The 129,405-nt window shown below is 41.5% G+C and overlaps 4 protein-coding genes, 1 non-coding gene and 1 pseudogene across 6 annotated transcripts; 2 read left to right on the top strand and 4 right to left on the bottom strand.

The window, feature by feature from the left end:
* The first annotated feature begins 10,313 nt into the window (after positions 1-10,313).
* LOC139383894 (kelch domain-containing protein 2-like) lies at positions 10,314-16,775 on the top strand. Its single transcript, XM_071128499.1, has 14 exons — positions 10,314-10,553; positions 10,868-10,908; positions 11,122-11,160; positions 12,743-12,866; positions 14,511-14,623; positions 14,827-14,908; positions 15,181-15,258; positions 15,371-15,451; positions 15,632-15,690; positions 15,855-15,964; positions 16,055-16,127; positions 16,233-16,320; positions 16,434-16,486; positions 16,652-16,775. The coding sequence occupies exons 1-14, from the start codon at positions 10,314-10,316 to the stop codon at positions 16,773-16,775; spliced, it is 1,305 nt and encodes a 434-aa protein (XP_070984600.1).
* A 310-nt stretch (positions 16,776-17,085) lies between these two features.
* On the bottom strand, positions 17,086-52,627 carry LOC139383892 (ribosome quality control complex subunit NEMF). The gene is made up of 32 exons (XM_071128496.1): positions 52,444-52,627; positions 51,985-52,053; positions 51,727-51,829; positions 51,509-51,634; positions 51,180-51,331; positions 40,666-40,733; positions 40,441-40,530; positions 40,238-40,311; positions 40,073-40,140; positions 39,834-39,909; positions 39,527-39,667; positions 35,178-35,386; positions 33,368-33,544; positions 33,152-33,215; positions 32,967-33,055; positions 32,608-32,711; positions 32,267-32,329; positions 30,520-30,632; positions 30,364-30,421; positions 30,206-30,264; positions 29,957-30,077; positions 29,603-29,864; positions 26,198-26,237; positions 24,726-24,781; positions 24,484-24,634; positions 24,234-24,311; positions 23,826-24,017; positions 22,357-22,395; positions 22,128-22,234; positions 21,883-21,926; positions 18,173-18,252; positions 17,086-17,470 (listed from the first exon to the last, which is right to left on the bottom strand). Exons 1-32 carry the CDS (start codon positions 52,500-52,502, stop codon positions 17,393-17,395), a joined length of 3,210 nt encoding a protein of 1,069 aa, XP_070984597.1. The 5' UTR covers positions 52,503-52,627; the 3' UTR covers positions 17,086-17,392.
* Positions 52,619-60,765, top strand: LOC139383893 (MAPK/MAK/MRK overlapping kinase-like). 2 transcript variants are annotated; one of them, XM_071128497.1, is made up of 12 exons: positions 52,619-53,038; positions 53,840-53,954; positions 54,293-54,382; positions 54,482-54,552; positions 54,678-54,756; positions 54,886-54,934; positions 55,044-55,222; positions 55,451-55,552; positions 55,674-55,847; positions 55,979-56,102; positions 56,316-56,516; positions 60,430-60,765. In XM_071128497.1, the coding sequence occupies exons 1-12, from the start codon at positions 52,870-52,872 to the stop codon at positions 60,505-60,507; spliced, it is 1,431 nt and encodes a 476-aa protein (XP_070984598.1). In that variant the 5' UTR covers positions 52,619-52,869; the 3' UTR covers positions 60,508-60,765. The 2 variants fall into 2 exon arrangements, with proteins under 2 accessions (XP_070984598.1, XP_070984599.1); XM_071128498.1 differs by having other exon boundaries at positions 52,649-52,785.
* Positions 60,766-67,132: 6,367 nt separating this feature from the next.
* LOC139383256 (WD repeat-containing protein 20-like) lies at positions 67,133-76,415 on the bottom strand. Its single transcript, XM_071127705.1, is given in 4 exon segments — positions 67,133-67,358; positions 67,360-67,727; positions 67,935-68,117; positions 76,167-76,415. Coding segments are annotated over 4 exon segments (1,026 nt in total).
* A 3,844-nt stretch (positions 76,416-80,259) lies between these two features.
* On the bottom strand, positions 80,260-115,788 carry LOC139383255 (cytoplasmic dynein 1 heavy chain 1-like; annotated as a pseudogene).
* LOC139384236 (small nucleolar RNA SNORD50) lies at positions 82,764-82,835 on the bottom strand. The gene has a single exon (XR_011628826.1). It is a non-coding gene; the product is annotated as a small nucleolar RNA SNORD50 (small nucleolar RNA).
* Positions 115,789-129,405: the final 13,617 nt, after the last annotated feature.

The raw sequence follows: 129,405 nt of genomic DNA, 5'->3' as shown, positions 1-129,405 counted from the left end.
GAACCCCACCAGTTTCATATGCGCATTCACCAAACCCTACTTAATTGGAAAAATAAAATATGATTTTTTTCAAATTCAAAACATAGGTATATATTTTACTGGTGCACAACATGAACCGTTTATCAACATCACTGTGTTCAAAGAACAAATTCATCAAAACATGATTTTCACACAAAAACATAATAATGAATATTTACTGCAAATCAGTGTGCTGTTGCCTTTCAGAGACCAGTTCAGAAATGTGCGGCTTCACCTTCGCAACAAAGTCTGTTCCTTTTCTTCATTTATGTCCAGCATCCTTGAAAAGGATTGCTCGCAAAGATATGTTGTAACAAACGGTATGAAAATCTCCAGAGCTTTCTTAGCAATAACAGGGTACGTTACCATTTGTTGACACCAAAACGTTGCTGTTGAACCTGGCTCTGCTGAATTTCAATGATGATTTCACCGAGGTATTCATCGTTGACATCTGTTGTCTCAACACTAAACGTGAACGGCTGTCTCACCCATGCTGGATATGACTCTCTTGTAGGGAAGTATCCGTCGAGAGACTTTGCAAGCTCATCTAAGTGCGTGGCAATTGCTTGCTTCAGTTCCGCTGGTACAGAAATGTCTCCGATTCCAGATACATCTTCGATCTTACTTACACAGTCGTCCAGCAGGGGAAAGTTTGTGAAGTTATCATTCTCTGTTCGTCGTTTCCATAACGGTAGCTTTTTTTTAAAAGCCTTCAGGTTTTCCTTCGCTTCGATGATGTTGACTCCACCGCCCTGCATCTTTTGATTGAGAGCTGCGAAGATATCAGCCATGTACGCTAAAATGAGAATGAACTCAGAATTTTTGAAGCAATCTGCATGACAATGTTGGTGCTCTTGCAAAAACAGGGCTAATTCCACACGCACGGCAAAAACACGATTCAGCACCTGTCCCCGGGATAACCACCGAACGTTAGAATGGTACAGAAGTACCTCGAATTCAGAGCCCATTTCTTTACACAGCTCACTGAAGATGCGGTGCCTCAGAGCACAGTTCACGCATTCCACTACAATTTTTAATACTTCTGCCAGTGTTGGAGGCAAAGTTTTTGTTGCCAACACATGCCTGTGCAGAATACAATGCGTAACAATGATGCATCAGCTTTCACTAGCGCACCAAAACCAGACTTTCTTCCCAGCATGAATGGAAATCCGTCCGAACAAACTGCAGAAACCATATTAACCAATCAAAGATTGTTGTCTTTGAAGAAGTCATCCACAAGTTTCTTCACATCGGCTGCCTTAGTTGTTGTTGTAAGAGGCTTACAAAATAAAAAATCTTCCTTTATCATGTCGTCTTTCACATAGCGCACGAATACAGCAAGCTGGCTTAGATTGAAAACGTCTGTGGTCTCGTCGAGTTGAAGGCTGAATTTTGCCGGGCTTGAAATCAGATCTGCAACTACTTTGCTCATGTCCTCTATTCTGTCGCTGATGGTGTCATTTGAAAGAGGAATTTGGGATAACTTAACTTCAGCCTCTTTTCCCAGCATGATATTCTCCATCTTCAACACAGCTGGTTTTATGAGTGTTTCACCAATGGTGTGTGGTTTGCCCTGCTTTGCGATCAGGTAAGCAACTTCGTACAATGCTGTGAGGATCGGTTTGTTGATGGGTACAAAGCCGAGAACAGGCAGAGTAGCCTTTTCATCGAATTCAGCGAGCGTTGTGTTCTTGTATTTTCCATCTCCATGCAGCTTAAGGAAGTGTTCTCTTAGTTTTGCCGGTGCTAGACTAGAATTGCTCAACTTGGCATTGCAAATCATGCAGTTAGAACGCTGACTCCCATCACGTTCCGTTATACATGTGAATCCATATTGTACATATTCGTCCGACCACTTTCTTTTTTTGCTCGACATAGTAAGTATGAAGGGATTAAAATATTACGAAAGAAATCACAAGACAGTCACAAGTCGACTACTGAGCGCACCAAATTCCCTGCAGCACAGATAGGCCAAGCAATGTAGCGTGATCACCTGCAGCCAATGATGGCCAAGCGGGGCGTGTCATCACCAATCATATTAGTCGAATGTGTGTCTTGACCTCCGCAGAACACCTGAGACTGACTCACCGAACCCCTGGGGTTCGATCGAACCCAGGTTAAGAACCACTGCTCTAAAACAATCAACATACAAATTCTTTGTCATTGGGGTTAACAATCCACAAAAATGAGCAACAAATTATCACTTGGAATGGCTAATATAGGCTCTTAAAAGGTTTTTCAAACAAATAGAACCTCAGCCAAGTACATCCCAAACATTTCTCAAAACTCTCCTCCATTTGTTCTTATTTTATGGTGTATTGGCAATCGCACAATTTAATGTGCATTCCACAATCTATTGTGCGGGTTGGAAACGGGACTCCCAAAAATGGAAAGAAATACCCCAAAAACTACCCCCAAAAATAAACAAAACTAAATCAAACAACTTTTCTGTTAAATAATAAATACACATCTGATCCCTACACAGACTCAAGGATGGCAGCTCTTCAGGCGGCAATACCCCTTGCAAGTCCCAAAAACTTTTCTGCCGCAGACACAATAATGTCCAGTTTCTTACATGTCTTTGAGACTTGTGCCGTATAGTTTATAACTGGCAATGTCGCAAAATCCACCTTTAACACAGGGTATCTTTTGACTGGCAGCAAACATTTACTACAGGCTGTGGTGCATCCACTACCATATCTTCACTAATGTCACTTCTTTTCTCAATACTTTGAAATCTCCTCTGCATAGAAGATTTGAATGACCGCTCTAACTTCTGCCACCTCAATCTCCTTCACCCTTACAGGGCACTCCAGGAACTCGAGATCATGATCCCTTATCACAATTGCAACACTGTCATCCTTCCACACACCGTTCTTCAATATACCGTCTTGAAACATAACCAAATCCTTTACAATTCTTACACTGCAGTGGTCTGTAGACAAAAGCTCTTACAGCATATCAACAGGACCGACATACTTTCTTATTTTTCTCCATTCACCCAGCGGGTCAAACCCCAGGCACAAACCACACCAGGAATTCTCTTTGGGATTCAACCTGAACAGCCATCATCACCCCTGAGATGACTCCTTTGACGGGTGCTCTTACCCCAAATTTTAAAAACACAAAACTTATTTTGTCCAGATTATGTTTAGGCTCACTGCTATCTTCCTCTGTTCTTCAGAAATACAATTAATCAAAATAAGACCACTCCTGGTAACTAACTGACCACTGTTCCCAGCGCATACTTCACAATTTGACACCTCAAACGGGTCTCCCACATATGCATCCCAACAAGAAGAGATTCATTATCATTCATACATGTATCCTCCACTCCAATTCCAGGTTTCAATACTACTGTTGTCCATTCAGAACATTCGTCTTCCCCAACTTTGCTCGACACGCTGCTTGATTCGAACTCATCATCCACTTCCATCTTTTCCTGACAGCATGTCCCAGCAGCCTTTGCCTTCACCCATTTCTAAATGGGACATATCTTCTTAAAGGGATAGCCCACCAAAATGACAATGGCAGCCATCTTATATTTGACAGTGAAAATAATGCAGTCAGAACTGGCAGATACATACAGCATTAAAATGAAAATACACAAAGGTTTAACCTTGCAAAGTTTTTAAAACTTTAAACCAGACGTCATATGTCTATCACCTCACACTACCTTTTGTATCATGGAGAATAAAGGTTCACATTCCTTGAATTGTCAACTCTGTTCTTTTTCACTTGACTGGTGAATGTTTGACAATAAAATCACATTTTTTATTACGCTTCTATTCTGGCTACTATCCTTCTTGCACAAATGAAATTATATTGATCCCATAAAGATGGCGGAAATTAGATGTTCTTGGCTGCTTCCGGTCAGGCTTCAACTAAATGTTGCACAGTAATCACTGGACAAAAACAACGCTTTACGCTGAAGGCCAAAGCAGACGTGGGTAATTTGAAGTCCTGTACGTAAGTGACATATAAGCTGAATCTGTTCTTTTTCAATGTTTTATGCATTAAACGCAGTTAAATTGGATGATATGGCAAACTAACTAGCACGTTCATGTCAGCTGTTTCTGCAAGCTTTCTAACGCGTTAGCTAGCTAGGCTACGTTTAAAATTATGCTTACTGCAAACTAGTCTTTATACACGAGCTACGCATTTATATTATGTTAATGATAGCATGAAAGCTAACGTTTTGCGTTCCCATGTAAACAAACCATCCTCCACGGTGCAAAAAAGTTGTCAAATGTTTTTGTGATCTGGCACAGTACACAGTTGGTACACAGTACTTGCAGGTTCATACTAGTTAACAGGCAATAACAATCCAAGTATTACCCAGTAACTGCTTTTTGCAATCTGAATTATTTTTCTCTCTTAGAATTCCGATTGTAAAACATCTTCTCTTTAGGCATGTATACACATGTATTTAACTAGGCAAGTCAGTTAAGAACACATTCTTATTTACAATGATGGCCAGACCCGGACGACGCTGGGCCAATTTTGCGCCTCCCTATGGGACCCCCAATCATGGCAGGATGTGATAGAGCCTGGATTTGTTGGCCAGTTTTAGGTACACCACACAGTTTACGAAAATAGTTAGCTCCTACAGACAGTGAGTCAGGTGTCCGTGGCTTGCTATATAAAGCAGGCATTGAGGCATTGTTACTGTTCGATTAAACATTGGAATAGGCAAAACGAGTGTTCTAAGCAAGATATGGATCTTTGGTGGCAGGCACGACGGATCCAGTATCTCAGAAACAGCCGCCCTCCTGGGCTTTTCATGCACATCGAGATTACTTTGAGTCAAAATGCAAGCAGAGATCTACCTCTTAGATTTATTTAAACATGCCTTTAAAAAAGTACGCCTATGCACCATTAACCAATTAAAACAATATATTTGGGGGATTGGAAATGATGCCGACAATTACATTGATTTATCTGCAATATTAAAGCTGAGCTGCACCCTTAAAAAACACATTCACCAAATTAAAAGTTCTGTAGCAATGTTTGTGCATATTGTCTATGCTTGAATTGCCCTGCCAATGTTTTTCTCAGACCATTTTCAAATGACATTTAAAAAAATGTAGGTATATGATCACACTGGTAATTATTTGTATACAGTGCCTTGCGAAAGTATTCGGCCCCCTTGAACTTTGAGACCTTTTGCCACATTTCAGGCTTCAAACATAAAGATATAAAACTGTATTTTTTTGTGAAGAATCAACAACAAGTGGGACATAATCATGAAGTGAAACACATTTATTGAATATTTCAAACTTTTTTAACAAATCAAAAACTGAAAAATTGGGCGTGCAAAATTATTCAGCCCCTTTACTTTCAGTGCAGCAAACTCTCTCCAGAAGTTCAGTGAGGATCTCTGAATGATCCAATGTTGACCTAAATGACTAATGATGATAAATACAATCCACCTGTGTGTAATCAAGTCTCCGTATAAATGCACCTGCACTGTGATAGTCTCAGAGGTCCGTTAAAAGCACAGAGAGCATCATGAAGAACAAGGAACACACCAGGCAGGTCCGAGATACTGTTGTGAAGAAGTTTAAAGCCGGATTTGGATACAAAAAGATTTCCCAAGCTTTAAACATCCCAAGGAGCACTGTGCAAGCGATAATATTGAAATGGAAGGAGTATCAGACCACTGCAAATCTACCAAGACCTGGCCGTCCCTCTAAACTTTCAGCTCATACAAGGAGAAGACTGATCAGAGATGCAGCCAAGAGGCCCATGATCACTCTGGATGAACTGCAGAGATCTACAGCTGAGGTGGGAGACTCTGTCCATAGGACAACAATCAGTCGTATATTGCACAAATCTGTCCTTTATGGAAGAGTGGCAAGATGAAAGCCATTTCTTAAAGATATCCATAAAAAGTGTTGTTTAAAGTTTGCCACAAGCCACCTGGCAGACACACCAAACATGTGGAAGAAGGTGCTCTGGTCAGATGAAACCAAAATTGAACTTTTTGGCAACAATGCAAAACGTTATGTTTGGCGTAAAAGCAACACAGCTGAACACACCATCCCCACTGTCAAACATGGTGGTGGCAGCATCATGGTTTGGGCCTGCTTTTCTTCAGCAGGGACAGGGAAGATGGTTAAAATTGATGGGAAGATGGATGGAGCCAAATACAGGACCATTCTGGAAGAAAACCTGATGGAGTCTGCAAAAGACCTGAGACTGGGACGGAGATTTGTCTTCCAACAAGACAATGATCCAAAACATAAAGCAAAATCTACAATGGAATGGTTCAAAAATAAACATATCCAGGTGTTAGAATGGCCAAGTCAAAGTCCAGACCTGAATCCAATCGAGAATCTGTGGAAAGAACTGAAAACTGCTGTTCACAAATGCTCTCCATCCAACCTCACTGAGCTCAAGCTGTTTTGCAAGGAGGAATGGGAAAAAATGTCAGTCTCTCGATGTGCAAAACTGATAGAGACATACCCCAAGCGACTTACAGCTGTAATCGCAGCAAAAGGTGGCGCTACAAAGTATTAACTTAAGGGGGCTGAATAATTTTGCACGCCCAATTTTTCAGTTTTTGATTTGTTAAAAAAGTTTGAAATATCCAATAAATGTCGTTCCACTTCATGATTGTGTCCCACTTGTTGTTGATTCTTCACAAAAAAATACAGTTTTATATCTTTATGTTTGAAGCCTGAAATGTGGCAAAAGGTCGCAAAGTTCAAGGGGGCCGAATACTTTCGCAAGGCACTGTAACTTGTGAGGCACAGCTGAGTGTCTTTTTACTGGACTGGTGGCCTGCATCTGATGGTCAGCCTGAGGGGAGGGAGGGAGCAGCAGTGAGGCTGCCACTCACCGTCCCTGTGCACACCTCCTTCCGCTGAGAAAAGGGGACACAGTCTTCCAGCTGATTGCAAAACTCAAGTCACGCTGCATTATTTCTGCATCATGCGCCAATTAACGTTACTTATATGACCAGAGAAAGTTAAATATTCCTCTATTAAAAAAGACAAGCCGCAAATAATAACACAAGCTTATCGGAACACTTTCCTACTCATTCATTGCAGCTGCAGTGCTGGTTGTAGCGTGAGTGGAAGTAGGGAGAACACACATTTTATGGCTTTATAAAAGTGTTGAACAAAGTGTTGACAGTGCTGATTAACAACCTAAACATCAACTTACTCATAAAAACAGCAGCTCTTTGCTGTATTTGTTGAGTTCTAGTAATGTTTTTGAAATCTCAGTATCAACTTTGCTGTGCGTTTGAGGCCTCTTTTTACAGTTTATGCCTCGAGGAAACTGCAGATGTGCTGATCTGAGCGGCCAGCGGTAGGCCTATGGCTGCACTTGACTTGCTCTCTGGGCCTGCTGGGTAGGCAGAGTTCTACCTTCAGACATGAAATGGTTCAAAATGGGAACACTTTGCCTTATTAGACTGCTGAATCAAGTGCACCTACCGCCAACGGTACGAAAAAATAAATAAATAGGAATGTAATGCTATTTAAACAAATGTTTTTTACATAACTGTTTGGTGATTAGGAATGCCTTGAAGATTAACCAGTTAGTGACCACAGGTCTAGGGTGGGCGACAAACAAAAAATATCCAGTTAGCGGTAGTGCTGTGGGTGAAGGAGAATGGCAAGAATCGTGCAAGCTATCAGGGAGGCCACAAACAGACAAATAATAGCACAGTACAACAGTGGTGTGTAGAACAACATCTCAGAATGCACAACTTGTCGAGCATTGTCACGATTTGGCTATTGCAGTAGCAGACCACGCTGGGTTCCACTCCTATGAGCTAAAAACAATAAGAATTTGTTCTGGAGGCAAATGGGGGTACAACCTGGTACTATACTGAACAAAAATTAATGTAACATGCAACAATTTCATAGATTTTACCGAGTTAGTTGATATAAGGAATTCAGTCAATTGAAATCAATTAATTAGGCCCTAATCTATGGATTTCACATGACTGGCAATGCAAATATGCATCTGTTGGTCACAGATACCCCCAAAAAAGTCAGTATCTGGTGTGATACTGACTATGGGGGCCTCATGCAGCGCGACACACATCTCCTTTGCATAGAGTTGATCAGGCTGTTGATTGTGGCCTGTAGAATGTTGTCCCACTCCTCCTCAATGGCTGTGTGAAGTTTGCTGGATATTGGCAGGAATTGAAACATGCTGTCGTACATGTCTATCCAGAGCATTCCAAACATGCTCATTGGGGGACAGGTCTGAGTATGCAGTAGAGGTCGACCGATTAATCGGAATAGCAGATTTAAAGTTTTCATAACAATCGGAAATCGGTATTTTTGGGTGCTGATTATTTTTTATTTTTTTAAATACATTTTATTTTTTCATAGCTTTATTTAACTAGACAAGTCAGTTAAGAACACATTCTTATTTTCAATGACGGCCTAGGAACGGTGGGTTAACTGCCTTGTTCAGGGGCAGAACGACAGATTTTCACCTTGTTAGCTCGGGGGATCCAATCTTGCAATCTTACAGTTAACTAGTCCAGCACAATCATGACCTGCCTCTCTCTCTCGTTGCACTCCACAGGGAGACTGCCTGTTACGCGAATGCAGTAAGCCAAGGTAAGTTGCTATCTAGCATTAAACTTATCTTTATAAAAAACAATCAATCATAATCACTAGTTAACTACACATGGTTGATGATATTACTAGATATTGTCTAGCGTGTCCTGCGTTGCATATAATCAGACTGAGCATACAAGTATCTGACTGAGCGGTGGTAGGCAGAAGCAGGCGCATAAACATTAATTCAAACAGCACTTTCGTGCGTTTTGCCAGCAGCTCTTCGTTGTGCGTCAAGCATTGCGCTGTTTATGACTTCAAGCCTATCAACTCCCAAGATGAGGCTGGTGTAACCAAAGTGAAATGGCTAGCTAGTTAGCGCACGCTAATAGCGTTTCAAACGTCACTCACTCTGAGCCTTCTAGTAGTTGTTCCCCTTGCTCTGCTTCGATGGTGGCTGTTGTCGTTGTGTTGCTGGTTCGAGCCCAGGGAGGAGCGAGGAGAGGGACGGAAGCTATACTGTTACACTGGCAATACTAAAGTGCCTGTAAGAACATCCAATAGTCAAAGGTTAATGAAATACAAATGGTATAGAGGGAAATAGTCCTATAATTCCTATAATAACTACAACCTAAAACTTCTTACCTGGGAATATTGAAGTTAATAAAAGGAACCACCAGCTTTCATATGTTCTCATGTTCTGAGCAAGGAACTGAAACGTTAGCTTTCTTACATGGCACATATTGCACTTTTACTTTCTTCTCCAACACTTTGTTTTTGCATTATTTAAAACAAAATGAACATGTTTCATTATTTACTTGAGGATAAATAGATTTTATTGATCTATTATATTAAGTTAAAATAAGTGTTCATTCAGTATTGTTATAATTGTCATTATTATAAATACATTTTTTTAAATCGGCCGATTAATCGGTATCGGCTTCTTTGGTCCTCCAATAATCGGTATCGGCGTTGAAAAATCATAATCGGTCGACCTCTAGTATGCAGGCTGTGGAAGCACTGGGACATTTTCAGCTTCCAGGAATTGTGTACAGATCCTTGCGATATGGGGCCATGCATTATCATGCTGAAAAATGAGGTGATGGCGGCAAATGAATGGCACGACAATGGGCCTCAGAATCTTGTCACGTTATCGCTGTGCATTCAAAGTGACATAGATAAAAAGCTTGAAGTCCGTAGCTTATGCCTTCCCATACTATAACCCCACCGCCACCATGGGGCACTCTGTTCACAACATTTACATCAGCAAACCGCTCGCCCAGTTGTGAGGCCGGTTGGATGTATTGCCAAATTCTCTAAATCGAAGTTTGAGAGAAATTAATGTAACGGTTGAGAAATGGTGCACTTGTGTAATGATCTTGCTGTTTTAATCAGCTTCTTGAGATGCCATACCTGTCAGGTGGATGGATTATCTTGGCGAAGGAGAAATGCTCACTAACAGGAATGTAAACAAATTTGTGCATACAATTTTGAGGGAAATAAGCTTTTTGTGCATATGGAACATTTCTGGAATTTCAGCTCATGAAACATGAAACCAACCCCTAACATGTGTTCATATTTTTGTTCAGTGTAGATGAGTGTACCTAATAAACGTGTGTGTGTGTGTTAGCTGCTTATAGCCCCATGTTGGGGATAGGAATTCTTAACTACAGTGAATGTCTATCGCTCCAATAACCCTTATACTCTCTTACTCAAAATCCTTGTGCATGCAAACCTATGTAGCCCTCTTCTCCAATCCAGGTGATCATGGCAGAAATGGAGGACATTGTTGACCGCTTGCCTGTTGAAGAGGAAGACGAGGAGTCCGAGAGAGATGAAGAGGAGAGAGAATTTGACTGGGTGGTGGACGAGGCTGATGAACTCGATGAGGATGCAGTTCTTCTGGACACTGAAGAAGAGCCCTTTGAGTTGGACCAGCCAGCTGAGCGCAGTGGCCACATAGCAGTGGTGGATGGCCACTGCATGTATGTTTGGGGAGGATATAAGGTAAGCAAGTATGACTGACAGACATTCGGAATTTGCTGTCGGATGAACAGTAATATTTATTAAGACCTTTGTTTAGATGTTAGTTTATAGTGTATCTAAATAATAGGATTCTGAACTACACCATTCCAATCAGTCTTTAACCATCATTTTTACTGGGAGATTTGGCATCCACTTTGACCTCCCTAAACATTTTGTCTGGAGTTTTACTGTGTTATCTATTACCAGGGAAAGTGTGACATGGGTCAAGTGGACCAAAAACGATGTCAAGATTCTTGTAATTCCATTGACTTCCCTCTTGCTTGTCTTCTCACTAGAATTCCCAGACCACTGGCTTCATTGACTTATACTTGCCAAGAAATTTTATTTTATTTTTTATTTTACCTTTATTTAACCAGGCAAGTCAGTTAAGAACAAATTCTTATTTTCAATGACGGCCTGGGAACAGTGGGTTAACTGCCTGTTCAGGGGCAGAACGACAGATTTGTACCTTGTCAGCTCGGGGGTTTGAACTCGCAACCTTCCGGTTACTAGTCCAACGCTCTAACCACTAGGCTACCCTGCCGCCCCCAAATGAAATCTGGATATACAACATGGAGACAGAACGATGGTAATAAGGATTTTAACTTAATTTCGTTTGTAGTTATGTTTCTAGCTGTGAAATCTAGATTGTCACAAATCAAATGGCACCCTAGTCCCTATATTGTGCACAACTTTTGACCAGACTTTATACAGTGCCTTCAGAAAGTATTCATATCACTTGACTTATTCAACATTTTGTTGTTACAGCCTGAATAAAATAATGGATTAGACTAAAACTCAATACCCAATAATGACAAAGCGAAAATGTTTTTAGAAACTTTAGCAAATTTATTGAAAATGAAATACAGATATCTAATGTATTCACACCCCTGAGTCAATCCATGTTAGAATCACCTTTGGCAGCGACTACAGCTATGAGTCTTTCTGGGTGAGCTTTGCACACCTGGATTGTACAATATTTGCAAATTATTATTTAAAAAATTCTTCAAGCTCTGAAGTTGGTTGTTGATCATTACTAGACAGCCATTTAAGTCTTACCATATATTTCCCAACCAATTTGAAATCAAAGCTATAACTAGGCCACTCAGGAACATTCAATGTCATCTTGGTAAGTAACTCCAGTGTATTTGGCCTTGTGTTTTAGGGTACAGTCCTGATGAAAGGTGAATTTGTCTCCCAGTATCAGTTGGAAGACAGACTGAACCAGGTTTTCCTCAAGGATTTTGCCTGTACTTAGTGCTATTCTGTTTATTTTTATCTTAAACTCTGGAATCCTTGCCGATGACAAGCATACCCATAACATGATGCAGCCACCACCACGCTTGACAATGAAGCGATGTAGTGATGTTGTGTAGGACTTGCCCCAAACATAACACTTTGTATTCAGGCCTTTATTTTAGGGCTTTTTACTTTAGTGCCTTATTGTAAACATGATGCATATTTTTGTAATATTTATATTCTGTACAAGCTTCATTTTCATTCAGTCAATTAGGTTATAGTATTGTAGAGTAGCTACAATGTTGTTGATCCATCCTCCGTTTTCTCCTATCACAGCTATTAAACCATTTTAAAGTCACCATTGACCTCATAGTGAAATCCCTACAGTTTCCTTCCTCTCCGGCAGGAAGGACGCCTCTTTCTTTGTAGTGACTGGGTGTATTGATACACCATCAAAAGTGTAATAACTTCACCATGCTCAAAGGGATATTCCATATCAGTTTTTTTTTAAAACCCATCTACTAATAGGTTGCCGTCTTTGCGAGGCATTGGAAGACCTCCCTGGTCTTTTGTTTGAAATGTACTGCTCAACTGAGAGACCTTACAGATAATTTTTATGTGTGGGGTAGCAATGAGGTAGTCATTAATAAATCATGTTAAACACTTATTGTACACAGTGTCCATGCAACATATGACTTGTTAAGCACATTTTTATTCCTGGACTAGGCAATTCAGCTTTTCATTTAATTTTTTTAAATTATTTGTAAACATTTTGAAAAACAATTCCACTTTGACATTATGGGCTATTGTGTGTAGGCTAATGCCACAAACTAAATGTAATCCATTTTAAATTCAGGCTACAACACAATGTGGTAAAAGTCAAGGGGTGTGAATACTTTCTGAACGGCACTATCTACTGTCTGTATTTGCAGGAAGAAGCAGATGGCGGGGGGTAACCTTCATGCCGCCATGTCTGGCAGCTGTGGAGTGTGTGTGGACGGCGTCCTCTATCTGTTTGGAGGCCACCATGCCAGAGGAAACACTAACCGGTTGTGTGTGTGCGTGTTACGTCTTGTATAATTTCGGGACACAGAACCAAATTTCTCGTGCACGCTGGCCAAATGCTGTATTTGCAGTAGTATTCTAGGGGCAAAGGATTTCAAAGTCCACACCCCTCCCTTTCTGCCAAAGCCGTTCGCAGCCCCTCCCTTTCCAGAAACTGGAAATATTTTGTGCTGCATGCTACCAACATGGAGATATCTTTCGATGCAGTGATGATTAGAGAATTACAGAATTTTCCATTTAAAATCCCTGCTCCCACTTTAAAGCAACAATCCCAAAGCGGCTCCCCAACCCTGGTTTGGTAAACCGCTGAGGGATGGTTCTGGAAAAATGTAACCACTCAAATTCATAGGGAGAGCTATGAATGCAAGGACTGACCATCCATGATATCTAAATTATAGTTTTAACCCTGGTTTCAGGCTATATAGTGTTTTACAGTTTATTTATTTACAAACATTGGAGTAAAAATAAGATTTTGTTTTGGTTTCTAATGGGGTACGAGGGTTGAACTAAGTTCATGAGGCATTTATAAGTTCTGAAAGAATCAATGGGCTACATATCAATTTATTAAGTCCACAAATGGATGTAGCAACTGCTGATTGTTCCTTTAAGCAGGACATTCACCATGGCATGATTTATGCTATCTCACCTCAGAAGCCTGTTTGACTTAAAGGCCCAATGCAGCCAAATCATTTCTGGGTAACTATTAAGTACCTTACTGTAATTGTTTTCCATTAAAACTAACATTTGCTTAATAGCAACAACAAAAAATTCTCAAGCAAGAATTTTGCAAGGACTGTGGCTGAGTGGGGAGGGGAAAACGTAATACTAGCTGTTATTGGGATACAGGTTTGGAAATCTTTATTGGTCTATTAATCAATTTATGGCCTGGTGACATCACCAGGAAAGCCTAAACACCTGCCCATGCAAACAGGCTAATTAGATGGCCGTATGCATTTTTTTATTTTTTTACAGTAACCAGGTTTCCAGCCAACCTTAGAGTAAAGTAATTAAGTAAAACATGCAATGACCAGCATGATGGAAACACATGATGGACTCCCCAAATGTCGACAAAACTAAATGCACTAGGTGTGATCTTTTTGTGTTTGTAAAATATATTTTAGAGAAATATCGGTGGAAATGCTTTTATGCGTAAGTATTGATATAATAACATATCGAAGTAAACGCAATGACATGTCCTCCCACTACGACTCGTCAGGAAAGCATGCTGTTTATTAGGCTACAGATGTAATGAATGATGAACTTCACAGAGTGGTGAAAGTGCAAGGTGATGCTCCTTTCCAATAAATATTGAGGTTCTTATTCTGGTGATATCTTAATCGATGCTTGGCTGCCATTTGACAAATCTCAATCTTTTGTCCTTAATAATAATCTCATCATGTAGGCTATATGTCCGCTCTAGCCAACAGTGTGCCAATAAAGCTGTTGGCTGGAGAGCAATACCAGTGGGCACCCGCAAAAAACATTTTGCGATGGAAGCCCATTTAACTTTTAATCGCTACATTTGCTGTACAATGATACAAAACACAGAACAGAATTGACTGCACTGGGCCTTTAAAATGTTAATGTCTGTTACAAGAGACTAGTCTTATTCCATTTATACCGTCTGCCCTTCAGGTCTTTCGGCTCCCTCTCCAAACACCTCTCCTCTGCTGGGAGGAGATGAAGCATCTCAAGGGCCTGGCCCCGTCCTGCAAGGACAAACTGGGCTGCTGGGTTCACAAGAATAGGTGAGTTAGTCTATTGGCAGGCAGTGTGTTTATATAATAGGTCTTCGAGTTGCTCCATCTCATTACCTCTAAAGCAGCCTTTACCAAGCTATGGGGTTGCAAGAGAAATTCTACACAGATCATACAAAATTGACTGATGATCTTCCCAATACCTTTCTGATGCATTTGTCACTTCAAACCATTTCTACATTAACTGTTCACAGGCTAGTATTCTTCGGTGGCTACGGATATATGGCACAAGGAGCTCACAGAGGGACATTTGAATACGATGAAACTTCATTCATGGTATGGTCAATTAATTGCACAACCCTTGAAACCTTCAGCTGCTTTTAACACCAGTATGAAAATGGTCTGTTAAGTGTATCTGTCTGCAGCAAAGGGAGTTGTCAATAATTGTAAAGTTCTTGGTCGTGTTAATTAAGCACCAAACTTTTTTTTTTTTAACTGAAACGGGGATGGACAACCTGGATTACCAATAAGAAACACACATTTTTGTTCCGTAGTTAAATGTTTGCATGCCCTAATGAAAACAATCCCTTCTCTGTGTGTTGTAACAGGGAGATAATCCGGGGCGGGGCTGGAACAACCACATTCACATCCTGGACCTGTCCACCTGGAGCCAGCCAGTCACCAAGGTAACAGCATTCCCTTAAATCATGTCACAACTTTCTGTGTTGGAAGCCATTTTGCACATCTGTTTCAATGGGAGCTCCAGTCTCACCTCTCCATTCCCCCTTTCTATTGAAGGGTAATGCCCCATCTCCCCGGGCAGCACATGCCTGTGCCAAGGTGGGCAACCGAGGCTATGTGTTTGGGGGGCATTACAGGGTAAGTAGGAATGTTCTGAAAAGAGATTACTCAAGTTCCTGCTGAGTTTACGGTCACACTGTCTAATGTGAAATTGTATCACGGGCCTGTAGATAGATGTTGACCATGTTCATTTCTATGACTTATCACATAAAGGATCTTGTATTCTAAATGTTTGATGCTTTGTCTCTTTTACAACAGGATTACCGCCTGAACAACTTGCACTACATCGACATGGATTCCTGGGAGTGGCATGAAATGTAGTCCTCATCCAAAATGTCTTCATGCATGTTATAGCATTAAACACCTTTTTTTAGGGGAAGGGGCTGTGCTCTAACCCATAGATGTACCTCTGTTCACCTTTATGGGACTAACCCTTTACCCCGGTCCTATTTCCCCTTGACCTTCCCTTGCCCCTCTACAGGAGTGTTCCTCAGCAGGGTCCTGTGGGACACTCATGGCACTCCCTCACCCCCGTGTCACCTGATCACATCTTCCTGTTCGGAGGCTTCACAACATATAGAGAGACACTGAGTGAGTGAAGAATACTTCCTTATCCATTTTCCTTGAGTCCATGGCATGACCAAATGTTTTTATTCCTCCATCCTTTTGTAATATATACAGGTGACGCTTGTCTGTACTGCGTCAGCAAGAACAAGTGGCAGCAGTACAAGCACAATCATACACAGAGCCCCAGGTAATATCACAAGAGAGAAACCAATTAGTGGTCATGAATGGGAGCTGCTTGTTTCACTGTTTGTGTGTGTGTGTCCTTAGTCATTTTCCTCTTTTTTTGTGTCAGGCTCTGGCACACGGCCTGTTCCGGTCCTGATGGGGAGGTCTTTGTGTTTGGCGGTTGTGCCAATAACCTGCTGTCCCATCAGCGAGCAGTGAGTACAGTGAGACCACAAGTGTCACTTAAAATTAGAACTACAAACTGATTGATAACAAGGTTTACTACCAAGTATGGTTTGAATAAAGATATGTCAATTGCCTTTAACAGGCTCACAGCAAAGAGTTGCTGGTGTTCACGGTTCAACCAAAGTCACTTGTCTGGTGAGTAGAGAAACAACCCTGAACCCAGACAAAAACATGGCCCTAACTACTGGGTTTTGTTTATTAGGGAGGGCATGCAACAACAAAGGTTCAGTAGTCAGTCCGTTTGGTGCCTAATGAACACATCTTTTAGTCAATGTAAAACTTGCTTGTCCCCCTCTCTAGGTTCTGTATGGAAGCAGCATTGCAGCACAGAGAGTTGCTGGCTGCGTCATGGGACTGCTTGCCTAAACACCTGCTACACAGTCTCAAACAGAGGATGGGAGGCATCAATGCACTTGTGTCATGAGGCATATACCACCACATTCTATGGGATGCCGGGGTGTGTGTGGACAGCCATGACCTTGGTGCTAGCTGAACAAAGAGGACAGCTCAACCCATCTTGTCATGAGTGTTATTAATTTAGTGAAAAAATTGTAGGCTTTTGATGGGAGTGGTGTTGGCCAGTCAGCAAGCATGGCAACGTTCATTATCCTTACGTGTGAATTTGTCATGCCAGTGTTTGAAAATGTATATTTTTTTTTTAAGTGAAAGTACCATGTTCAGTCCTGCTGGAAAGGTGTTATACCTTTGACCATGTTAGTCAGAAGAGGCTTGTGTAGTATTTTCTGTTTTTAATCAGGTAATAATACCAGTTGCACTGAAGTTACCACAAAAAGTTTCTCATTTTGTATTATTTGCACAAGTTTCATTTTGAAGAAAAAATAAATTTAAAATCAGATTTTGTTCGGACATTTTGCATATTGCTTTCCCCCTCCCTGTCATCTTGAAGTAAAGATCCAGGAAAATGTAATGATTCGGTGCACAAGCTTTTCCTGTCATCCAATTGCAGACATCATAGTACTATTAAGGGTGGGGTTAACTCTGTTTCGTGAAGAAAGTCCATGTCGACTAAATTGTATAGGTCTATTTCTTCTTGGCTGCCATTAGGTTAGGTGCTGACACTTTAACTTTGCCTGGGATGTTTCTTGATAAATCTGTATCCTGAAATGAGAAAAGGATGGTTGTTGTTTTGTGCCAAGTGGCTACGCAGTCATTCATATCAAGTAATAGCTAAGGTGCTTACATATTCTAGAATGTCAAATTAATTTTATATACATAAATCACCCGTTTATAAATGGCAAAGCTCTCAGTATAGTGATGCAAGTCTTTAGATGTTGTACGCAATGTTATATTCCCTTTTGCGCGACTCTTAATTTTGCTGTTCAATTCTCCGTGTAGCCTGCTGCATGCCAAAGTAAAGGAAACACTAACTTGTTGGCCACCACTATGGCTTTGGCCACCACTATGCCTCTTGGCATAGATTCTACAACTGTCTGTAGCTTTCAATATACTTTGTATTCTTCATTTACTTAGATGTTGTGGATAAAGTTTGGAATGACACAATTTCAAGTGTACAACGTCTAAAGACCTGCATCACTATACTGAGAGCTTTGCTGTTTCTAAAAGGATGTATTTGGAGCCTTTGTTCATATTTTTCGGAAGTGATTTGCTGTTTGGGGTTTCTCAAATGTGAAATCACAAAAGATTTGTCTGGACCGGCATGTTATAGAAATAACATTCCATTTACATAAAATAACTCGAGCACGTTGGCTACCTGCCATTCAGTAGTCTCAAAATTGACTCTGTCCAATAAAAATAACTTGTTTTGTTACAGTGCACCCTAATGAACACGTTCCGCCTTACCTTGACACTGCGAAACAGGTCCTTCTCTCTAGTCGAAGCCTCCCTGGCCTTCATGAAGCTGAATACTGCAGTGCGGGCAGCTGGGAGGACAAAATATAGATACAGAATTTCCTAGGATCCAGCCATTTATAATACTAGATAAGACCTGCACACTGTCAAAAAAAGTTTTGGATTTATTCCCTTTTTTGTTACTGTGCGGGTCTCCACCTCTTCCAGTATTCATATTTTGACTCATATGCACCTGGAACAGACACTATTCAGTAGTAAGGACCTTAAGACGCAAGTGCTGAGCGATTAGTGCTTGAGGTTGTTTTGGTTCATTTAAAAATATATATGGATGGAACGCTGAAACAATTAATAAAAAGTCCCATGAAGGTATTGACTGCTTTTCACTTATGGACCATAATTTATTCACTTTAATAAAATACTTCAGTTGTGTATTACATTTGTTTTATGACTTTTTATTTAATTCCAAGTCATCATCTCTATAGAGCTGCTACATATGCTATCTGATAAAACCACAATTTTGTAGTTTTTCAAAGTAAAGGCATACTTTTATGACTGCTGAATACCAACAACCAATCACTTATCATGTATTTTCAGGTAGAGATACCTCGTGAAGCAACAGCTGCTCTCTATATCCCCTCAAGATCGTGATTTCTTCTGCCTCTTCATAGCAGGCATAAAAGAAACCAACCAGACAAGTAGATGCGCAATTGAGAATTCTCTTCGATTATAATCACAGCCGTATATATTCCCCCCCAAGCAGACACATCGATGGCTCTGAACGAACTTTATTTGACTCTTTGCAAACTGGAATCCATACATCCTGAGGCTGCATTCATTGTAGCTGGGGATTTTAACAAGGCTAATCTGAAAACAAGACTCCCTAAATTGTATCAACATATCGATTGCGCAACCAGGGCTGGAAAAATCTTGGATCATTGTTATTCTAACTTCCGCGACGCATATAAGGCCCTGCCCCGCCCTCCTTTCAGAAAAGCTGACCACGACTCCATTTTGCTGATCCCTGCCTACAGACAGAAACTAAAACAAGAACCTCCAACGCTGGTCCGACCAAGCTGATTCCACACTCCAAGACTGCTTTCATCACGTGGACTGGGATATGTTTCGTATTGCGTCAGATAACAACATTGACGAATACGCTGATTCGGTGTGTGAGTTCATTAGACCGTGCGTTGAAGATGTCGTTCCCATAACAACGATTAAAACATTCCCCAACCAGAAACCGTGGATTGATGGCAGCATTCGCGTGACACTGAAAGCGCGAACCACTGCTTTTAATGAGGGCAAGGTGACTGGTAACATGACCGAATACAAACAGTGCAGCTATTCCCTCCGCAAGGCTATCAAACAAGCTAAGCGTCAGTATAGAGACAAAGTAGAATCTCAATTCAACGGCTCAGACACAAGAGGTATGTGGCAGGGTCTACAGTCAATCACGGACTACAAGAAGAAAACCAGCCCAGTCACGGACCAGGATGTCTTGCTCCCAGGCAGACTAAATAACTTTTTTGCCCGCTTTGAGGACAATACAGTGCCACTGCCTGCAACGGCCTGCAACGAAAACATGCGGACTCTCCTTCACTGCAGCCGAGGTGAGTAAAACATTTAAACGTGTTAACCCTCGCAAGGCTGCAGGCCCAGACGGCATCCCCAGCCGCGCCCTCAGAGCATGCGCAGACCAGCTGGCCGGTGTGTTTACGGACATATTCAATCAATCCCTATACCAGTCTGCTGTTCCCACATGCTTCAAGAGGGCCACCATTGTTCCTGTTCCCAAGAAAGCTAAGGTAACTGAGCTAAACGACTACCGCCCCGTAGCACTCACTTCCGTCATCATGAAGTGCTTTGAGAGACTAGTCAAGGACCATATCACCTCCACCCTACCTGACACCCTAGACCCACTCCAATTTGCTTACCGCCCAAATAGGTCCACAGACGATGCAACCTCAACCACACTGCACACTGCCCTAACCCATCTGGACAAGAGGAATACCTATGTGAGAATGCTGTTCATCGACTACAGCTCAGCATTCAACACCATAGTACCCTCCAAGCTCGTCATCAAGCTCGAGACCCTGGGTCTCGACCCCGCCCTGTGCAACTGGGTACTGGACTTCCTGACGGGCCGCCCCCAGGTGGTGAGGGTAGGCAACAACATCTCCACCCCGCTGATCCTCAACACTGGGGCCCCACAAGGGTGCGTTCTGAGCCCTCTCCTGTACTCCCTGTTCCCCCACGCCTCCAACTCAATCATCAAGTTTGCGGACGACACAACAGTGGTAGGCTTGATTACCAACAACGACGAGACGGCCTACAGGGAGGAGGTGAGGGCCCTCGGAGTGTGGTGTCAGGAAAATAACCTCACACTCAACGTCAACAAAACTAAGGAGATGATTGTGGACTTCAGGAAACAGCAGAGGGAACACCCCCCTATCCACATCGATCGAACAGTAGTGGAGAGGGTAGTAAGTTTTAAGTTCCTCGGCATACACATCACAGACCACAAATTGGTCCACTCACACAGACAGCATCGTGAAGAAGGCGCAGTAGCGCCTCTTCAACCTCAGGAGGCTGAAGAAATTTGGCTTGTCACCAAAAGCACTCACAAACTTCTACAGATGCACAATCGAGAGCATCCTGGCGGGCTGTATCACCGCCTGGTACGGCAACTGCTCCGCCCACAACCGTAAGGCTCAAACTACCTGCCCTCCAGGACACCTACACCACCCGATGTTACAGGAAGGCCATAAAGATCATCAAGGACAACAACCACCGAGCCACTGCCTGTTCACCCCGCTATCATCCAGAAGGCGAGGTCAGTACAGGTGCATCAAAGCTGGGACCGAGAGACTGAAAAACAACTTCTATCTCAAGGCCATCAGACTGTTAAACAGCCACCACTAACATTGAGTGGCTGCTGCCAATACACTGACTCAACTCCAGCCACTTTAATAATGGGAATTGATGGGAAATGATGTAAAATATATCACTAGCCACTTTAAACAATGCTACCTAATATAATGTTTACATACCCTACATTATTCATCTCATATGTATACGTATGTACTGTACTCTATATCATCTACTGCATCCTTGTGTAATACATGTATCACTGGCCACTTTAACTGTGCCACTTTGTTTACATGCTCATCTCATGTGTGTATGCTGTACTCGATACCATCTACTGTATCTTGCCTATGCTGCTCTGTACCATCACTCATCCATATATCTTTATGTACATATTCTTTATCCCCTTACACTGTGTATAAGACAGTAGTTTTGGAATTGTTAGTTAGATTACTTGTTGGTTATTACTGCATTGTCGGAACTAGAAGCACAAGCATTTCGCTACACTCACATTAACATCTGCTAACCATGTGTATTTGATTTGATTGATTGTGGTCATTGGAGTTAATTACGTTTTATGCACTTAACTATGTAGAATTCTGACTTGTTGGAAACTACAACTCCCTCACACAGTTCAGGCTGGATCTGATTTATTTATAGAGAAACAACAATGTGCGGATTGAGCTCAGAAAAACTGAACGAAATGGAATTAATTTCAATTGAAACGACGTCGGATCAATTAGTTGTTTAAAAACTGAAAATTAACCGAAATGTTGGTTAATCACTCGGCACACACCCTCTTATCATTTATAACACGTTAACTGCTCTGATATTACCTTTTCCTTTCTTCTGGGTCCCTGGGGTCAACTTCACCTTGTGCCTAGTGGGAAACACTGTTGTTTAGCTAACTTTGAAAACATAGCCATGTCCCATTTCCTATGGCAAATGGAAGCGGAATAAGTATATCCCTATACGGGTAAATGGATTAATCAACATTCGTGTTAGGTTGGCTTCGATGGAATGGTAGGAATTACTGGCGTTACATAGATATTATAAAACTAGGTAGATATGTTGTCCTTACTTGTAGTTGGAGAGGGCAGTGTAGGGGGCACAGACTGGCACAGCGAACAGCAGTACATCCTCTGGGTGGGGTTGGCCCGTCAGAGAATTCAGCAGTTTCTCTGCTTCCTAAGGAAGTCAATGGGAGAGACACAATAAGACAAGGATGTTGGCCCTGCAACAAAGGATTTCATTAAAATATATTTATAGGCCAGGTTTGAACAGTAATACAGTAATCTCGAAGAACCCACCTCTGCTCCAGGGTTGTCTTGGTCCTGATCATCTCCTTCCTGCAACAGAAATAAATAGTCTTCCTCCCTTTTCTTCAGTCACCTTTGTTTCAATTCTTAGATCAAGAAAACATGGATTCAGAGGCCCTGTTCAAATATTCTTAAAATAATCACTGATCTGACAAATGGATTGATAATTGGTGCAAGTTTTCCATGGCATTGCTTTAACCAATTATGTCATGTAGATCAGTAGCTACGTTTATTAACTTGTCCAGTGATTTTTTTCTCGACATTTAGCCAGTTTGCATAGAAAATAGATGTGACAATTGCCTTCTACGGTGCATTTCCAGTCTTAACAGTCTTGTGTTGACAAAAACAGCTGGACATAATGACGTCACAACAAAAAAGAAAGCACTTTTTCACAAAAACCTAGTGTCAAATAGAAATGAAGTGTTTCCATGATACATTTAGGCAGCCTGTATTCCCTCCCACCTATCTGTTTCATGTCTCAGATAGCCCGCAAAAGCCATGGATAGAATGCAAGAATTTACAAAAATGTATCATGTGTCACACACCATGCCATGGTGAAACTTGCACTCCTGTAGATCTGAAATAATTGGATGGTGAAACTTGCATCTAGCCAACGTAATTCAAGCATTCTTGAAAGTCAAGACAATCCTTGTGGAAAAAATTATATTTAGAAAGCAGTAGGCATTTAGAATTAAATGTGGAGTGAAGCTTTGTAATTGCGTGATATCACGTGCCACACGTACCTTCATAAATGATTAAGCAATCAGCATTATTCAAAAAACAGTTTCCATCATCATTTGTTGCAATAAAAGAGTTTGACGAAAGAAAAATCCACCCGTCGAATAGTTAAACATTTAAAAAAGATGAAGTGTTGGTCCCATGTTTCATGAGTGGAAATATACCATGCGCACAAAAATATTATTTCTCTCAAATTTTGTGAACAAATTTTTTATATCCCCATTAGTGAGCATTTCTCCTTTTATCAACTGATTTCCTTCTATGAACTGTAACCTAGTAAAATCGTTGCGTGTTTTGCGTTTATATATTTTTGTTCAGTATTGATCTTTAGAACATTTCTATTATACTTTTGACCTATTTCTATTATACTAGTGGGGCGGCAGGTAGCCTAGTGGTTAGAGTGCTGGACTAGTAACCGAAAGGTTGCAAGATCAAATGCCCGAGCTGACAAGATAAAACTCTTGTCGTTCTGCCCCTGAACAAGGCAATTAACCCACTGTTCCTAGGCCGTCACTGAAAATAAGAATGTGTTCTTAACTGACTTGGCTAGTTAAATGTAATTACATTTTTTTTTTATCATCACAATTTTGGGACACTATTTTTGTCTAATAAACCTCAGGTCAATGGAAACCTGCCTAGTGATTACTTTGAGGAAGGAATCATTCATTTTAAGAGTATTTGCGTGTTCCCTGGAGAAAGGAAAACAAAACCTTTTTTTTTACCTTGTCATCCTGTTCAGGTGCTGCTCCCTCCTCCACAGCTAGACCCTCCTCTTCCCCTTCTGGTTTCTTTAAGATGACCTCCTGAGGACGGGGTCTCTGGGCTTGCTTCTGGGGTGCTTTTCTCAACACCTCGTCTTTGCCCTTCCCCTTCTTGCCCTTCTTAGGCTTCTCTTCCTTAGTGGAGCCAGCAGACTGCAGACGGAAAATTTCAATAAATTCCTGTACTGTACTGCTTTATTGGAAACATTTATTGGTAACCAGTAACCAGCCATAAAAAATTCAGTTTCATTCAATGTGTTTTTATACATTTTCTGGTATACAGATATGTTCATATCATTAATTTGTGTTCCAGTTCGTAATCCAGACATTTCAACAGTGTGAGGGAAAGTTCAACAACATACTCCTCACCCCCAACAATTTCATCATCAGCTCCCGATCCTCTTCATCTTGGTCTTTGTACTTCTCTTTAATTTTCTTCAGCTTGTTCTAGATTTCAACAACAGCATAGATGAAAAGCTTGACTTTCAAGAGCAGTTTATTCTAACTAATGCAACCACGAAGACAGCAAAGCTGACAACCTTAGCCGGACTAGAACCAATCTCTGGTCGAATTGGACTACAACTAATTTAGTTCATTTAAAACTTTGAAAATGTCTCACCTTTTGATGTCTCTTAAGAGGATGCTGAGAGGCTCCTCCCCCTCCTCCACTCTTGGTTTTCTGATTGGCTGCGGAGGCACCATGCGTCTCCTCAGTCTTTCCCTCTTCTTCCTGAGATTCAGAATGATCCTGTTTCCCCTTCTTCTCCTCCCTTTGGACAAGAAGAAAGCAGCAAAACAAAACCATTGCATTCATGCATGTTAGCCACGAGGGAAGGTTACATTGCTATGTATTTAGCTTACCTTCTTTGCTTGGCTGTAATGTGTTTTCCCCCCTCTTTTTGCGCCTCCACCTCAACCTAATGAAGAATAAATTGTACATACAGTTAAATCGGAAGTTTACATACACCTTAGCCAAATACATTTAAACTTTTTTCTCTCACAATTCCTGACATATAATCGTGGTAAAAATTCCCTGTCTTAGGATCACCACTATATTTTAAGAATGTAAAATGTCAGAATAATAGTAGAGAGTGATTTCAGCTTTTATTTCTTTCATCACATTCCCAGTGTGTCAGAAGTTTACAATACACTCAATTAGTATTTGGTTTCATTGCCTGTAAATTGTTTATATTAACTTGGGTTGAACATTAAGGGTAGCCTTCCACAAGCTTCCCACAATAAGTTGGGTGAATTTTGGCCCATTTTCACCCATTTTGGGTGAATTTTAGCCCACACGTTTTCTATAGGATTGAGGTCAGGGCTTTGTGATGGCCATTCCAATACCTTGACTTTGTTGTCCTTAAGCGATTTTGCCACAACATTGGAAGTATTCTTGAGGTCATTGTCCATTTGAAAGACCCAACATAACGATGGTCATTATGACAAAGAGTTATATTTTTGTTTCATCAGACCAAAGGACATTTCTCCAAAAAGTACGGTCTTTGTCCCCATGTGCAGTTCCAAACCGTAGTCTGGATTTTTTTATGGAGGGTTTGGAGCAGTGGCTTCTTCCTTGCAGAGTGGCCTTTCAGGTTATGTCGATATAGATACTTTAGTACCCGTTTCCTCCAGCATCTTCACAAGGTCCTTTGCTGTTGTTCTGGGAATGATTTGTACTTTTCGCACCAAAGTACGTTCATCTCTAGGAGACAGAACGAGTCTCCTTCCTGAGCGGTATGACGGCTGTGTGGTCCCATGGTGTTTATTGTTTGTACAGATGAACGTGGTACCTTCAGGCGTTTGGAAATTGCTCCCAAAGATGAACCAGACTTGTGGAGGTCTACAAAAAAATGTCTGAGGTATTGGCTGACTTCTTTTGATTTTCCCATGATGTCAAGCAAAGAGGCACGGAGTTTGAAGGTAGGCCTTGAAATACATCCACAGGTACACCTCCAATTGACGTCAATGGGCCTATCAGAAGCTTGTAAAGCCATGACAATTTTCTGGAATTTTTCTAGCTGTTTAAAACCACAGTCAACTTAATGTATGTAAACTTCTGACCCACTGGAATTGTGATACAGTGAAATAAGCTTACTTGTTTCATGCACAAAATAGATGTCTTAACTGACTTGCCAAAACGATAGTTTGTTAACAAGACATTTGTGGAGTGGTTGAAAAAGGTGTTTTAATGACTCCAACCTATGTGTATGTAAACTTCCGACTTCAACTGTATGATATTACGTTTACAAAATAAAAACGTATACTATAAAACATCAATTATTTCATTACTTAAATGCAAAAGGTCAGAAGTTCACCGATCACAATGGCTTTACCTGAATGGACACCTTTTTGAAACCAGCACTTTGGGTTTCCCTGGAGAGAGAAACAAACAGAAACCTTTCTGATACTGTTGCACTTTCGGGCACTGAACAGACCTGGGTCAAATAGACATCTCAAATACTTGAGCTGCACTTTATTCTGCCATCGTATCTTACGGCAAAAAAAAGAGCTTCTGGATATCAGGACAGCAATCACTCACCTTGTATTAGACAAATATTTTTTCTTCAACAAGCAGGATGCACAGGATGTACTTCAGACACCCAACAAGGCCAAAATCCCTGTCATTGGCAAGAGAAAGAGACGCAGGTATAGAGGACACAGGGCGGGTTTGCCTCGTAAGGATCCGCTGACAGCGTTTGGGAAATCTGCCCTTACCATCAATATTACTTGCCAACGTACAATCATTGGACAATAAATTAGATGAGGTACGATCACGAATATCCTACCAAAAGGACATCAAAAACTGTAATATCTTACATTTCACTGAATTGTGGCTGAATGACGACATGGATCAAATTTAGCTGGCGGGATATATACGCTGCACCGGCTAGATAGAACAACACACTACGTCCGGTAAGACGAGCGGGGTTCTGTGTATATTTGTAAAGAAAACAGCTGGTGCACGAAATCTAACCCAGAGGCGGCGCTCCTAGTGGCCGGGGACTTTAATGCAGGGAAACTTAAATCAGTCTTACCTCATTTCTATCAGCATGTTAAATGTGCAACCACATTTAAAAAATTCTAGGTAACCTTTACTCCACACACAGAGACGCGTACAAAGCTCTCCCTCGCTCTCTATTTAGCAAATCTGATCATAATTCTATCCTCCTGATTCCTGCTTACAAGTAAAAATTTAAGCAGGAAGCACCAGTGACTCGGTCTAAACTACAGGACTGTAGACTGTAGTAGAGCTGCCGCATTCAAGGTGCGGGACTCTAACCTGGAAGCTTCTAAGAAATCCTGCTATGTCCTCCGACGAACCATCAAACAGGCAAAGCGCCAATACAGGACTAAGATTGAATCGTACTACACTGGCTCCGACGCTCGTCAGATGTGGCAGGGCCTGCAAACTATTACAGACTACAAAGGGAAGAACAGCCACGAGCTGCCCAGTGACATGAGCCTACCAGACAAGCTAAATCATTGTCGGAGATCAGGCCTACCACTGTTGTGTCATCTGTAAACTTAATGGTGGTGCTGTAGTCGTGCCTGGCCATGCAGTCGCTTCGAGGCAAGCAACACCGAGGCATGCATGAGAGAATCAGCTGTTCCGGACGACTGTGTGATCACGCTCTCCGTAGCCGTCGTGAGAAATACCTTTTTTATAATTTACCAGTCATTGTTTCAACACAGCCTTGAAATGCTTGGACAGAGTTCAGGAGCCAAGATGATTTGGATGGACTCAGTCATTCCTGTAGAGTATCTTCTGTTTCCAGAAGGTGTCAAAGTTATCAATAAAAGTGACTACAGTAGTCTTTTAGCCAGATGTGTAATGCCAGCAGTCTGCTGAATCTTTCACACCTGCGGCCCGACGATGGTACTGGACCTGAAATTATTGGCTGTTTTTGAGTCTTAATGCTAAAATCAGTTCTTTAAAATCCATTTTGCAAACGTTCCAAGCTAGCTCTCCTGATGTCGTTTGACCCCACATGGATTACGACAGTGTCATGTGGGAAAAAGTAGGTGGGCGTGGCCCAGTAGCTTATGTAGGTTTGCTACTTGCTTGCTAAGTGTAGCTACTTCGCTCCTGTAGTCCTTCGCAAGCAAGCAGTTGCTACATTGAAAGTCAACGCGGTCCACATTGTCCCGGAACAAAACAAAGTAAACGCAGCTCCTGCAACGTTGGAAACGTTCAATGGCGGCATCCATTTGAGACCGCCGAGCCAGCTAGGCTAGCTGGGCTTTCGCGTCTCTCCCCCTATACAGAATCTGTCAGGATCCCAGCAGGACAGATAGCAGCGCTCACAGCAACTTAGCTCAACAGAGCCGTAGGATTCAAAATAAAACAAAAGTATATAAAAACACTGTCAGTAAACAGTCAGTAAAAACACTGTCAGTAAACCAAGGTCTTTAGTTCAGGCTTCAGTGTTCGACAGGTTTCAGTGGTCGACAACAACAAACATACGTCGCACTCTGATGACATTCATCAAGGTTTAGGCTTTAAGACATGAAGGTCAGTCAATGCGGAAAAAGTCAAGAACTTTTAAAGTGCAGTCCTAAAAACCATCAAGCGCTCTGATGAAACTGACTCTCATGAGGATCACCACAGGAAAGGAAGGCCCAGAGTTCTCTCTGCAACAGATAAGCTCAATAGAGTTAACGGCACCCCCAATTTGCAGCCCAAATTTATGCATCACAGAGTTCAAGTAAGAAACAAATCTCAACATCAACTGTTCAGAGGAGACTGCGTGAATCATGCCTTCATGGTCGAATTGCTGCAAAGAAACCACTACTAAAGGACAACAATAAGAAGAAGAGACTTGCTTGGGTCAAGAAACATGAGCAATGGACATCAGACCGGTGGACTCTTTGGTCTGAGGAGTCTAAATTTGATATTTTTGGTTCCAACTGCAGTGTCTTTGTGAGACGCTGAGTAGGTGAACAGATGATCTCCGCATGTGTGGTTCCCACGGTGAAGCATGAAGGAGGAGATGTGATGGTACTTTGCTGGTGACTGTGATTTATTTAGAATTCAAGGCACACTTACCACAGAAATATGCCATCCCCATCTGGTTGGGACTATCATTTGGGACTATCATTTGTTTTTCAACAGAACAATAACCAAAAACACATCTCCAGGCTGTGTAAGGGTTATTTGATCAAGAAGGAGAGTGATGGAGTGCTGCATCAGATGACCTGGCCTCCACAATCACGTGACCTCAACCCAATTTACATGGTTTGGGAGGAGTTGGACCGCAGAGTGAAGGAATAGCAGCCATCAAGTGCTCAGCATGTGGGAACTCCTTCAAGACTGTTGGAAAGAGCATTCCAGGTGAAGCTGGTTGAGAGAATGCAAGAGTGTGCAAAGCTGTCAAGGCAAAGGGTGAATACTTTGAAGAATCTCAAATATATTTAGATCTGTTTAACACTGTTTTGGTTACTACATGACTCCATATGTGTTATTTCATATTGTTGATGTCTTCACTATTATTCTACAATGTAGAAAATAGTAAAAAAAAATAAAGAAAAACCCTTGAATGAGTAGGCGTCCCCAAACTTTTGACTGGTACTGTATCTCTAAACTATTTCACCTACATATTTGACCTAGGTCTACTGTTCTAGACACCAGCCTTTACTCAATTCAAAAGGTAATATTTGGTATTCAACTACAGTGGAATAACATATTAACATGACCGGCACACATACAACGGCGACATACAGTAGCAGCATAATATTACCTGGTGGACTGCAAGTGGGACAGGGAGATGGTGGTGTCTGGAAAACTGAACTCTGCACTCTCCCCATCACTCTTCACCTTCGCCTCGAGCCCCTCCACCTCATCCTCCTCTCCTTCCTCCTTCATGTCGTCCAGTTCTTTAGCATCTCCATCCTCCTTATGTTCAGCCTCTGCCCCTTCAGTGGCTTTCTCTACTTTTACCTCCACTCCATTCTTCTTTCCATCTCCTCCTCCGTCTTCCCCCTCGTTGCTACTGTCATCCCCTGGGAAAACATATGTATGGTACATAAATGCAACAACCAATAGATTCACGTACAGAGGTGTGTATGTGTCTGTGGCTCTTGAAGCCCTGTACCAATAAGCTCCTCCCCATCCTCTAGTAGCTCTGCTGTGCTGGACGTCACATCCACCATGTCCTCGTCAATGGTCTTGACCTTCCTCTCACCCCGGTGTCTGAATACACACTGCTCATCTACCTGTGGACACAAGACTAGACTGTTGAGCCAAGATAGGGTTTACCAATCTTTACCAATCTCCTCAAAAGGCAGTCAGATATATTTTAAGACTATGACAGAGCAAACACGTTTAAAACATTAGCTTTCACCTTGAAGAGAAAGCTGAAACCCATCATTAAATAAGAGGGCGGCATGTAGTTCTTCTTTCCTGTGAAAATAGGAATGCTGTTTTAGCTGTCGATAATCCAAAACTACATAATTGACACATAACCACCATGTGGTGGCTACTGGGAAGATCTTGGCATACCTCGAATCATGAAACTTCCAGTGGTCAGGTATTCTCCAGTGGGGGCAGACTTAGTCACCTAGACAGAGAGAGACGAGAAGAGTTATAATTGGAGCAGCTCTGACCACACCCTGATCCAACCATCCAATCCTGAAGTAGGCTCCCAGGAGAACTCACCTGGTGGTAGTGCACCCACCATGCGCTGGTGATAACCTTGGCGTCCCAGGCTGCACTATAGCACACGGCCATGGTGCCCGCCTCGGTCAAGGTGCGTGGAGGAATGGGCACACCTAGAGGGAAGAGATATAAGTGCCACAATACACCCCATTAAAATACATGCAGAGTTCACAGATGATTGTCAACACTTAAGCTTGAATTCAAGTCGGGTAGTTAGTTATAACTAGAATTTGGGCTAAGATGGGTTATTCACTTTAAGTTGCATGAACATACAGTATTAGTCAAAAGTTTGGACACACCTACTCATTCAATTGTTTTTCTTTATTTTTACTATTTTCTACATTGTAGAATAATAGTGAAGACATCACAACTATGAAAAAAAGTGTTAAACAAATCTAAATATATTTTATATTCTTCAAAGCACGGTTCCTAGGACTGACTTGCCTAGCTAAATAAAGGTTAAATAAAACTTTTTTTTAAGTAGCCACCCTTTGCCTTGACAGCTTTGCACACTCTTGGCATTCTCTCAACCAGCTTCACCTGGAATGCTTTTCCAACAGTCTAGAAGGAGTTCCCACATATGCTGAGCACTTGTTGGCTGCTTTTCCTTTACTCTGCGATCCAACTCATCCCAAACCATCTCAATTGGGTTGAGGTCGGGTGATTGTGGAGGCCAGGTCATCTGATGCAGCACTCCATCACTTTTCTTTGTCAAACAGCCCTTACACAGCCTGGAGGTGTGTTGAGTGATTGTCCTGTTGAAAAACAAATGGTAGTCCCACTAAGCGCAAACTAGATAGGATGGCGTATCGCAGCAGAATGCTATGGTAGCCATGTTGGTTAAGTGTGCCTTGAATTCTAAATAAATAACAGAGTCACCAGCAAAGCACCCTCACACCTCCTCCATGCTTCACATGTGGTTCACACATGCGGAAATCATCCATTCACCTACTCTGGTTGGAACACTGTGGTTGGAACCAAAAATCTAAAATTTGGACTCATCAGACCAAAGAACAGATTTCCACCGGTCTAATGTCCATTGCTCATGTTTCTTGGCCCAAGCAAGTCTCTTCTTCCATGAAGGCCTGATTCACGCAGTCACCTCTGAACAGTTCATGTTGAGATGCGTCTGAAGAATTTATTTGGGCTGCAATTTCTGAGGCTGGTAATTCGAATGAACTTATCCTCTGCAGCAAAGGTAACTCTGGGTCTTCCTTTCCTGTGGCGGTCCTCATATGAGAGACAGTTTCATCATAGCGCTTGATGGTTTTTAGGACTGCACTTGAAGAAACTTTCAAAGTTCTTGAAATGTTCCGGATTGACTGACCTTCACGTCTTAAAGTAATGACGGACCGTTGTTTCTCTTTTCTTATTTTAGCTGTTCTTGCCATAATATGGACTTGGTCTTTTACCAAATAGGGCTATCTTCTGTATACCACCCCTACCTTGTCACAACACAACTGATTGGCTCAAACGCATTAAGAAGGAAAGCTGTCACCAACGCAACGGTTGGCTACTTTGAAGAATATCAAATATTATTTTGATTTGTTTAACACTTTTTTGGTTACTATATGAAACTATTATTCTACAATGTAGAAAATAGTATAATTAATGAAAAACCCTGTAATGAGTAGGTGTGCCCAAACTTTTGACTGGTACTGTATATTAAAGAGAAATTCCAGAGGATAAGAGAGCATCATTTGACTGAACAACAGTGTGTTGATCACAGAACTAGGCCAGCTCTTACCAGATGGGTTCTTGATGACACAACTAGTTGCTCCATGGAGGTCGGCGTGAACGTAGATATCCCCTGATAAGAGACACCAACATGAGATTTTCACACAGGTAGAGATAGACTGTTCCAATATCCATACTAGCATACTAACTACAATGAAGCAATGTATTGTGACTGCATTCTATGTGGTATGCTAGTATGGATAGTGGAACATAGCGTGTTGTGTACCAAACTAGCATACGTTCAAGTCCGAAACAATGTATTGGGCATGTATTTGATGCTGGTATGGACATTGGATAGTTGTCCATAGCCTGTTGTAAGGCAGGACTATAATAAGTGTATTCCACTCTTACCAGCCCTCAAGTAGCGCTTAACGATAATTTCATTTTGTTGCTGGTCACGTCCGGCGATGGTGAGGTAATTTTCTGAGCTGATGAACCACAGGAACTTCTCAAACCTGACAGAGCACAACGATACATAATTTGTCACATACTGAAAAGAAAGAGAAAGTAATTGCCCAGAAGAATATTAATTTGTCACAAATCTGACACAAAGGTGGAGAGAACTTTGCGCTCATTTAATTACTTCTTACAGGTGTCACATTAGCTGAAAATGGCTGCATTAGTTCAGATTTGTCAATGACTGCTCATCTCTCTACACATGGCAAGTTTTCAGAGGGTGAATGCAGATTCAGTTAGGTTAAGTGTCTTACCAGTAGACTTTCCTGGCCTTCTGAATGGTCGTAACCGTATGGACCTCTTTAAGGGTTTGTTTGGTCTTCTTCTCAGCAGATTTGAAAGCCTTGAATTAAATAAAAAAGGGGGAAAATGTTACAAATATAAAAACTGACCACAAACACAATCGACAGGGAATTTCATATGCATGTGGCACCATCACCTTCTGGGCTGCCTCCACGGTTTTCTGCTCTTTCTTAGCAGCGGTTCGCTTGTGGTCGTAGTATCTGGAAAAAGGAGATAAACGTTTGGGTTCGTCAGCTTGATACCTAAAACCACATCTGGCCATACTGTTCAAAGCATAGAGATAAAACATAACTGTTCTATTTAATTTTTCAGTTCAAAGAATACACTAAGCCAGGGAGAGTGGAGAGCCTACTTTTTGGCATTGGCGTAAGCTGACAAGCTGAGGTCCACATCCACCAGCATGGGCTGGTCCTTCTTGGGCTTGCCCTTCTGACCCTTCTCTTTGTTCTTGTTCTTCTTCCCCTTCTTCTCTTCAGCCACCTTGGCTACATCCTCCTCCTCTACTTCCTCTGGGACAATGTATGGGTTCCTGAACGGGGAAACAGCGTAGTTTTCAGTCGGCATGAGAGTAATTGATGATAAAATGATTGGGGGGGCTGTCTTGTTAGACTTCAGTGCAGCTTTTGACAATATTGATCATAGTCTGCTGCTAGAAAAACGTATGTGTTATGGCGTTACACCCCCCTGCTATAAATGTGGATAAAGAGCTACTTGTCTAACAGAACACAGAGGGTGTTCTTTAATGGAAGCATATCAAATATAATACAGTTAGAATCAGGAATTCCTCAGGGTAGCTGTTTAGGCCCCTTGCTTTTTACATTTTTTACTAATGACACGCCACTGACTTTGAGTAAAGCCAGAGTTTCTATGTATGCGGATGATTCAACACTATACACGTCAGCTACTACAGCGACTGAAATGACTGCAACACTCAACAAAGAGCTGCAGTTAGTTTCAGAGTGGGTGGCAAGGAATAAGTTAGCCCTAAATATTTCTAAAACTAAATGCATTGTATTTGGAGCAAAACACTCACTAAACCCAACTAAATCTTGTAATAAATCATGCAGAAATTGAGCTAGTTGAGATGACTAAACTGCTTGGAGTAGCACTAGACTGTAAACTGTCATGGTCAAAACATATTGATGCAGTAGTAACTAAGATGGGGAGAAGTCTGTCTATAATAATGCAATGCTCTGCCTTCTTAACAACACTATCAACAAGGCAGGTCCTACAGGCCCTAGTCTTGTCACACCTTAACTACTGTTCAGTCGTGTGGTCAGGTGCCACAAAAAAGGACTTAGGAAAATTGCAATTGGCTCAGAAAAGGGCAGCATGGCCGGCCCTTGGATGTACACAGAGAGCTAATATTAATAATATGCATGTCAATCTCTCCTGGCTGAAAATGGAGGAGAGATTGACTTCATCACTACTTTTATTTATGAGAGGTTGAATGCACCGAGCGGTCTGTCTAAATTACTGGCACACAGCTCGGACACCCATGCATACCCCTCAAGACATGCAACAAGAGGTCTCTTCACAGTCCTCAAGTCCAGAACAGACTATGGGAGGCACACAGTATTACATGGAACTCTAATGGAGGCCCTAATGAGCATGACCCTGTTCTTTCTGTTCAGCATCCATCTATTTAATTGGCTAGAGGGCAGATAAAGGTGGGTTAGTGGTTGATTCAGAGTATTTGGAGTACTATGAACTGTTCTGTGCTGGATACAATATCACATTTTTCCTTTCGAGTGGGATTCTTGGCAACACTGTTAATACAAGGCTTTATAAATGCATACATATGACACCTACAGTAAAGAGCTCGGCCCCCCTTACATATTGTTCAGCTTATTTAGACAGTTTTAAAGAGGATGGGACACAGTGATAGAGGGGAGCATCAAGGACGTGGGATTCAAATCCTAGACGCTGTGGGCGATATATGCTGGGAAACTGCAACGTCACGCTCCCACAACCTTCCAGCAAGATTGCAGCAGCATAGCATGGATGCGTAACCAGGTTAGCTTAGTACAGCTCAGCTCAGTTGTAATGTTAAAGGGCAGTAAGTCAAGTTAAACCGAACCAAAGACAGTTCAATTCAATATGACTTTATCAATCCCTGAGGGGCAATTAGAAATGTATCCCCATTTTGGGCATCAACTCACTTTAAAAGCATTGTGATGTGGTTGGTCTGCAGCTTCAGCTCCTTGATGGCGCAGGCCACTGGGTCTCCGGCAGCCTGGGCCTCCTTGACGATCAGCCCTATCTCGGCCCAGTCCACCTGGTTGGCCAGGGCGCTCCGCACCACCTGCAGAGCCCTCTCCACTATGGGCAAGTTCATTTCCACCAGCTCGCCCCTAAGCCTGTCTACCTCCTGCAACAAATGTTAGCATTAGCACTCCTTTAGCATTCGCATAACTGAGTACAAGCTATTTATATCAAAAGTCTTTCCGTTTTAAATTAAAATCACTTCTTGAATTGACCATCTTCATTTCGAAATAACCCTGGCACGGACACACATGCTTACCATCATAACTAGATAACACACAGAAGGTGTTCAACTACATGTCTTGGCAGAGCCACCTCTCCTCCTTCAATGAGATTACCTGTGATCAGGTTATGTACATTAGTGTTGCCTACACACACACAGATGTTGGGATAAGGTGCTGCCAACACCAGGTGACTATGTTCCAAAAGTAGTGCACTATACAGGGTAAAGGTTGCCATTTGCGACGCAGAGTAGTCTCACCTCTATGAAATTATGGAAATACATGCATGTCACCTGCTACAGTAACAAGGTTTGTGACTGCCGATCGATCAGGTGATCAACCCAATCACCCCATTACGGATCAGATCAATATGTAAACCACAGCCTGGGAGCTACATATTCCTCCGCTACATAGGCGGATTTCCAAATGCCACCCCATCCTTATAAAGTGCACTACTTTTGACCAAGTGGGAAGTACACTTTATAGGGAATAGTGTGCCATTTGGGACATATACACAAAGTGGGTCATCATGGAGGGCAATCCTCCCATCATTACCCCCCACACAGCCTATCAGTCATCCTTCATTCCAGCCATAACCTGACTCTTTATTAGACAGGTAGTATGGCGAGAGCGAGGGGGAGAGAGAACCTGTTTGTGGTTGTTATGGGTTCTTTTGTGTACCCATTTGTGTTTGTTTTGAGTTGTGGGTAATTTTGGGTTGTTTGGGGTGATTAGCGGGACCAAGGGCCATGCATTTAGAGAGAGGCAAACTTTTAGAATTTTGAATATTGTTCTAATTCTAGACATTCAGTTACATAACATTGTTTTAATATTCCCCATGTAATGTAATTGGGAGCTAACATGGCTGCCATACAATGTTGTAGTGTCATGTAAATGCATCATAATGTTCATTCTAGACATTCCATTTTATAGTATATTTTAAATATTCCCCATGTAATGTAAATTGGGAGCTAACGTGGCTGCCATAGAATGGTGAAGTGTCATGTAAACGCATCATAATGTAAAAACCGCATTGGCCCAACTCTCTAAATACATGACTCTGGCCGGACCCATTAGCACTTCTTTGAGCATTAGCACTCCTTTAGCTCTGACCATTTGTTTTCACTGTGGTGATCAGACCCGAGTTCAAATATCATCGGTTATCTTTGAAATACTTTGAGTGCTTGATTGAGACTGCCTGTTGATGTGCCGGGTTTACTCCATTGGTTCCATTGAGCAAGGAAGGCTAAATCAAGAGCAGTTTAAGTATCTGAAAGAAAACAAATACTAGTTGAACCCAGGGCTGTGTTCGAATACCCATTCTAACATACTACATACTTAATGAGTATATATTAGTTAATTTTAGTATACTGTAAACGAACGGTATCATTTCAGTTGAGCGTACTAGAGCGTCGCCTGTCTACCGTAAGTCGATGCTGTTGCTGTGCAACCTCTGCTAGCATAACAAATGACTAGCTAAACATTTTACGATTTTGGGTGTGTTCGTAAATTCAAATCTGCAGTGCCAGAGTGTGCTCTGGGCTTTCGTAAATCCAGAGCGTTGTCAGATTGTAAATTCAGAGCGTTTCACTCTCGGAGCGTTCAGAGCTGACACTAGACGCTCTTGACGAGGAGTAGGGCTGATCCGAGCGTTCAACAGCAGTCAAGCACCCAAGCTAATGTTGGCTAGCTACTTCCAGACACAAATGAGAGAACACCTCACTCTGACCATTTTACTCGCCATAGCAGAGCTGGTTAGGCTGTTTTCATGTTATCCAGAGCATTGGTGACTAACTGTGCAGCTGGCAACAATTTATTACTCTTTTTTTTTTGCAAACGTTTACTGACACCGGCCATATTCAATGGTGCACGAGACTAATTAACGTCTGATGAAAAGCAAAACGACTACACCACTTAGCTAAGAATGATGTGAATAATCAAGTCAATAAAACATTGGTTAGTTAGCAGATAGTTAATATACTGCCTGGCAAGCTCGATGTATTAGTATCCAACTAACGTTAGGTAACTAGCTAACATACCGGTACATAGTGCTGTAATGCTTTGCATAAGGAGCTAACAAATTGTCAGCCAACATAACGTGTAACGTAACTTATTTGAAATATCATTACTTTATTACATTGCTCAACATTAACATTTGCCATTAGTTAGTTCAATGAATTTGAATTCGCTCTCGCCAGAAACTATACTGCTGAAGTCCGACATTTTATCCAAATCTGAAAACATTGTGATGCCACGCCCATTTTCTGAAGATGTGCATAATGGGCCCAAAAAGTACGGAAATGGTGTCCTCTGCATGTATACTTCGTATTTTGGCAAATTTAGTACGACATCCGGAAACTTTTGGCATACTAACTATATCCATACTATGACCAATAAGCATACTATATACAGTTGAAGTCGGAAGTTTACATACACCTTAGCCAAATACATTTAAACTCAGTTTCACAATTCCTGACATTTAATCCTAGTAAAAAGTCCGATCACCACTTTATTTTGAAGAATGTGAAATGTCAGAATAATAGAAGAGAGAATGATTTATTTCAGCTTTTATTTCTTTCATCACATTCCCAGTGGGTCAGAAGTTTACATACACTCTATTAGTATTTGGTAGCATTGTCTTTAAATTGATTAACTTGGGTCAAACATTTCGGGTAGCCTTCCACAAGCTTCCCACAATAAGTTGGGTGAATTGTGGCCCATTCCTCCTGACAAAGCTGTTGTAACTGAGTCAGGGCAGGGTCAGGGCTTTGTGATGGCCACTCCAATACCTTGACTTTGATGACCTTAAGCCATTTTGCAACAACTTTGTAAGAATGCTTGGGGTCATTGTCCATTTGGAAGGCCCATTTGCGACCAAGCTTTAACTTTGTGACTGATGACTTCGAGATGTTGCTTCAATACATCCACATAATTTTCCTACCTCATGATGCCATCTATTTTGTGAAGTGCACCAGTCCCTCTTGCAGCAAAGCACCCCCACAACATGATGCTGCCACCACCGTGCTTCACGGTTGGGATGGTCTTCTTCGGCTGCAAGCCTCTCCCTTTTTCCTCCGAACATAACGATGGTCATAATGGCCAAACAGTTCTATTTTTGTTTCATCAGACCAGAGAACATTTCTCCAAAAAGTACAATCTTTGTCCCCATGTGCAGTTACAAAATGTAGTCTGGCTTTTTTTATGGCGGTTTTGGAGCAGTGGCTTCTGCCTTGCTGACCGGTCTTTCAGGTTATGTTGGTATAGGACTCGTTTTAATGTGGATATAGATACTTTTGTACCCGTTTCCTCAAGCATCTTCACAAGGTTATTTGCTGCTGTTCCGGGATCGATTTGCACTTTTCGCACCAAAGTACGTTCATCTCTAGGAGACAGAACACGTCTCCTTCCTGAGCGGTATGGCGGCTGTGTGATCCCATGGTGTTTATAATTGCGTACTATTGTTTGTACAGATGAACGTGGTACCTTCAGGCGTTTGCTCCCAAGGATGAACCAGACTTGTGGAGGTCTTTTTTCTGGGGTCTTGGCTGATTTCTTTTGATTTTCCCATGATGTCAAGCAGGGTAGGCCTTGAAATTCATCCACAGGTACACCTCCAATTGACTCAAATGATGTCAATTAGCCGATCAGAAGCTTCTAAAGCCATTACATAATTTTCTGGAATTTTCCAAGCTGTTTAAAGGCACAGACAACTTAGGGTATGTAAACTTCTGACCCACTGGAATTGTGATACAGTGAAATAATCTGTCTGTAAACAACTGTTGGAAAGCTTACCTGTGTCATGCACAAAGTAGATGTCCTAACCGACTTGATAAAACTATAGTTTGTTTACAAGAAATTTGTGTGGTTGAAAAAACAAGTTTTAATGACTCCAACCTAAGTGTATGTAAACTTCTGACTTCAACTGTACTCAATTCACGTCACAAATAGTACAGTTAGTGCGGTTAGTATGAGTATTCGAACACAGCTCAGGTCTGGTGGTGATGCGAGAGTTCTTCAGTATTGACCTGAAGTTGGTGCAGTGCCTCCAGCCTCTGCACGTGGTCCCTCTTGACATTGTCCAGCTTTTTCAGAGCCTGTTTCTCCTGCTGCAGGGCCTTCACGTCAATCTTCTGACTCTCCATCTTGGAGTAGAATTCGTCCACTGCCTAAGCGCAGAGGAGCAAGACTTACTGAAGTGATCTCATACCTTACGTCTTGTGAAAATACCAATATAGTTTTAGTACACTAGGTACGTATGGGAAACAATTACATTTTTCAACGTATGCATAGGGTAAATAAATGCATATAAAGGACATAAATTCTAAAATTCACCTTGTCAAATGTATCAAACTCAACATAGTGGCTATTTGCATGTTGGGCAAAGAGGAAGGGGTGGAATTCCTCATATCTGTAAAAGAAGACAATGTTGGAGACTTGAACATATCTCACCAACCAAGCAAACAAAAACCTCCATAACGCTTCTGGTGAGACGTAATGCTGATCTTACCAGTAACAGAACTTGGAGACATAATATCATAAGCACAGAATGAGAGTCAAATAAAATAACTTACGTGAGCAATTCTTCAGGTTTCTCTGGGGCTAAACTTGGTTTCTTCTCACATTTTTGGATGATGTAGCCCTGCAACGAAACAAGGGAGAAACAGTTTTCTATCATTTCGCTATGACAAATGGATCTGATGTATGAATGAATATTCTCAATAAGACGTGAGACCTACCTTTCCATCGAAGCTTGCCGTTTTCTCCATATAGACTTCTGCCATTTGCAGGGCATCGAGGATTTTGGGTGCATCTACAGACAACAATTAAGCCTATTTCATCCAGAATATCACAATTCTGATGATCATTGATTGAATAATATATACCAGCAGCACATCTTTGTAATCTGCCAAAGGCTACAGCTGGTCTAAAAGAAACGTACCTCGTGCAGTATCAAACTGGCTGTCCACTTTGATGAAGCCGGGGAGTCCCACTTCCATCAGACAGTGCTCTATGAGAGTAGCCCCATATGCTGAAAGAGCAGATAGATCATATTAGAAGGTAAGTCTGCTGTTTACAATAATAACATTGTGTAAAACATTTATTTTTAAACTAATCCTGGATGAGCAATGGATGGAGCCACTTTGAGGAGATGAAGACTACTTACGAAGGTGGGGATTGAGGATCCTTTTCACCTGTTCTCCATTCGTGGCCTTCGACAGGACTTCAGTGAGTCTACATGAAAAACAAACCAAAACAAAGGATTATTTCTTCAATGAACTCTTGTGCCCAACTAGGGTTGCAAAAGTCCGGTAAACTTTCCCAAAATAACCAAGTTTTCCAGAAATCCTGGCTGGATGATTGCAAAAGTCCTGCTTATTGAAATCTAATTTTATTGGTCACAACGCCAAATACAACAGGTGTAGACTTTACAATTAAATGCTTTCTTACAAGCCCATTCCCAACAGTGCAGAGTTAAAAAGTAAGAAATACAAGTCAATGTGCAGGGGTACAAGGTAGCCAATACAGTACGTACATGTGGGCAGTGGTGGAAAAAGTACCCAATTGTCATAATTGTGGAAAAGATACCTTAATAGAATAATACTCAAGTAACATGCAGTACAATACTACTGGAGTAAAAGTATTCGCTTTAAAATATACTGAAGAATCAAAAGTAAGTGTAATTGATAAAATATACTTAAGTATCAAAACTTACAATAAAAATATTTTCAAATTCCTTATATTAAGCAAACCAGACAGCAACATTTTCTTGTTTTTTAATTTATGGATAGTGAGTCTGCCAGATCAGTGGCAGTAGATGAACAGAGAGGATCTTTTGATAAGTGTGTGAATTAGACCATTTGTGTCCTGCTAAGCATTCCAAATGTAGCAAGTACTTTTTGGTGTCAGGGAAAATGTATGGAGTAAAAAGTACATTATTTTCTTTAGGAATGTAGTGAAGTAAAAGTTATCAAAAATATAAATAGTAAAGTACAGATACACCAAAGTATTTTTTACTTAAGAACTTTACACAACTACATATGGGTAGGGGTAAAAGTGACTAGGCAATCAGGATATACATTGCTCAAAAAAATAAATTGAAATAAAATAACACATCCTAGATCTGAATGAATGAAATATTCTTATTAAATATTTTTTTCTTTACATAGTTGAATGTGCTGACAACAAAAATCACGCAAAAATTATCAATGGAAATCAAATTTATCAACCTGGATTTGGAGTCACTCAAAATTAAAGTGGAAAACCACACTACAGGCTGATCCAACTTTGATGTAATGTCCTTAAAACAAGTTAAAATGAGGCTCAGTAGTGTGTGTGGCCTCCACGTGCCTGTATGACCTCCCTACAACGCCTGTGCATAGTCCTGATGAGGTGGCGGATGGTCTCCTGAGGGATCTCCTCCCAGACCTGGACTAAAGCATCCGCCAACTCCTGGACAGTCTGTGGTGCAATGTTGGTGGAGTTGGTGGTTGGCAAAGTTGGTGGATGGAGCGAGACATGATGTCCCAGATGTGCTCAATTGGATTCAGGTCTGGGGAACGGACAGGCCAGTCCATAACATCAATGCCTTCCTTTTGCAGGAACTGCTGACATACTCCAGCCACATGAGGTCTAGCATTGTCTTGCATTAGGAGGAACCCAGGGCCAACCGCACCAGCATATGGTTTCACAAGGGGTCTGAGGATCTCATCTCGGTACCTAATGGCAGTCGGGCTACCTCTGGCGAGCACATGGAGGGCTGTGCGGCCCCCCAAAGAAATGCCACCCCACACCATGACTGACCCACCGCCCAACCGGTCATGCTGGAGGATGTTGCAGGCAGCAGAACGTTCTCCACGGCGTCTCCAGACTGTCACGTCTGTCACATGTGCTCAGTGTGAACCTGCTTTCATCTGTGAAGAGCACAGGGCGCCAGTGGCGAATTTGCCAATCTTGGTGTTCTCTGGCAAATGCCAAACATCCTGCACGGTGTTGGGCTATAAGCACAACCCCCACCTGTGGACGTCGGGCCCTCATACCACCCTCATGGAGTCGGTTTCTGACCGTTTGAGCAGACACATGCACATTTGTGGCCTGCTGGAGGTCATTTTGCAGGGCTCTGGCAGTGCTCCTACTGCTCCTCCTTGCACAAAGGCGGAGGTAGCGGTCCTGCTGCTGGGTTGTTGCCCTCCTACGGCCTCCTCCACGTCTCCTGATGTACTGGCCTGTCTCCTGGTAGCGCATTCATGCTCTGGACACTACGCTGACAGACCCAGCAAACCTTCTTGCCACTGCTCGCATTGATGTGCCATCCTGGATGAGCTGCACTACCTGAGCCACTTGTGTGGGTTGTAGACTCTGTCTCATGCTACCACTAGAGTGAAAACACCACCAGCATTCCAAAGTGACCAAAACATCAGCCAGGAAGCATAGGAACTGAGAAGTGGTCTGTGGTCACCACCTGCAGAACCACTCCTTTATTGGGGGTGTCTTGCTAATTGTCTATAATTTCCACCTGTTGTCTATTCCATTTGCAAAACAGCATGTGAAATGTATCGTCAATCAGTGTTGCTTCCTAAGTGGACAGTTTGATTTTACAGAAGTGTGATTGACTTGGAGTTACATTGTGTTGTTTAAGTGTTCCCTTTATTTTTTTGAGCAGTGTATAATAAACAGAGTAGAAGCAGAGTATGTAAAGTGTGTCTGTGGCGTCAATATATGTATGTGTTGGAGTGTCAGTGTAGTATGTGAGTGTGTGGGTAGAATCTAGTGAATATAGCTTGGGGGTATAGGCTGTTCAAGTGCCTTCTGGTCAGAGACTTGTCGCTCCGGTACCGCTTGCAATGCGGTAGCAGAGAAAACAGTCTATGACTTGGGTGGCTGGAGTCTGACAATTTTTGGGCTTTCCTCTGACACTGCCTGGTAATGAAGTCCTGGATGGCAGGGAGTTCGGCCCCAGTGATATACTGAGTTGTACGCACTACCCTCTGTAGAGCTTTGAAGCAACCGGACGGCGATATTGTCACTCCCTATAGAAGGAGCAGTCCTCCATAGTAATGAATAGAATTCTACAGTATTTCAATTCAATTTAAAGGAGATAAATACACATATTCAAGTATTTTTGTTGTTGTAGTGGGGATATTAGCATAACTTTAAGGAAAATGTTATATATTTTCTCATGTTTATTTTTATGTTTAGCTGACATAATACAATTTAAAAAGTAAGTATTAAGGTGTCTCTAACAGAATGCATGTGACAAAAACAAATGTAGACATTAATAAATGCATTTCTATAGCTTCAAAAACATTTTGCAATGGTGGGGGAATGTCAAGATGGAGGCGTGGTACACACACACACACACACACACACACACACACACACACACACAGTCAAAAGTTTAGACACACCTACTCATTCAAGGGTTATTCTCTATTTGTACTATTTTCTACATTGTAAAATAATAGTGAAGACATCAAAATTATGAAATAACATATGGAATCATGTAGTGACCACAAAAGAGTTCCCACATATGCTGAGCGCTTGTAGGCTGCTTTTCCTTCACTGAACTCATCCCAAACCATCTCAATTGAGTTGAGGTCGGGTGATTGTGGAGGCCAGGTCATCTGATGCAGCACTCCATCACTCTCCTTTTTGGTCAAATAGCCCTTACACAGCCTGGAGGTATGTTGGGTCACTGTCCTGTTGAAAAACAAATGATAGTGCCACTAAGCCCTAACCAGATGGATGGCGTATCGGTGCAGAATGCTGTGGTAGCCATGTTGGTTAAGTGTGACTTGAACTCTAAATCACAGACAGTGTCACCAGCAAAGCACCCCCCACCATCACACCACCTCCTCTATGCTTCATGGTGAGAACCACACGTGGAGATCCTCCGTTCACCTACTCTGCATCTCACAAAAGACACGGCAGTTGGCACCAAAAATCTCCAATTTAGACTTAGACCAAAGGACAGATTTCCACCCATCTAATATGCATTGCACGTGTTTCTTGGCCCAAGCAAGTCTCTTCTTCTTTTGTGTGTCCTTTAGTAGTGGTTTCTGTAAAGCAATTCAACCATGAAGGCTTGATTCATGCACTCTCCTCTGAGATGCGTCTGTTACTTGAACTTTGTGAAGCATTTGATTCATTGATTCCAAGATGGCATAGCAGTTCAGACGTATTTTGTCCTCGTCTTGTCCCGTATATATATATATATATACACACAACTTTTCACATACCTTTTATATATATTTTTTAAATTTTCCAGAAACTCATCTTCAAAACATTCTCCTGCAACCCGCCTCACCAATTTATATTTATAAAAAAATTATTATTTACCTCAAATCTGTAATCCTCCAAGAAGCTAGCCAGAAACTAGCCAGAAGCTAGCCAGGAGCTAGCCAGAAGCTAATCCAGAAGCTAATCCAGAAGCTAATCAGAAGCTAGTTAGCTTCTTTACTGGCTAATCGTTAGTATTCAGCTAACCACGGTTTGTGGTCATCATCTATCCTTTAGCTCGGAAATCTATCGCCAGTTTTGTACGGCGCAGCGCGGCTCGGAACGGAACATACCGGACCAATTTTTCTCTCCGTGTCCCTGGATTTCAACCGCTAACTCTGGACATTCATACCTGGATCTCACAGCTAGCTAGCTGCTATCCGTGTGACTATCGGCTTTTGTCGATTCCGGAGCAAACATAAATTATTCCGGAGCTCGCCAGCTGAAGAGTTCCATCAATCACTCCTGGGCTACAATCACCTATCCGGACCTGTTTTACTGCCTACGCGGAGCCCAACGGGCCTTCACAACTGGACTGCCATCCAGCCTTCACAACTGGACTGCCATCGTTATCTACCCGAAGGAGTTATCCGGCTGGCTCCTCCATCGTTACCTGAACACCCATCAGCGGCCCGCTAACCTTTAGCTGTCTTATCGGCTGCTATCTGAATAGACAATCAGACAATTTATTTATTTGTATTATTTTTTCTTCTTGGGCCTCTATAACTATATCTATTTTTTTTTTTTTTTTTTGTGTCATTTGGATTAATCCCCTCTACCACACGGAACCCCACTAATCTATTGACGGAACGCAAGTGGCGGCTAATAACAGACCTCCATCCTATGTTAGCTTCCTACCGATGGCCTGGCTAGCTGTCTAAATCGCCGTGACCCCCAACCAATCCTCTCTACTCACTGGACCCTTTTGATCACTCGACTAAGCATGCCTCTCCTTAATGTCAATATGCCTTGTCCATTGCTGTTCTGGTTAGTGTTTATTGGCTTATTTCACTGTAGAGCCTCTAGTCCTGCTCACTATACCTTATCCAACCTATTAGTTCCACCACCCACACATGCAATGACATCTCCTGGTTTCAATGATGTTTCTAGAGACAATATCTCTCTCTTCATCACTCAATACCTAGGTTTACCTCCACTGTATTCACATCCTACCATACCTTTGTCTGTACATTATACCTTGATGCTATTTTATCGCCCCCAGAAACCTCCTTTTACTCTCTGTTCCAGACGTTCTAGACGACCAATTCTTATTGCTTTTAGCCGTACCCTTATTTTACTCCTCCTCTGTTCTTCTGGCGATGTAGAGGTGAATCCAGGCCCTGCAGTGCCTAGCTCCACTCCTATTTCCCAGGCGCTCTCTTTTGACGACTTCTGTAACCGTAATAGCCTTGGTTTCATGCATGCTAACATTAGAAGCCTCCTCCCTAAGTTTGTTCTATTCACTGCTTTAGCACACTCTGCCAACCTGTGTGTTCTAGCTGTGTCTGAATCCTGGCTTAGGAAGACCACCAAAAATTCTGAAATTTTAATCCCGAACTACAAAATTTTCAGACAAGATAGAGCTGCCAAAGGGGGCGGTGTTGCAATCTACTGCAGAGATAGCCTGCAGAGTTCTGTCCTACTATCCAGGTCTGTACCCAAACAATTTGAACTTCTACTTTTAAAAATCCACCTCTCTAAAAACAAGTCTCTCACCGATGCCGCCTGCTATAGACCACCCTCTGCCCCCAGCTGTGCTCTGGACACCATATGTGAACTGATTGCCCCCCATCTATCTTCAGAGCTCGTGCTGCTAGGCGACCTAAACTGGAACATGCTTAACACCCCAGCCATCCTACAATCTAAACTTGATGCCCTCAATCTCACACAAATTATCAATGAACCTACCAGGTACCTCCCCAAAGCCTTAAACACGGGCACCCTCATAGATATCATCCTAACCAACTTGCCCTCTAAATACACCTCTGCTGTCTTCAACCAAGATCTCAGCGATCACTGCCTCAAACGACCTCCACTCAACACTGTCAAACGCTCCCTGAAACACTTCAGCGAGCAGGCCTTTCTAATCGACCTGGCCGGGGTATCCTGGAAGGATATTGATCTCATCCCGTCAGTAGAGGATGTCTGGATATTTTTTTTAAATGCCTTCCTAACCATCTTAAATAAACATGCCCCATTCAAGAAATGTAGAACCAGGAACAGATATCGATTGGTTCTCCCCAGACCTGACTGCCCTTAACCAACACAAAAACATGCTATGGCGTTCTGCATTAGCATCTAACAGCCCCCGTGATATGCAGCTGTTCAGGGAAGCTAGAAACCATTATACACAGGCAGTTAGAAAAGCTAAGGCTAGCTTTTTCAAGCAGAAATTTGCATCCTGCAACACTAACTCAAAAAAGTTCTGGGACACTGTAAAGTCCATGGAGAATAAGAACACCTCCTCCCAGCTGCCCACTGCACTGAAGATAGGAAACACTGTCACCACTGATAAATCCACCATAATTGAGAATTTCAATAAGCATTTTTCTACGGCTGGCCATGCTTTCCACCTGGCTACTCCTACCCCGGTCAACAGCACTGCACCCCCCACAGCAACTCGCCCAAGCCTTCCCCATTTCCCCTTCTCCCAAATCCGTTCAGCTGATGTTCTGAAAGAGCTGCAAAATCTGGACCCCTACAAATCAGCCGGGCTAGACGATCTGGACCCTTTCTTTCTAAAATGATCTGCCAAAATTGTTGCCACCCCTATTACTAGCCTGTTCAACCTCTCGTGTCGTCTGAGATTCCCAAAGATTGGAAAGCAGCTGCGGTCATCCCCCTATTCAAAGGGGGGGACACTCTTGACCCAAACTGCTACAGACCTATATCTATCCTACCATGCCTTTCTAAGGTCTTCGAAAGCCAAGTCAACAAACAAATTACTGACCATTTCGAATCTCACCATACCTTCTCTGCTATGCAATCTGGTTTCAGAGCTGGTCATGGGTGCACCTCAGCCACGCTCAAGGTCCTAAACGATATCTTAACCACCATCGATAAGAAACATTACGGTGCAGCCGTATTCATTAATCTGGCCAAGGCTTTCGACTCTGTCAATCACCACATCCTCGTCAGCAGACTCGACAGCCTTGGTTTCTCAAATGATTGCCTCGCCTGGTTCACCAACTACTTCTCTGATAGAGTTCAGTGTGTCAAATCGGAGGGTCTGCATCCCGGACCTCTGGCAGTCTCTATGGGGGTGCCACAGGGTTCAATTCTTGGACCGACTCTCTTCTCTGTATACATCAATGAGGTCGCTCTTGCTGCTGGTGAGTCTCTGATCCACCTCTACGCAGACGACACCATTCTGTATACTTCTGGCCTTCTTTGGACACTGTGTTAACAACCCTCCAGGCAAGCTTCAATGCCATACAACTCTCCTTCCGTGGCCTCCAATTGCTCTTGAATACAAGTAAAACTAAATGCATGCTCTTCAACCGATCGCTACCTGCACCTGCCCAACATCACTACTCTGGGCGGCTCTGACTTAGAATACGTGGACAACTACAAATACTTAGGTGTCTGTTTAGACTGTAAACTCTCCTTCCAGACCCATATCAAACATCTCCAATCCAAAGTTAAATCTAGAATTGGCTTCCTATTTCGCAACAAAGCATCCTTCACTCATGCTGCCAAACATACCCTTGTAAAACTGACCATCTTACCAATTCTCGACTTTGGCGATGTAATTTACAAAATAGCCTCCAACACCCTACTCAACAAATTGGATGCAGTCTATCATAGTGCAATCCGTTTTGTCACCAAAGCCCCATATACTACCCACCATTGCGACCTGTACGCTCTCGTTGGCTGGCCCTCGCTTCATACTGTCGCCAAACCCACTGGCTCCATGTCATCTACAAGACCCTGCTAGGTAAAGTCCCCCTTTATCTCAGCTCGCTGGTCACCATAGCATCTCCCACCTGTAGCACGCGCTCCAGGTATATCTCTCTGGTCACCCCCAAAACCAATTATTTCTTTGGCCGCCTCTCCTTCCAGTTCTCTGCTGCCAATGACTGGAATGAACTACAAAAATCTCTGAAACTGGAAACACTTATCTCCCTCACTAGCTTTAAGCACCAACTGTCAGAGCAGCTCACAGATTACTGCACCTGTACATAGCCCACCTATAATTTAGCCCAAACAACTACCTCTTTCCCTACGGTATTTATTTATTTATTTTGCTCCTTTGCACCCCATTATTTTTATTTCTAATTTGCACATTCTTCCATTGCAAATCTACCATTCCAGTGTTTTACTTGCTATATTGTATTTACTTTGCCACCATGGCCTTTTTTTGCCTTTACCTCCCTTATCTCACCTCATTTGCTCACATCGTATATAGACTTGTTTATACTGTATTATTGACTGTATGTTTGTTTTACTCCATGTGTAACTCTGTGTCGTTGTATGTGTTGAACTGCTTTGCTTTATCTTGGCCAGGTCGCAATTGTAAATTAGAACTTGTTCTCAACTTGCCTGGTTGAAATACATTTATTTTTATTTTTTGGGCTGCAATCTGAGGTGCAGTTAATAAATTAATTTATCCTCTGCAGCAGAGGTAACTCTGGGTCTCCTTTTCTGTGGTGGTCCTCGTAAGAGCCAGTTTCATCATAGCACCTGATGGTTTTTGGGACTGCACTTTCAAAGTTCTTGAAATTTTCTGGATTGACTGACCATGTTTTAAAGTAATGATGGAGTGTCATTTATCTTTGTTTATTTGAGATGTTCTTGCCATAATATGGACTTGGTCTTTTACCAAATAGGGCTATCTTCTGTACACCACCCCTACCTTGTCAGAACAACTGATTGGCTCAAACGCATTAACGAAAGAAATTCCACAAATTAACTTAAGGCATACCTGTTAATTGAAATGCATTCCAGGTAACTACAGTGGGGCAAAAAGGTATTTAGTCAGCCAACAATTGTGCAAGTTCTCCCACTTAAAAAGATGAGGCCTGCAATTGTCATCATAGGTACACTTCAACTATGACAGACAAAATGAGAAGAAAAAAAATCAAGAAAATCACATTGTAGAATTTTTTATGAATTTATTTGCAAATTATGGTGCAAAATAAGTATTTGGTCAATAACAAAAGTTTCTCAATACTTTGTTATATACCCTTTGTTGGCAATGACAGAGGTCAAATGTTTTCTGTAAGTCTTCACAAGGTTTTCACACACTGTTGCTGGTATTTTGGCCCATTCCTCCATGCAGATCTCCTCTAGACCAGTGATGTTTTGGGGCTGTTGCTGGGCAACACAGACTTTCAACTCCCTCCAAAGATTTTCTACGGGGTTGAGATCTGGAGACTGGCTAGGCCACTCCAGGACTTTGAAATGCTTCTTACGAAGCCACTCCTTCGTTGCCCAGGCAGTGTGTTTGGGATCATTGTCATGCTGAAAGACCCAGCCACGTTTCATCTTCAATGCCCTTGCTGATGGAAGGAGGTTTTCACTCAAAATCTCACGATACATGGCCCCATTCATTCTTTGCTTTACACGGATAAGTCGTCCTGGTCCCTTTGCAGAAAAACAGCCCCAAAGCATGTTTCCAACCCCATGCTTTCACAGTAGGTATGGTGTTCTTTGGATGCAACTCAGCATTCTTTGTCCTCCAAACACGACGAGTTGAGTTTTTACCAAAAAGTTATATTTTGGTTTCATCTGACCATATGATATTCTCCCAATCTTCTTCTGGATCATCCAAATGCTCATCTAAATGCTCTCTAGCAAACTTCAGACGGGCCTGGACATGTACTGGCTTAAGCAGGGGGATACGTCTGGCACTGCAGGATTTGAGTCCTGTCATATGATGAAAATTACAGGCCTCTCATCTTTTTAAGTGGGAGAACTTGCACAATTGGTGGCTGACTAAATACTTTTTTGCCCCACGGTACCTCATGAAGCTGGTTGAGAGAATGCCAAGAGTGTACAAAACTGTCATCAAGGCAAAGGGTGGATACTTTGAAGAACCTCAAATATATTAGGATTTGTTTAACACTTTTTTGGTTACTACATGATTCCATGTGTTATTTCATAGTTTTGATGTCTTCACTATTATTCTTCAATGTATAAAACAGTAAAAATAAAAATCCCTTGAAAGGGTAGGTGTGTCCAATCTTTTGACTGGTACTGTATATATATATATAATTGAATACAATGCTCAGATCACTAAACATCTTGTGACAAATCCCTCAACATTTCACCAAATTAATCTGCAAATATTAAAATTTTCCCAATCTTTTGCCTGCATTGGCCCCATGATTCATCCTAACCCACTCTTCACCCATGATTAATTCATCCTACCCCACTATCTGCCTCCAGGGGATGTCTTACCTCTCCAGGCTGATGAGGGGCTCTGGGGGCCTTGCGTTCTCCACAGGGTACCTCTCCCTCACCGCTATCTTCACATCTTCCTCTCCCTCTGCTGTGCGGAAGCGCAGCAGGTTCAGAATGGTGTACTCGTGGTCCGCCAGGATAATGTTACCCTTCACATACACAGGGGGTGCACATTACACTGCATTCAACATGACGATCATAAAGAGAACAGCATGGATTATCTAATATCATTGATAAATATGAAACGAGTACTGTATTCTACAGTTGAGGAGTACAATGAAAACGTCAGACTCGGAGAGAGGAAAAAGGGAATGGTAATTTCTCACCCTGTCATAAAGTTCCACTATCAGATGGTAAGCAGCCTCATCTGAGCCAAACTGGATGTCAACAATCCTGTCGACCCCAAGCTGCTTCACCTGTGTTAGTCGTCTTGACTTGAGATGCTTTCGACACTGTGGGGAATTGTCATCATACAGTCAGTTACCAAGACATCCATCATTGCTTGACAAGTGAATGGACAACTGAAAAAACAACATATCCTCACTTTCATGGCAAAGCCAGAGGGCATCATATTTTTGGGCCATTCAAAGTCTGTAGAATGAATGCGGAGTCCAGATTCAACCAGTAGAATAGATTTGGTGTCAGGCCTGAAAACAAACAAAAACGTTTTCCATTCTAACCTTGAAAACCAGTCATCCCTAGGACTACGTGTACATGACAAGTTCTGGAAACAAACATCATGGAAACAACATGGATGGTTGCTGTAGCTTGGTACCACTGACAGGCAGCAGATATTACTTACTTTTGCAAACGGATGAGATAGGTCTTGGTGTCGATGTCATACACGTTGTTTACGCGCATACCAAGGTAACTGTGATAACATAACAAGTTAAGTTAGTGTCATGCTGACGTTATTCATAAGTCCCAATCATATTTTGTTAGCTAGCTATCCATTTAGCTAGATATCTGTACTGTCAAAAACCCATTTTTGACAGTAGTTATTTAGTTAGCTAGTTATTCAATGGCCGTGTTCGAGTGTCAAAACCGTGAGGTTTCGTGGGTAAATTGTGACTGATCTTGCTACAAATAATAATGAGTCGTTATTTATGACCCAAGGTGATTTGAAGATCAGTCAGTCGCCTGCAATGTCGAACAAGCCAAAACTCTCTTTTAACTTCGACATTTGCTACAGTAACTAGCTAACGTTAACTAGCTAGCCAACATTAGCACGTTTCATGATGCATGAACCAGACTAACTTACTTAGCATTTATCTCAGCAATGACCGCCCTGATATCCACGGTATTGAATCTTGTTTTCATGGTAAAAATTAGTAGTTTGTATTCGTTGTCCGAAACATTTACACTGCAGACAAGGAGAGCAGCACACAGCAACGAAACACGCTAGCTTTTACAGCACGCATGCGCGGTCTAGATTTGTACGGAATCCTGTTTGAATCAAAAATACCACGGAAGCGTGGACTCTCGCACACAAACACACACTTGTGCACGTGCATGCGCAGACATTGGACGAAAATGATTTACATTACGCAATGATGAATTTTGTTGGTTGATGCTGCCAGGTGATGGTCACCCGCTGCTACTTGTGAGTGTTTCAAGATACAAATTAACGGTAGATTTTGGGCATTGTTGTACTAAATGCGTTCTCTTCGTCAGCTAACGTATAATTATGTATTACACAAATTGGCTTGTTGGTGTGAAAAATAGAGCATGCATTCGCAAAGCAAACAAAACGCATAGTATCGACTGGAAAAGCTTCATGGACCTATGTAACAATACAACGTCGTACAATCGAAATAGATCTGAGCTCATTTTAAGCAAGCTTCTTTGGAAAAAAGGTGAGATCAATACTTCGCAAAATGGCATTCAAACGAACAACATGTTTACATGAACATGCTCCACGTTATGGGAAATATATGTTTGGTTCATTTGTGCATTTTTTTGGTAAGCTATGTTGCATTTGGCTCCATCTCTCTGCTTGAGCGACTGATGGGTGCAGACCTTTTGTAATAGAGCAAAAACACAATTGTTATACTATTTGCAGAATACAGGCATGTGGACGTCCATAACAGTAAAAGTGTGCATACATCATTGAGTGTGAGTCCAATGTCAGAAATAGATAGCCAGCCACTGTACGAGACAAGTTTCTTGTTTCAAATCATCCACCTTTTAGGTCAGAGTTGAGGGTGAGGCGTGCCTGGTTACCAAGGTGACGGCCCAGCCAACATGGCCAGCTCGTAGTAGAGATTAGAAATGTCTTCATTAGACTATGTTAGAGACCAGAAAGGCGTATTTTCCCCCAAGCCTTTCAATCTTGGAGTTAGTTAGCTGAAATACATGCCACAACACCACAAATAGAACAATGAGATTAGTTAAACAAATCTTTGACAACAATGTGTCATGAAAATATCGCAATGTGTTATTTAAATATAGGACTAGATAGTAACGTTATGGATAATTTATTTATATGCAGTGTACACTTTGAAGAATGGATAGTAAATTGATCGAATTGTTTGCCTGTACTAACGAGCTAGCTAGCTACTAACGTTAGCAAACTAGTACAGTACGCTAGCGTTTGCTAGATACAGCTACTGTAGATAGCTGCATGTTTTTTCCCCAACTCCTTTGTTCTTATGCAGATTACAAGATAATCAAGAAAATTGGAGAAGGGACATTTTCAGAAGTGGTGAAGGCTCAAAGCCTGAAAGATGGGAAATATTATGCTTGTAAAACGATGAAGCAGTCACTCAGCAGGTAATTATCATGAGTGTTTCCCATAAGTATATAATGGTTCTTTCTGCCTGCTGCTTGCCTTCAGGTGCATGGCATCCTCTTTGTACGTGGACCCTTGCCTCGAAAGCCAGCAGCAGCAGCATGACACCCCTACCTATCCTACTGGGTGTCAACCATTGATGTGTATATTGGTTTCAATATACCCTGACCAAGTGAGGTCAGCGAGGGACAACGTGGCTTGAAGTTTTGTGGCAAGAATTTTTAAGCCTACATCTTTGAAAATGAGTCATGAGACATGTTCTCTACAATAGAAAGATACAGTTACACATAATAAACGTGTTTTGTTTTTTGTTGCTCAGCCTGGAACAGGCCAACAACCTACGAGAAGTCCAGGCCATGAAGAAACTGAACCCTCACCCCAACATCATTCAGCTGCATGAATTGATATTGTGAGTACAATGTTTGTCACAGTCGTGTTCATTGTATGCGTGAAGCCTGAACTGAATTATAACATGATCATTTTGTCTGATTCATTCAATGTGTTACAGTGACAAAGAATCAGGGACCCTGTCCTTGGTATGTGAGCTGATGGAGATGAACATCTATGAGTACATACGAGGTCAGACACACAGGGAACTGCTACTGTGAATGACATTAAACCTTTACCATAACTATAACTACAGTACATCAAAGACTATTTCCAATTCTGTTATCTTGTGTATTGCTAACTTGTCTCACTTGCAGGGAGGCAACAACCTTTGCCAGAAAGTAAAATCAGACACTACATGTATCAACTTTGCAAGTCACTCGATCACATGCATAGGTAAGAATGAAATATGGATGGGAGCTTGTCCATGAAATAATTCTTTTTTTTGTTTACAGGGGGGTTAAGGGTAATTGTTTTGCTTCCCCTAAAAGTAAACCGTTTTACTCTTTTGTTACCTTCGTACAGCAATGGGATCTTCCACCGTGATGTTAAGCCAGAGAACATTCTAATCAAAGTAAGAAAAAATGATGCTGAAAACCTTGCCTGCTAATTTGTAAATAAGAACTGTTACTGTTACATTATTTACCATATGTTGCCCATGATTTGGTTGGTTGCTTCCATAGCATGATGTGCTCAAACTAGGAGACTTTGGCTCGTGCAGGAGTTTGCACTCCAAGCCCCCCTACACAGAGTACATCTCCACCCGCTGGTACAGAGCCCCAGAGTGCCTCCTCACAGATGGCTATTACTCACACAAGATGGACATGTGGAGTGTAGGATGTGTTTTCTACGAGATTATCAGGTACCTCTCTTGTCATTGGCTGTGACCAAATTCTCAAACTACATACTGCTTATGTACTTTCCATCCTTGCATACCCAAAAAGCCGACTAAATAGGATGTAGTATTATAATTAGGTTATAGCCTTAGTGATATGTATTCCTCTATGGTCAAAGTCAGACATTCATGAACACATACTGTTGTGTAAGTAGCCTTGATGGCATCACAGATTATCATGTTTTTATATTTCAGTCTCAGCCCTCTGTTTCCGGGTACCAACGAGTTGGATCAGGTGACCAAGATCCATGATGTTTTGGGTACACCTGACAGCAGTCTTCTTCAAAAATTCAGGCAGTACGTTTCTTACTTTGGCTGCATTATATACGTTTCTCATGTAATGGAGACCAATACCTTCACAGTATGTTCAATGGAAACAATTGTCCTTAGTGACATTGTTGTACATTATTGCTGACAGGTCTAGGGCGATTCGTTTTGACTTCCCTCCACGGAAGGGCAGTGGGATCTCTCGGCTCATCCCAAACTGTTCTGCGCCCAGTCTGTCATTGCTCTACCAGATGCTGGCCTACGACCCAGAGGAGCGCATTAGCTCTCGAGCGGCGCTACAGCACGCCTATTTTAGAGAGCTACGGTAAGCACACACTGTACTGGATAGAAAATCCAGACATACTGTACTGTGCCTTAAAATTGTAGTGTGTAAGATACATTATTTCATTTGGTAAATGCTATCTTCCCTCCTGTCCTCTTTGGTCCTTGTCTCAGGCTGGCAGAGAGGAGAGCTGATAGTCTGCACAGGGCCATTGGGACTGTAGAGGGAGGACAGAGCAGTGGGACCCCCAACTCTGTGGATCACATGTGGCGCATGGCCAGACAGGGCAGGAGGCATGTAAGAGATGGCCACATCGCTTAAAAATAGGTCCAAAGGGTTGACCCTACATCAGATTTTATGAGTAATGAAAACCCCATTACAAAGATTAGGATGACATGTAATAGTAGGCTACATACTGGAAATAGTACCAAAAGTACCATTGCGATGCACTTTGCCCTGCTATGATGTGGTTAGTCTCTCATGATGGCCTAATATTATTTTGTTTTGCAGCACAACATAAAGCATGTTGCCGAGCCTCGGATCAGAAGCAACATCCAACATTATCCAGTGGAATTACCAAAGCTCAATGTGGTAGTGCCTGCACCCCAGATCACCTACCCTGTTACCACAGTGCCAGCTCTTACCATCACTCACCGTGGGTCCCCCCTTCCAGTCATCACGTCAAAAAAGTGCCACTTGCGGTTGGCTAAGGTAAACACACTCCATTACGATGTACATTTTACAACATCCCTACGGCTACTCCCTATTTTAAGACATCCCTAAGGCTACTCTCTACAACAAAAGTCCTACTTTACTTTATTGCACATCTTATAAAGCAGTGGTCTCCAAACGGTCGATCGCTATTGACTGGTCGATCTCCAAGGCCTTCTAAGTCGATAAACCTTACGTTCCTATTTTTTGAATTAGTTTAGCGTTTTTGGTGGTATGTGCACCCGATTCAGCTGTCCTGTGTGCCGGGTGGATAACGTGTTCCCATTTTATTTGTCAGAGGGTACAAATCCTGCCTTCCCGGGGGGAGCACTATATGCCCACCGCTGGCCAATCAGATGGCTCAGATTACCATGTCTGCAGTAATGTAGAAGGCATAAAAGAAAGTCCTGTGTGGCTCAGTTGGTAGAGCATGACGCTTGCAATGCCGGGGTTGTGGGTTCAATTCCCATGGCGGACCAGTATGGGGGGAAAAAGTATTCAAATGTATGCACTCACTACTGTAAGTCGCTCTGGATAAGATCGTCTGCTAAATTACAAAAAAAAATGAAAGCTACAGCAAAATTGATACTGTGAGATTTCTAAACTTTTAAAACCATGACTAGAGAGAGACTTCAACGACTACAGCAGAGTTGCTGTTTTTATGAGTGAGTTCATGTTTGTTTTTACTCCGCACTGTCAACTAGAGGTCGACCAATTAATCGTAATGGCCGATTAATTAGGGCCGATTTCAAGTTTTCATAACAATCGTAATCTGTATTTTTGGACACCGATTTGCCAAATATTTTTTATTTTATTTTTTACACCTTTATTTAACTAGGCAAGTCAGTTAAGAACACATTTTTATTTACAATGACGGCCTAGGAACGGTGGGTTAACTGCCTTGTTCAGGGGCAGAACGACAGATTTTTACCTTGTCAGCTCGGGGATTCGTTTTTGCAACCTTACGTTTACTAGTCCAATGCTCTAACCACCTGCCCTACATTGCACTCCACGAGGAGCCTGCGTGGCAGGCTTACTACCTGTTACGTGAGGTCAGCAAGAAGCCAAGGTAAGTTGCTAGCTAGCATTAAACTTATCTTATAAAAAACAATCAATCTTAACATAATCACTAGTTAAACTAGTAATATCATCAACCATGTGTAGTTATCTAGTGTGTCCTGTGTTGCATATAATCGATACGGTGCCTGTTAATTTCTCATTGAATCACAGCCTACTTCGACAAACGGGTGATGATTTAACAAGCGCATTTGCACCAATGTACCTAACCATAAACATCAATGGCTTTCTTTAAAATCAATACACAAGTATATATTTTTAAACCTGCATATTTAGTTAATATTGCGTGCTAACATTAATTTCTTATAACTAGGGAAATTGTCACTTCTCTTGCATTCCGTGCAAGAAGTTAGGGTATATGCAGCTGTTTGGGCCGCCTGGCTCATGGCGAACTGTGTGATGTCCATTTATTCCTAACAAAGGCCGTAATTCATTTGCCAGAATTGTACATAATTATGACATAACATTGAAGGTTGTACAATGTAACAGCAATATTTAGACTGAGGGATGCCATCCGTTAGATAAAATACAGAACGGTTCCGTATTTCACTGAAAGAATAAACCTTTGTGCTTTTTGACAGCAGCTCTTCGCTGTGCTTCAAGCATTGCGCAGTTTATGACTTCAAGCCTATCAACTCCCGAGATTAGGCTGGTGTAACCAATGTGAAATGCCTAGTTAGTTAGCGGGGTGCGCGCTAATAGCGTTTCAAACGTCACTCGCTCTGAGACTTGGAGTAGTTGTTCCCCTTGCTCTGCATGGGTAACGCTGCATCGAGGGTGGCTGTTGTTGTGTTCCTGGTTCGAGCCCAGGTAGGAGTGAGGAGAGGGACGGAAGCTATACTGTTACACTGCCAATACTAAAGTGCCTATAAGAACATCCAATAGTCGAAAGTATATGGAATACAAATGGTATAGAGAGAAATAGTCCTATAATTCCTATATTAACTACAACCTAAAACTTCTTACCTGGGAATATTGAAGACTCATGTTAAAAGGAACCACCAGCGTTCATATGTTCTCATGTTCTGAGCAAGGAACTTAAACGTTAGCTTTCTTACATGGCACATATTGCACTTTTACTTTCTTCTCCAACACTTTGGTTTTGCATTATTTAAACCAAATTGAACATGTTTCATTATTTATTTGAGGCTAAATTGATTTTATGGATGTATTATATTAAGTTAAAATAAGTGTTCATTCAGTATTGTTGTAATTGTCATTATTACAAATAAAAATATATATTTTTTAAATCGTCCGATTAATCGGTATCGGCTTTTTTGGGTCCTCCAATAGTCAGTATCGGTATTGAAAAATCCTAATCTGTCAACCTCTACTGTCAATACTTTCTATAAAGCCATAACATGTGCGTTCTCCCTACTTCCACTCATGCTACAACCAGCACTGCAGTGGCAATGAATGAGTAGGAAAGTGTATCGATAAGCTTGGGTCTTTTTTATATTGAGGAATATTTCACTTTCTCTGGTCATAGGAGTAACAACACGAATTTGTGCATGAGGTAGAAATAATGCGGTGCGATTTGAGTTTCGCCATCAGCTGGAAGACAGTGTCCCTTTTTAGTCAGTGTCAGCGGAGGAAAGGGAGAGCAGAGGGACGTTGAGAGGCGGACCCTCAGTCTGCTGCCCTCTCCCTCTGCTGAGACTGACCATCAGATGCAGGCTCCTTCAGCCCAGTAAAATTTAAAGAAGCTAAGTACTTAAATGTATGCTCACTGAGCTGTGCCTCACAAGTAATACAACAACTGATCGATTACCGGTGTGATCATATAAACTACATCAAATTAAATGTTTTTTTTCAATAGTCTGAGAAGAACAATGCATTCATTGGCAAGTCAAGCAAAGCCAATATGAGGTGATCATGTTTTGGGCCTATAGCCTACTGCACAAGCCTCATTGCTACAGTACTGGCTTATGTTTTTTTAGTTAAAAAAAAAAATCAGAACAGTAGATCTCAGCTTGCACTTTGACACAAAGTGTACTCAAAAGGTTGGTGACCACGGATTATTTATTTTTTATTTTGTCTTTATTTAACCAGGTAGGCCAGTTGAGAACAAGTTCTCATTTACAACTGTGACCTGGCCAAGATAAAGCAAAGCAGTGCAACAAAAACAACACAGAGTTACACATGGGATAAACAAACGTACAGTCAATAACACAATAGAAAAATCTGTATACAGTGTTTGCAAATGAAGTAAGGAGGTAAGGCAATAAATAGGCCAATAGTGGCAAAGTAATTACAATTTAGCAATTTACACTGGAGTGATATGTTCAAGAAGAAATACTGGTGTGCAAAAGAGCAGAAAAACAATGGGGATGAGGTAGGTAGATAGTTGGATGGGCTATTTACAGATGGGCTGTGTACAGCTGCAGCGATTGGTAAGCTGCTCTGATAGCTGACGCTTAAAGTTAGTGAGGGAGATACGTCTCCAACTTCAGTGATTTTTGCAATTTGTTTCAGTCATTGGCAGCAGAGAACTGGAAGGAAAGGCAGCCAAACGAGGTGTTGGCTTTGGGGATGACCAGTGAAATATACCTGCTGTAGCGTGTGCTACGGGTGGGTGTAGCTATGGTGACCAGTGAGCTAAGGCAGAGCTAATGGAAGACCACCCTAATGTCAGAACATCTGAGGCTGTAAGTGTCAAGCGTCTCAGAAGAAGTGCTGATCTAGGATCAGGTCCTTGTAATTTTATGCATTATGATCTAAAAGGCAACACCTAGCTCAACACTCCTACTCTGAGACCCTTGATGCATACAGTATCAGGACTCACCCATGTGTTGTTCATATTTATGTTAATAACCTTTGTCTCTTTTCCCAACAGCCAAGGGATGAGTCCTACCGCTCTGCTTTCAAGACCTACTACATGCCTCCTTTGGACAGGAAACGCAGTGGCTACTGAGAGCCCCAATTTATAAGAACCGTTGCTGTTTAACAGAACGTACCTGTAGCTACTGTACATACTCTAATCTGCTTTGTTTGAAATGTTAAGACAATATTGTTTGAACAAAGCTATTCAGCTTCTGTAAAGCATGCCACTTTCTGGTGAGAAATGCAAACAGGGCTTTTGACAAAGGAATATCACATAGCAATAATTACCAGGGTTAATTTGTACAAGTCATAATTCCTGCAGATGAAATATAACATGATCCCCAAAGTATATTTGACTCTGTCATCAGTGTTAGCCTAATGAGATATTGCCTACTAACCATTAATTACCCAGCCATTTCCTAACTAAATTAGGTGTCATGTTAAGTTAAGTTTGCTCAAGTTTGCTCAAAATGTAGCTAATGACTACTTGCATGCAACGCAGAAATTCACGGATGAGCTCTGATATAGTTAATCAAGTGATGAAAGAGCCAGCATTAGTTCATTGATTCAGCACAGTGTAGTGTATGCTAGTGCTTGATAAAATTCGATTTTGGGAAATTCACTTTTTTGCTCACAGCTCACACTTTTTTGCTCACAGAATAAAATCAAAAGTTGCAGATTTCCTAGTGACTTCCAAAGCAAGTGTCATGTGCATGACAATAATTACAAAAGAAACTCCTTAAACTCTCAGAATGTGCATTCTACAAAAGATCTGTAGAATATACTACTGCATTGCCAAAGGAGTATAAAATGTAACTGTATTTTGTAACACGTTCTGTGAATGTTTTTCCCTTTTTTAATGATGTCATATTACGTAAGATTTTCCAAAGCTGTGACAGCTTTTTGAGACAGAGGTACACTACATGACCAACATTTTGTGGACACCTGCTCGTTGAACGTCTCATTCCAAAATCAAGGGCATTAATATGGAGTTGGTCCCCCCTTTGCTGCTATGAACATCCTCCACTCTTCTGGGAAGGCTTTCCACTAGATGTTGGAACATTGCTGCAGGGACTTGCTTCCACAGCCACAAGATGTTGGGCAATTCATCGCAAATGTGTTCTATGGAGTTGAGGTCAGGGCTCTGTGCAGGCCCGTTTAAGTTCTTCGCCACTGATCTTGACAAACCATCTTGTAGCGGTATTTATTAGAGAGGGGTAAAGAAAGATTTTGTTCGGGCGCCAGGCAGGTATTAACCATGCCGAAAGGAAAAGAGTAGAATAGAGAGTACCACTACCAGACCCACACACATCAGCAGAAGAGACTGCCTAGAGGGTAGCCTGTTTACCAGATAGCCAGTGGAGAGAAAAAAGAATACACACCATATAAAACCCACATCACAGCACAGGGATAACCCAAACAAGAATACCTCATACAATAATAGTAATACTAATAATGGCAGAGCAATTCAACAGCAGTGGATGAGTGCAGAGGGTATGAATGTGGGGGGTGTCAATCGACACAACAAAGGCCTTAAAAATGTCCACAGTCTTCTCGGCCACATGTCATTAGTACACCTCAATACAGTTCACATAACAATACACAACTTGCAAGCAACCTCCCTTTTAACTAAAATGTCCAAATACTTCTGGCAGGGCAATAATAGTCCAGCTCTAATGAACTTCAATGAGAAGTGCATTGGAAAAATAGAGAGTCTGTTGCAGGGTAAAGCACTGGAACGATAGAGGGAAGAGAAAAAGAGAAAGATAACAAGAGAGATCTTAGCTGTGGTCTTCAGGCGTGCAGGTGTACTGTCTGACTGTCCGATGATTTGTTGGTTTGTATGTTAAAGCTTCGCAACAATGTTGCTACTAATCCATGCGATCCATAACGGGCGTGGTCCCAAACGAAAACAACCACGACCTAGAGCGATTACACCGATGATTGAGTTAAACACTCTATAAACTACACACGCTGAAAACAAACAAAACTTCTGCAGCACAGCACACACAATCAAACTGTCGCGCCACCAAAGAGCTCCTCCCCAAAGAGCTGAATGAGCTCTCTTCATTTCCTCCTTCCTTACTGCTCATACGCTCTTAAAGTGGCAGTGCACGGTGAAGGCTCCGTGCAGATTTTGCCACACTCCTCCCCCCATGAAAAAACAATGCCTGTAGAAACAGAGGATGCAGGCTTTGACAGGTTCATGTTCCTGCTACACAAAACCAGGGAAGTCCTCCTCATCAGAGTCCTCCACGAAGAGGTCCTGCAGGTGTTGCTTTTGCCTGCGATCCGGCTCTTCTGCCGTAGGGTAGCAGGGCTTTAGGTCAACAACATGCACTGTCCTGACATCTTCCCCAGTGTCCTCCAAACAGACCAAGTAGTTCACTGGTCCCAACTGCTAAACTACACGGTATGGACCTTTCCATCTCGAAGCTAGCTTGGCAGTGAACTTCTTAGATGCCTTTGACAGATGATGTGAACGTACCCAGACACGAGACTGGGGTGGAAATCACACGTCTCGTCTATGTTTGTCATAGTTTCTCAGCTGTCGTTGTTTGGCTTTGGTTTTGCTGGCCTCCACTCTGGCTAGCAAGGTGTGGTGGTGTTGTACGGCATCAAACGCTAGGCAGTCAGGTGAAACATTAGAACTTTGCAAGACCCTGTCCATCGGACCTTTTAGTGGTCTTCCCAGGTGGAGTTCGGCGGGAGTGACCCCAGAAGTCTCCTGCACGGCAGAGTTCAGTGCAAAGCGAAATTCTGGAAGATGCTGATCCCACCTTGTGTGCTGATCCCCCACGAATGAAGCAATCATCCCCTTCAGGGTTCGGTTTACCCTCTCCGTCAGGTTGGTCTGAGGATGGTAGGCTGTGGTCAGCTTGGCAATTACACCCCAGTAGGTACAGAGCTCTTTGTATATTCCTGATAAGAACTGCGGACCTCGGTCAGAGAGGATTTGGTCGGGAATTCCGAATCTGGTAAAAACCTCCCTTCGCAGAATTAGAGCAATGGCTGATGCAGTGGCTTTGCGGAGGGGAAACAACTCCACCCAATGTGTGTAGTAGTCCACTACCACCAATAAAAATTCATTCCATGTCCCCCGGCTGGAAGGAAAAGGTCCCATGAGGTCAATTCCCAACATTTCATTTGGATGGTTCACCACGGTCTGCTGCATTTTCCCGGCAGGTCTGCCAATGTCTGGTTTATATTTCTGGCAGACTTCACACTGCTGTACAAACTTCCGGGTATCAACCCACATGCCTGGCCAGTAAACCACCTCTTGTAGTCTTCGATAAGTTTTAAAAACTCCAAGATGGCCACTCATGGGATTGGCATGATAAGCTTGGATTATCTGGTCACACAATGTAGAGGGAATGAAGACGCGATAATGGGTGCTGTGTATTCCATCTCCTCTTGGAGTTTTTCGATACACTTTATCCTGAATTATGCTAAACTTATCATTGAAGCGACTCTTGGAGTCTTCTTCAGACAGACTCTTGTGGATCGCCATGATGGCAGCATCCTTCTGCTGTGCTCTCCATACACTCTCATCATCCAGAGGAAAGGAATCATCCAGACATTTAGCGGTAGTATAAGTACTGCACAAGGGAGGACAAACATTGGCAGTCTCTGTAATCCGAGAAAGGGCATCTGGTACAACGTTTAGTTTTCCTTTGCGATACTCAATGATGAAGTCAAACTTCTGCAGTCTGATAGACCAGCGAATAAGACGGCTGTTGGTCTAGCCTGATGCCAGATCCCACTGCAGAGCAGCATGGTCTGTGACAACGGTGAAGATCTTTGCCTCCAAGTAGTAGCTCCATTTCTCCAAAGCCCAGACCACAGCGAGGCACTCCCTTTCAGTCGTTGAATAATTCCTCTCGGCTGAATTAAGGGTGCGACTTGCATAGGCAAGAACTTCTTCTGTTCCAAGTCCTGTTTGTTGAGCCAAGACTGCTCCAAGTCCTGTTTGACTTGCATCCGTGTACACAATGAAATGAGCATTCAGGTTAGGATGTCCAAGCACTGGAGGAGTAATTAGACTGTTTTTGAGTATGGACATAGTTGGCGTTCCAATGGCGGCAAGCTTTACAACACTCCAGCCAACACATGGTGATCTTAGACTTGGGTGTGGCTGCTGGACCATGGAAACCAATTTCATGAAACTCCCGACGAACAGTTCTTGTGCTGACGTTTCTTCCATGGGCAGTTTGGAACTCTGTAGTGAGTGTTGCAACCGAGGACACAGAACGGTGGTCCCATTCTGTGAGCTTGTGTGGCTGAGCTGTTGTTGATCCTAGATGTTTCCACTTCACACTTACAGTTGACTGGGGCAGGTCTAGCAGCGCAGATCTTTGACGAACTGACTTGCTGGAAAGGTGGCATCCTATGACGGTACGACGTTGAAAGTCACTGAACTCTTCAGTAAGGCCAATATACTGCCAATATTTGTCTATGGAGATTGCATGACTGTGCTCGATTTTATACACCTGTCAGCAACAGCACCTGTCCACAAGTTAGAAGGGGTGTCCACATACTTTTGTATATAAAGTGTACATACATTGCCTTCAGAAAGTATTCACACCCCTTTACTTTTACCACATTGTATTGCGTTACAGCCCGAATACAAAAAAAAGAAATGTAGATTTGTCACTGGTACTCCATAATGTCAAAGTGGAATAATGTTTTTAGAAATTTTAACAAATACATTTTTTAAATTAAGCTGAAACGTCTTGAGTCAATAAGTAGTCAACTCCTTTGTTGTGGCAAGCCTAAAGAAGTCCAGGACTAAACATTTGCTTAACTAGTCATATAAGGTGCATGGGCTCACTGTGTGCAATAATAGTGTTTAAAAATAACATGTTATGTCTCATCTCTGTACCCCACATGTACAATTATCTGTAAGTTCCCTCAGTTGATCAGTGAATTTCATCCACAGATTCAACCACAAAGACCAGGGAGGTTTTCCAATGCCTCGCAAAGAAGGGCACCGATTGGTAGATGGGTAAAAAAAAAAAAAAGCAGACATTTAATATTCCTTTGAGCATGGTGAAGTTATTAATTCCACTTTGAATGGTGCATCAATACACCCAGTCACTAAAGATACAGGCGTTATTCCTAACTCAGTTGCCTGAAAGGAAGATTTTTGTTTTTAAATGTGGCAAAACACACTTTTTGTCAAGAAAACAAAGTGTTATGTTTGGGGAAAATCCAATACAACACATACAGTTGAAGTTGGAAGTTTACATACACTTAGGCTGGAGTCATTAAAACTTGTTTTTCAACTACTCCACACATTTCTTGTAAACAAACTACCGTTTTGGCAAGTCGGTTAGGACATCTACTTTGTGCATGACACAAGTAAGCTTTCCAACAATTGTTTACAGACAGATTATTTCACTGTATCACAATTATAGTGGGTCAGAAGTTTACATACACTAAGTTGACCGTGCCTTTTAAGAGCTTGGAAAATTCCAGAAAATCTCATGGCTTTAGAAGCTTCTGATAGGCTAATTGACATAATTTGAGTCAATTGGAGGTGTACATGTGGATGTATTTCAAGGCCTACCTTCAAACTCAGGGCCTCTTTGCTTGACATCAAAAGAAATCAGCCAAGACCTCAGAAAAAAGTTGTAGACCACAAGTCTGGTTCATTCTTGGGAGCAATGTCCAAAAGCCTGAAGGTACCACGTTCATCTGTACAAACAATAGTACGCAATTATAAACACCATGGGAACACACAGCCGCCCTACCGCTCAGGAAGGAGACGTGTTCGGTCTCCTAGAGATGAACGTACTTTGGTGCGAAAAGTACAAATCAATTCCGGAACAGCAGCAAATGACCTTGTGACGATGCTGGAGGAAACAGGTACAAAAGTATCTATATCCACATTAAAAACGAGTCCTATATCGACATAACCTGAAAGACCGGTCAGCAAGGAAGAAGCCACTGCTCCAAAACAGCCATAAAAAAGCCAGACTACGGTTTGCAACTGCACATGGGGACAAAGAGAAAATGAGAAATGTCCTCTGGTCTGATGAAACAAAAATAGAACTGTTTGGCCATAATGACCATCATTATGTTTGGAGGAAAAAGGGGGACGCTTGCAAGCCGAAGAACACCATCCCAACCATGAAGCACAGGGGTGGCAGCATCATATTGTGGGGGTGCTTTGCTGCAGGAGGGACTGGTGCACTTTACTAAACAGATGGCATCACGAGGAAGGAAAATTGTGGATATATTGAAGCAACATCTCAAGACATAAGTCGGGAAGTTAAAGATTGGTCACAAATGGCTCTTCCAAATTAACAATGACCCCAAGCATACTTCCAAAGTTGTAGCAAAATGGCTTAAGGACAACAAAGTCAAGGTATTGGAGTGGCCATCCAAAAGCCCTGACCACAATTTGTGGGCAGCACTGAAAAAGCGTGTGCGAGCAAGGAGGCCTACAGACCTGACTCAGTTACACCAACTATGTCAGGAGGAATGGGCCAAAATTCACCCAACTTATTGTGGGAAGCTTGTGGAAGGCTACCCAAAATGTTTGACCAAAGTTAAACAATTTAAAGGCAATGCTACTGAATACTAATTGAGTGTATGTAAACTTCTGACCTCCTGGGAATGTGATGAAATAAATAAAAGCTGAAATAAATCACTCTCTCTACTATTATTCTGACATTTCACATTCTTAAAATAAAGTGGTGATCCTAGCTGACCTAAGACAGGGACTTTTTACTAGGATTAAATGTCAGGAATTGTGAAAAACTGAGTTTAGGGTCCGCATCCTCCACACTAGTTGTGTAATGGTCAAACGCCACCACACTCACCCACGACTTGTGTCCGTGACCGCGTGCAATAAATCGGCAGTCCACAAACGACCACACGGTCACCAGATCATCCTCGCCCCCCGTGACAATGTACTTTCCGTCTGGACTCCAGCACACACAGCAGACCCCCAAAGTAGCTTTTCATGGTCCCGTGCAGCTCCACCGCATCAAAGTTGAAGACCCGAAGGAAGCCGTCCTGGCTCACACACGCCAGGAACTTCCCGTCAGGTGAGAAAGAAAACTCGTTAAGGGCTCCCTCGCCCACCGTCCATTTGAGCAAGGGGTTGCGCGTGGACTTGCTCTTACAAGTGTGCACTGAGTAGTTCTCACCCTGTTTGAGCAACAGGTAGTGAGGTGCCGTGGTGCCACACGTGTGCTCCATGTTGTACAAGTACATGTTTCCACTGGAATGAGTGACTAGGAACAGACTCTCCGAGCCTGGCACCCATTTTACACAAGTTACTCTGGATTTGTCTATTAGTCTCTGGGGAAAGCAGTTTGGGATAGAAAGTGAGGAGGGAGAGAAGGCACAAATGTTACATTTCAATTGTAAGCAACAATCGCATTCATTGCGTTATATGTCAAAAACATAACATTTGAGGCTAGTTCCAATGTAATTTCCATCTCTACTTTTTTTACTTTTTTGCTTTTTCTTTCTTTTTTTTTTTTTTTACTTTCCGTCCCGACTTACTTCCTCATTGAAGAGCTTGCTGGTCTCCTTCTTGATTGGGTCGATGAGCTGCACTTGGCCAGCCGAGAAGCCCACCAACAGGGAGACGCTCTCCGCCGTGGCCGTGAGGTGGTTGAAGTCGTGACATGTGGGCTGTGTTCCTTTGTATATCCTCTTGTCGATAGGTTTGCTCAGATCAGCAGCCTGAAAGATAAGCATACAAGATAAGTGAGTTAATTGAAAAAAAGGGGGCTATCCCTAAGTTTTCGCCTAAAATTACATACTAAATCTAAATGCCTGTAGCTCAGGCCCTGAAGCAAGGATATGCATATGCTTGGTACCATTTGAAAGGAAACATTTTGAAGTTTGTGGAAATGTGGAAATTGGATGTAGGATAATATAACAATAGATCTGGTAGACAAATAAAGAAAAAAACAACCAGCTTTTTTCTACAAAGAAAAAAACAACCAGCTTTTTTCTACCACCATCTCTGAAATGCAAGAGAAAGGTCCCAGTGCTAGCCGTCACTCTGGTTGTAATTCCGATAGTGTCCACAAGATGGCAGAATATCGTCAAAATTGTATACTTGGACTTTGATTTAGCTTTTCCAGTATTAGTAGACATATTATAAGTTCAACATTTGCAAAACAATCCGTTTTCATAACTTCATAACTCTGAATATCCTGTCGCACAATGTTAGCAGAAACATTTTACGACAGATACAGGGTTCCCGGATACTCCCATAAAGCCCATAAAGTCCACCCTGATTGGTGCTTATTTGACAAAGTTAGTCGTTCAAGTGAAGACCACTCATCAGTGTGCTATGAAGGCATCGCCCTCTGACCAAATATGGTGTTGTTAGGCTATACTACACCACTAATGATATTATGAAGTCCGGTTACGTTCTAGGATCTCTGAGGAATACTTACGAATGTGATTTGACTAGTTGAAACAACATTTAGAGTTAGATTTTCACAGATTCCTTTCTTTGCAAATTGAATGAGTGGAAATACAAAATCGATCGTGCATGCTATATGAACCTATTTAGGATATGAAAATTGATTTTATCTAACAAAATGACACTTCATGTTATGTCTGGGACCCTTTGGATAATAAATCAGAGCAAGATTTCAGAATGTAAAGTACACATTTCACCTTCAGAGGTGAATTTATCAAACCTATCGCGGTGAAAAAATTGTTTTGTTAGGTGCTCTCCTCAAACAATAGTTTGGCATTTTTTCGCAGTAATAGCTACTGTAAATTGGACAGTGCAGTTAAATTAACAAGAATTTAAGCTTTCAGCCGATATAAGACACATATTTACCGACATTTGTTGTTTCTCTAAAATCTGCGATCGTGACACAAGGCACTACAAGGCACTGTAAACTGCATGATTTACAACTGTCCCGTTGCGCCGATCCCTAAGAAGTTTGCATATCCTCTTGTCAATTGGTTTGCTCAGGTCAGCAGCCTGAAAGATAAGCATACAATAAAAGTGAGTTAACTTCTTATGGATGAGGGGCAGTATTAAGTAGCTTGGATGAATAAGGTGCCCAGAGTAAACTGCCTGCTACTCAGGCCCAGAAGCTAAGATATGCATATTATTAGTAGATTTGGACAGAAAACACTCTGGAGTTTCTAAAACTGTTTGAATGATGTCTGGGTATAACATAACTCATATGGCAGGCAAAAACCTGAGAGAAAATCCAACCAGGAAGTGGGAAATCTGAGGTTTGTAGGTTAAGTCTTTGCCTATCCAATATACAGTGGAAATTTGGTCCGATTGCACTTCCTAAGGCTTCCACTAGATGTCAGTCTTTAGAACCTTGTCTCAGGCTTCTACTGTGAGAATAAGAACTGTTTCAATCAGGTGTCTAGCAGAATGCCATGAGCTCAGTCAGGCGTGCGCCTGTGAGAGCGAACTGTGTTCCATTGCATTTCGAAAGACAAAGGAATTGTCCGGTTGAAACATTATTGAATGTTAATTATGTTAAAAACATCCTAAAGATTGATTCTATACATCGTTGGACATGTTTCTACGAACTGTAATATAACTTTGACTGTCTGGACTAAGTGTGGCCTCATGAATTTGGATTTGTGAACTAAACGCGCAAACAAAAAAGAGGTATTTGGACATAAATGGACTTTATCGAACAAAACAAACATTTATTGTGGAATTGGGATTCCTGGGAGTGCATTCTGATGAAGATCATCAAAAGGTAGTGAATATTTATAATGCTATTTCTGACTTCTGTTGACTCCACAACATGGTGGGTATCTGTATGGCTTGTTTTGGTCTCTGAGAGCTGTACTCAGATTATTGCATGGTGTGCTTTTTCCGTAAAGCTTTTTTGAAATCTGACACAGCGGTTGATTTAATGAGAAGTATATATTTAAATCCATGTATAACACTTGTATTTTCATCAACATTTGTGATGAGTATTTCTGTAAATTGATGTGGCTCTAGGCCTCCCGGGTGGCACAGTGGTTAAGGGCGCTGTACTGCAGTGAACTCAAAATAGTGTTACAGTAACAAGACTTACAATCAGATAACTTTGACGCATCCAAACCCCAATTTTTTTTGTCATATTGAGACAATCAGACCAGGGAATGCAACTCTAGCCTCTTAGGTTTGTGTTTTATTCTAAATGCCCCATGGGCACAGTTAACGAACAAGCACTACAACAGTCACACTAGGTAATGGTTCACTCCATCGACAGAGTGGAAAGATTTGAAGTGGTTAGAAGGCCATTTCTCATGTTTCCAGCCTGCTCAGCTGTTGTGGCATAGGCCTATTCCAACCATAGGCATATAGTATATCTTAGTGTGTTAATGTCAGAAAAGTACAACCTTTGGTAGTTATGCACCTTAAGGGTCTGAGTGAATAATGTAGATGTTTAGATCTGTTTACACACTTGAAAGAAATGACTACAGATTTGTTTTGCTAGGCCACACTGAGGAAATAAGGATCAAGCACCTGTAGCCCTGCATTATCAACCGGTCATGTCCACAACTACAGAGTGACACTAAGATGCCTCTCTCTGAAAGAACTCTAGGCAGAACTTCCTACTTGACCATCAGTGTGACCACACTGACACATCAAAGTCAATGCAAAACCTTGCCAAGTAGCTTAACTCCATGAGTCAAAGGTTTTTATGACCCACCGACTCGTTACTCAAATGCTTGAATGTAAAAATTGGTGGTTGTATTTGATTAACGTTTTATTAAAAAGTATGGATTTCAGCAAACAAATAAAGGCACGCAACAGAAGGAAAACATACAGTGGGGCAAAAAAGTATTTAGTCAGCCACCAATTGTGCAAGTGTCCCACTTAAAAATATGAGAGGCCTGTAAATGTTCATCACTTCAACTATGAAAGACAAAATGAGAAAAAAAATCCAGAAAATCACATTGTAGGATTTTTTATGAATATATTTGGTGGAAATAAGTATTTGGTCACCTACAAACAAGCAAGATTTCTGGCTCTTACAGACCTGTAACTTCTTTTAGGAGCTCCTCTGTCCTCCACTCGTTACCTGTATTAATGGCACCTGTTTGAACTTATTATCAGTATGAAAGACACCTGTCCACAACCTCAAACAGTCACACTCCAAACTTCACTATGGCCAAGACCAAAGAGCTGTCAAAGGACACCAGAAACAAAATTGTAGACTGCACCAGGCTGGGAAGACTGAATCTGCAATAGGTAAGCAGCTTGGTTTGAAGAAATCAACTGTGGGAGCAATTATTAGGAAATGGAAGACATACAAGACCACTGATAATCTCCCTCGATCTGGGGCTCCACGCAAGATCTCACCCCGTGGGGTCAAAATGATCACAAGAACAGTGAGCAAAAATCCCAGAACCACACGACCTAGTGAATGACCTGCAGAGAGCTGGGACCAAAGTAACAAAGCCTACCATCAGTAACACACTACGCCGCCAGGGACTCAAATCCTGCAGTGCCAGACGTGTCCCCCTGCTTAAGCCAGTACATGTCCAGGCCCGTCTGAAGTTTGCTAGAGAGCATATGGATGATCCAGAAGAAGATTGGGAGAATGTCATATGGTCAGATGAAACCAAAATATAACTTTTTGGTAAAAACTCAACTCGTCGTGGTTGGAGGACAAAGAATGCTGAGTTGCATCCAAAGAACACCTTACCTACTGTGAAGCATGGGGGTGGAAACATCATGCTTTGGGGCTGTTTTTCTGCAAAGGGACCAGGACGACTGATCCGTGTAAAGGAAAGAATGAATGGGGCCATGTATCGTGAGATTTTGAGTGAAAACCTCCTTCCATCAGCAAGGGCATTGAAGATGAAACGTGGCTGGGTCTTTCAGCATGACAATGATCCCAAACACACTACCCGGGAAACAAAGGAGTGGCTTCGTAAGAAGTATTTCAAGGTCCTGGAGTGGCCTAGCCAGTCTCCAGATCTCTACCCCATAGAAAATCTTTGGAGGGAGTTGAAAGTCTGTGTTGCCCAGCAACAGCCCCAAAACATCACTGCTCTAGAGGAGATCTGCATGGAGGAATGGGCCAAAATACCAGCAACAGTGTGTGAAAACCTTGTGAAGACTTACAGAAAACATTTGACCTCTGTCATTGCCAACAAAGGGTATTTAACAAAATATTGGGATACACTTTTGTTTTTGACCAAATACTTAATTTTCCACCATAATTTGCAAATAAATTCATTAAAAATCCCACAATGTGATTTTCTGGATTTTTTTTCCTCATTTTGTCTGTCAAGTGGGAGAACTTGCACAATTGGTGGCTGACTAAATACTTTTTTGCCCCACTGTAGGTACACACGTTTTTAAATTATAGCGACTCGAATGAGTTGGGGTTCATTTAAAAAAAACTCTTAATCAACGCTTAATTTCATGGAGAAATTGAGGTAACAATGCAAAACCATGCACTGGAAATTCAGAGGTAAAGTTGGTTTTATGTTCACACATTTGGACTAGATGTCGACCGATTATGATTTTTCAATGCCTATACTGATTATTGGAGGACCAAAAAAGCTGATACCCATTAAATCGGCCAATTTTCTTATTTACTTATTTGTAATAATGACAATTACAACAATACTGAATGAACAGTGAACAATTGTTTTAACTTAATATAATACATCAATAAAATAAATATTGCCTCAAAATAAATAATGACATGTTCAATTTGGTTTAAATAATACAAAAACAAAGTGTTGGAGAAGAAAGTAAAAGTGCAATATGTGCCATGTAAAAAAGCTAACGTTTAAGTTCCTTGCTCAGAACATGAGAACATATGAAAGCTGGTGGTTCCTTTTAACATGAGTCTTCAATATTCCCATGTAAGAAGTTTTAGGTTGTAGTTATTATAGGACTATTTCTCTCTATGCCATTTGTATTTCATATACCTTTGACTATTGGATGTTCTTATAGGCACTTTAGTACTGCCAGTATAACAGTATAGCTTCCGTCCCTCTCCTCGCCCCTACCTGGGCTCGACCCAGGAACACATCGACAACAGCCACCCTCGAAGCATTGTTACCCATCGCTCCACAAAAGCTGCGAAATATGGAACCGTTTCGTATTTTATTTAACGGGTGGCACCCATAAGTCTAAATATTCCTGTTACATTGCACAACCTTCAATGTAATGTCATAATTACATAAAATTCTGGAAAATTAGTTCGCAACAAGCCAGGCGGCCCAAACTGTTGCATATACCCTGACTCTGCGTGCAATGAACGCAAGAGAAGTGACAATTTCCCTAGTTTAATATTGCCTGCTAACCTGGTTCTCTTTTAACTAAATATGCAGGTTTAAAAATATGTACTTCTGTGTATTGATTTTGAGAAAAGCATTGATGTTTATGGTAAGGTACATTCATGCAACGATTGTGATTTTTTTCGCAAACGCGCTTCTGTTAAATCATCCCCCGTTTGGCGAAGATGGCTTGTCTTTGTTAGGAAGAAATAGTCTTCACACAGTTCGCAACGAGCCAGGCGGCCCAAACTGCTGCATATACCCTGACTCTGTTGCACAGAACGCAAGAGAAGTGACACAATTTCCCTAGTTAAAATAAATACATGTTAGCTGGCAATATTAACTATATATGCAGGTTTAAAAATATATACTTGTGTATTGATTTTAAGAAAGGCGTTGATGTTTATGGTTAGATACACATTGGTGCAACGACGGTGCTTTTTTTGCGAATGCGCTTGTTAAATCATCACCCGTTTGGCAAAGTAGGCTATGATTCAATGAGGCACCGCATCGATTATATGCAACAAGCTAGATAAACTAGTAATATCATTAACCATGTGTACTTAACTAGTGATTATGTTAAGATCGATTGTTTTTTATAAGATAAATTTAATGCTAGCTAGCACCTTACCTTGGCTCCTTGCTGCACTCGCATAACAGGTAGTCAGCCTGCCACGCAGTCTCCTCGTGGAGTGCGATGTAATCGGCCATGATTGGTGTCCAAATTTCCGATTAATCGGTCAACCTCTAATTCGGACATTCAACAGACATTAGCCAAAAGCATTTTAAAATGATAAAATCACTAACAAATTAATTGATTGTCACAGAAACATAAAAATAGATATGGTTTATTCTTTAAATGTCTAGCATACTTTTAAAACCTTTGTTTTGAATTTTAAAAATCCAGTTTTGATTTGATGAAAATACATATCTTTAAAATGCAATTTAAAGCTGTAGAAATCAATAACTAATTCACTGTTTGTCACAGAAACATCAAACTAGGTATGATTTATTCGATAAATGGCTAGCATACTTTTACAACCTTTGTTTTGAGGAAACATTACAGTTTTCACTTGATAGAGGTAGAGTCCATCTAGAGGCATGTAGAGGTAGAGTCCATCATGATCGAGGCATGTAGTCCATCTAGAGGTTGTGTGGTCAAAGTTCTAACGAGTCTGTTATACCCTATTAGAAGGGGCCTGGCATAAAATTCTGCATCTTCAGTCATATTAAATTACCATTAAATTACCATTAACAACTATGGGATGAAGGCGTCAGGACTGACTAACAAAGAAGATAGGTGGATGGATCAAGAAGACCAAGTCAGCCGAGAGGATCAACAATGGGCATTCCACGGTGGAGATAAGGAAAACTAAGTGTGAACCATAACATACACTACCGTTCAAAAGTTTGAGGTCACTTAGAAATGTCTTTGTTTTTGAAAGAAAAGCACGGTTTTTGTCCATTAAAATAACATCAAATTGAACAGAAATACATTGTAGACATTGTTAATGTTGTAAATGACTATTGTAGCTGGAAACAGCTGATTTTCTTTTTAATAGAATATCTACAAAGGCGTGCTGAGGCCCATTTATCAGCAACAATCACTCCTGTGTTCCAATGGCAAATTGTGTTAGCTAATCCAAGTTTATAATTTTAAAGGGCTAATTGATCATTAGAAAACGTTTTGTAATTATGTTAGCACAGCTGAGAACTGTTGTTCTGATTAAAGAAGCAATAAAACTGGCCTTCTTCTTCAGTATCTGGAGCATCAGCATTTGTGCGTTCGATTACAGACGCAAAATGGCCAGAAACAAAGAACCTTCTTCTGAAACTCGTCAGTCTATTCTTGTTCTGAGAAATGAAGGCTATTCCATGCGAGAAATTGTACGAGATTGTACGAGATCTTCAGTTTCTTGGCAATTTCTCACATGGAATTGCTTTCATTTCTCAGAACAAGAATAGACTGATGAGTGGTATGTGGTCAGTCATAGAACATCCTTATATACATGTGAATTTGCAAGTTATTGTGCAAATTAATTCTCAACAATACCTTGTTGACTCCATCATTGTTGTAAAAGGAGTTATTTAGTGTAGGTAACTTTACACCTCAATACTTTGCGTAGCCTAGCTAGCTCGCCTATGTCACAACAGAAGCAGAGCATCCATGCACTGTAGCTACGTCATGACCCAAGCAATTAAATTGAAGTACAGTGGAGGTCACATTAATTGCCAATATTGGGATTCTTGTCAAATGTCCAGCATGGTCCGTAGATAGCTGTTACCGGTTAACTGACTGTCAGATTAGAGTTAGTTTGCTGGCTAGCTCGAGGTGCATAACGTTACCACAACACTTACTTAGACTGGTGGTGCTAGCTAGGACACAGTAACGTTACTGTGCATTTGTCATACACCAGGCAAACTGGACAACACTGACCTGTTGTCATCAATTAAGACATACAAATTATAAATAAAACTGATAGCATAATGTTTAGCTACCTTTCTAACGCCTTTGTAGATGTAGAAGTACAGCTCCCGGCCCACATTGAAACATATTCGGTCGCCGTTGCCAGACTGGTCATTGACGTTGACAAATGAAACTTTGACAGGGTTCGAACCCTGGGAATTGAAAGGCACCCTATTGGGGCGGCTATATTCGGAATGAGTGAGGAGTTTATAGACGCCTTCCCGTGTAGTGAATTGAGTTTTAATTTCGTTAATCTCCTTCCCTCCTCCCTCCGCCGCCATCTTTGAATTACATTCATCCTTCCTCGAGTCCGGATTTTACACATGGAACGTGCGCATGCCCGTTCATAGGTAAAAGTAGTGTCGACTCGCGCAAGTAGACCTATACGAATGTAGGACAGGAGAAGAAGAAACCACCTCAAAAACGTGATACGTTCTAACACTGGCAGCCCACATATTTCCCACCTTGGTAAAATACACGTTCTTCTTCGGTGGAGTTTAACGGCTGTTAGCATCCAATATGTTGTATTATCGCCCTAATTGAAATATAGTATACATCCATTACACTTTGTGATACAACATGTGAAAAGGGAAAACGGGAAAATAAAAAATGAAATATATTTTGACATACCCTACCAACTAACCCTACACTCATTAAAACCCACCACCTTATTCTACTACTTTAACCCTATCTAATCCTACCCCTGGTCAACAACCTGCGAGGACGGGACACTATACCACGCAACACACCCTGTAACTCTTCTGAAGTTAAATCTCGTACCCCCAAATACTTCTCTGCTGCCACCACATCTATTTTCTGTGACCTACGTTCCATCTCTGCAGTACAGTTGATAACCATTGCAATGAACACTAAGAAACCAACTTTTAAAAAACATATACACTACATGACTAAAAGTATGTGGACACCTGCTCGTTGAACATCTCATTCCAAATCATGGGTTTTAATATGGAGGTGGTCCCCACTTTGCTACAATAAAAGCCTCAACTCTTCTAGGAAGGCTTCCGGTGATGACATCCCCAGGGGTCCGTGCTGATTGTACGGAGATTAAATGGCGCCCCTTGAGAAGGCAAGAATAAGATATATGTCAGGAGAAGTCCAGGGTGGAATATGGAGGAGGAATAGAGGGAAAAAAGAAAGGCAGAGAAGGTTTAAGAGAGAAAGAGGGTGAGGGTTAAAAATTGCAACCAAAAAGGGGATGGTCTGCTGAAGAATGGTAGAAAGTGTAAGCAGAATTAGCTGAAGAGGATAAATGGAAGTGAATGAGGTCGATGTATCAGAGGTGGTAGGTGTGGTGAAGTTCTGAGTCCAAGTCTTGCACCGAGGGTCAGGATAAAGATGAGTCTGTGACAGTAGCAGTGAAGCTTTTGGAAAAAGTGGACCTTTGCCTTTTGGCTGATCTATTTGTGGTTTCAGGGTTTGTGAAACAGAGTTGGGTGCTGTGGAATTGGTGAGGGTAACCAGAAGTGGTTTTGTGATAATTGTTTGTTTCTGCTGGTCAGAGGGAGAAGGCTCGTTAAACGAATGGGGGCAAGAAATGTGAATTGTTTTGCTCTCAAGAAAAGGGTGCCATTGAAAAGAGTGATTACTGGAGTAGCAGTAAATGTAAACGTTGAACAAATGAAGGGGAAGATCCCGGTGTTTGTGATGCTCGTTGTTTGGTGAGGGCGGCGTGAGTGGTGAAACAGAAATTATTGTCTGTTCTTTTGAGTTTTGATGTTGAGTCTTTGCCCAACAAAGTTATGTTAGGATATGTAAGTTATCCGGTACGAGCTTTTGTGCTAAATACATCACCTTGTTACAGGTGTCAAGCTTGTGGGCATGTGGCAGCAGTGTGTAGGAGGGAGATTCCTTAGGTGTGAGAAGTGTGCAGAAGGGCATGAGACAAAGGAATGTGTAGCATTGGGGAAAGTAGTGGTATGGGTTAATTGTAGGGGTGCCCATGGAGCGAGAGAGACAGGTTGAGGTTTCCAGGGTTACAGTAGTGTAAATTTTGTCATATGCTGAGGCAGTCAAGAAAGTAGAGGAAGATGGGTCAAGGGGAGGGATCCTGAGAGGATTGGTGTGAGTATACCTGTACCAGTACAGAAGGATAAACCAACAAGTGATATATGTTTCAGTAAGATTGGATTTTTAGCATTTATAATAATGGTTATCAACTGTACTGCGGGGATGGAACATAAGTCACAGAAAATGGAGGTTGTGGTGGCAGCTGCAGAAAGGTATTTGGGCGTGTGAGAATTGACATCAGAAGAGTTACAGGATATGGTAAGTGGTGGTGTCCCATCCTTCCAGGTTGTTTGCTTGAACAAATAAATACTCTACCATCTAACACTATACGAACACATTTTTTAAAATAATACAAAAATAACACCACCCTACTCCACTATTTGAATCTATTTTGTCCTACCTCAGGCCAAGTATAAGGGAGTTGTACTTCAGTCTAGTAGGTGGCGGCAATGCCACATTTATTGGATGCCAACTACCATTAAACCTCATTGAAGAAGGAAGGCTTTTCACTAGATGTTGAAACAGTTTTTACTGTGGGGTATTGTGTGTAGATTGATGAGGAAAAAAACAATTTAATACATTTTAGAATAAGGCACTAATGTAACAAAATGTGGAAAAAGTCAAGGTGTCTGAATGCATCCCGAAAGCACTGTATGTCCTCTCAGACTATTGGTCTAGAGTAGGACTAGCTAGGGTTAAATTGTGGAAAGGGCGTTTTTTTAAAGGGCTTAATAGGTCGTAGGGTCATTTCCATTTTCACTTTATTATTGTATCAAATAATATGTTGGTAGGCTGTGAATGGCCTCACACACCAGTACACCCCCCCCCCCCCCCCCCCCCCCCATACGGTATCACTGTCTTTCTTGTAGAACAAATTTATATAAATCAATCTATTGGAGAACATTGATGTAGAAGTTATTCACATTTACAAGGATAACATCTCTCTGAGTCCAGTATGAATGCAAATATGCACTTTCACTCTTTTCAAAATAATTTGAAGAGCTTCATTCTCACACATGTGAGGAATAGCATTCCATATTAATTTGTATTGCTGGTTTATATTTTGGTGTAGTGATATTTTGGGGGATGAATAAATAATGCATTTGCAAGTTCTATTGAATGGTAGTTATGGAATAAATATGTTGTAGAAGGATGTGCTTTAGACTAATATTAAATAATAAAGTGACTCGATTTGAGTATTCTGTAAGTCCTTGAGAATAAAGCATCCACAATCTTTCTGAATTTCCTGTAAACACAGCACATTCTGCTATGTGGCTCTCCATCTGTTCTGACAATGACAGACAGCTCCCCTCATACACCCCTCCATGAATGTAGAGGATCATCTGTACATATGAAAGGATTCGACAATTGTATTAATTACACCAGGGTGAACATTCCACATTACATCAAGGGGCTAGTGTTCATTTGGAATTCAGCCCAAGAGCAGAGGAACGGTGAATCAAATATCACAGTTACAAAGTAAAGGGCTCAGGTTTAGCCATAGTTTGGTTAGACATTCTATCTGTATAAGTAAGCAGCAATATGGTTGCCTCACTTTTAAAAGGAGACTAGTAATATGGTAATTGTGCACAGGCTCTTCTGTGCCCAATTATGAGTCATGCATTTTGAAAAGGTCACACATTAAGACTAAAATCATGGAACAGTCTCATTTTAAAAATACATTTTGAAATGTATGCAGCAGTCTATGACCAATAGTAATTTAATAACTAGCAACCACATTTTAAATCATTGACACTGTCATTAACCAACATCTTTACACCATCATAAAAATATACAGAATCCTTCTCCTAACTTGTTCCAACTTCCCTTTTCCATACACAAACCAGCTGACCCATTTTCCATGGGCCTCCTTTTTTTTCCATACACAAGACAACTGACCACATTACTCAGACTTCCTTGACCACTTCCCAATTACAATGGATGTTAAATGCAGATTTTGTTCCAACTACAGTTACTTGAATAAAGTGTTTCATATCGACATTACCCATACAAACTGTTTCATAAGAGTACTATACTACAAATAAATTATTAATAGGAATGATTTATTAATAGGAATTCTCTAGGCTTCTGGTGACACTACTCTGTGCAGAGCACTGCCACGCCACACTCGTAAAAGTTGTGAGGGTCTTCCTTGGTGGCGATGTCAAAGTCTACGGTGAAGATGAGATCGGCTCGGGTGAAGTTCAAATATACAGGCAGAGTGACCTGTGGGATTGAGAGATATACAAGTGTGATATGTCATTAAGACAGTACATTTTTTATGGTATTTGAACAATATAGACTAGGAATAGCTCCCAACTTAATTGTATGTATTTGACTGACTTCCTATGAGCCATCTATTTATTGGATACATTCTAAGGGAATGTGAGGTTGGTATTATATGTGGAGAAAGTTGATATTTGTAATCTGGCAATAGCCCGGAGGGGATAAATAAAGTTTTGTATTGAATTTAATCCAATGAAAGCATAGAGCTCAATCGCTTAACATTTGTACATTCGTGTACAGTGCAGTATTTATGTTGTTATGAGCCGTACCATGTGCCTCTTCTCAGCGCTCAACTGCGTCACCCAGCGCAGCTGAGTCAGTGGCAGCTCAGTGGAGATGTAGTTGGAGAGAGAGCTTGTTGTTGCCGTGGCTCCCTGCAGCTTCAGACCTGTCAGGAAGAAAGAAGGGTATGTTAAGATCACTTAGGTTGATCATAAACATTAGATAAACAATAGGGGTTGGTTTAAACACGTATTTTTTCTTCCAGTCAGTAGACATTGACTCAGAAGTTATTTGAGTATTAAGGTGGTGTTCTCATTATCAAAGCACTCCTCAGTGAGGCTAAGTGTATCATCACAGCCAACCAAATAACACTCTTTCAATGGAGTTTCCATTATGAAATGTTTTTTTGATCCAGGACTAGCCTTAATATGGGTCCAAGACACCAAGGAAAATCTGCACCAAAGCACAACTATATCAAAAAGTAGCTTTAGTGTTCCCCTGGGGTTGTGGTAATTATTCCTCTCTGGTGAGAATACCTAGTGCCCTGACTCGTACTGTAAATAGAGAGACTGATGAGTGGACCTTTGATGCCCAAGCTGCAGACGTCGAATGCGGCCGGCCTCCTGTGTGGTGGTGACGTTGACCTCCAGACACAGCTCCTCCAGGGACCAGCTGTTGGCCTGGGCCACATACTGACGGATGGCCGTGATGTAGGCCTCAGGGACACACAGGCTGCCCAGGCACACATGGATGTTCTGGACAGAAGAGGCATGAATTCAGAGTGGGTGGAGTCCAATACCTAGTCCAATGTCTCAAGTTCCTGGTCAACTATGGTATCAAGCCATGGCAAATCCACCATGTGGTATTAAAGGGATAACTTCTAGAGTGGCTTTGTTCTTAATCGTAAAACTGAACAACTGTTCATTGACTTCTTTAGAGTAGTTCAAGTCATTCAGAGTTGAATGAATTGTGAGGTTGTTGGTGAATGGAAAAATGCGGAGTCAGGCGCAGGATCAGATATGAGTAATAATCCAAATTTACTCAAAATATAAGTACCGGTAATGTTCCAACAAGGAAAAACACAATCTTCCAGAGCACAAAAGAACGAACCCACATGACAAACAATAACGCACAAAACAGAGAGGGAAGTCAGAGGGTTAAGTAAGGAACATTAATTAATAGAATGGAAACCAGGTGTGTATGAATAAGACAAAACAAAATGAAAATGAAACATGGATCGGTGGTGACTAGAAGGCCGGTGACATTGACCACCGAACGCCGCCCGAACAAGGAGAGGGACCAACTTCGGCAGAAGTCGTGACATGAATAATATCCAAATGAGATGCGAACATTAGCAATATGCTAACCTGACAAATTAGGCAAACAGGGTGTCTATCAACTGTGAGAAATCATTAATGGAGTCATTTTAACATTTTAAGGTAACACCAAATCCACGAAGATCTTCCTTTGACAGGAATCTATCCCTTTAATATATAAGTCAGATGAATGTACCTTGAGCTCCTTAGCGCCCTCGCTGGCAGCTCCCTGGGAGATGGCCTGCAGCTGCTTGACGTGCTCGCTGAAGTCGGCCACCCACTGGATGACAGTCATGGAGGCAGGCACGGTGTAGTGGCACCAACTATGAGGCAGGATACCCGGAGGAGACATGCTACATGTTAGCATTGGGAATCCTTCTCGACACTCTATATAACCATATTGACTTGAAATAGTCTATATGTTACCATATTAAATTTCACACATTGTGACTGTATAACCACATTGGGGTATAACTGGAAAAGGTACATTTCCAGAAGAAAATGTGCTCTTGCTTCACCTATAAAAGCGTTTCATAGTAGTGGAAGAAGTGTAGGAGTTTGATGAGGGTTGATGAGGGTCCGCAGGTCGTTGGTTTGCATCTTGCCCTCGAACACCTGCACCACATCAGTCAGTTCTTGGCGCACCTCCTGAAGCATGTGGGTGCCCATCTTCACCTCGCGCTCAAAGAAGCAGAACAGGGGATCTTGTGTGTGGCATTCTTTTCACCTGTACAGTCCTTGAAAAGAAACCCACACCCTGAGTGTTTGTGAATTGCATTATCAGAAGTCAGATCCGTATAAGAGTTTCATTCACATGAAATCAGGTTCAGGATAGACTCATCATTTAATGCAAAGATCCTTAAGAGAAGGCAGTTTGAGTCCGTGTGCGCAAGTGTACCCTAAAACTTAAATGAATAGCCCAGGCCTTTATTTGCTTAAATCACTGTACACAACAGGTGCTTATTAGAGACTGGCTTCTATTTGAGACTGGTGTCAATTTCCTTAACACAGATAGCTTTTGCTCATTTGCATAGTTAATTGTTCAATTTCCAGCATTTTAATAAATTTTTGTCACGACCATCGTATGAAAAATTGGACCAAGGTGCAGCGTGAGTAGAGTTCCACATTTTATTGATAGTGAAACTTCCAAAAACAACAAAGATATAACGATCATGAAATACATGCTTTTGCACACAATGTATATAGACTATTTTTTTCTACTGTGTTATTGACTTGTTTATTGTTTACTCCATGTGTAACTCTGTGTTGTCTGTTCACATTGCTATGCTTTATCTTGGCCAGGTCGCAGTTGTAAATTAGAATTTGTTCTCAACTAGCCTACCTGGTTAAATAAAGGTGAAATAAATAAATAAAATAAAATAAATAAACGTAGCACACACATCGGCACTCAAACAAACGAATATCCCACATCGCAGGTGGAAAAAGGACACATTAAGTATGATCCCCAATTTGAGGTAATGAATATCACCTGCCTCCAATTGGGAACCATACCCACACAACAACATAGAAATATAATACCTAGAAATCCCCCTAGTGACAATTTCTTCATTTCCTGCGCTAATGTGTTATCTACATACCATGTCGCGTTTCTTTTTCCTTTAGTATGCCTCTATTTCGTAAAAATAAAAAGTTGTGATTAAATCATTCAGAAATTACTCACATTTTTTCAATGTAAAAAAAATAGAACAAACCTAAAACTATTCACGGTAATCAATTAATTTAGACCCAGCGTTTATTTGAAACAGGCATTTATTTGCTGAAATGTGTGCTGTTGCCTGGCAAATTAGAGGGACAGGCGGCTATTTGAGACTGCGTTTACCTGAAGTGTTACGGTATGTACATACGTACGTGTGAAATATAAGTAATATAAAGAAATAGAAGTGGCAAAATACCATAAGAACACTCTTCCAACCTCAACCCATCAGATCCCACAGATGCTGCTCAAACCAGATGAGACATTACTGGGACGTTACCTGGATATTCTCCACCATACGCTTGAGGTGGTTGACCACCTGTGGGATGAGCGTCAGCCAATTGGTGGCAGTGGTGCGCAGCGTGCGCATCCAGGCGGGCTGGACCTCGGTTGAGGTGGACACCTTGCGGTTGCGCTTTGTCTCCTTCTCGTAGGTCAGGTCATCCTCATTCTCCAGCATTTGCATTTTCAGCATCTTACCCATCATGTCAGTGCCTGAGCAGCCCAACAAGGGGAACCGGAAAGGAGAAGGGAGGGGGGTTAGGGAGGAGACAAGCCCGTGGAAGGAAGAGGAGTAGGAGTGAGGGGAGAAGAAATTAACGATGGACTTGACCAATGCCTTGCATTGTAAAAAAGACAAAGCCTTGCATTCTCATACACATGTTAATAAGGGGTGGTTGTGCTTCAAAATTAGCGGTTACAATAAGTCAAGAAGACATGACGAAAACAAGGACACGGACACAAAGTCAAGAGTAAACAGGAGACCAATATAAAAAGTGAAGGGCTCTGAGAAAATCATAGTAACTCAAAGTGATGAAGTGATGGAGGCATGAAGTCGTACATGAAAAAGGTTTCCAAGGCTCTGTGAGAGAAATCAATGTATTCAAATGGGAAAAGAGGGATGGATGCATCAATGGCTGGGAGTTGGAACCGGAAGCTAAGCAAGACACGAATTTGAAATGTAGCTGCTGGAGGGTGAGAACACCCCCATTCACATGGGTACAGCTACCACCACACGGGGCTTGTGTTATAACACTGGAACTGATAGGAGGAAAAGGAAAGAGACCTAGGGAGCAAAAATGAGCCACCAATGCCATTGCATCCAAGTTAACGGGAGCAATGTGAGAATATGTTCTGCATCAATGGTAGTCTTCTATAGGATTTAAAATTAAAATAAGATGTGTTAGAACATATGTAGAGCTATTAGAGAAATGGAGAAACTGGGAGATGAGCTCCTGTAGCTCTCCTCGCTGCTGACAAAGGATCCCACAGACAAACCCGGACACGCTCCTTGAGTTCAGCTGCAGACGGGGACAACCAGCAGAAGCCAATAGCATACCCTGAGTGGTGAGCAGGACCTTCTCAGCGTTGCTAGGCAGGCCCAGCCAGGACGGGTACTGGGTGTCCGGCAGCAGTCCGGAGTTCATGAACTCCTCACGTCTGGAAGAAAAGACACAGAACAGCAGAGTGTCAATGAGACAGTATGGAGGAAGTTCGAAAATCCCCTTCTGAAGGAGATTCCTAAATGTGTTTCCTAAATGTGTGCATTTCAGAAGTTGCACTTCTAAAAAATATAAAGGTTTCCTAATGAATTTCTTTGACATTTACATACGTTTTGCTGAGAAGGATTGGTCACAATATATTGGAAACCATGTTTCATGTTTTTTTTGCATGTACTGTATCAAAAAATGCAGCTTTCAGTTGCCAATGAAATCAAACTAAACTAAATTAACACCACTACCTCCCAACCCCGGCCACTGACCCGATGCCATCGGGCATCTTGATGTCCTTGTGGCCGTCCACCTTGAACTCTGAGTCGAAGCTGCCCGTGGTGAAGATGCGGTCCAGGAAGGTGTTTGAGCAGCCGCTGGTCAAACTCATTGTCGATGTGGCCGCCGTAGATGGATTGTGCCATTAGGGTCTTCAGGGTCGCCCAGGGGATCTTCTCTGGGGAGATGTTCTGACGGCCCTAGGGTTGTGGAGGAAGAGGAGAATAGAAGGTTACCACCATAGAAATACATACAGTCTGGGCTTTAAAGTGTGATCAATTTGGTCGCATATGCAAAGTTTTATTCTAGGAGCACCATGCGACTAGAAATAAAATCTCCCAGATAATAATTGTTGTAATAAGGCTGTTGTTTCAGAGAGCCCTAGAAAGAAAAGCATCATGGTTGCACCATTCCTACAGCGAAAACGGCCTGCTTCTAGCCCAACCAGGTCATAGGATCTGACCCATATTACCGGCGCAAAATTTGTATCTTCCTATAGCGGAACGCCGGGACCACATTTTACATTCATAACATAAACCTTGTTGTGGGCCGTTCTAATACTACTCACGCATCGTTACCCAGTTGTCTACTTTGTTCAGTCATGTTACCTAATTGGCTAACTTTCTAACAACCTGGAAACATTACCAGCATAATCAAAAGGGATGGCTTCTTCAGGAGATCAATGATCATAACAATGAATGAATGACAGATCCCTTGCATGTCTTCATCACAAACCTGACATTTTTAAAGAGAATGTATAATAAACTAATGTCTCCACAACGTTACATATTACACTGAACATAAATATAAACGCAACATGTAAAGTGTTGGTCCCATGTCTCATGAGTTGAAATAAAAGATCCCAGAAACTTTCCATATTTCTTACATTTTGTGCACAAATTGGTTTGTGAGCATTTCTCATTTGCCAAGATAATCCATCCACTTGACAGGTGTGGCATATCAAGGTGATTAAACAGCACAATCATTACACAGGTGCACCTTGTGCTGAGGACAAAAGGCCAATAAAATGTGCCGTTGTCACACAACAATGACAGATGTCTCAAGTTGAGGGAGCGTGCAATGCTGACTACAAGAATTTCCACCAGAGCTGTTGCCAGAGAATTTAATGTTAATTTCTCTACCATAAGCCGGCCTTACAACCGCAGATCATGTGTAACCATGCCAGCTCAGGACCTCCACATCCGGCTTCTTCACCTGCGGGATCGTCTGAGACCAGCCACCCGGACAGCTGATGAAACTGTGGGTTTGCACAACCGAAGAATTTGTGCACAAACTGTCAGAAACCATCCCAGGGTCCTCACCAGGGTCACCAGTTTGGCATCGTAAAAGACTTCAATGGCAAATGCTCACCTTTGATGGCCACTAGTACGCTGGAGAAGTGTGCTCTTGAATCACGTTTTGTACCAGACTGATGGCAGACTGTGTGCATGGCATTGTGAGGGTGAGCGATTTGCTGATGTCAACATTGTGAACAGAATGCCCCATAATGGCAGTGGGGTTATGGTATGGGATAGAGGTCGACCGATTAGTCGGAATGGCCGATTAATTAGGGTCGATTTCAAGTTTTCATAACAATCGTAAATCTGTATTTTTGGACAACGATTTGGCCGTTTTTTAAATTATTTTTTTATACACCTTTAGGCAAGTCTGTGAATTTATGTTAGATCACCACCAAATTCAAAAACACACACAGCCATTTTTCAAAGCCAAGGATAGAGTCACAAAAGCAGAAATATAGATAAAATGAATCACTAACCTTTGATTATCTCCATCAGATGACACTCATAGGACATCATGTTATACATGTATTGTGTGTTTTGCTCGATAATATGCATATATATATATATATATATATAGAAAATCTCAGTTTACATTGGCGCGTTAAGTGCAGTAATGTTTTGATTCAAAAACATCTGGTGATTTTGCAGAAATACTCACAATAAACATTGATAAAAGATGCAAGTGTTATTCACAGATTTAAAGATAAACGTATCCTCTGTGCAACCACTGTGTCAGATTTAAAAAAAACTTTATTCTATTTCCGTAATCTGAGAACGGCGCTCAGAACCCAAATTAGCCAAAGAAATAGCGACCATTTTGGCATCATCAGAAGCTACAAAAAAACACTATATTCACTTACCTTTGAATATCTTCATCAGAAGGCAGTTCCAGGAATCCCAGTTTGACAATAAATGACTGATTTGTTCCATAAAGTTCCATAAAGCCCATCATTTAGCCACTTGTTGTGTAGTTAACAGCCCAGCATTCAATCCTCCAAAAGCACGAGCAATTCCTCCAGACAAAAACTAAAAAAGTTCCGTTACAGGTCGTAGAAACAAGTCAAATGATGTATGCAATCCATATTTAGGATGTTTTAAACATTAATCAGCAATAAGGTTCCAACTGGAGAATTTCATTGTCTGAAGAAAAGCATTGGAATCGGAGGACACTCTCTCGTGACCGAGGCTTTCTGCCAGACCACTCAGTAGAAGAGCTCTTATGAGCCCATCCTTTATAGTAGAATCATACAACCAGAATCTAAAGACGGTGACATCTTGTGGAAGCCCTGGGAAGTGCATGCACATCCATACCTAAGCTGAACTTCAAATGGCACTGTTTGGAAAATTTAGTTCTCATTTCCTGTTTGGATTTCTTCTCAGGTTTTTGTCTGATTTATGAGTTCTGTTATACTCACAGACATAATTCAAACAGTTTTAGAAACTTCAGAGTGTTTTCTATCCACCAGTAATAATAATATGCATATATTCCCATCTGGGACAGAGTAGGAGGAAGTTTACTCTGGTCACGCTTTTGATCCAAAAGTGAAAATGCTGCCCCCTAGCCCAAACAGGTTTAATCAATACACAGAAGTATATATTTTTAAACCTGCATATTTAGCTAAAGGAAATCCAGGTTAGCAGGCAATATTAACCAGGTGAAATTGTGTCACTTCTCTTGCGTTCATTGCACGCAGAGTCAGGGTATATGCAACAGTTTGGGCCGCCTGGCTCGTTGTGAACTAATTTGCTAGAATTGTATTTTATATTTTTGTTCAGTGTAGTTTATAGGGCACAACATGTGCTTCAAAAGTAGCTCAAATTCAAATAGGCTGTATCTCAATAATTTATTTCAATATCTCAATAACTATATCAATAATTAATATTTCCTGGCGCTCCTACAAAGATAATGCATCCAAGAGGAAATTTCCTGTATTACCAAATCATGAGAGAGCAAACCACACACAAGTCAGAGTTATCATAAAGTCCATCTTTAATTATATGAGCTTCACCATAGCCCTGTGACTCTCAGATCAATTCAGTGTCCATAAATGAATTCTCTGAGTGCTTAACATATTGTCAACTGTGATCCTTTATAGCAAAGACACACATAGCCAGACAGCAGTGGCTATAAATTATCGTTCAGTTTGGTCTCCTAAACTAAGTTCTTATCTCGTTCTTGGTACCACTTAGAACCAAAAACATTACCTCATCCAATGGCATATATCAAATGCACCCCCTCCTGGACAAGATCACAGAGAGATGTGACTGGCACACAGACATTGTGGAGCCACCTAACTGGTTCCCCATTAACCTTTTGTGACTAGGGGGCAGTATTTTCATTTTTGGAGAAAAAAAAACGTTCCCGTGGTAATATAGTAATATAGTTGACAGCTTAGGATAGAAAACACTCTAAAGTTTCCAAAACTGTAAAAATATTGTCTGTGAGTATAACAGAACTGATGTTGCAGGCGAAAGCCTGAGAAAAATCCAATCCGGAAGTGCCTCTTGTTTTGAAAGCGCTGTGTTCCAATGCATCCCTATTGACCAGTGAATGGGCTATCAACCAGATTACTCTTTCTCCGTATTCCCGAAGGTGTCTACAGCATTGTGACGTAGTTTTACACATTTATGTTGAATTATACCCGTAAGTGGTCACCTGATGGCTCCCAGGGTGACTCTCACGTAAAATACAGAGGTAGCCATTACTCCAATCGGTCCTACTGAAAAACGAATTGTCCCGATGGATATATTATCGAATAGATATTTGAAAAACACCTTGAGGATTGATTATAAACAACGTTTGCCATGTTTCTGTCGATATTATGGAGCTAATTTGGAATATTTTTCGCCGTTTTCGTGACTGCAATTTCCGGGCGATTTATCAGCCTACAAAAATAATATTTTTGGAAAAAAGGAACATTTGCTATCTAACTGGGAGTCTCGTGAGTGAAAACATTCGAAGCTCATCAAAGGTAAACGATTTAATTTGATTACTTTTCTGATTTCCGTGACCAAGTTACCTGCTGCTAGCTGGACAAAATGCTATGCTAGGCTATCGATAAACTTACACAAATGCTTGTCTAGCTTTGGCTGTAAAGCATATTTTGTGTCTCAATATATTTCATTTGTGATTTTCATGAATAGGAATATTTTCTAGGAATATTTATGTCCGTTGCATTATGCTATTTAGTGTCAGATGATGACAACGGTCCCGTTCACGGGATGGGGTGTCACTAGAGGTTAATCACACCATCCCCTCACATGGTTTAGGAATAGTTTACAGACACATTCACAGATAAGACTAACCCGACCTCTCCCCTCTCTGGGCCCAAGTAACTTTTTCCACATAAGCATGCTTATGAAAATGAATAAAACATATTATTTATAAATGTTACCTAAAGATGTCTGATTCTGCCATGACATTCCCCTCTCAGGGACATGTAATTAATGTTCTGATTCTTTAGAAGGGACATACTCAATATTAAAAAATAAAATAAAAAAATAAAATCCCTTCAATGACAAATACCTTAGCTTATATGTCAGCTTTCTACCTTCTGAAGCTAAGTTTACAACCTTTATTCTACAAGACAAACTTGCACATGTTTAATAACACAGAATAATCCATTTGAGGAAAATAAAAACATAGAAATTCTCCCTAAGTTACATGAGAACCAGTATCTAAACATAGGCCTCCTCACAACATATAGCACAGGCATCTCTCTAAGTCTGTAACGGCAGATTCCCTCCTCTTCACTCCGACGGATCTGGAAGCTCCTGGCTGACTGACGGTTCTGGCAGCTCCCGGCAGCTCCGGAGTGAAGGGCGATTCTGGCATCGCCTGGCTGACTGACGGCTCTGGCAGATCCTGGCTGACTGACGGCTCTGGCAGATCCTGGCTGGCTGGCGGCTCTGGCAGCTCCTAGCTGGCTGGCGGCTCTGGCAGCTCCTGGCGGCTCTGGCAGCTCCTGGTTGACTGGCGGCTCTGGCAGGTCCTGGCTGACTGACGGCTCTGGCAGCTCCTGGCTGACTGACCGCTCTGGCAGCTCCTGGCTGACTGACGGCTCAGGACAGACTGGCTGCTCTAGCAGCTCAGGACAGACTGGCGGCTCTAGCAGCTCAGGACAGACTGGCGGCTCTAGCAGCTCAGGACAGACTGGCGGCTCTAATAGCTCTGGACAGACGGGAGACTCTAGCAGCTCTGGACAGACGGGAGACTCTAGCAGCTCTGAACAGACGGGAGACTCTAGCAGATCTGGACAGACGGGAGACTCTAGCAGCTCTGGACAGACGGGAGACTCTAGCAGCTCTGGACAGACGGGAGACTCTGGCAGCGCTGGAGAGGAGGAAGGCTCTGGCAGCGCTGGACAGGCGGGAGTGTAGGAAGAAGACGGAGAGACAGCCTGGTGCAGGGGGCTGCCACCGGAGGGCTGGTGCGTGGAGGTGGCACTGGATAGACAGTGCAGGCGCACTGGAGCTCTTAAGCACCGGGCCTGCCCAACCTTACCTGGTTGAATGCTCCCTGTAGCCCGACCAGTGCGGCGAGGTTTGGAATAGGCCGCACTGGGCTGTGCTGGCGAACCGTGGACACCATGCGTAAGGCTGGTGCCATTTACGCCGGCCCAAGGAGACGCACTGGAGACCAGATGCGTAGAGCCGGCTTCATGGCACCTGGCTCGATGCCCACTTTAGCCCGGCCGATACGAGGAGCTGGAATGTACCGCACCGGGCTATGCACCCGCACTGTGGACACCATGCACTCCACAGAATAACACGGTGCCTGCCCTGTCCCTCTCGCTCTCCGGTAAGCACGGGAAGTTGGTGCAGGTCTCCTACCTGGGTTCGCCACACTCCCTGTGTACACTCCCCGTGTGCCACCCCCCAAGACATTTTTGGGGCTGCTTCTCGGGCTTCCATTCGCCGGGTCCCCTCTCACACTGCTCCAGAGAATCCCAGGTGGGCACTCTCCCTGGGTCGACCGCCCACCTGTCTATCTCCTCCCAAGTAGTGACACAGTCCAGATCTCGCTCCCATGTCCAGAAATCCTGACATCGCTGCTAATGCTGCCCATTATCACACCTCTTGGTCCTTTTGTGGTGGGTGTATCTGTAACGGCAGATTTGTGTAGCAGGGATCGGACCAAGATGCGGAGTGGTAAGTGTTCATGACAAATTTTAATAAGAAAAGCGATATATAATAAACGATAACATGAAATAAACCAAACCGAAACAGTACCGTGTGGTGACAAACACAGACACGGAAACAAACACCCACAAACCAACAGTGAAACCCAGGCTACCTAAGTATGATTCTCAATCAGAGACAACTAACGACAACTGCCTCTGATTGAGAACCATACTAGGCCGAAACAAAAACCAAACATAGAAACACAAAACATAGACTGCCCACCCCAACTCATGCCCTGACCATACTAAATAAAGACACAACAAAGGAAAATAAAGGTCAGAACGTGACAAATTCCTTATGCTCAGGAATAGAGAATAGGTCAGGGAAATCATTCATATTCCAAATCATAATTAACAACCCAACTATTTATCCAACCAAAATTTAGAATGACATTCCTCAGTGATTCAAATTGGTCTTATCACTCAAAGTAAAAACCTCAATGTAACACACATCAATATTAGCAGATTTTAAATTCATTCAGTACAATTATCCCATAATTCTACCATTAACTTTTTAAATCATAATTGTAATACAGATCAGTATCTCAATGCATTCTTAACCTAAATGACTCTAATTTACATGGTGTAGACCTCTGCAATCAACCTGATACCACAAAAGTCTAAAACAATTTTATTGGCACAGTTGACATTCACTGAGGAATGTCATTCTAAATTTTGGTTGGATAAATAGTTGGGTTGTTAATTATGATTTGGAATATGAATGATTTCCCTGACCTATTCTCTATTCCTGAGCATAAGGAATTTGTCACGTTCTGACCTTTATTTTCCTTTGTTTTGTCTTTATTTAGTATGGTCAGGGCATGAGTTGGGGTGGGCAGTCTATGTTTTGTGTTTCTATGTTTGGTTTTTGTTTCGGCCTAGTATGGTTCTCAATCAGAGGCAGTTGTCGTTAGTTGTCTCTGATTGAGAATCATACTTAGGTAGGCACTGATTCTTCTGGCGTCTTTTTCATTCTTCTTCAGATAGCTTTACAGTTCAAAGTGGATGGCCCATGATAATGTCCCAATTTCAATGTCTCATCTTTACCACTCATTATGTCTTGTTCATTCGTCAACCAATATACCAGCATCATAAGAAAAGGCTAGAACAGATCTCTCTCCATGATCACTCCATGTGGACTGTCCTCTCACACTCCAAAGTGAAACATGAAAGAAAAGCAGTTGATAGCTTAGATCTGATACTGTACACCAATTTCTGGCTTGGTTCCTTTCTCTCGGTAGAAGTGGTTCGGAAGGCCTTCTTCAACGCCTTTGTCAATCTTCTTCAGCCAGTTAGAGGGGGTTTTGAGGTACACACACTATTCGGTCCAATTATCTCTTCCATGCATTAAAGTCTGATGTCACTTTTCATGATAACCTTGGAAGAACAGATCAGATCAACAGTTTAGTTCAGTTCATTAACTACATGATAAATTATTACTTTTACCAATTTTTCTTAATACACATATCGAAACATATTTCAAAGAAAATATCAACACATTCTATTGAAACTATTCTTTAAAATTGGCTTATACTCTCCATCTCACTGTCAACTCCATCGTAGAGCCAAGGATCAAGAATTTAGACCTATACCCCTCGGGAAAAGAACAAAACAAACAAACACAACATTACAATACACTCAACAATACAATATACACTCCTTCACATATCACTCAAGGTGTATAACCTCAATTCAAAACCTCAAAAACGGAATCCTCCCCCATTTTTTACACATACAGTGGGGCAAAAAAGTATTTAGTCAGCCACCAATTGTGCAAGTTCTCCCACTTAAAAAGATGAGAGGCCTGTAATTTTCATCATAGGTACACTTCAACTATGACAGACAAAATGAGAAAATCACATTGTAGGATTTTTAATGAATTTATTTGCAAATTTTGGTGGAAAATAAGTATTTGGTCAACTACAAACAAGCAAGATTTCTGGCTCTCACAGACCTGTAACTTACTTCTTCTTTAAGAGGCTCCTCTGTCCTCCACTCGTTACCTGTATTAACCTGTTGCGACGACCAAACCCGGATCCGGGATTCTATATCCTAAGCTCATTACCATAACGCAACGTTAACTATTCATGAAAATCGCAAATGAAATGAAATAAATATGCTATCTCTCAAGCTTAGCCTTTTGTTGACAGTGTTGTTATCTCAGATTTTCAAAATATGCTTTTCAACCATAGGAAAACAATCATTTGTGTAACAGTAGCTAGCTAGCGTAGCATTTAGCGTTAGCATTAGCGTTAGCATTTAGCAGGCAACTATCACAAAAACAAGTAAAGCCTTCAAATAAAATAACTTACCTTTGAAGAACTTCTGATGTTTTCAATGAGGAGACTCTCAGTTAGATAGCAGATGCTCAGTTTTTCCAAAAAGATTCTTTGTGTATTAGAAATAGCTCCGTTTTGTACATCACATTTGGCTACCAAAAAAAAACAAAAAAAAGAAACGAATATTCAGCCCTCAAAACGCGAACTTTTTTCCAAATTAACTCCATAATATCGACTGAAACATGGCAAACGTGGTTTAGAATCAATCCTCAAGGTGTTTTTCCACATATCTCTTCGATGATATATCCTTCGTGGAAGCCTGGTTTCTCCTTGCTCTCAAATGGAAAAATAATTGCACCTGGCTTTGCGCTCCAATTTCGACGCAGGGACACCAGGCGGACACTTGGAAAATGTAGTCTCTTATGGTCAATCTTCCAATGATATGCCTACAAATACGTCACAATGCTGCAAACACCTTGGGGAAACGACAAAGTGTAGGCTCATTCCTTGCGCAATCACAGCCATATAAGGAGACAATGGAAAACAGAGCTTCAGAGATTCTGCTCATTTCCTGGTTGACGTATCATCTTGGTTTCGCCTGTAGAATGAGTTCTGGGGCACTTACAGACAATATCTTTGCAGATTCTGAAACTTCAGAGTGTTTTCTTTCCAAAACGGTCAATATGCATAGTCGAGCATCTTTTCGTGACAAAATATTGCGCTTAAAACGGGAACGTTTTTTATCCAAAAATGAAATAGCGCCCCTAGAGATCCAAGAGGTTAATGGCACCTGTTTGAACTTGTTATCAGTATAAATGACACCTGTCCACAACCTCAAACAGTCACACTCCAAACTCCACTATGGCCAAGACCAAAGAGCTGTCAAAGGACACCAGAAACAAAATTGTAGACCTGCACCAGGCTGGGAAGACTGAATCTGCAATAGGTAAACAGCTTGGTTTGAAGAAATCAACTGTGGGAGCAATTATTAGGAAATGGAAGACGTACAAGACCACTGATAATCTCCCTCGATCTGGGGCTCCATGCAAGATCTCACCCCGTGGGGTCAAAATGATCACAAAAACGATGAGCAAAAATCCCAGAACCACACGGGGGGACCTAGTGAATGACCTGCAGAGAGCTGGGACCAAAGTAACAAAGCCTTACCATACCTCAAGGGAACATTTTGACATTTCGTGTATGGTTAGTGAGACAGTCCATATTGCAAATGTACGGTCCCTTACTAGACGTCCGAAAACGTTTGTAAAATTTGAGGTTGGCGTCGGGCCGTGCGGTAGAGCCGGACCTACCGGGAAGTCATCGAATGAACTTTGTCGTACATTCGGTTTCCGTTTTATAAAATAAACAAGTTTTTGACCATTTTTCCACTATCCCGGAAATTCCCACAAGAGGGCATAAGGAATCATATGGCAATTTGGCAAAACATCACGAATCACGACGGGGCCTTATCTCGAAAACGGAAAATATTTCGAAGCCGAAACTTGGTGAGCGTAGGTTTGGCATAATGGGCAGTTGGCCCCGAACAAGATGGCGTCTAGGCCTCAACGTTTTTTGAGTTATGGCCATTTTTCTGGGATTAAAGGTCCAAAATGGAAATAGAGAAATTATTTTTCCACTTCAAGTCAAGGAGCCTCCGGTGTCAATAAAAAAAGAACCAGCCATTTATCTATCGTCATTTAAGAGAAACGGAACAATGACAAATTGGTGATGTTCAAAGATAGGCGTTTTTTTTCTTTCAACGGTTACAGATCCAGTTGCAGGGTGTTCATACGAATCTTTTTAAAGTGTGCTGCGGAGCTCTGCGAGATTTCTGTGATTTTCTATGATTTTCTGAAATAACACACATATACTAAACCCTCCGTAAATAACTTAGTTCTTAACGTAAAGACTTAAAACTCAGGATTATGTAAAGGCATACCCCAATCAGGATTATTTATAGCTTCCTGTGCCAACCAGAAGTGCCTTAAATGGTGTCATAGTGGCTGTTTCCAAGGGTTAAAAAGGTCAGATCTTTTCAAAACTTCATATGTGTGATTAGGCAACCCCCATAAACTATAAGTCAGTCATTTCTCCTAACAGATGTCAAAGAAAAGCTCTCACACACACACACACACAGCAAGGATGGAGTGACAAAGTGCGGTGCTTAAAGACACAGAGAGCAGGCAATGGCATTACCATAATCCCTAGGCCGTGCCGAGTTCAACCAGATATCCCGCTTGACCGTAGCTCGCTCGGTCTAGGCGCAGCGACCATTAGAAAAGTAGGCCCAAAATGAAGCCTGCCCCACAATGTAATTTGCTTTTGGGTGACAGTGAAAGAACCGTTAGGGTGAGAAGAACAATTCCACCACAGGAATGTTCCTAAGGTCCTCCCGATCTGTGCAAGCCTAACCTTGACCGTGTGGCATTAACCCTTAACAGTAAAACAGGGTTTTTTGATCTCACAGATTACAGTGACATCTCTCCCCATAGGAATACATTGCCTGCACCCCTAAATTCAACCTGAAGCCTATATGGGTTATGAATGCCGTATGAACCTGTCTTCGGTACCAGTCCATCAGGCCACTATGAGGTCTACCTGTGTTGATTCTAAGCTTCCTGGACCAACCGGAAGTGGTTAAAATCACCCTAAAAGTGTTTACCCATACCCTGCCTGCAGTTTGATAGACATAGTGCATTCAACCCTGTGTAAATCAGTCAGTTCTTAACGTAAGGACTTAAAACTCAGGATTCTGTAAAAGCATACCCCAATGAGGGTATGTGTTGATTTACCGGAAGTGCCATAATTGGTGTCTCAGGGGCTGTTTCGAGGGGTTAAAAAATTCTGATCTTTCCAAAACTTCATATGTGTGATTAGGCAACCCCCATGAACTGTAAATCAGTCATTTTTCCCCCAAAAATTCAAAGGAAAAATAAATCACACTAAAACATAACTTGGAAGGAGGGACGTATTGGGGTCCGTAGAGACAGACAGTGGCTGCAATAGTTAGCTTTGTTCGAGCTAAAAAAGAACCGTCAGACCTAGAGTTCCGAAACTTTAGAATCCTGTTCTAGACCTCATGTCGATGGTGCGTGGTGAGTTAGGTGGTTCTAGAAGGTTCTCGGACCGAGAAACAGCCTCGTACATTTGCAATACCTTCAATTCATTTTTGCATCACGAAAATGACGACATTTAGAAATGTCCCAGAGTCGCAAGACTAGGTGCATTGCGAACGTCTCGGCCCATATAGACAGACCCCAACGTTTCTGTCCAATAGCTCATTCAAGGACCCCGTAGCAAGTCATGGAAAATAGTGGATTTTCAGCACCAATTAGGGTTTTTCTCGGACACCAAATGACCTATCGAGCCGAAACTTGGGATTCGGGGTCGCCTCAGCTAGGCCAACACATAACATAAGAAATGGACCCGCAGCTAGAACGTAACTACGTGTTTTATGGTTTTTTTTATGGTTTGAACCGAAGGCGTTGTGAATTTTGGGCCAGCTCTGAAGTATGTAATAGTTGGCTACTAAACGAGTTGGAAAAAGTGGGTTTGGTGTCAGTTTGTATCAGTTTGGTGTCAGAATGATATCTAATTGACTGATGGACTCTTGTCCACTTGACTCTTGTCCATTTGCAATATGTTTAAACAGTGAGGTACCATCACCAAAAGTGACATTCTGAAATCTACCCAAACGAGCGATTGAGATGAACCAGAATCACTGCAAAGCCATCCCGAGTTCATCGGGCCAGTCAATTTCACATTCCTGCAGGATTTTTATAGCATGACAAATTCGTGATGGTACCTGCCCATTAAAACATATTGCAAATGCACAGTGACTTTGAAAAAGTAAGGAAACATAAACAAATGGACATAATGAAATCACAATTATTATTTTTTTGGTTACCAGTTGCACAACAATGCATGTGCATTTGCAATATGATTCTATAGTGAAAAAACATCACCAAAGTGACATTCTGAAATCAACCCTAACGAGCAATTGAGATGACCCAGAATCACTGCCCAGCCATCCCGAGTTCATCTGGCCAGTCAATTTCACATTCCTGCAGGATTTTTATAGCATGCCAAATTCGTGATGGTAAATGCCCGTTGAAACATATTGCAAATGCACGTGCATTTGCAATATGATTCAATGGTGAAAAAAACATCACCAGATGGACATGATGAAATCAACACAACGAGTGATGGAAATGAACAACTGTCACTGCCCGGCCATCCCGAGTTCATCAGTTCAGTAAATTTTGGCCCCAAAAAAATTGACTTTTGACTTTGACTTTTGACTTCCTATGAAATCATATTGCAAATGGACAAATCATATTCCTTATGCACAAGTAAAAAAAAAAAAATTATGATAATAACATTTTACAAAAGTATATTCATAAACTTCTTACACATGATTAATTGTCTTAAAATCGAAACAATTTCGAAAAACGGTCCAGAAAGCACTTTTTTTAGTTTTTAAAGTTAAAAAAAAAATCACATTTTCGACTTTTGACTTCCTATTAAATCATATTGCAAATGGACAAAACATATGCCTTATGCACAAGTAAAAAAAATAATATATGATAATAAAGTATGACTAAAGTATGTTGATAAAGTTCTTATACATGTGTAATTGACACAAAATCAAAAGAATTTTGAAAAACGGTCCAGAAAGCACTTTTTTAAGGGGTGATAAGTTTTTGACAAAAAAATAATTTTTTCAAAATGTTGCTTTTGGATGTTGACTTGGGTTGCATTTCCAATATGAAAAACCCTGGTGGAGCGCACTCTGTTGGATTTTTGAAGTGTTACAACTGGCAATTGCCATATGGCATTTGCAATATACTTTGCATGGGTGGTATTGGACATCGTGTATATGGTTTGTCCAATGCCAATATGTTGCCATTCATTTTTGTCCATTTCAGGGGGATATTCCCTTACATCAGCAAGGGCATTGAAGATGAAACGCAATGCCCTCTCCTTCTTCACAGTGGTCCAAATTACAAATATGGCTAAGAACTATAAACTCAAACATATTTACAAATTACACAAATTGTCTTGAAAGCAGTATTACAAATTACCATAAATGCATTATCCAAATGGCTTTCCAATGCGGGTGTTCAAGCCACAACGGAAGGTCATCAGAGGTCACAGGTCATACAAAACCTTCAAAGAAGTGATTTTTACTATATTAGACAAATTATAAAAATAGACAATAATTTCCTACTTGCTTGTATCCCAGGTTCCCAGAACATTCCTTTATCAAAAGAATTAACGTGTGTAATTACAACTCAGAAAATAAAAACTCATTAAAATTCCATGTGCGTTTAAAAATACCAACAAATAGTCATAACAAATGTTTTGTGTGTGTGTATTTGCGAACCTTAAGGTAAAAACAAAAACTTCCAGGCCCTTATCAATTTGGTAGTTTATGGCCTCAATCTCACTCACTCTCCCCAAGATTATAGTCCCAGGAAACATTTCAAAGAGAGACAATGAAACACCCATTTTCCCAGAAAGACACAAAACACTTTGTTAGTATTCATTACAATACATCGATTCAGAGACTCAAAAGTTAACTATAAACCAAACCTAATGATAATTCCACTGTACCTCAAATCATTAATCATACATTTTAATCAACATCAAAGTATATGTATGCTTAATTGAACATGCTACCCTTAGATACAATTATCCTGATTTCATTACTATCTAAATGTAATACTTTTTCCTCTGTCGCAAATGTAGTACATATCTCAGCATAAGAAATCAGTAATTTAATCCCAGGCATTTAATAAAAATGTAAACGTGTTCTCCCATGGCTCCTTCAACTCACCTCCGTCCTGGAAGAAAGAATCCTACACAAACACATCAGAATACAATATTTAATTAAGTTAAATCAACATCTCTCAATCAAAATTGTACTGCCAGAAGTACAAAAAAGAGTGTATCTGAACAACGGTCAAAACAATTTGAGTAATGTTATTGTATATCCAACGTAATGACGCAGTTTTACGTTATTCCACAACAATCTACCTGCCTCTAGCAACTTACCCTGAAAATTAGTAGCCAACACAGCAACTAACTCTCTTTCTATCCTATTCCTTTTTTCCCAGTGGGCAAAAATATATAACCCCTCTCATTTCAACATTTCTCCTTAACTCTTATCGTAAGATTAAAACCAAACTTTATAACTTCCTCTTCTCTTTGCTCTTCACACTTATGAAATGTCCAAGACTTTAAAAAATAACACACACAGTGCCAAAATTATAACATGTGTCAGTCAATCTATAAGAATGAAAAACATTTTGGAAATCACTTTCTATTGCCATTATCTCTCCGCCATGGTTTAGAATTTCTTTAATTTAGGTAACTGGCTCCTCTATTGATACAGTAATTTAAATTAGACTCAATTCTCAATACATTATTCCAGCAGATAATTTAGTGAACAGACATCGTCTTGCATCAAAATTCGCTTCGTTATTATTTTAAGTTGAATGAATTAGTCTATCAATTTAACCTAAACAAGCTATTAAAACGTTCAGTTTATATCTTATACAAACACTAGCGAACATAACTTCCCAGGCAAAACATACAAATAGTTTAACTACAATCAAAATCCCAGATTGGCTGGGAACCAAACCCGGGACTCCAGCTTGGAAGGCAGCTATGCTCACCACTATACCACCAACACTATGTAAATGACTAAGATTCTCCGCAAAAAAACCCACTTTACAATTAAAATCAAGACACGTCACTATAGGCAATTCCCAGGAAAATAATAGCCCTGGTTTAGATTAGCAATCAAAGAATAAAATTGACATTTATTGACTAGGAAACAGATCTTGCGCCTTTTAATAAAAGTGGATTATGTTTACTTATGCAACGTATTTCAATTACTTTACTACATCACGCAATTATAATTAGTTTGATGGAAAACCTTAAGCTTTGTACGACATTATAAATTACATCGAGATTCCCTCAAATTCTCTCTAACTTTATGGAAAACTGTTTATTCAATAAATCCCGCAACTTCTCTCATACTGGGAAGAAAAAATATAACATTATCAGACCTTAAGGGAAGTTTTATTTCAAATGTTGTACCCAGACGGAGATAATCCAATATGCGTTTTATAGTTACATCGTTAGGGTAAGATAACCAAAAGTGAACACACTCTAATCAGTTTCTAGAGCTCAATTTCCCAGATTTTGTAGACTAGTTTAATAGTGCTTAAACCCTCATCTTTATCAAATTCTTTAATTATAGATACCAACTCAAAACCTACCCACGTCTACGAATGGGTGGTTTAAATTGTATCTAATTATATTCTCAGCATTACTTTATCAAATCTCTAGTAATTGATTATACACACATACAATTTATCATAATTTCAAATATTCACAGAATCCATATAAAACGTAAGAAAACTTAGGTACTCACACAGAACTTTAAGGATCACCCACACAGGATTGGTCAGATGTTCACAGAGAACATCAGAACATACTTGAAAGGTACACACAGAGTCAACCTACCCCGCTCACACAGAGCGACAAATATTACCTAGTGATCCCGTAACAAAATACTCACACAGAGTAACCCAGGGCATACCTGGCTAGCACATTTACAATAATTGGAATTCACCACTTCTGAGGTTCACTTAGATAATCACAGACACACAGAATGTGGTCCTTCTTCCAATAGGGCTTCACCAAGTACCATGTTTCACACAGAACACACAGTCCCCTTGGCCCCTCACCCCCACAGACCGCACCAATCCCCACTGTGATCAATTCAGTGTCAGGACAGCTCTAAGTCACCCGTAACCGGACAGTGGCAGAGTATATTTGAGTCCACAAACTCTCAGATTACTCTCCTCTGACTCGGCCCTGCTTACGCCGTCAAGGTGCCCTCCTAACACAGGAATTCACGCTCAGAGTATACGTAACAGAGGCATATTTTAAAAAACTCGACTTCAAATGTGTGTGGTTCGCTCACCTCCGTTTAAAAAAAAAAATTATGTTCGAAATGTGGTATCCATTCGGCTCGCTTCCTCTCAGATCAAAGGTTGGTCCATCTGCTTCGTTCCTGAAGTGTGGTTTCCCTAAGATCCCAAGTTTGAGGGATCCCTCGTGCAGGATTTATTTACCTAGATCGTCAGGAATGGTCACCGAGTGAAGATTCACATCCCTTCCTCGTCGCCAAATGTCGTGGAAATTTCCTGTATTACCAAATCATGAGAGAGCAAACCACACACAAGTCAGAGTTATCATGAAGTCCATCTTTAATTATATGTGCTTCACCATAGCCCTGTGACATTACCTCATCCAATGGCATATATCAAATGTGATCCTGGACAAGATCACAGAGAGACGTGACTGGCACACAGACATTGTGGAGCCACCTAACTGGTTCCCCATTAATCACACCATCCCCTCACATGGTTTAGGAATAGTTTACAGACACATTCACAGATAAGACTAACCAGACCTCTCCCCTCTCTGGGCCCAAGTAACTTTTTCCACATGAGCATGCTTATGAAAATGAATAAAACATCTTATTTATAAATGTTACCTAAAGAATTCTGATTCTGCCACGACACCTCTCACCATTAGCAATAACAGGGGAGTTTAACATTTCTGAGGGGGGTATGCTAGACACACAACTTTCTCACTTATAATTAATTATTCACGATTAATTTAGGATTATCTGTAATCATGGTAGCATCCACATTAATGTTTAGAAACATTCTATTATTTACAATAAAATGTACTCAAATGACAATACATAATTTACCATTCATTTCTATTGGGCACAAAATAATCTGAAACACAACCAAAACAAACTGCAAATGCATCCAACAAGTTTGTGGAGTCATTTTTGTTGTTGTTGTTGTTGTTATCATTTAAGGCCAGGTACCACAGCCTAATAGAGTATTATTATTTTCCCTAGATTGCAGGAAATGGCAGTTACAGGTGTTCAAAAAAAAACTTGAGTCCAAAGGCACTCCCTTGTTAGAAAGTCCTGGATCGAACCCTGAACACAAATTCATTTGGACAAATACTTTTGGGTTCCCTAAAATGGGGGGACTATGTACAAAAAAATGCTGTAATTTCTAAATGGTTCACCCGATATGGATAAAAATACCCTCAAATTAAAGCTTGACAGTCTGCACTTTTACCCCAGTCATTGTATCATTTCATTTTGGACAGCACTGCATATATGTTCTAATTCTATGGTCACTGCACTCTAGGTACACATTTTTTGTTTTTATTTTGTGACCAACAACTTCATTCCCATTTGCAAGAATGTATAAATTGTGTGTGAATTGCATCATCAAAAGTCAGATCCGTATAGGAGTTTCCAATCACATAGAATCATATTCGTGATGGATTCATCATCTAATACAGAGAATTGCTGCAAACAGAAAGTCTCCTGAGTAGGGCAGCTCTCTAAGGCAGTGCATTGCAGTGCTAGGGCTGTCACTACAGACCCTGGTTCCATTTCCGTTCGGCCCAATGTCGTCCGAGCTAGGGTAGGGTTTGGCTGGCCTAAGCCGCCATTGTAAATATTAATGTATACTTAACCGACTTGCCTAGTTAAATAAAAGATTTCTGTATTTTTTTTTATGTACGTAAGAGACAACAGTGTGGGCGTATTTTATGTGTGTCTATTTTGCGTGTGTGACTGACCTTAGCGGTGTCATCCAGCAGGTGTCCACGGTGTTGCAGGCCGAGCACAGGTCTGACTCTACGAACTCGTACTTCTTGGACCAGTCCAGCGGTTCGTAACGCAGCCGCTCCTGGATGACGGCGTGGAACCAGGCCAGTAGGAAGTAGAGGCGGGCACGCTCATTGGGAGCCTGAAGAGGTGGTGAGGAAAAGGTTGGTTTAGTAATTCAAAAGGGTCAAAAGAAAACATTCAGTCAAGTTTAGAGGAAGGAGTGTGTGTAAGTGAGAGACCAACACGAAGGTAGAGTGACAGGAGAGATCAGAAAGCTAGAAGGAGAGAATGAGAGAGAGGCAGAGGAAGGCACAGTGAGAGAAAGCCAGAGAGAATCAGTATTCATATGGTTGTGTCACCTTGCACATGTGAAACACGGGGATGCTGTTGAAGGTCCTCAGAATATTGGCCTTGACACTGGGAGGAGGCTCAAATACAAAGATACGTACAGCACGTAGCAGGTTCACTGGCACCTGAGATGAATAAGCGAGAGAAAACCCATTTAGATAGTCTAGATAAGTCATCCACAACTGTGCCACAGTGAGGTAAACAAGCTCGAGGTAAACAAACCAGAATGCTAAGTTATACCTCATGTAGACATTTGTAATTTAAGTTTTCAATATCTTTAATCTACAACAGAATGAGCTTGAATGTTCAAAATCAGTCACTAGTTTATAGGGGCTCCTGAGTGCCACAGCGGTCTAAGGCACTGCATCTCAGTGCAAGAGGCATCACTACAGTCCCTGGTTCACATCTGGCGGTGATTGGGAGTCCAATAGGACAGCACACAATTGGTTTGGCAAGCATTGTAAATAAGAATTTGGTCTGAACTAACTTGCCTAGTTACATAAAGGACCAAATACACACACATTGAAAAGTTTGGGGTAGCTGGAAATGGCTGCTTTTTAATGGAGTATCTACAGTTGTGGCCAATTTTTTAGAGATTGACACAAATATTAATATCCACCAAGTTTGCTGCTTCAGTGTCTTTATATATTGTTGTCAGATGTTACTAAGGAATACTGAAGTATAATTACAAGCATTTCATAAGTGTCAAAGGCTTTTATTGGCAATTACATGAAGTTGATGCAAAGAGTCAATATTTGCCCATATTTGGTATTTTTCAAGACCTCTGAAATCCGCCCTGGCATGCTGTCAATTAACTTCTGGGCCACACTGATGGCAGCCCATTCTTGCATAATCAATGCTTGGAGTTTGTCAGAATTTGTGGGCTTTTGTTTGTCCACCCACCTCTTGAGGTTTGACCACAAGTTCTCAATGGGATTAGGTCTGGGGAGTTTCCTGCCCATGGACCCAAAATATCAATGATTTGTCCCCTGGGCCACTTAGTTATCACTTTTACCTTATGTCAAGGTGCTCCATCATGCTGGAAAAGGTATTGTTTGTCACCAAACTGTTCCTGGATGGTTGGGAGAAGTTGCTCTCGGAGGATGTGTTGGAACTGTTCTTTATTCAAGGCTGTGTTCTTAGGCAAAAAAAATCCCTTGGCTAAGAAGCAACCCCACACATGAATGGTCTCAGGATGCTTTACTGTTGGCATGACACAAGACTGGTATTAGCGCTCAACTTGTCTTCTTCGTACAAGCTTTTTTCCGGATGTCCCAAACAATCGGAAAGGGGATTCAGAGAAAATGACTTTACCCCAGTCCTCAGCAGTCCAATCCCTGTACATTTTGCAGAATATCAGTCTGTCCCTGATGTTTTCCCTGGAGAGAAGTGGCTTCTTTGCTGCCTTTCTTGACACCAGGCCATCCTCCAAAAGTCTTCACCTCACTGTGCATGCAGATGCACTCACACCTGCCTGCTGCCATTCCTGAGCAAGCTCTGTACTGGTGGTGCCTTGATCCCGCAGCTGAATCAACTTTAGGAGACGGTCCTGGCGCTTGCTGGACTTTCTTAGGCCCCCTGAAGCCTTCTTCCCAACAATTTAACCGCTCTATTTGAATTTCCGATAAATGGTTGATTTAGGTGCAATCTTACTGGTAGCAATATCCTTGCCTGTGAAGCCCTTTTTGTGCAAAGCAAAGATGACGACACGTGTTTCCTTACAGGTAACCATGGCTGACAGAGGAAGAACAATGATTCCAAGCACCACCCTCCCTTTGCAGCTTCCAGTCTGTTATTCGAACTCAATCAGCATGACAGAGTGTTCTCCAGCCTTGTCCACGTCAACACTCACACCTGTGTTAATGAGAGAATCACTGACATGTCTTCTGGACCTTTTGTGGCAGGGCTGAAATGCAGTGGAAAGAGGGACTTTGCAATTAATTGCAATTCATCTGATCACTCTTCATAACATTCTGGAGTATATTCAAAATGCCATTATACAAACTGAGGCAGCAGACTTTGTGAAAATTAATATTTGTGTCATTTTCAAAACTTTTGGCCACGACTGTACATAGGCGTACAGAGGACCATTATCAGCAACCATCACTCCTGTGTTCTAATGGCACGTTGTGTTATTAACCAATCCAAGTTTATAATTTTAAAAGGCTAATTGATCATTAGAAAACCCTTTTGCAATGATGTTAGCAAAGCTGAAAACTGTTGTTCTGATTAAAGAGGCAATAAAACTGGCCTTCTTTAGACTAGTTGAGTATCTGGAGCATCAGCATTTGTTTGTTCGATTACAGGTTCAAAATGGCCATAAACAAAGAACTTTCTTCTGAAACTCATCGGTCTATTCTTGTTCTGAGAAATGAAGGCTATTCCATGCGAGACATTGCCAAGAAACTGAAGATCTCGTACAACGCTGTGTTCAACGCTCCCTTCACAGAACAGCGCAAACTGGTACTAACCAGAATAGAAAGAGTGGGAGACCCCGGTGCACAACTGAGCAAGAGGACAATTACATTTGAGTATCTAGTTGGAGAAACAGATGCCTCACAAGTCTTCAACTGGCAGCTTCATTAAATAGTACCTGCAAAACACCCGTCTCAAAGTCAACAGTGAAGAGGCGACTCCGGGATGCTGGCCTTCTAGGCAGAGTTCCTCTGTCCGGTGTCTGTGTTCTCTTGCCCATCTTAATCTTTTATTTTTATTAGCCAGTCTGAGATATGGCTTTTTCTTTGCAACTCTGCCTAGAAGACCAGTATCCCGGAGTCTCCTTTTCACTGTTGACGTTTAGAGCCAGTTTGCGCTGTTCTGTGAAGGGAGTAGTATACAGCGTTTTACGAGAATAGACTGACGAGTTTCAGAAGAAAGTTCTTTGTTTCTGGCCATATGCCTATGTAGATATTTACAACATTATGTTCAATAAGATATTATTTTAAAAACCTCTTAAGTCTACCCCTTCCTTTTTTGAACGTTCTGTTAAAAATCGCGCAACTTTTCAGCGTCCTGCTACTCATGCCAGGAATATAGTATATGCATATGATTAGTATGTGTAGATAGAAAACACTCTGAAGTTTCTAAAACTGGTTAAATCACGGCTGTGACTATAACAGATCGTGTGTTTCATCGAAAAGCGCAAGAAAAACTGCTCTCTGAAAGCTAAAAATTATTTCCATGCGTCACTTTCATGGGTTGTTAAAAGCGCACAAAATTAATTATCGACCTGCATGCAATTCCTACAGATTCCACACGATGTCGCCATTGTCGTCATTTTCCAGGGACTTTTTTCTTGGTAAATCCAACTAACTGGATTCAATTTCTTCCGGTCTCCACCAGGATGTTTTGAATGTGCACATTGGCAGCCATTGATATGAAGACGAGGAGCTATTGAATATACATCGCCCTGTAATCATTTTGATAGATTATAAACATTTACTAATACCTAAAGTTGGATTACAAAAGTATTTCGAAGTGTTTTGTGAAAGTTTATCGTCGACTTTTTTAATTTAAAAAAAATGACGCAGCGTTTAAAAACAATGTTTTTTTCTGAATGACACAGCTTCCATAGAAAGCTATTTTGGGTATATATGGACCGATTTAAACGAAAAAAAAGACCCAATAGTGATGTTTATGGGGCATATAGGAGTGCCAAGAAAGAAGCTTGTCAAAGGTAATGAATGTTTTATATTTTATTTCTGCGTTTTGTGTAGTGCCGGCTAAGCTAAATCTTTGTTTACATCGCATTCAGGCATTTTGGGGTGTTGCATGCTATCAGATAATAGCTTCTCATGCTTTCGCCGAAAAGCATTTTAAAAATCTGACTTGTTGGCTAGGTTCACAACGAGTGTAGCTTTAATTCAATACCCTGCATGTGAATTTTGATGAACGTTTGAGTTTTAACGACATTTAGCATTTAGCATAGCGCATTTGCATTTCCAGGTGTCTACTTGAGACATCTGCGTCTCAAGTAGGAGCAAGAAGTTTTAAATGGAGAAAAAGTGCTTTTCTTTCAAAAACAAGGACATTTCTAAGTGACCCCAAACTTTTGAACGGTAGTGTATTTTGATAAAATATTTTTTTGTTTAAAGATAATGATTAAATACTTCTACCCTGAAACCTAACTATTAGAGATTATAGTTTATGTAGCATGTATAAGGAATAATTAAAGTGTTAAACATAAGTCCAACTAGGCTCAGAAGAGACCTGTAAGGGAGAGAAATGTGTGTGCCTAAGAAAATACTGAGAACAATTAAACTGTGTTTGACTCGACCTGGCTAGAACTCTGAGAAACTTATGATAGGACAGGGAGTACTTCTCAAGGTTTCCCTAATCTCGGGGAATGGAACCGTCAGCTGGGTAGTGATACACAGTGGTGAGAACTATGGAGAAGGATGCAACTCACCTACTGTTTGTGTGTATGATTGTGCGTAGGATACCTACTGTTTGTGTGAAAGTATGTGCATAAGTAAGGAGCGAGGTATAAAATGGATGTCTTTGTATAATGGACTTCGGAGTGCTTTCGTGAATATTTTTTTTGGACAATTATAAGCTGGGAAATCTGTCCATTTCATTTAAACCAGAACCTTACAAACTCTGGGTTGCAGACTGAGTAGATTAATTGTAGTTTATGAACATTGATAACGGAATTCTCATAACAATTTGGTCCTTTGAGCCGGATTCCAATACCTGTCCCTGTCGTCCAAAGGTAACACGCCAAAAACCGTGCACGGGCAGGTCGTTGACCCGTTAATTCCATAACAGGCCGGTATATATCTAAGGTCGACAGAGACAGTGACGGAATCCAAAAAAGCTTTTCCCAGCCTACAAGACGAAGGTCATTAAATCTTTATTCACAAATTTGGGGGAATATTTTAAGACATCTTGGACTTGATATTCTAAACACCTAGAATTAATCAAGAATAGGAACTTAGTTATTCTAAACAGATTCACCGTGATGGTTTAATACTTTGTGTATTAACGAAATCAATCAGGTCCGCAAAGACCTGAGGTACATGTGAACTACCATAAATAAAACTAGCTTAATAATTGAGGTCTGTGAGAAAAGGCCGAGAGGTTATTAAGAAGGGATATAAAGTAGGTGCTGTGAGATAGGACGGTGATTTGGTGAAAATAGGATAACTTAAATTATGAATTAACATGTGGTAAATTAACCATAGATCCGATTCAAAAGACATGCCTAAATAAAGTCCTAAATTGAGGAGAGGATATAAAATAGGTTTTGTGAGATAGGACTATGCGAATAAAATTGTATGCGAACAAAATAACTCAAATGGTCAATTAACAAGAGTGAATTAACCATAGATCCGATTCAAAAGACAATACTGAAATAAAGTCCAAAAAGGAGGAGAGGTGAGAGATTTGAATTAAACGAAACGAGGTAAACTAATCATACATCCAAATTTCTAGTCATAATAACTACAAGGTTTTAACTAATAATGGGAGGTAAATCCTCAAAGGAGGTCCCGGAATTAACCGGGGATGAGAGGTAAATCTAATGCCCAAAATGGAGAAAGAAGTATGAATTTGAGAAACGTCTAGATGTAGAAAGATGAGAATTAATGATAAAGTAGATACATAAGATGTGTAGATAGTCAAGGGAAACAGCAGGTCGAGGGTTATCTAACCTGGCTGTCTGAAGCCCAGAAAAGAAGTTAAGAAGGCAAGTGTAGAGAAAGGGTGAGAGAAAGTTTCAAGAAGGATATCAGTGGTGAAAAAAATGATGTGCGTGTGAGACTTAATAACTTAGCAAAAGTCACAATAGTAATTATTTCTAAATTCTGAGTAGGAGATAGAGTGACAAAAGAGGAAAGGAAAAGAGAAGATAAGGGGACATGCAGAGAGAAAGAGAGAATCATCACCGGAGAAATGCTTGGACCTTTAAATTAGGGCTATTTTCTGGGAATTGTCTCGGTAGTATGTGCCTGATTTTACGACTACAGACAATTATAAATACGGTTATTTGCGAAGAGTCTTTGACATTTCAATAGCTTTGGTGGTCCAGGGGTATAATTCTCACCTACTATGCAGGAGAACTGGGTTCATTTCCCAGCCTATGCACCAATAGAGTAAAATCTGGGTGTCTGATTGTAATTCAACTATTGGTATGTTTTGCCTGGAGAGATATGATCGTTAGTGTTTGTTTAAGATAGAAACTGAACGTTTTAATAACTTGTTTAGGTTAAATTGAAAGACTAATTCATTCAAAATACTAGCAAGGCGATACCCATGTAATATGTTGTCTGTTGCCTAAATGGTCTGCTGGAATGACTGAATCACAGAAGAGACAGTTACCTAAATCTAATGTAGAGAGGTAATTGTGATAGAGTTGTGCCCACCGAAATGTGTTTTTTATTCTTATGGATTGACTGATGTAGGTTATACATGTTACTTTTAAATCTTGGACATTTCATAAGTGTGAAGCCGGAAGAGAAGGGAAAGTTGTAAAGTTTGGTTTTACGATAGAGGTAAGGCAGAACGTTGTTTGAGTAGGGGTTATGTTTTCGCCTACTGGGAAGAGTAGGTGAGTTAGTTTATTTTTGGCTGTAAGGGATTCAGGTCTGAATAGTTAACTTTTACGATTTGTGATAGTTTCTGATTATTGTTTTTTGTTTTAATGTTTAAGTAACAACAGTGAATTTGAGCAGGAAGTTAATGTATTCTAACATTATAAATCTGTTTCCATTATGTGGAACAAAAGCAGATTGACTAAAGGTGCTTTTCCTTAAAGGGAACTATACAGTCATCTCTCATGGAGGACATCTTAAAGGGGTACACACACATGGAATTTTTATTTTCTGAGTTTTAATTAAACACGTGAATTATTTTGATAAGGGAATGTTCTGGGAACCTGGGGTACAACATGTAGAAAATGCCTGACGGGTTTTCTTTAATTTGTCTAATATAGTAAGAAACATTTATTTGAAGGGGTGGTGTGACTTTTGACCTCTATGATGGCTTTCCTTTGTGGTCTGATCAGCCTCATGGGAGGGCTATTTGGATAATGAATTTAAGGTAATTTGTAATACTGATTTTAAGGTCATTTGTGTAATTGATAATTATGGAGTTTATAGTTCTTTGACATATTTGTAATTTGAACCAATGAGAAGAAAGATAGGGCATAACCTTTGACTAAGGGTAGACTTCCTTAAGTCTGTCTTCCTATGGCCATAGGGGTACAATAATTTTTCTTTGTGGAGTGTTTCAGAGTAGTGATTATCATCTGATTATGTTATTTGAAACTTTGTTTTATCTTTTGACCAATTATTATTATTGAGTATTTTTATACAATACTCTCATGGAGAATTATGGGTTAAACATGGGTTTATAAAAAACTGCCATAAGGTTATTTTGAAACTCCAACTATTTTGGCTTTATAATCAATACAGAGAAGTACATTATTTTTAAACCTGCATATTTAGTTAAAGAAAATTAATGTTAGCAGGCAATATTAACTAGGAAAATCGTGTCACTTCACTTCATTGCACGCAGAGTCAGGGTATATGCAACAGTTTGGGCCACCTGGCTCGTTGCGAACTAATTTGCCAGAATTTTATGTAATTATGATATAATATTGAAGGTTGTGCAATGTAACATAAATATTTAAACTTAGGGTTGCCACCCGTTCGATAAAATACGGAACAGTTACGTATTTCACTGAAAGAAAAAACGTTTTGTTTTCAAAATTATAGTTTCCGGAATTGACCATATTAATGACCAAAGGCTCGTATTTCTGTGTTTATTATACTATAATTAATAATAATAATAATATAACTATAATTTCATAGAGCAGTCTGACTGAGTGGGGGTAGGCGGCAGCAGGCTCGTAAGCATTCTTTCAAACTTTACTGTGTTTGCCAGCTGTCACGTTCTGACCTTAGTTCTTTTGTTATGTCTTTGTTTTAGGTTGGTCAGGGCGTGAGTTGGGGTGGGTAGTCTATGTTCTTATTTCTATGTTGTGTTTTTGTGTTTGGCCTGGTATGGTTCTCAATCAGAGGCAGGTGTCGTTTGTCTCTGATTGAGAATCATACTTAGGTAGCCTTTTCCCACCTGTGTTTTGTGGGGGATTATTTCCTGTTTAGTGTTTTTTTTCTATTTAACCTTACGGGACTGTTCGGTTGTTGTTATGTTCCTTCACTTTATTGTTTTTGTTCAGTGTTCAGTTCTTTTTATAAAAAATATGAACACATACCACGCAGCGCATTGGTCCTCCGATCCTTCTTACTACTCCTCGTCAGAGGAGGACGAAGACAACCGTTACACCAGCAGCTCTTAGTAATGCTTGATTCACAATATGTTTATGACTTCAAGCCTATCAACTCCTAAGATTAGGCTGGCAATACTAAAGTGAATTTGAAAAAATCCAATAGTCAAAGGTGAAATACAAATGGAGAGAAATAGTCGATGCGTCATAATGCCTATAATAACTACAACCTAAAACTTCTTAACTGGGAATATTGAAGAACTGGGAATATTGAACCACCAGCTTTCATATGATCTCATGTTCTGAGCAAGGAACTGAAACGTTAGCTTTTTACATGGCACATATTGCACTTTTACTTTCTTCTCCAACACTGTGTTTCATTATTTATTTGAGACTAAAAATATTTGATTTATGTACTATATTATGTTCAAATAAGTGTTCATTGTTCAGTCAGTATTTTAATTATGCCTTCCGTCGTCACTTGCATCAGCATTATTGGACTCACCTGGACTCACTTGTCTCCTGTTTATTTCCTCCCCTATATTTGTCAGTTCCCTAGCTCTGTTCCCTGCTGCTTCATTGTAATTGTCTTTTGTCTTAGTTTCTGTTTTTGATATTGTTCCTGTCTCGTGCTATGTCCGTTAATTATTAAATGTTTACTCCCCGTACCTGCTTCGTCCATCCAGTGTCATTCCCCGTGACACCATCTGTACCTAGAGATAGATGTAGTAGTAGTAGTAGCTGCCCTCCAGTACACCTACACCACCGGATGTCACAGGAAGGTCATAAAGGTCAACAAGGACAACAGTCACCCGAGCCACTGCCTGTTCACCCCGCTATCACCCAGAAAGGCGAGGTCAGTACAGGTGCATCAAAGCAGGGACAGAGAGACTGAAAAACAGCTTCTATCTCAAGGCCATCAGACTGTTAAACAGCCACCACTAACATTGAGTGGCTGCTGCCAACACACTGACTCAACTCCAGCCACTTTAATAATGGGAATTGATGGAAATTGATGTAAAATATATCACTAGCCACTTTAAACAGTGCTACTTAATATAATATTTACATACCCTACATTACTCATCTCATAGGTAAATGTATATACTGTACTCTATATCATCTACTGCATCTTTATGTAATACTTGTATCACTAGCCACTTTAAACTATGTGTTGGGGAATAATCAGAATTAGTTGGGTAACATAGATAAGATGTTCTATTTTCATTATATGCTTGTGAGTTACTTCTCATCAGAATGTCTATTTTTGTATAATACTGTTGGCCGGTTGCAGTTCTCTGTCATGGAGTAAGTTACTTGGGCCGCAGAGAGGGGAGGGGTCAAGCTTGTCTTCATATGTAAACATATCTTTTAAATCAATTATCTCTTGGCTCCACAATGTCTGTGTGCCAGTCACTGTGTCTCTGTGATCTTGTCAAGGAGGGGTGTATTTGATATATGCCTGATGAAATGAGGATTTTTTTTATGGTCCTGAGAGCGAGATGAGAACATAGTTTAGGAGACAAAGCTGAACGATAATTTATAGCCAATGCTGTCTGGCTATGTGTGTCTTTGCTATAAGGATCTCAGTTGCAATGTGTAAGGAAGAATTCATTGATAGACACTGAATTGATCTGAGAGTCACAGGGTTGTGATGGAGCTCATATAATTAAAGATGGACTTTATGATAACTCTGACTTGTGTGTGGTTTGCTCTCATGATTTGGTAAATACAGGAAATTTCCACGACATATGCCACTTTGTTTACATACCCTACATTACTCATCTCATATGTATATACTGTACTCGATACCATCTACTGCATCTGCCTATGCCATTCTGTACCATCACTCATTCATATATCTTAATGTACATATTCTTTATCCCTTTACACTTGTGTGTATAAGGTAGTAGTTTTGGAATTGTTAGGTTAGATTACTCGTTGGTTATTACTGCATTGTCGGAAATAGAAGCACAAGCATTTCGCTACACTCGCATTAACATCTGCATGTGACAAATAAATTTGATTTGATTTGAATCAAGCGGAAAACTGACTGAACAACTCAAACTCCCCAACTTATGCTCTCCAAATGGACGTTAGATGTAAGGGCCTAGATGCCCATACATTGACATTTGTTCGCTATACTCTACATATCGGGATGCTTTGCACAAGGACATATTGTTGTGGCTCACAATTCCTGAGCATGAAATGGCACAGGATGTTCATTATGCTGCGTGGCTATATTGACATGTCACCATTAAATCCCATGAAATCTATGGTGGGATGGCAGGCAGACTTCTGTGTCTCCCTCTGCCATATGGACACATTTTATGATACACAGAGAGCAACTGGCAGCAATATAGCTGAGCACAGGACTCTGAGATGTACTGCAGCAGGTAACTTCGATTGTAAACTACATCAAACCACATCCACTGCGCGCATGTCTGTTCGCAAAACTGTGGAGATATGGTATCCGAGCATGACAATGTTCTATTTCACACCAAGGCTTGGTGATTATCGAGAGGGCGTGTTAGAAAGATTCTTTGCATTGAGAGAGGAACTGTCATTTTACAATTCATGTAAAAAAAAAAACAACAGACAGACTTGGTTGACTTTCTTTGTAATGAAAAGAAGACGTCTCCTCGCCTATGACAGACATATTTGGCTAACTGAATGCAAGCATGCAGGGGAAATACAAAAACGTTCTACAGATGAGTGACCGAATCAGTGGATTCATAGGAAATTTTTTTTATTGGAGAGTCTTTCAAAAGCTAACCATGCCTCCTTCCCTCGGCTGTGCCATGTTCCTGAATGCTTACGTGACTGACCATTGGTTGTTGTTGTCATGTTCTATCTTTCCTGTCTGTTCCCTCCTGGTCTTGTGTTCTTCTTTCCTCTTAAATATTGCTTCCTATGCGCAAAGGTTGCTGAGGTCTGGGGAGGAGGAGGTTCGCTGGGGCAGGTGGAGGTGTGAACACATAACCCCTCACCAATTTGGGACGCAGAGGCTGTGTCAATTTGGGACGCAGAGGCTGTGTCAATTTGGGACGCAGAGGCTGTGTCGTTGTTCCGGGGCCCTTGTTGGTCCCCGGTTTTATGGGGGGGAATGTGACGACCCTCCCACTCTGTCTGCCGTATTCTGTCTTTGTTCTTGTTTCCTTATTAGGATGCCGGTGGGCGGAGTTGAGAGGGTCGTCAGCTTCATGGGAAACACCTGGGCCCGGTGTCGCCCAGGATAAATTAGACCTCTTCCACATTCATGGAGGAGACTCCATGCAGATACCTTTGTAGATTGTGTTGTGGTTCTTGGTGGCCTTTTGTTTGTTTGCTTTGGCACCTTTCAACACCCTGCATTATCACATTCATGCATGCAAAACAATCACTTACACTACTGATTATTGATTACACACACCATTGTATATTTTTCTTAGTTGCTTTAGTTAATAAATATATATTTTGTTATGCCTTATCTCCACGTTGTCTCCCTTTGTTATGGGCTTTGAGCCGGTTCGTGACACATGTTTGTAAAATAAAACAGGATCAGTAAGTGTCCCAAACTCCAATGCACGGAAGAGCACTTTGGGACTAATTTCCAAATCCGTTTGAATGTGATCCTGGCTCAGTTGAATTTTCGGAAAGTGAAATCTATCAGGTGGTCGAGCTGTCACGTGACCGAATGCATTCACGGGTCATTATGTAGGAGTATTTGTTCCTGACTCAAAGGGAATAAATACCCTGCAGTCTACATCTGAGCATTAATGCTGCATTAAAAACCAATGGGAACGTGGAAATCTCAGACTTAAGTACGTACAAGACAACTGGAATCTTTGAGAGGGGGGGGGGGGGGACAAGCTCCTACTGGGAGCTGTCATCCAACCTCGTAATATTTTTCACATGATTGGGGTCGTGAGAATTGTCATATCAAAATGGGGTCGTGGGACAAAAAAGGGTTGAGGACTCTTGGGCTAGGGCAACAAGCCTGGCTACCCCTGCCTACTCTGCTCGGAGAATATTGTGGAGGAGCAGACTGGCCGAGGAACGGTGAGGAGAAAAAACGCAAGGAAATCAAAAGATAACTAATCAAACATGGCACAAAGATTACACAATATGACGCCCCGTCACCTCAATTCAGTAACTTACAGTAAACACTTCAGCGAGCGGGCCTTTCTAATCGACCTGGCCCAGGTATCCTGGAAGGATATTTACCTCATCCTGTCAGTAGAGGATGCCTGGTTGCTTTTTAACATAAGTCTACCATTATTAAAACGTATTCTTGCTAACTTTATAACCTCATTCAAATATAAACTATAATAATACTATTATATCAATTTCACATCCTTGTTGTGTTAAATTTATTATACTGCATACAACAACAGCTGACTACCTAAGGGAAAATAAAACTTTGCTAGATTACTAAACATTACTTAACAGATATCCAAAATTCTATACAAACAACTTGATCGAGACCGTTGCGAATTTGTTGATATTGGAACGGCATTTCTAGCTTAAACGGTGTAGGAGAAGTGTCTCCTCATGATTTTGGCCTTGCAGCGTCTGCGAGTATCCTAGTCAACGGTTCCGTTTTGGAATATCAGAATTGACACAGAGAGCTGTTAGTGAAGAGCAGGTGAGGGGTTTCTTAAATTGCTCTCCCTCGAGAACGGTAGACCCAATTTTAAAAGCGTTTCCGCCCTTGAGAAGCAGAGAAGTAGAGGAAGATTGTATGCCAAACTATGTTTGTGTAACTGTTTGTTTAGTGGTCAAAACGATAGTTGTTTGGGAAAGTAATAAATTGCCTTGCTGCTGGCATGATTTACAGACACTTGAAAGTGAGGCGATGGGTTACGAAAACGGCTATAGGTACAGATTGGTATCCCCGATTTGAAATTCGCCCTTTTCTATGAAGAGCAGAGAAGCAGGGGAAGATTTTAGCTTGTGGAACTTTTTTCCTCAAAAATCCTCCGAAAGTGGTCAAAACGACCGTTGTTTGGGAAGGTTGAAAAACACGTGGTAATGCAGTTACAAAATCAGCTGTACCGTAAGTTCCGTATGGAATATTTTGATTCTGCACACAGCTATGAATAGCAGAGAATTAGACGAATATCCCATTCACTCTAACTTCTTGTCTAACTTGTTGCAGTATTGGTCAAAATAGACACTGCTTGCCAAAATGTTACAGAAACTGATGTTGGTGCTGTTACTTAAACTCTTGTAACTTTTGATGCGAATATCATTTTTGCCTCCAAACTCCAGATTTGAGTAGCAGAGAAGTAGACGACGCTGGAACACTTGACAAGTCTTGTCTAAGTGGTTGCAAAGTGGTTTTATTAGCTGATTTGTGTCAAAAATTGCTTGATTTCACTTACAAAGAATGTCACTTGGAAGTGATGATGTCACAACGGGGCACTTGAGTTTCTTGAGAGATCCAATGAAAGCGGAAGGAGGACATAAAGAGGACAAGAAAGTGAAAAACGGAAACAGTATAACAGATATCAAAAATTCTATACAAACAACTTGATTGAGACCGTTGCGAATTTGTTGATATTGGAACGGCATTTCTAGCTTAAACGGTGTAGGAGAAGTGTCTCCTCATGATTTTGGCCTTGCAGCGTCTGCGAGTATCCTAGCCAACGGTTCCGTTTTTGGAATATCAGAATTGACACAGAGAGCTGTTAGTGAAGAGCAGGTGAGGGGTTTCTTAAATCGCTCTCCCTCGAGAACGGTAGACCCAATTTTTAAAGCGTTTCCGCCCTTGAGAAGCAGAGAAGTAGAGGAAGATTTTATGCCAAAATATGTTTGTGTAACTGTTTGTTTAGTGGTCAAAACGATAGTTGTTTGGGAAAGTAATAAATTGCCTTGCTGCTGGCATGATTTACAGACACTTGAAAGTGAGGCGATGGGTTACGAAAACGGCTATAGGTACAGATTGGTAGCCCCGATTTGAAATCCGCCCTTTTCTATGAAGAGCAGAGAAGCAGGGGAAAATTTTAGCTTGCGGAACTTTTTTCCTCAAAAATGCTCCGAAAGTGGTCAAAACGACCGTTGTTTGGGAAGGTTGAAAAACACGTGGTAATGCAATTACAAAATCAGCTGTACCGTAAGTTCCGTATGGAATATTTTGATTCTGCACACAGCTATGAAAAGCAGAGAAGTAGACGAATATCCCATTCACTCTAACTTCTTGTCTAACTTGTGCACATTTTTTGCCCATAGCTGTTCCCTCCACCTGCAGGTAATAATGATCATTGAATAAAAAGTCATTGCTAGTCAGGCTGATTTCTAACAGTTGTAATATTTCTTTGTCCGGTCTAGTGTTGTCTGGGTATCTCTTAAAGATATTTCTAATTGCTTGTATTCCTGTTGCTGTATTTATGTTGGTGTATAGGCTATCAATATCTATCGTGAATATGTGTGTATGGGAGGGAACAACTATGGGTCCAATCCTCTCCATGAAGTGGTAGGTGTCCCTGAGAAAGCTGGGGTGCCTTGTGGAGAGAGGGTTGATATGGTGATCTATATATTGTGAAATGTTATAGGATTCACTATTGCAGTCTGAGACAATCGGTCTGCCAGGAGGAACTTCAAAGGGAATTGTCCATGTCTCCGGTTCCTTGTGTACTTTTAACAGTAAGTAGAATAGTCTAGGTCGTGGGGTGTCTGTACCGTTGAGAAAGTCCCGTTGTTTTGCTGTGATGTAGTGTTGGTCGTAGTCTTTTTATTATTGTCCTTAGCTGTGTCTGTGGTTGTATACTGTTTTGTACCCAAGTGATCAGTGTCCAGGGGGCAGCGAAGCTAGACTGGCGAGTATTATCCAGGTTAAGAAAACTGGCTGGCTGTGCAGAAGGTAAAGGCCGCTAGCAGTGGCTAACAATGACTAAATAGCTTGTAGCTAGTTAGCTTCTGGAGGTTCTTGAATGTGTTCTAAAAATTAAAAATAATAGCGATTCCGTATCACATTGGGTGAGGCAGGTTACCGGAAGGTATAATCAAATTAAAAAATCGAAAAGAGATTGAAAGAAAATAATTGGTCCGGTGAGTGGTTGGGACGCTGCGATTGAGACGGTTAGCAGGCCTGTGCTAACAGTTATTAGGCCGGGGCTGAACAAGGTAGCAGTTAGCGGACCGAATTAGCAAGCAAGGAGATAGCAAGGGCTAGAAAGTTAGCCTTTGGGGGACGTCGCGATGGGGTGAGTCTGTTTATGCCTCTTCATGCGGTGACATCGATAGACCTGTCGTGGGTCCGGATATTGTAGCCCAGGAGTATGCTTCGGTGGTAGCACAGGAGCTCTGGCCGGGCTAGCTTCAAGCTAAATGGATGGAAACGCTAGCCAGGAGTTAACATCCGGGGTTGCAGTTAGCTAGTTGTGAAGACCCAGCTGAAAATGTTCCGTATGCGGTGGGAATCCGGGGATAAAAAAATAATAATAATAGGTCCGTTATGCTCTGGTTAGAGTCGCGTTGTTCGAACTGGCGAGAGCTTTCCGCGCTGAAGGTTAGCTGAAGACCGCTAGCAATGGTTTGCTGGTAGTTAGCTGTCTAGCTTCAGTTGAGGGGTGCTAGCTAGCTAGCTTGATAGTTAATGTTTGCTTTAGTTTGCGCGCCAGCTCTGCAAATTCAGCAGGTGTGTGTGTGTGTGTGTGTGAACGCTTCCAACAAAACTAATGACCTGCAGTGGATCAAACCATTGTGAGGCAAAGGGCGGGGGTCGCAATCTTTTGAAACTTAAAAACGCGCTATTAAGTGTCTATAATCAGCATAAGTGCTTTCATTGCGTTCATTCATATTATTGAAATTACATAGATATGTTTACAGTGATATATTGGGGGGGGAAATCATATTTTTCCCAGGATAGGGGGGTCGTGTCCCCCCTGGGATTTCTGCCTATGCACGTGATATCTCCTCACTCACGTGGTTGATTGAAGGACGTGGTTGATTGAAGAACTGATTTGTGTTGATGGCAATTACCATATAAATTCAAAGATGAAGAAGGAGGGATGACTAGAAACGATTCAGTTGACCGTTTTATGTGTGGATTCATTGTCGGAGTAGAGGAATTTGTGTAATTCAGGTAAAAAAATAACGCAATGTTTATATCACAGGACAAATTAGCTAGCGGGTTAACTCGCTAAATTGCCATACATGTTTCATGCTTTTCGGCCTGTCCCCAATTTAATGCCATTGGTCACATATTTTGTTTTGATATTTTAACCTGCGTGTCTTTATCGCGTCTGCAAGCACGCAGCTGGTATGTTTATAATGAACTTTATCTGTCGAAAATGGAAATTGTGAGCTTTGAGGTCTTGTGGTGGCTTATGGGGGAGGAAAGGGGGGAGAGTACAGGGCGTTGGGGGGAAAAGAAGGGTGTGGTGTGGGTCCAAATTGTGGGTAGAGCCTATTCTAAATTTAGCTGCTCACACCAATTCTTAAAAATGAGGTCTGCTGTGGTTGTTGTCCAGTGTATCAGGTCTGTTGTGTGGAATTCATCATGGGGTATCTCCAAGAGAAATGGGCCATGTGTGGTGATGTAACCGTTAATGACTTTGAGGTTCCGTTTTCGATCTGGTGAAAGGAGGTGTGAGTGGTTAATAATGGGGATGTAAATAATTGCATTAGGGAAAAAGTGACTCTTGCTTCCTTGTGCATTGATGCATTCTGTTTGATGTTTTGTATGGGTCATTATCCATATTGTTTATGCCCACCGAGAGAACCACTATGCTGGTGTCTAAATGAACCTCTGTTTTCTCCAGGACCTTTTTGAAATGGTCAAATGTTGCTCCAGGGTAATAACTGTCCACTTGTATGGGTTATGGGTTATGAAATGGAGGGATTCTATTAACATTTGAGTCTCCCAAGACTAGTATTGGTTTATTTCCTGTCACGTAGAGTAGGCCAGATGGCTAAACTGGATAACCTAACCTCTATAAAAATAAAAAGATGGCGGAACCGCAAAAGTTCTTCTGTGCAAAGGTGTTTATTTACAAGTGATTCCGGAACAAAAACAACAGTACTGCCATCAACGTCTATCTTATGGGACAGCTTAAAAACAATGCTGCCCCATCCACAGCTCAATCCAAAAAATGCCCTCCCTTAGAGACTGGAGAGAGGCTCCTTTTGTAGGGCTAGCCCCTCCCCTCAGAACAATTAACCCTAATTAATTAATCAATTAACAATACAAACCTACATTTTCCATGAACTAAACATACTAAAGGATATACATTGCAACACGGTTTTAAACAATATCACAACATAACATTTACAACATTACATCACTACTGACAATATCTTTCAATATGCCCATATGCATTAATGAGCCATTTGGGACAGGCACTATAAAGCCAACCCAATTCCCTTAGCTCGGGTCCTTTTCCAGCATACCCGGAAGCTACAGAGATAGAGAGGTAAAGGAATGCGTACAGGATTGCGTTCTCAGCAACAGCAGCAACTGTCAGAAAAGGTACCTGAAGTTGAACCGGGGTGGAATACCATGGAATCGTCTGGTGAAGAAGAGGTCAAGTATGAGAAACTAGGAGCCCGACCGCGGGGCCAAAGACAACCAGAACTGGGTGAGCTGCTGACTGAAGGAGCAGTTGGGGGACCAGAACCACACCCAACCATGGTAACCCTTTTTCAGCAACTTTTCACCTGCCTTGAGAGGAGGGACGAAGACCTCAAGCAGGAGTTACGTGGCCTACGCCAATCTATCCTCACAGCTCCCCACCAGGCGGAACTCGTCAGTGAGAGCCCAAGATTGGGTCTTCCAACACCAGGACGACAAAGGCTCGATGCAGCAGGGACTTCAACTCCACAGCAGGCACCCCAAGCAGTAATGAGGCCAGCACCAGGAGACCAGTCCAGCAGTGTTAACGTCCATTTTCCAGCATTCCTGAGGAAGGAGCCAAAGATGCCCTCATACCAGCAGGGGGAGGACATTGAAAACTACCTGCTGAGGTTTGAGCGCATGGCTAAGACGTGGCAGTGGCCTGAGGTAGAGTGGGCCTGCAGGCTTGTCCCATTGCTCACGGGCAAGGCCTTAGAGGCTTACACAGCAATGGATGAGGGGCTGGCCAATGTCTACAAGGGCTTGAAGGAAGCGCTGCTGGTGAAGTTTGACATCTCACCGGAAACCTACCGTCAACGCTTCAGAGCTGCATCAACGCCATCGGGTGAGTCACCGACAGAGACGTACCACCGCCTCAAGGGTCTCTACCGACGATGGGTTCGACCGGGGGAGAAGACACAGGACGAAATCGGGGAGGTCATCATCCTCGAGCAACTTCTACAAGTTCTACCACACGACATTCGAACCTGGGTCCGAGAGCACGAGCCCAAGGACGGGCTTATGGCGGCCAAGCTTGCACTGCAGTATCTTAATGCACGTAAAGGGGGCCCACCACAACCTGCAGCACCCGCTCCAAGGAGTCTCAGAGACACAAGGGACATCAGAAACGCCAGAGATGGTGGAGGTAACTCTGGGGGTTATGTGTCTGGGAGGGAGGTAAGGGATCATGCAGTTCGCTCTGATGGGAGGGGTCTGACCTGTTTTTACTGCCGGCAGCAGGGGCACAAAGCTTCAATGTGTCCGCTACGTAAATCCAAGCTCTCAGGTTACTGTTATGTACCCAGAGAGGGGGATGGTGTTCAGAATAGACAGACTCGGGAAGGGTCATGCTTGGTACCTGTAAAAGTGAATGGTAAAAGTCTTACTGCAATGATTGACACCGGCAGTTCCCTGTCATTGATCAGAAAAGGTAATGTACCTGTTAATGACATTGATTATGGTCATCAGACACTGATCCAATGTGTCCATGGTGACCAGTCACAGCAGCCCACAGCTGAGCTCACAGTTGAGATTCAGGGTCAGAAATACCTCCTCAAAGTTGGGGTAATGGAGAAGCTACCTTTTGAGATGATTTTGGGGAGGGATGTGCCTGTACTCTCTGATCTGTTGGGAAGTGTGGGGGGTCAGCTATATGAGCAGTCAGTTTGCCAGTCTGATGTTCAGATGGCATGTTCAGTTGTCACTCGTGCCCAGGCCAAAGCTGGTTTACAACCTCTGCCTGACTTGTGTGATAGTCTGTGCGAGGGGGGAACCAAAGGGCCCAGAAAGTCACGCCGCCAGCGGCGTCTTGAGAAGTATGTGGGAACCCCTGTACCTGTAGCTGATGTGTCTGGGTTAGAGGTGCAATGGGATGTTCCACAAAATTTTGCTACACTGCAGAAGTCTGACACAACCTTGAAATGTTTGTTTGACAAGGCCTTAGCTGGGGACAGTCAATCTTCATGTGGGGGGATTTACACAGTAGACAACCACATACTCTACCTTGGGTCAGAGGCAGATAGCAGGAAGTTGGTGGTGCCATCTACCTGTAGACCACTTGTTCTCAACCTTGCACATACAGTTCCATGGGCAGGCCATCTAGGGCAACATAAGACCTATCTTAGGCTAGGCTCCCGTTTCTTTTGGCCCTCCATGTATACTGATGTACAAAAATACTGCAAAAAATGCCCTCCCTTAGAGACTGGAGAGAGGCTCCTTTTGTAGGGCTAGCCCCTCCCCTCAGAACAATTAACCCTAATTAATTAATCAATTAACAATACAAACCTACATTTTCCATGAACTAAACATACTAAAGGATATACATTGCAACACGGTTTTAAACAATATCACAACATAACATTTACAACATTACATCACTACTGACAATATCTTTCAATATGCCCATATGCATTAATGAGCCATTTGGGACAGGCACTATAAAGCCAACCCAATTCCCTTAGCTCGGGTCCTTTTCCAGCATACCCGGAAGCTACAGAGATGGAGAGAGAGGAACAGAACAAACAAACAATGCGCTCATCCACAACATTGATAAGTATAATAATTATTGTATCTCTCAAATATGAACATTGACAAGTGTGAAATGCCTGCACCAAGACAGAAGTAAATTTGTGTGTCGACCCACATTGTTAACTTATGGTATAATGGCGCAGGGAGGAGTGATGAATATGTGTGTGCGTTAAAGAACCAAATGCTGCCCGCGGCCAGTGACGGACTTCTACGTCACATTTCCCTTAAAATTCCAATCTGCCACCTTGCCATTTGGTGTAATACTTGAAGGCCCGTAGATGTCCTCCTAGGATTATAAATTAAACTGAGGTAAGCTCGAGAATGTTTATAAAATCTGTGAATAACTGGATGTCGTGGGGCCAGGCTCCTATTATGTCATCTAAAAAGCGGTAATAACAAGTGGGTTGATATGGACACTTGGCCAGTGCCTCTCTCTCCCATTCAGCCATGTATATATTGGCGTAAGCAGGTGCACATTTTTTGCCCATAGCTGTTCCCTCCACCTGCAGGTAATAATGATCATTGAATAAAAAGTCATTGCTAGTCAGGCTGATTTCTAACAGTTGTAATATTTCTTTGTCCGGTCTAGTGTTGTCTGGGTATCTCTTAAAGATATTTCTAATTGCTTGTATTCCTGTTGCTGTATTTATGTTGGTGTATAGGCTATCAATATCTATCGTGAATATGTGTGTATGGGAGGGAACAACTATGGGTCCAATCCTCTCCATGAAGTGGTAGGTGTCCCTGAGAAAGCTGGGGTGCCTTGTGGAGAGAGGGTTGATATGGTGATCTATATATTGTGAAACGTTATAGGATTCACTATTGCAGTCTGAGACAATCGGTCTGCCAGGAGGAACTTCAAAGGGAATTGTCCATGTCTCCGGTTCCTTGTGTACTTTTAACAGTAAGTAGAATAGTCTAGGTCGTGGGGTGTCTGTACCGTTGAGAAAGTCCCGTTGTTTTGCTGTGATGTAGTGTTGGTCGTAGTCTTTTTATTATTGTCCTTAGCTGTGTCTGTGGTTGTATACTGTTTTGTACCCAAGTGATCAGTGTCCAGGGGGCAGCGAAGCTAGACTGGCGAGTATTATCCAGGTTAAGAAAACTGGCTGGCTGTGCAGAAGGTAAAGGCCGCTAGCAGTGGCTAACAATGACTAAATAGCTTGTAGCTAGTTAGCTTCTGGAGGTTCTTGAATGTGTTCTAAAAATTAAAAATAATAGCGATTCCGTATCACATTGGGTGAGGCAGGTTACCGGAAGGTATAATCAAATTAAAAATCGAAAAGAGATTGAAAGAAAATATTTGGTCCGGTGAGTGGTTGGGACGCTGCGATTGAGACGGTTAGCAGGCCTGTGCTAACGGTTATTAGGCCGGGGCTGAACAAGCTAGCAGTTAGCGGACCGAATTAGCAAGCAAGGAGATAGCAAGGGCTAGAAAGTTAGCCTTTGGGGGACGTCGCGATGGGGTGAGTCTGTTTATGCCTCTTCATGCGGTGACATCGATAGACCTGTCGTGGGTCCGGATATTGTAGCCCAGGAGTATGCTTCGGTGGTAGCACAGGAGTTCTGGCCGGGCTAGCTTCAAGCTAAATGGATGGAAACGCTAGCCAGGAGTTAACATCCGGGGTTGCAGTTAGCTAGTTGTGAAGACCCAGCTGAAAATGTTCCGTATGCGGTGGGAATCCGGGGATAAAAAAATAATAATAATAGGTCCGTTATGCTCTGGTTAGAGTCGCGTTGTTCGAACTGGCGAGAGCTTTCCGCGCTGAAGGTTAGCTGAAGACCGCTAGCAATGGTTTGCTGGTAGTTAGCTGTCTAGCTTCAGTTGAGGGGTGCTAGCTAGCTAGCTTGATAGTTAATGTTTGCTTTAGTTTGCGCGCCAGCTCTGCAAATTCAGCAGGTGTGTGTGTGTGTGTGTGTGTGAACGCTTCCAACAAAACTAATGACCTGCAGTGGATCAAACCATTGTGAGGCAAAGGGCGGGGGTCGCAATCTTTTGAAACTTAAAAACGCGCTATTAAGTGTCTATAATCAGCATAAGTGCTTTCATTGCGTTCATTCATATTATTGAAATTACATAGATATGTTTACAGTGATATATATTGGGGGGGGAAATCATATTTTTCCCAGGATAGGGGGGCCGTGTCCCCCCTGGGATTTCTGCCTATGCACGTGATATCTCCTCACTCACGTGGTTGATTGAAGGACGTGGTTGATTGAAGAACTGATTTGTGTTGATGGCAATTACCATATAAATTCAAAGATGAAGAAGGAGGGATGACTAGAAACGATTCAGTTGACCGTTTTATGTGTGGATTAATTGTCGGAGTAGAGGAATTTGTGTAATTCAGGTAAAAAAATAACGCAATGTTTATATCACAGGACAAATTAGCTAGCGGGTTAACTCGCTAAATTGCCATACATGTTTCATGCTTTTCGGCCTGTCCCCAATTTAATGCCATTGGTCACATATTTTGTTTTGATATTTTAACCTGCGTGTCTTTATCGCGTCTGCAAGCACGCAGCTGGTATGTTTATAATGAACTTTATCTGTCGAAAATGGAAATTGTGAGCTTTGAGGTCTTGTGGTGGCTTATGGGGGAGGAAAGGGGGGAGAGTACAGGGGGTTGGGGGGAAAAGAAGGGTGTGGTGTGGGTCCAAATTGTGGGTAGAGCCTATTCTAAATTTAGCTGCTCACACCAATTATTAAAAATGAGGTCTGCTGTGGTTGTTGTCCAGTGTATCAGGTCTGTTGTGTGGAATTCATCATGGGGTATCTCCAAGAGAAATGGGCCATGTGTGGTGATGTAACCGTTAATGACTTTGAGGTTCCGTTTTCGATCTGGTGAAAGGAGGTGTGAGTGGTTAATAATGGGGATGTAAATAATTGCATTAGGGAAAAAGTGACTCTTGCTTCCTTGTGCATTGATGCATTCTGTTTGATGTTTTGTATGGGTCATTATCCATATTGTTGATGCCCACCGAGAGAACCACTATGCTGGTGTCTAAATGAACCTCTGTTTTCTCCAGGACCTTTTTGAAATGGTAAAATGTTGCTCCAGGGTAACTGTCCACTTGAATGGGTTATGGGTTATGAAATGGAGGGATTCTATTAACATTTGAGTCTCCCAAGACTAGTATTGGTTTATTTCCCTTAAAATTCCAATCTGCCACCTTGCCATTTGGTGTAATACTTAAAAAGGCCCGTAGATGTCCTCCTAGGATCATAAATTAAACTGAGGTAAGCTCCAAGTTGCCTCTTTTTCTGGGTGGCAGTGCAGAAGTCGATGTGGTGAGAGATTCATTCAACCATAGTGTTGTTAAATATGAACATAAACGCCATATTGTGCATTTAAATGGTTTTATTGTTTTGTTAAAGGAAAGGAAAAACCTAAAAGAGGAAGTGCCAAACTAAAACCAAACAAACCATAAATATATGGAGTAAAAATAAATTATGAATAAAACCATGTTCTTCTCCATCCATTTTCCTGTCTGTTAAAACCCATTTTCTAATACAGGCCATTTGGTGTTATTGTCTGTAGGTGCTGGATCCACTCCCGTTCTACCCTCTTTCGCTGCCCACAGGTCCAGCCTATATGTGACTGTAACCCTGATATGGTAAGGTGAGTGATGGGGTGCTCCTGGAAGTGGGTTATGAGTAAATTGTAGGTTGATGTGGGCACTTGGCCAATGCCTCTCTATCCCATTCAGCAATGTAAGTTCAAAACAGAAAGTGTGACCCAATTAAAGGCACTTCCGGTTGGCACAGGAAGCTATACGTAAACACATATCTTGCTTGGGGTATTCTCTTACAGAATCCTGAGTTTAAAGTCTTTATGTTAAAAATTGACTGATCTACACAGGGTTGAATGAAGTCATTTTCACATTTGCAGGTTATGTACATCAAAATACCTTTTGGGTGAATTTAACCACTTCTGGTTGCTTCAGGAACCTTAGAATTGACACAGGTAGACCTCATAGTGGTCTGATGGACTGTCATAGAAGACAGGTTCATAAGGCATTCATAACCCACATAGGCTTCAGGTTGAATTTAGAGGTGCAGGCAATGTATTCCTATGGGGAGAGAAGTCAATGCAAACTGTTTTGAGGTAAACACCTTCTTTTAACTGCTAAGGGTTAATGCCACACGGCCAAGGTTAGGCTTTTTGGAAAGATGTGACTTTTTTAACCCTTCACAGGAGCTCTGGCCGGGCTAGCTTCAAGCTTAATGGATGGAAACGCTAGCCAGGAGTTAACATCCGGGGTTGCAGTTAGCTAGTTGTGAAGACCCAGCTGAAAATGTTCCGTATGCGGTGGGAATCCGGGGATAAAAAAATAATAATAATAGGTCCGTTATGCTCTGGTTAGAGTCGCGTTGTTCGAACTGGCGAGAGCTTTCCGCGCTGAAGGTTAGCTGAAGACCGCTAGCAATGGTTTGCTGGTAGTTAGCTGTCTAGCTTCAGTTGAGGGGTGCTAGCTAGCTAGCTTGATAGTTAATGTTTGCTTTAGTTTGCGCGCCAGCTCTGCAAATTCAGCAGGTGTGTGTGTGTGTGTGTGAACGCTTCCAACAAAACTAATGACCTGCAGTGGATCAAACCATTGTGAGGCAAAGGGCGGGGGTCGCAATCTTTTGAAACTTAAAAACGCGCTATTAAGTGTCTATAATCAGCATAAGTGCTTTCATTGCGTTCATTCATATTATTGAAATTACATAGATATGTTTACAGTGATATATTGGGGGGGGAAATCATATTTTTCCCAGGATAGGGGGGTCGTGTCCCCCCTGGGATTTCTGCCTATGCACGTGATATCTCCTCACTCACGTGGTTGATTGAAGGACGTGGTTGATTGAAGAACTGATTTGTGTTGATGGCAATTACCATATAAATTCAAAGATGAAGAAGGAGGGATGACTAGAAACGATTCAGTTGACCGTTTTATGTGTGGATTAATTGTCGGAGTAGAGGAATTTGTGTAATTCAGGTAAAAAAATAACGCAATGTTTATATCACAGGACAAATTAGCTAGCGGG

Source organism: Oncorhynchus clarkii, chromosome 25 (assembly GCF_045791955.1).
Source record: "Oncorhynchus clarkii lewisi isolate Uvic-CL-2024 chromosome 25, UVic_Ocla_1.0, whole genome shotgun sequence".
Lineage (NCBI taxonomy): Eukaryota > Metazoa > Chordata > Actinopteri > Salmoniformes > Salmonidae > Oncorhynchus > Oncorhynchus clarkii.
The sequence above is the reverse complement of the archived record's forward strand: the minus strand, read 5'-3'. Positions and strand labels throughout refer to the sequence as shown.

What these genes read in the sequence shown, in the direction of transcription:
- LOC139383894 (XM_071128499.1), top strand. Translation starts at nt 10,314, where the DNA reads ATGGCAGAAATGGAGGACATTGTTGACCGCTTGCCTGTTGAAGAGGAA. An exon ending in AATCATACACAGAGCCCCAG is followed by an intron (nt 16,128 to 16,232) that starts GTAATATCACAA and finishes TTTTTGTGTCAG; the next exon opens with GCTCTGGCACACGGCCTGTT. An exon ending in CAACCAAAGTCACTTGTCTG is followed by an intron (nt 16,487 to 16,651) that starts GTGAGTAGAGAA and finishes CCCCCTCTCTAG; the next exon opens with GTTCTGTATGGAAGCAGCAT.
- LOC139383892 (XM_071128496.1), bottom strand. Translation starts at nt 52,502, where the DNA reads ATGAAAACAAGATTCAATACCGTGGATATCAGGGCGGTCATTGCTGAG. An exon ending in CCAGTTTGATACTGCACGAG is followed by an intron (nt 40,312 to 40,440) that starts GTACGTTTCTTT and finishes TGTTGTCTGTAG; the next exon opens with ATGCACCCAAAATCCTCGAT. An exon ending in TGGAAGTTTCATGATTCGAG is followed by an intron (nt 30,265 to 30,363) that starts GTATGCCAAGAT and finishes CTATTTTCACAG; the next exon opens with GAAAGAAGAACTACATGCCG.
- LOC139383893 (XM_071128497.1), top strand. Translation starts at nt 52,870, where the DNA reads ATGTATTACACAAATTGGCTTGTTGGTGTGAAAAATAGAGCATGCATT. An exon ending in GTTTTCTACGAGATTATCAG is followed by an intron (nt 55,223 to 55,450) that starts GTACCTCTCTTG and finishes TTTATATTTCAG; the next exon opens with TCTCAGCCCTCTGTTTCCGG. An exon ending in CCAGACAGGGCAGGAGGCAT is followed by an intron (nt 56,103 to 56,315) that starts GTAAGAGATGGC and finishes TTTGTTTTGCAG; the next exon opens with CACAACATAAAGCATGTTGC.